The sequence below is a fragment of the Cryptomeria japonica genome, chromosome 3 (genome assembly GCF_030272615.1).
Source record: "Cryptomeria japonica chromosome 3, Sugi_1.0, whole genome shotgun sequence".
Taxonomy (NCBI): Eukaryota; Viridiplantae; Streptophyta; class Pinopsida; order Cupressales; family Cupressaceae; genus Cryptomeria; species Cryptomeria japonica.
The window spans coordinates 685,281,869-685,406,899 of record NC_081407.1 but is presented as its reverse complement, the minus strand read 5'-3'; the positions used below and the strand labels follow the sequence as shown (position 1 = coordinate 685,406,899).

General features: G+C 38.0%; 2 protein-coding genes across 2 annotated transcripts; both read right to left on the bottom strand.

Moving 5' to 3' along the window:
- Window positions 1–6,570: 6,570 nt before the first annotated feature.
- Window positions 6,571–25,377, bottom strand: LOC131051114 (uncharacterized mitochondrial protein AtMg00860-like). The gene is made up of 2 exons (XM_057985486.2): window positions 25,181–25,377; window positions 6,571–6,733 (listed from the first exon to the last, which is right to left on the bottom strand). The coding sequence occupies exons 1-2, from the start codon at window positions 25,375–25,377 to the stop codon at window positions 6,571–6,573; spliced, it is 360 nt and encodes a 119-aa protein (XP_057841469.2).
- A 12,703-nt stretch (window positions 25,378–38,080) lies between these two features.
- LOC131051108 (membrane-bound transcription factor site-2 protease homolog) lies at window positions 38,081–104,524 on the bottom strand. The gene is made up of 10 exons (XM_057985479.2): window positions 104,363–104,524; window positions 81,252–81,317; window positions 80,995–81,061; window positions 80,716–80,814; window positions 80,483–80,586; window positions 40,219–40,366; window positions 39,874–39,954; window positions 39,185–39,673; window positions 38,684–39,025; window positions 38,081–38,558 (listed from the first exon to the last, which is right to left on the bottom strand). Exons 1-10 carry the CDS (start codon window positions 104,446–104,448, stop codon window positions 38,388–38,390), a joined length of 1,653 nt encoding a protein of 550 aa, XP_057841462.1. The 5' UTR covers window positions 104,449–104,524; the 3' UTR covers window positions 38,081–38,387.
- Between the last annotated feature and the right edge of the window lie 20,507 nt (window positions 104,525–125,031).

The window sequence follows — 125,031 nt, the reverse complement described above, 5'->3', positions numbered from 1 at the left end:
GGATCGAAGGTTATTTGAGAAACCGTGTTACAAGTCAACAAACAACATGGATTAAGTGGCTACACTTGGGAGAGTATGCTAAAATACCACTCATCACATGTTGATTGGTATGTTTCCCTTCAAAGCACTTTATGGTTATAATGCTACTTCTTTTGTGGATCTAATTTTTATTGGCAGTAGAGATCCTAGTGCTAAAGACATGGTCCAACAAAGAAAGGATGTCATGACAACCCTCAAGGAGAACTTGCATAATACTCAGAATAGACAAAAATTGTATGTTGATGACATCGAACTAAAAGAATTATTGAGGTAGGTGACATGGTATTTCTAAGGTTGCAACCCTGTAAACAAGCATCCATCAAGGGGAAGGGAGCAGAAAAGTTGAAACCACATTTATATGGTCCTTCCCAAGTAATAAGGAGGTTGGGGTAGGCTGCTTATGAGCTGGAATTGGCACCTAATAGTATAATTCATAATACATTTCATGTCTCATGCCTCAAGAAGGCCCTTGAGAAAAAAATCACTCCTTTAATGGAACTACCACCACTTGATTTTGAGGGGAAGCTAATTCTTGAACCAGAGATAGTTCTAAATGTGAGGGAGAGGAAGCTAAGGAACAAAGTGATTCCAAAATACTTGGTGAAATGGAAGGGACTACCACAAGAAGATGCAACTTGGGAAGGAATAGAGATTTTTTAGCATCAAAACTTGCAATTGCTTGAGTTCAAGCAATTAGAGGATGGGAGGATTGTAATGATCTTGAAATAATTGTGCCAATCGTATGGTAGTTTCCTTAACACCCCGCATTTAAGTTTTTTTCCAAATTAAGAATTTTTAATAAATAGAAGATTCCTTGTTAGATCAAAAACTTGAGCAAGAAGAAATTTTAATAAATGGAAGATTCCTTATTAGGTCAGCAGACTTGAGAAAGAATTTTATTTAGTATTTTATGTTTTTTGTGTTGTTTCCATTTTGGAGTCAACCTTTTGCCTAAATCTAGCTCAACTCCTATAAATAAAGGATGTGGTCAAAGGTGGGTAGGTTTTGAAAGCTTAATGTGAAGCCTTAGTGCACGAGCAGAGACCTAGGACGCTACCATCAAGGATCAAGCAAGGTGGGACGATTCCCCCTACCCTTGTTCTTTTGACAAACATACATAATTTGAATTTGATTTGTAGGAAAATTTGCAATGTTGTGAGAGAAGTCATGGTTGCATGTTATTATTTTTATCTATCTCAATAAGATATGAATATAATTGAGACGGACAAACCCAAGGTTTTTTAATGATGTTTTCGTATCTTCTTAATTCAATGAAATGCTAGTTATTGTTGGTATGCTGCATATTTTGTGATTGGTTTTAGAACAACTTGATGTGTCTAGAGTATTAGTTAACTACCTTGATTCAATTAAAGGATAACATTAAACATACTAGGAAATGATTTTTTATTTTTTATTTTATATATATATAAGTGGCATATTTCATAAACCCACCCACCCAAATATTTTGGTGTTGTTGGTTCAACCTAATGATGCAAAAATAAAAATTATGCTACCTAGCAACTTTTTGCTCAATCCATTTAACACTTTTTGCAACATCAAAAACCTTGCCACTACGGCCAATTGGATTAGAATTTTAAAAAATTAAGATAGGTTATTATACATGATCGTTCATGACTATTTTCCCCCGAGGGGTGTATGTTTCAACAGTGCATAACAGTACGAGAATGTAGGAAATATGACAGCATACAACAATGTCAATTAACAGAAGAACTCATATGCCTTTATTTATTCATGCCAAATGCCAGTACTTCCAATATATCTGTGACCATACTTTCACAAGGTATATAAAGGTACCGACGGGGTACGAGGAATAACCGTCACACCTGTAACTGTCTACCCTCAATTACATCACTAACAAACACTTAATTACTTTTTTCCCCGTACATACAATATGTCGCCAACATCATCCCCCCCCCCCCCCCCAAAAAAAAGGTCATCTACGGACGACTTACAAACAAAATGGGGAATACATTTCTACAACAGAAACCAAAATCAAAAACTAAGGGGGTGCAGAGGGCATCCCTGATGAGGAAGGCATCGGTGGTGGTGTAGTGGTGGAAGCCAATCGCCCATGTAGCTCGTACACCTTCTCAGTCCTCCTCTTCAGATCTAGTTCTACCACCATCTGCCTCTCCATTGCAGTATTAACCATATAGGTTGCCTCCAACACCTCCTTCTCCTTTGTGTCGATGCTCTCCAATGCACTAGCCAATCGAGTCTCTAACAGAGCTTTGGATGCTCTCTCCTCCTCCAATTGTGTCTCCATCCTCACCTCGGTTGCCCTTTCCTCCTCAAACTGCGCAACCAAGGTAGACTTATCTGCTACCAGAATGTCAGTCGTTGCCTGAGCTTGTGCCAATGCAACCTCAACCTTCTGAAACCTAGCAGCCAGCTCCTCTCGATCTGTCATTGCTGCTACGCGCAAGGCCTCAATGTTGGATTCCATATGTTGTGTCCTCCTGACCTCAAAGTAGCCTTCTCGGAAGGCCTGCTCCACCTATCTCAATAAGGATTACATCTGAGTCTCTCCAACTCCCTCATTGAGGCATCAAGCCTCCAGCATCCCCAAGTTCTCCATCTCAGACCACCCACCAGACTCAAAACTACTCACAAACTCTTCTCTGCATCTAGTGCTAACAAAAGTCAACAATCTCTCCATCCGTTCGACCACCGCGGCATCCTCCTGGAGTCTCGCGGAGGTCACAAGTTGCTGAGCTCCTAGAGTCATGTCGGCAATGCACTGCTCAAATTCTCCCAAATCCTGTTGTACTCCAACTGTCACCCCCTCATCTCTGTAAGGACTCATCACTACATCCGTGGGGGGCGAATCGGCCCTCTGAAGCTCCCTACTACTTAGAGAACTCCCTCCCTCGAGATCAATAACATCCAGAGAATGCATCTCCCTGCGTGGAGATTGAGCAACCTCGCCTACAGGTGTCACAGGTGTGAGCTGATAGCGGCTCAACCAGGCACTAAGATCATCTTAGAATGCGCGTGTCTCCTCCATTTCCTCCTCTATATGACTCGGCACATCCTACTGAATGGAGGCCCCCGCACCCTCCAAGATACCCGGCGACTCTATGGAGTCCACCACAGGGACTGCAATAGTAAAAAAATTGATCACTCGTGTGGTCTCGGCCCTCGGTGGTGTCATAGCGATCGCCACCCTAGATTTCCCAAAACCAGGTACTGGCACGGTGGTGATTGTACCGACTGTCCCTAATGAACGTGGCACCGCCAACTAGCAAGTCACTGGTAGGCGTGCTGGTGCAAACTCGACTATAGTCGAACTCGATGCTGGAGCAGTGCTCACTAGTGAGGATCCTTCGACGCCAGTGGATTCCATTACCTCCTCATCAGGTAACTGGTCACCTCCTCTACCTGCCAATCGAAAACTATCTTCTCTCACCTAGGAGGTGTCAGCCGATTCCTCCTTGCCACTATCAGCATCCTCCTCATCTGCGTCAGACTCCTTCATCTCCGACTCCATTTCTAAGATGGTGGGCTTCTTTCATTTCTTTCCCAAACGTGTTTCAGTGTCGTGTGTCAAGACATCCAAATGCAACCAATAAAATATAGGCGGTTGGTCAGATGCAACACGACCATGTGGCTCCAATGACTGGGAGCCTGGGGTATTTTGTGTGCGAACTGCATCAAGAAATAGCCCGATGACATGATGTGGCATGTATAATTTCTTATACTGGAGGGTCATGAATTCCTCCATCCTATCTGCCAGCAATGATGCCCAATCATACACCACTCCATTGCGCAGCCCATTCATTAAGACAATTTGTGCAATAGCTATATCATACGCACGACTGGCACCTGTAAGGCGACTCTTCACCACAGACAACAAGCATCTCCATACTCCCTTCACCAAAAATGATTTCTTGACCCCCCTTCCCTTACCAACAACTTTGAGGCTATCCTTTTCTACTTGTGTGAGGTTATCCCGCAACATCAACTGTAGCAAGGTGGCATGGACATCTAGAGTGATTTTCTGCGAAGTATCAATTTTTTTTCCTTCACTCCAGGTATCCCAAAAACCCTTGTGAACTCGATTGTCGTGAAGGAAACAGTTATCTGCTGATGTTGGTATTCAAATACGAACTAGCGGTGATGTCTATCACAGGTCATTTGTATCGCCCAATGTACCTGTGTCTGGCGGAGATGTTTCTTTATTGGGTCGTCATGAGATGTCTTCATCCACCAATTCTTGCAATCTATTCCATAAGACCCTCAAACACGATGTTGTCCACTGTTACCTCTTCCTTCTCCTTTATCGATTGGGTCTTCGGACGATGTTTCTTGCCTTTCTGAGTGTTGTTCATCCCCAGGCTACCTGCAACATGCACACCTGATGGCAAAACTCTCTTTCCTATGTCCTTACTTGATTCAGTGATTCTTCTCCCTGCCTGTAACTTTTCTTCTAACGGTTGCAATTGTTTTATCCAATCCACCTTATTCTTGTTTGTGTCCATTGAACCGATATTAATCACTTTAATCTGGTTTTATTGCTCTTTAATCTCCTTGCACGTGCCTCTGGTATAGTCCAGTCTTTTCCAACTCCTCACAATACTATCCCCACACACTGTACGAACCTGTGCTTGTTGGTCATACGTTTATGTTTTGGCAATATAGATTTCCTACTCCAATTGTACGATCTCTTTTGGCCTTTTCTGTATGGTTGTACGCTTTTTAAAAATAAAAATCGTACGGTCATGCATTTTTTTTTTCATTTTTGTCCGTACGACCTTACTGGTTTTTTTTTTTTTTAAATTTAACTCGCTCACCTGGTGGGGTCCTTCGAGTGCCTCTCGTGATACAAATTTAGTTTCCACCCGTTTACGGCGTCTGGCACCTCCTTCCCGTCAAGCATCCACAATTTAATTACTTCGTTGGCATTGACCTCGCGCACCTTGAAGGGACCTAGCCATCATACTTTAAATTTTTCGGGTTTGATTTCATTCCGCCCATTGAATTTCAACACTAATTGCCCCGAAGTAAATCTCGTTCGCCTATGATGCTTGTCATGCCAAACCTTTTGTCTTTGTTGGGCCACCTTTGTGGCCCATTATGCCATCATTCATTGTTCATCCAACTTGTTCAAGGCGTACAGCCTCTCCCTTAGGCTTTCCATGTCACCCAGTCAATTCTCGATGGCAATCCGAAGACTCGACACCATGAAATCCACCGGCACCATGGCTTCTTGTTCGTACATCAACTGAAAAGGGGTCTGGGTGGTGGTCACTTTATACGTTGTCCGATAGGCCCAGAATATCGATGGTACTCGTTCCTCCCAATCATCTTTTTCGACCCCACGCGACTTATAAATGACAGACACTATTATTTTATTGGTTGCCTCGGCTTGCCTGTTCGCTCGAGGGTAATAGGGGCTTGATAGGAAGTGGAAAATTTTTAACTCTGTGGTTAGCAGTCAGATGATGTGGTTTACGAAGTGGCCCCCCCGATCACTCATCAACTGGATAGAAATTCCATATCGGGTTATGATTTGTTCATAGATAAACTTTGTCGTGTTGATTGCTGAGTTGTCCGGGAGAGCTCGTGCCTCGACCCACTTTGTTAAGTACTATGTCGTCGCCACGATGTACCTGCATCGACGAGCTCTACTTGGCTTTAGGGGTCCAATGAAATCTAGCCTCCATCGTTCGAATAGCTCCTGTGCGTGCGATGGGTTGAGCGACGTGAAATCCCTCTTAAGTGGCCTTCCAGCCCATTGGCACGTATCACAACTAATCACCCATTCTCGGGCATCGTTATAGAGTGTCGGCCACCAAAGTCCTGCCAACAACACTTTCCTAGCAGTTGTATCCGGCCCCATATGTCCACTTGTCGGCCCTTTGTGTGTTTCTCTCAAGACGCCTTGAACCTCTTCTTCTACAACACAACATCGTAGGACTTGGTCAGGTCCCATTTTATACAAGAGGCCATTGGTTAATTGAAATGTCTTGCTACGAAGCACCAGCTTCCTTCTTTCTCCTAGCGACATCTCCTGAGGAAACTATGAGGTTGAAAGGTACTCCCCCATGCTGGTGTACCAAGCAGGAAAGACAACAATTCGAAATAGATGAGCATCCATAAATTCTTCATTGACTCCCTTGGTCGTCTCGCTAGACCTAATCCTTGACAATTGATCAACGATCACATGGCTTTTCTCGGGTCGGACAATGATAGTGAATGTAACCTCTTGTAGGAGGAGTAACCACCGGTTGATCCGTCCTTGATGATCAGCTTGTGACCAAGTACATCAACGCCTGGTGGTCCACATAAAATGTAAATGGCGTTGCCAAAAGATAGTGCCAGAATTTCTAGACCGAATACACCATTCCCAGGGCTTCTCTTTTCGTGGTGTTGTAGTTATTTTCGGCCTTTGACAGCAATCGACTCGCAAAGTAAACTGGGTGGTCCAGTCTGTGGTCCCCAACTTTCTGCCAATGTGGCTTCGATTGCAAAGTTGGACACGTCCACATTGACATGGAACTCCTTATCCTAGTTCGAGTACGTAAGAATTGGTGCACCCACCAGCCGTGTCTTCAGTTCTTGGAATGCTTCTTCCTGCGTCGTTCCCCACGCATATTGTTCTCCTCTCCATGTCAGTTTGTCCAGTGGGTACGACACTCGAGCGAAGTTCTTGATGAATCTCCTATAGTACCTGTAGACGTATAAAAATGACCATATTCTTAAATGAATATTTTATGTTCATTTCTCTATTTAATTAAATCCAATTTAATTAAATTACCCGCATTCCTCTATTTAATTAAGTAAATTACTCAATTTATTTAAATTAAATTCACTATATCCATTTAATGAATAAATCATTTTATTCAATTAAATTCCCCCTATCCACTTTTAATTAAATTCAAATTTAATTAAATAGTTATCCTAAATTGAATAAATCTAATTTATTTAATTTCCCCAAATTGCAACCAAATTGAATGAAATTCTTTATTTCAATTAAATCCTATTATCCCTCCATCCACTTGCAAAATCCTACATCTCCCACTTGCCTTCCTAAACCCCTTTCTAATCCCTTCTAGAATCTTCTAATTGCTTCTAATTAACCTAACCCCTCCTCTAAACTTTGTCACATCCCTAAGCAAAGGGAAGTCACTTCTCAAAACCTCAAAGTCTTTCATAACCATTAAAGGCTTTCAACCTTCAACCATTTAATTCCTCAAAGTCTTTGATAACCATTAAAGGCTTTCAACTTTCAACCACTTAATCCCCCAAAGTCTCCAATAACCATTAATGGTTAACTCAAACCCTCCTACATGGTTAAAACATTTGTTTTGACTCAACCTTCATCCAACCCAAGGGTCTCATCAGGCCTTTAATGCTTTGACCATGATTATCTCTTAATCATTTGCACAAAGGTTTATCTTTGGATTAACTCTTAATCCAGTGGGCAATCCTAACTTAGACTTGACCCTTAGCCTCTAGATAACCATGAGGTCTTCTCAGGCATTCAATGTCTCCAACCCCTTTTCTCAACCCAACCCTATGTTGACACTTGTCACCATTTCATTGGTGCAAATTGCAAACATGGATCCCCAACTTTCAAACTCATCCCTTGATTAAACCATTCAATCTTGACCATCCATTTCTCTATTTTTGCTATAAATAGAGCTCTCATTCCTCCATTTTTAACAATCATCCTTCAAATTTGTAGTATCACACTTATGCTCAAATACATTCAAGCTCTCATATATCATTTTTATGCTCATCATTTTAGCCTTTCTTTTAAATCAGGAATTAGTCTAAATATGCATGTTTATAATACTTTCTTTATCATTTAGCTCAATCATAGACTAATATATCATGTTAGGATAGTATTCATACTAACCTTGTCATCTTATCATTTAGTTTATTGCATTTTAAAATCATACATAGTTTAGCATACCTTTCATACTAAAATCCATCAAAGCATCCCTCGTTCTTGCATTTGCCATCCCTAAACCATTTTGCTCAGTGATCTGAGAGCAAAAACATTGGTTTGAGGGACATTGTGAGATAGAGAACCATGGGACCCACCTTGGGAAGCTGAGTAATACGTTATTACTCCATAGATTGCATCAAGAAGTCTTGTGTGTGTGTGTGGACAAGTCATTTAGTCATATTTTCACATATTGAGTTCTATCAGCCCACTTTTCTCGCATACATTTATGGCGCCCACCGTGGGGCCTGACTCCAAATATCAAATCGGTTTTTGAAACTAATCACTTTTGCAGGTCCGCGGGAAACAGGAATCAGCGCGTGGGAAACATTCCCTAGCGCATCTGGTTAACAGTCTAGTGCATCTTGCTCACTGTTTAGCGCATGGGATCCATACTCTAGCGCATGAAGACCTTTCTTTAGCGCATAACCTCACTAAACTTTTCCTGTAGGTCTCAGCGCGGTCGAAAAACAGAGTAGCGCATCTACAGAATATATTGGCGCTTCGGGTCTGTCAGCTAGCGCATCAAGTTTACCAGCTAGCACTTCCTGTCAATCATCCAGCGCGTCTAAACCATCTTGTAGCGCATCAAATCAATATTTTTCCTGCAAGTCTCAAACGCGAAAAAAAAATAGAGTAGCGCATCTAGAAAACAATGTAGCACAGAGAGACATAAGTTTAGCGCATCTAGGTTTTCTTGTAGCGCGTGCAATCCTTTCTATAGCGCATCACAGACAGAGAGCAAAAATTTAAAATTGTAACCGAACTGAGATTTTAGACTTGTGGAAGTCCCCCATAATCATCTAACATTTTTTTTTTTCTCTAGTTTTCTTGCAGGACTATAACAATTTTCTTGCAGGTGGAGCGGGCCATTTTCTTTTAATCGATTTTCATTTTCGTTGACCAAAACATCGAATTTACTTTGCTGACCAAATTTATTTGCATAGATCAGACAATCATTGCCTTACACGGATAAAATAAACACCATGTTTTCGTGGAGCAACATCTCCACATAAATTTTAGCAAATCACTGAATTGAAAGGATAAAATAAACCAATTTGATTGGTTTGTCTCGAAAGTGGAAGGAATATGCTATCCCCTTAACTGGGTGATCAAAAATCCAGACCACTCTTACAGCTTTCTTTACTTCAAGCAATAAAACCTTTAGCAGGCCTGTCTTCCCGAGGAGTTGCAATCAACTCTTAAAGCCGTTTATGGCCAGTGTGAAGGAAACGACCTAAGTGGGGAACGGCTTTGATGCCAAGAATTACAACCCACTATAATCAAATGTGGAAAGTGATGAAAGTCCTTTTCAACGGTTGCACGTAGTGATTAGCCTTCCCTCAGTATCCTCGAGATACGTAAAGCCTTTGTTCTAAAGGTTGGGAAGCCTCCTGAGGGAGTTTATCACTGATGGCCGAACGGGAAGCCTGATTACGAACCATAGAAATAGAAGCTTTGAACTGAGTCAGTAACCAGACATTTATAACATCATAGTGCAAGGGTGGGGAAGAATCCGCCCCAAGATTACTCACCATATATCTCCCAAGATAACTACTCAACTGTGAAGTGATTCACTTTGAGTTAATTTCTGGCAAAAGGCAAAAAAACGGGCGCCCTCTAGGGGTGACACGGCTATTTGAGCTAACGGAGTATCGAGACTAGTGGGCTATGATGTTATTTATGACCCTTGACTAAAGAGTCTTTTTGAAGTGTATTATTTATATCTAACCATATTAAAACATTGGGGATTTGAACACATCCTCGCTGAACATACACTTTTTGTTAGATTAAGCAAAATGGTTGTACCTTTTGTGCCGTGTTTGCATTTATTACTTCAGAAAATCATCCATCAAGCTTGAAAAATTTGCAACAAAAATCCAAAATTCACAGAAACCAAATCAAAAGAAATTCAGGGCAATTTAATGCATAAGAGCAACTTCTTAGAGCGTAGAGTACTTGTGTTAGTGCATCCAAACCTCCAGTTAGCACGTGGGTTCAAAACAGTAGCGTTTTATCTTAAAGCAAAACCAATGTAAAATCTTTTAGCGCATCAAAAAAATAGTTTAGCGCGTGGAAGCAACAGCTTAGCGCGTAGAGACTAAACATTAGCGCATAAAATCCAACAGTTAGCACGTCACAGACCCAAGATAGCGCATAGATTTTTCAACAATTGGAAAAACAATTTTAATAGTCCAAAAACTTTAGTGCATGTCTGGGGGCAGCCTAGCGCGTGTGGTTATTATTTTAGCGCATCAAGAAATTTCAGTAGCGCATGTAGACTCTGTTCTAGCGCGCGATCCAACACAAAAAAACATCATTTTGAAATTTTGAAATTTTCAAACACATTTTTAGAAGCATTTTTCATCAACATCATTTTTCATCAAACCAGAGTGGCAAACAAACCATTAAAACTATTTCTCAAGTAAAATTTGTGTCAAAACGAACGTTGTCAGAATCTTAAACGAATCACGCAATCGAAGATGTCTCTCCTATCATAATCTGGAAATCTCATCATCAGTATCAACAGAATCCTTTACCATCCTATGGATTTTTATCTGAAAACACTTGTTTAAAATCTTCAAATTGTCAAATCAAGTTTCCAGATCAGGAGGCTTTTATCCATATCATTTGACACGCTTTGTCATGAAGGGGCATCTAAAAGCCTTCATTCTGATAGAGTAAGATTTGAAATTTTCAAAAACAAGAATCAACTGAATCCAAACCAATCAAAGGAAACCATTGATCACTCATTCATGACTAATCCCCTTATTCCGAGAAGAAAGAACCTCTATCGTAACATCACGTTGATGAAACAACAACCTAGTTTTTCCAAATTCATCAAGAGAAATAAGTTTTTATACATCAATCGTCAACTCTTCAAATCTCATCGGGTATTCCTTCATCACGTCAAACGTTATATCCAAAACAAATCTAGCGAATTTGACAAAGAACCTTTGAAAACAAGAGCATACTGTCAAAAGCCTGCTTTTAATCAAACCATAAACCGCGGAGGAAAGATCAACCCAGCATTCTTTCCCGACGAGTGCATCACATATAACACATCTCGGCCAGAACCACCAACCCCCGAGCAACATATCAACGAGGCTTTTGTCCCCTTTATCACTGAGAGTTTCTACTAAAATGCTTGTTACTCGCTCTCAAAGAGACAAACAAAGCGAGACACACGCAGAATCAAGTATGAATCAAAGATTATCAAATCCTTTTGAAGTTCCACCCTTAGAAGAACTGGAAATTACTGAAGCATTTCTTCGGGAATGTCAAGAAAACCCTTCATTCCAAAAGCTTGTCGAAAAGCTCATGGAAAATGACAAAGAAAAGTATCTGCTCATGCTCACAAGCAAAGGCGTTAAACTTCCTGAAGATTTCGACGCAAACATTTTTCAAACCGGATCTCAACAATATGCATATCAAGAACAACAAAGAGAAGAAGAAACTCACATACCTGAGCAACATATTCCAGAACAACACATTCCAAAACAACGCATACCAGAAATGCGTATATCTGAGCTAGAAACACCAGAGCAAAATATACCATTTACCACACCTTTTCAACTGAGAACCAATACAAGGCAAGAACTTTTCCCTCGACAAGACAATATACCTTTGGCAGCCCTTAATCAACAAATGCAAATGTTGCAAAGGCAAATACAGGATATGCAACAAGGGATGACAGTGCGGTACTCTTTAAACGAAATCTGTCCTTACCCATTTGACAGAAGATTGAATATGGTGCCTTTTCCTCCAAACTCAGACGTTCCCAAATTTGATAAATATGATAGAAAAAGTGATCCCCGAGATCATGTTCGAGAATTTTGCACACTAAGCCTTGAATTTGCTCATGATGACACCTATTTGATGAGGTTATTCCCCAGAAGCTTGGGAGGGCAAACCATGGAATGGTTATCCAAAATTTCGCCACCTGTCAGATCATTTGATGAATTGGTTAACAAATTCATAACCCACTATTCCTACAATATCCAACATGCCATAACCATGCTAGATGTTTGCAACACCAAACAAAAGAACAACGAAACATTCATGGTGTTCCTTCAACGCTGGCGACGCATGGTATCGCGATATCCTCGAGATATTCTCGAAAAGGAGAAAATGGAAATCTTCATCGATAACTTGAATGGTGAAATGAGTTACAGACTAAAACTTCAATGCATACCATCTTTCGCTAAATTAATCGAAAATGGCATTCAAGTAGAAGAAGCATGTGTCAAAAAGGGAACACTCAAATTCTACAAGGAAGGAACAAACTCATCAAACTACAATAACCAGAACAACACCAACCTTGACAAATCTCGATTTTGGACTCGAAAAAAAAACGAAGGCAACAATGAATCATATGATCCCAAATCTAAGCAACCAATGCTTGCATTATCCAGAAATCCTCAAAATACGAAAAATCCTAAAAATGCTACTCCCAGTGCTAACACATATGCACCAAACACCGATCACGGACAACTCATCACAAACAACACCAACGATACTCAAAACAAAAACATGAATCTAGGACCTAACAACAATTCATGCAACAACACGAACAATTTCCAAAAGCGTACCACTAGGACAATCATTAGAATCCGCATTCAGAGAACTTTTGGCAAACAAGATTCTTTCTTTGCCTCCAATCAGCAACTATGAACCCCCAATCAAACCACCTTGGTGGAATGATTCCCACTATTGTGATTTCCATCGCAACAAGGGTCATAGAACAAACGAGTGCATGAGATTGAAACACATAGTACAGGACATGATTGATTGAGGTGACTTAACGGTGGATGGTCTCAAAACAAATGGTGATCACGGTGCCTTCAAAAATCCTCTCCCAAATTACAACAAAGATGGATCATCAACTTCAGATGATACACGCGGAGCTCGTATTAATCACATCTACAATAACACCATCAACCACATATCAGCTGAAGATCATCAAGTCAATGTCATCACCATTCGAGATCGGCATGATCATGAATCTGTCAATGTAACAACCTGAACTCAGAAATATGTCTTGAAGGGACATACCGCACCTACAACTACCACACCAAAAATCCAATATGATTTGGTTAGCCAACTACGCAAGACTCCAGCTCAGATATCTATCCTGGAATTATTGAAACTATCACCAAGGCACAAAGACATATTGGAGCAAGCGCTATTGGAAACAAATGTACCCCAAAATCTGGATACAGACAGATTTCAAGCCATGGTCGCCCATATGACAGGACCTCATAACCTCACCTTCTCAAAGCATGACAATACTTCCTTGAGTCATTAGCATAATACTCCTCTCCATATTGAAGTCATTGTTTGCAAACACCGAGTAAAAAGAGTCTTAATAGATGGAGGAGCCGGACTTAATATATGTACTTTAAAGCTTATCCATGCATTAGGCTTCTCAGAAGAATCTATTGATCCCTGCAAGAAGATTACCATAAAAGCATATGATGATGAGGAAAGGTCCTCTAAAGGAACAGTGATATTACCTATTCAAGTAGGACCAGTACAAAAGGATACTATATGTCAAGTCTTAGACATAGATCTAACCTACAATATCTTGTTAGGACGACCCTGGATACATGAAATGCAAGCAGTACCTTCTATGTATCACCAGTGTGTCAAGTTTCCTTATGATGGACAAGAAATATACATATCTGCTGATCACAATCCATTTCAACATTGCAACGCAATGGGGGCAGCCCAAGACAGTTTGGTTCCTCATAATAGAGAAAAGCAGCAATCTTCAACATCAGATCCACCAACAGCAAAATCAAACTCCTTATGGGAAGACTTCAAACAGAAAATGCAAATCAAAGACCAAGGCATGGGAGAATACTCTTTGGAACCGCTATGTTTGGCTAAATTGCCAACATCACCTAGATCACATGGTTTGCCTACTACATCAACGCATCTGGCCACTTAGCCCATCACTAAATTTGATGGTACCTTCATCCAATTGGGTACTCTCGCACATGAATCGGAAGACAAGGACGTTCTTAGCTGGTTATACAAAGATGAGGAAGAAGATCATAGAGCAGCCGCTCTGGACATTGTTCTACCAACACACCTGTATGGAAAAGGCTATTTAATCATGAAGCAAATGGGATATGGCAGTAAAGGACCTATTGGGAAACACAAAGAAGGAGTCACTGAACCTATAGATCTTCCTTCACAACCTAGTAGAAACAAAGCAGGATTGGGTTCTAAACTCACGTTCCTATTGAAAAGGCCGCCACACACAGCTACAAAAGCTCAATGGAAGGTGAAGAAGTACAAAGAAGAATCCTGGTAGAAAGCACTCTTTGAATCAGCAGAAACAATCCGCAAGGCACGGGAACGTCAAGATCAGAAGTTGCATCAGGGAAAGCTTCTAAGTCATAAGAAGGCCCTATTTGCAGCGGTAGCTCATATTCAAACACCAATGTCGCAGAAACAAATCATGTCATCTCCAAATACCATTATTCCTCCCCAAGGAAGCACAGTCTATGAACAAATCCAGAAAGTAGAAGACGGATCTAATACAGAATCAACAAAAACCATCAAAATGGTCTCCATTATCAAAGATTTGTTTTCACCATACAACATACCTGTTTGCAGCACCGATAGAATCTGGGATGATGCCTATGAGACAGATTCCAATGAATATGAATGGGGAACCTGCTCCAATACTACTATAGATATCCCTGATGATATTGATTCTATATCCCTTTCTCAAGAAGAACATAACGCAGAAGATAGACCTCTTGAATTTGGACCACAAAATATCTATGACACCAAGGAAAGCGAACAAGAACATTATGAACAAGTCTATGTGGAAGATAATACCATCAAAGACCTCGATGAAATCCTGAACTTCTTCAAAACCAAGGCCCATCACAATGACAACTCTGTCCTAACACTCACAGTAGCCGAACTTGATCCACCTAACGATTCCTTACCACTTGTCTTTCCTGACCTCATCGACTGGGATGAACCTGAAACACATGATATACCAATTTTCCCAGATGATGAATCCATTATCCATTAACTATGTACCGTAAATCCAGAAACAGGCTCTACCAGTGAACAAAATAACGATGTCTGTCAATTAGGGAGTGCCAAGTCTCTCAGTCGTAAAAATGAACTAAATAAAGGATTTGATGCTGAAAACCAGTCAATGGCAGCTCTAGATCACAAAAAAGTAAAAATAAAGGACGCATCTGAGAGTGAAAACCTTTTTAAGGCACCTAACGATGGGAGACTTGACACTCTTCCTGAGCACTTTCATGAGCGATCACCCATTTTGATTGAGCCCACTCAATCAATCAACATTGGTACCATAGAAGCAGCCAGAAACATACACCTTGCAGAATCTCTGACAGAAGAAGAAAGATCGGCATTCATCATCTTCTTTAAAGGACAACAAATTAACTTTTCTTGGTCATATGCTAATATGCACGGAGTAGATCCACACTTAATCATGCATCACTTGTCCATTTCTACAGGAGTTAAGCCAGTCAAGCAAAAGCTACGAAAGATGAATCCACAGGTAGCACTCATGGTCAAAACTGAACTAAAGAAACTATTAGATGTCGGATTCATCCGACCCATTGACTATGCAGAATGGATTTCCAACATCGTTCCAGTATCAAAACCAGATGGTAGTATTAGAATCTGCACTGACTTCAGAGACGTCAACAAAGCTTGTCCAAAAGACGACTTTCCTCTACCCAGTATCGACATAATTGTAGATCTTACAGTAGGTCATGCAATGCTCTCACTAATGGACGGTTTCTCAAGCTATAATCAAATCAAAATAGCTCCTGAAGATCAAGATAAAACAGCGTTCACCTGTCCTTGGGGAACGTATTGCTGGAATGTTATGCCTTTTGGCTTGAAGAATGCAGGGGCCACTTATCAAAGAGCAATGACAACAATCTTCCATGACATGATGCACACATTTATGGAAGACTATGTGGATGATTTATTAGTTAAATCCTTCACCAGAACTGAACATCTCAGCATCCTAACCAAGATCTTTGACCGATTGGATAAATTCCAAGTCAGACTCAACCCTAAGAAGTGTGTCTTCGGGGTTACATCAGGCAAGTTACTAGGCTACATTGTCTCAGCTAAAGGTATTGAAGTAGATCCAGCAAAGGTACAAGCCATTATGGACATGCCACCACCAAAGAATATCAGTCAACTCAGATCTCTACAAGGATGACTTCAATCAATCAGGCGATTCATCGCTCAGCTAGCAGATAAAAGTCTCCCATTTAACCATTTACTACACAAAAATGTACCATTCAAATGGGAGGCTAAGTGTGCAGAATCTTTTTACCAAATCAAACAGTACCTGATGAATCCACCAGTTCTGGTACCACCAGCCGTAGGAAAGCCTCTTATCTTATATATCTCAACAACAGATATATCGCTGGGGGCACTATTGGCACAAGAAGATCAACAAGGGAAGGAACGCGCCATATATTATATCAGTAGGACATTGAATGGCTATGAAATCAACTATACATTCATTGAAAAGGCTTGCCTCACAGTGGTCTTTGCATCTCAGAAGTTCCGACATTATATGCTAGCACATACCATTAAGCTAGTAGCAAAAATTGATCCTCTCAAATATCTACTCAGTAAGACAGCTCTTATAGGCCGATTGGCTAAATGAGTCATGATTCTCAGTGAATTTGACATCCAATACACAGAAAGACGAGCCATCAAGGGACAAGCAATTGCAGATCAGTTGGCTGAAGCACCACTCCCCGACAAACACACCATGGAGATTGCATTTCCAGACAGGGACGTTATTTCTCTTTCTACTAAACAATGGACCCTATACTTTGACGGATCCTATACACAACACGATTCAGATGCTGGCATTTTGTTCATCACTCCTGAAGGACACACTATACCAAGATCATATAGGCTTATGTTTCCCTGCACCAATAATGTGGCTGAATATGAGGCACTGGTCATAAGCATCAAAATGGCCGTAGAATGGAAAATCAGAGAGTTAAAAGTCTATGGAGACTCACAACTAGTTGTCCATCAAATCAACAACAACTATCAGACAAAGGATGACAAGCTACTACCCTACAAGCGAATGGTGGACGACTTCAAACAGTATTTTGTACACATCACCTTCGAGCAAATACCAAGATTGAACAACAAAGCAGCCGATGCAATGGCTACTATCGCTTCACTACTACAAATTCTAGAGCAACAGAGTCGTTACGAGTTCCTAGTAGAGCAACTGTTCTCCCCCGCCTATGACAACTCTGAATCCCAGGTTATCTATGCCTTGACTGGTTCAAATTCAACGTTATATGGACCAATATATGACTACCTCAAGCACAATATCTTACCTATTGACCAATCCCGTAACCAAAAACGTAACTTTATCCAACAAGCTGCCCATTACACCCTTACCGCTGACACTTTATATCGTCGAGGTCTAGATGGTACTCTTCTTCGTTACCTTGATCGCAATGATTCCGATTCTACTTTACACGAACTTCACGAAAGTATTTGTGGCACACATTCAAGTGGCACTACTCTTGCTAAAAAGCTTCTACGGATGGGATATTACTGGCCTACAATGGAGAAAGACTCATATCATTTTGCCAAGAAATGTCCTAAATGTCAGATTCATGGTAATCTCATACATGCACCAGCACAAGAACTACAGTCATTTACAACATCCTGGCCCTTTTGTCAGTGGGGACTAGATTTAGTTGGCAAAATTCATCCGTCATCTTCAAATGGACACAAGTTCATTATAACAGCAACCGAATACTTTACCAAATGGATAGAAGCAGTTCCCATGACCATAGTGACAGGGAAACAAATTGCCTCTTTTATCCTAAATTATCTAATCTGCAGATATGGTATTCCAAGTTCAATCATCACGGATAATGGACGACCTTTCAAAAATCAAGATGTCCGAGAACTATGTGAAAAATTCAAAATCCAACATAGGTTCTCTACACCATACTACCCGCAGGGAAATGGTCAAGCGGAAGCATCTAACAAAACAATCTTGAAAATCCTAAAGAAAACAGTGAATGATGCAGGAAAAGATTGGCACGTACAACTCAATCCAGCACTTTGGGCATACAGGACCAGCATCTGCACACCTACAGGAGCAACACCATACTCATTGGTATATGGATCAGAAGCTATTTTACCCCTAGAGGTCGAAATCCCATCTCTCAGAGTCTCTTTGAAAGGTTTAGTCCCAGACGAAGAGTATCGAGTTAACCGACTGCAAGAACTTGAACTATTAGATGAAAGACGCCAACATGCTTATACTCATCTCAAAGCATATCAGCAACGCATGTGCAGAAGCTACAATCATAAAGTCATTCCCCGCAACTTCAAGGTTGGTGACCTAGTCCTCAAAGAAAATCCAAGAAATCAGCAAGATCGAGAAAAGAAAGGGAAATTTGAACCTAACTGGTTGGGTCCCTATGTCATCATATCAGTTTATGGCTCAGGTGCCTATCAGCTAACAAATTCAGAAGGCGATGTGCTCGACGAACCAACTAACAGCATTCATCTGAAAAGGTACTACACTTAAGTGGCCTAGTGCACGGAAAAAGCCAAAATAAGCAAAAAAAAATCAAAAAAATCTAGAAAAAGCAAAAACAAAGTAGAATAAAAACAAATAGTGAAAACCCGGTAAACAGGTGCTCTTGTGAAAGAATGGCTCCTCCATTTATATCCATACCATTTTATCCATACAAACACTATCGGCCATCGCCCGACACTTAGCAAATATCCATTCAGGACATACTTAGCATAGTCACTACCCTGATTTGTCTATATATATCCTCTTACCACAAATCCACCATGGCTTGGAAATCACTGTACATATTCACATCAAGAGACACACTCAGCTAGGGGCATTCCAATCGTCTCAATATTGCAAACATTCAAGACATCAATACTACTTGCAAAACTCAAAAACATGGCATCCAACAACCAAAAACTACGCTTCATCGCCAAACCAAACAAAACAAATCACAAAAATACCAAGGATGGATGATTTTCTGAAGTACTGAATGTTGCACTATAGCATAAAATCTTGACTAGTTTTGCATTTTGAACTTTTTGAATTTTTGGATTCTCTTCCTTGTCTCACTAAATGCTTCACAACTAGAGGTCAAGGGGAACTTCCAATATTTTCTTAGTCTTCTGTCTGGGAGGCGATCACTTGTACTGTGTGAATACATGCCTCGAGACGTGATACATCGAATATCACTGAAGGCCTGATTCCACTTCACGCATACAAATGATCTAAATCTTATCTGTTTACGCAATGCGCACTCAGGTCGTCCTGGTTCAATTATACCTTGACGCTTGTGATGTCTTGCAAAATCAAATATCATGTAAATTTTTCTCAGGTCATCATGGTTCAATTATACCATTATGCTTGTATAAATTTTCAACATATCCTAAACAAATCAATGCTCAATGATGATATCTACAAAGAAAGCAAACAAATGGCTATATCGGATGGCAAATGCAAAATGAGGATGCTCCAAAAACAATTAGTTGCATATCATTTAACGTGTTTGCATATCATTTCACATAGTTACATATCATTTTACAATTAGTTGCATATCATTTAACATGTTTGTAATTCAGAATACATTTAGCAGCATATCAAAACATACATCTCATTTTTAAAATACATCTCACAGCATATAAAAGCATACATCCTGCATCATACATTACATCATATATTTAAGCATTGCATCATCTTAAAGTAACGAAATAACCCACATAACATACATCCATATAAACACATCACATGATCAAAGCAAATGGTGCCGAATATATATATATATATATATATATATATATATATATATATATATCTCAAAAATGATCCAAATGTACAAAATGTGTCAAAACACTGTGTCCAGTACAAAGAATACAATGCTCAAAAATACAACAGAGACCATGTCTCTCAAGTATGACTATCCCCTGACGGAGATGGTCTCGCTCCAGATGCACCCGCCCCTGGATCTCCAGGAGGGTCCTGTCTCAGTGGCCCCGTAACACCTCGGCTCTCAGACCGTGACCTAGTAGCTCGAGATCGGCTGGATCTCGACTGTGCAAAACTCTGTACTCGCCGGTCCCTGGGTACTGCCGCCTCATAGTGCCGCCTATAATACTCTGCCTCCTGGGCTCTCACAGCACTAACTCTCTCAGGGTGTCTCTCATCGGACCACCCGCTGCTGCTTTCTGCATGCTGGACACCACCTCCTCCGCTCGTCCCCGCCTCTCTATCTCGGTATCTCGCTCAGTGGTCAACTGAGAAATCTACCACTGATAGGTCAAAATTTGTGCCTGCAGCTGCTGAACGGTCACCTTTAGAATCCAGATCTGTGCATCCTCCATATGACCAGGGATCCGAACCCGTAGTGGTACCTGTGCTGGAGGAACCCCTCCCACTCGACCTGTCCTCGGTGCTGGAGGTGGGAGTACATCTATCCTCCTCCTCTGTGCTGGTCACATAGCCTCCTCTGTACCACCCACTGCAGCTAGCACCTCCCCCACTCTCCCCTCTCCACCGGCTCCGATAGCCAATCCACCTCTCCCTCTATCTATCCTCCCCTGTCGCACTGCTCTCTCCACACCCCTATCTCCTCTCCTCACTCTATCTCCCCGCCTCCCTCTAGCTCCTCTCCCTCATCCATCTCCTCCATCATCCCCATCATCTCCATCATCTCCCCCGTCCCCCTCCTCCTCATCCGAATCAAACGATGGCCTCATCTCCTCAGGATCAGATATCCTGGCCACCGCCCGCGCAGCAAACAATCAGGCAAACTCATCTGTCATACCTGCATCCTGAATCTTTGGGGCATAGTCCCATATCTGCCCGGCCAACCCCACAAACTCCTCCACCGCCACAGCACTATCAATAGTCGGCCCCCAATCAGCCACATCATGTTGCCGTTGTGCATATAGACACGCTCCCTGAGGAATACCCTACTGATGCCCGAACTGCCTCAAAACTCGGGTCACCACAAACCGCTCAATCACGAATGGGGTCCTCCCAATCAGGTATCTGGTCATGAAAACAAAGGGCATCTCCAGCCCATCCTCGGCCCACACCTCACATCCTGTGTACGGTCGCCAGGTGACCGTATCAATGTCATCAAGTACCCTCCTCCAGTGCTCTAGTTTTCTCAGCTTACGCTGGACAACTAGACCCCTGTATCCATAGGCATATGCTGCACCTACAGGCCTGTCTCTGTCTGCTAATGGCCTCGCTGCAGGAATGTGCTCCCAGCACCATACCTGTAATAAAGTCACGCCAGCTGACAAACTGTCGTAACCGAGGTATACTACCTCATGCAGACCCCTATATAAATGGGTCAGCCCATGCAAACCTCCGGCCCTGAGTGACCATCTCCTCCAAAACCAACCCCCATCCCACCGAGAATCCCTTTGACCTACGATCAGGACAAAGGAATCCACCAATAAACCCTACTAGTACGGATGGCAGCGGTGCATAATCTAGGTCCAAAAACTCCTGCCATGGGATCTCATACCCGCAGACGGTATCATCCTGAAAAATACGGCGCAGTACCTCTGTGCCACCCTCCTCTGACTGCTCGTAAGGTAGTAGTGCACCTACTACAGGAATGCGCAGGATCCTGTAACAGTCCTCAGGTGTGACTGTCATCTCTCCCGTAGCAAAATGGAAGGTGTTCGTATCACTATGCCACCTCTCTGCCAAAGCTATCAGTAACCCTGCCTATTCTCCTCTTGTCTGCTCCGCTCTGCCCGAAGATGGCGATCAATCAAATGCTGGAATCACTCCTTTTCTCAACTGACTTAAGCTCGACTGCTTATCAATATTCGTTGTTTTGTTGAACGATGGCTTCTGAACCAATGAATGGTGAACCGAGCTCTGGTCTTCGCCTTCCTCGATCACAGTGAACCGAGGCATATCCAGGAGAGAAGTCAATCCACATCTCTCAATAATGTCAAGGTCGGCCTGCGACAACCGCGGTATCAATGTCCACAGTCTGGAAAATCTCTCCCGCGACTGAACCACACCCAATCACTCTTGTCAACAAGCAAAACAAATCCAATATCAGTTTCCACATCAAAACAAAGATATCAAAATCAAACTCACATCAACAACATGAAACAATTTGCTCATCTACATCAAAGTTCAGAATCCTATCATTTCATATCAACTTGTAAAACAACTCAAGTTCTCAAAAACCATATCAAAACTTGTAACACAACTCAAATCTCCACAATCACATAAACTTGTAATACAAGTTTCCCACCCATATCAGCTTGTAAAACAACTCAAGTTTCCAACCCATATCGACTTGTAACACAACTCAGGCTTCACACATTGAACTTGAAACAGAACACACAAACAAATCATATTTTGATCAACACAACACATTGATCTCTATACATAACTTGGAAAATCGCAAATCAAAACAGGTTATATCAACACTCATATTGGACAAAAACATAAAATCATGACAAACAGACCAAAACAAATTTTCAAATCGACCCATCTCGCAAAAATTTTCCCGATGCGCTAAAACAGATACCCAATGCGCTAAAAAAAACCCACGCGCTAGGCTGCTTTTCCTACGTGCTAATCAATTTACCATATTCGCTAGACTAATTCTACGCGCTAATCTTTTCCCCCCATGCACCACCTAACCTACTATATGCGCTAAACTCAGTATATGCGCTAAACTCAGTATATGCGCTAATCTTTTCCCCCCATGCGCCACCTAGCCTACTCTATGCGCTAAACTCAGTCTACGCGCTAATCTACACCTCCTAGGCGCTACCCGTTTGACCCTATGCGCTAGGTTAACACTACGCGCTAAACCCCCTTACCTATGCGAACCCCTGCGACCCCTATGCGCTAGGTCTACCCTACGCGCTAACCTGTTGACCTGACGCGCTACTCGACGGTTTCCATGCGCTACTCTACACGTATGCGCTAACCTATTTCTTTTATGCGCTATCCTATCTATCCGGACATGACCCCTAATATTCGACTCAATGCGCTACTCTAAACTTCGTATGCGCTAATCTATGCCCTAGACGCGCTAAACCGTTAATCCTTAACTTTGAAAATAAAAAAACGACTAAAAATGACCAAATAAAAAATCACAAGAGGGTCAAAAATGTTGACTTACTGGTGGTCCACGCGTTGCAGGTCTCCGGTACCTCTAAACGCGCTCGAAACGGTGTCTATGATAAGGAATCGGCATTTTCTCTGCAGACCAAATTCTCTTTCTCCAAAGTCAACAAAGCACAAATGACTCTAAATCAAGCCCTTTTCCCCTTCTATAGGAGGAAAATGAAATTAGCCGAATAGACCTGTAATATGGTCGCGGTCTCCCCTATACCATAACATTCATAACTTATCAGGAGATGAATCAATTTACACACAAATTACATCAACGGGATCATACAACTCATATGCAACTCATCAAATTAAATCAAAAAATTTTAAAATATTGATTCATCTCTCAAGGGGGCATCACACATCAAATCAAATCTGGGGCACGACTAGCAAATCGAAAAAGCGACACAAAAATTGCATTTGATCATAAATCATGATAAGGCGTCATTTTCTTTGAAATAACATGTGCACACATGTCACTTCAAAGAGGGGCAAAATATAGATGTATAAAAATGACCATATTCCTAAATGAATATTTTATGTTCATTTCTCTATTTAATTAAATCCAATTTAATTAAATTACCCGCATTCCTCTATTTAATTAAGTAAATTACTCAATTTATTTAAATTAAATTCACTATATCCATTTAATGAATAAATCATTTTATTCAATTAAATTCCCCCTATCCACTTTTAATTAAATTCAAATTTAATTAAATAGTTATCCTAAATTGAATAAATCTAATTTATTTAATTTCCCCAAATTGCAACCAAATTGAATGAAATTCTTTATTTCAATTAAATCCTATTATCCCTCCATCCACTTGCAAAATCCTACATCTCCCACTTGCCTTCCTAAACCCCTTTCTAATCCCTTCTAGAATCTTCTAATCGCTTATAATTAACCTAACCCCTCCTCTAAACTTTGTCACATCCCTAAGCAAAGGGAAGTCACTTCTCAAAACCTCAAAGTCTTTCATAACCATTAAAGGCTTTCAACTTTCAACCACTTAATCCCCCAAAGTCTCCAATAACCATTAACGGTTAACTCAAACCCTCCTACATGGTTAAAACATTTGTTTTGACTCAACCTTCATCCAACCCAAGGGTCTCATCAGGCCTTTAATGCTTTGACCATGATTATCTCTTAATCATTTGCACAAAGGTTTATCTTTGGATTAACTCTTAATCCAGTGGGTAATCCTAACTTAGACTTGACCCTTAGCCTCTAGATAACCATGAGGTCTTCTCAGGCATTCAATGTTTCCAACCCCTTTTCTCAACCCAACCCTATGTTGACACTTGTCACCATTTCATTGGTGCAAATTGCAAACATGGATCCCCAACTTTCAAACTCATCCCTTGATTAAACCATTCAATCTTGACCATCCATTGCCCTATTTTTGCTATAAATAGAGCTCTCATTCCTCCATTTTTAACAATCATCCTTCAAATTTGTAGTATCACACTTATGCTCAAATACATTCAAGCTCTCATATATCATTTTTATACTCATCATTTTAGCCTCTCTTTTAAATCAGGAATTAGTCTAAATATGCATGTTTATAATACTTTATTTATCATTTAGCTCAATCATAGACTAATATATCATGTTAGGATAGTATTCATACTAACCTTGTCATCTTATCATTTAGTTTATTGCATTTTAAAATCATACATAGTTTAGCATACCTTTCATTCTAAAATCCATCAAAGCATCCCTCGTTCTTGCATTTGCCATCCCTAAACCATTTTGCTCAGTGATCTGAGAGCAAAAACATTGGTTTGAGGGACATTGTGAGATAGAGAACCATGGGACCCACCTTGAGAAGCTGAGTAATACGTTATTACTCCATAGCTTGCATCAAGAAGTCCTCTGTGTGTGTGTGGACAAGTCATTTAGTCATATTTTCACATATTGAGTTCTATCAGCCCACTTTTCCCGCATACAGTACCCGATGTGTGCGAGAAAGGACTTCACTCCAGTGATGTCCGCTGGTGCCTCCATTTCCACAATCACCCTAACCTTGTCCGGTCGGTTTTCAGTCCAGCCTTGCATACGATGTATCCCAATAACTTCCCTTGGGGGACCATGAATCTGCACTTTTGGGGATTTAGTGCCAGTCTCGCCCTCCTGCATCTTTCCATGCATTCCCCGATAGCTGCTAAATGTGCTTCCTATGTGCTGTAAATTGATCAGTCGTCTAAGAAAGCCTTGGAGTTTCCCACCGACATTTTGTCAAATACGTGGAGGATTATTCTTTGAAAGGTTGCTAGCGCATTGCATAGGCCAAAGGACATTTTTTTATATGCATAGACTCCATCTTCCACCATGAAGGTTGTCTTCAACTTATCCTCCTCTGCAATGGATATCTAGTTATAACCAGAAAATCCATCCATAAACGAGTATATTTCATGCCCGACCACTTCCTCCAGAATGGTATCGGTGAATGGTATAGGGAACGGGTCCTTGATAGTGACTGCATTGAGGCACCTGAAGTCGACACAGATTCTGATCTGATTGGCCTCTTTCTTCAGGGATATCACTATCGGGGATGCCCATTCACTAGTTTGCACCTTAAAAATGATCCCTGCTTCGAGCATATGTTCAATCTCATTATTTACCCTTGCCGCATAATTCGTGTTCATCCTGTATAGCCTTTTTCGTACAAGTACGGCTCCTAGTACCAAATGAATCCGGTGTACACATAGTTTTGGTGGTACACCCTTCAAATCTTTATAGCTCCATGCAAACACGTCCTTATATTCCATGAAAATTTTTAATGTGGCAGCTTTTAATATAGGGTTCAAATCATCACCTACCAGAATATTCTTAAGCGCAGCTTCTTCACTGAGGTTCGTGGCTTTTACGGAAGGTTCCTCATATCGAATGGGTTTCACCATGTCGAATACGTGTGCAAGTGCTTCATTTACGGGTGTGTCCCCTTCCGTGTACTCTTTGTGTGCTAGTGAGGACCTGTTCTCCTCTGGCTCCTCTATATGGAGCATGTTACACTGGAACAACTCATAATTGTCCATCTGCCAATGGAAGAGTCCATTCAATGAGCGTGTGTCGTCCTCTGAGAAATCGTCCAGTTCAAACACTCCTTCGTTATTTGGTTCCATGTTGTCTCTGCCTTCGTAGGAATCCCACTCCCATCTATTTGAGTCTTCTGAATTAGAGTCTGATGCAAGCTCCTCGGTGATGGCCTGGTTCATGAGGTCAATGGCATACTTCCATCCATCTTTCTCCATGGATAAGGTGTTCTTCTTCCAATTGTGATTCACCTTTGCTTTGACCAGCCACCCTCTCCCTAAGATGGCGTCGTAGCCCTTCTTCTTAAGTGGGATCACCACAAAATCTAGGACAAATGGTTGTGTTTCGATCATCACTTGTTGTGCCATAAGCTTTCCCATGGGTTTTATCCCATGTTGGTCCACGCCAAGCAAGTTAAAAGTTGGTGGCCATAGTGTTGTTTTGCCAAGCTTCTTCCAGGTTTCTTCAGGATGGACATTTACCCCAAACCTGCCATCTACAATGGTGTCGGCTAGGATGGTCCCGAGTATACCCATTTCCACGACTGTTGGATGTCGACCGTTGTTCAATGTCAGGATCAAGGGGTCTATTGGTGACCTGCTAGAGGCATCTGTACCCTGGGTTATCCGATTCTGTGCAGTTATTTGTACTGAACATAAGAGTGTCATACATAGTTGAGGCATTGTTTCCAGAAGGTCCTTCACTTATATGGGTACTTTTATCTGCAGCATTTGCTTCAGAATATTTTACTTTGCCTCTTAGAGGGAGGTACTTGTTGCCTTGTAGGTGTCCCTCTGTTGTGCCATCATCTCTTTCTCCACTTGGGCTTTCGCCTCTAGTTTTTGTTGTTTCTCCATACGTGGGTCAAGGTAGGTGGCTTTCTTCATCTTCGACCTTGTGAGAGCCAACACTGGCTCCTCTGTCCCCGTTCCCTCAATGTTTAGTAGGTTGACCCCAAATTTTGGTCAGTTTCCATCGTCATGATCTCCTGGTCCACACCACTTACACAAATTTTGTGGGGTTTCTTCCGTTGTGCACTCTCTGGCAAAGTGCCCCCACTGGTTGTAGGCCCTACACTAAATCATTGGTTGCCCGTTTGCATCATACTGGATCCGACTCTGGTTGTTATTGTTATTATTGTTATTGCTTTTTCCTCCCTGTCGGTTGTTCCAATACTCGCCAAATGATGCATTGTTATTGGTGGGCTAGGGCATGCCCACTACTGTGGACGCTGACGGCTACTCGTGTAAAGAGGATATGCTGATTCCTCGTCTTCATATTATAAGGGCATTCCTTCGTCGAATGTCCCATTATTTGGCAAATGTCACAACAAGCCTTCTTTGGGCAAGAACCTTTCGTGTGCCCTCAATTCTGCATTTAGTACACCATAAATCGCCTTCCTCAATTTTGCTCGTGCTCCCCTTCATTGTTTTAAATTGTTTCATCATTCACTCCATGTCTTTCTAGAGCGCTTGGACCTTCTTGCTGGATTCCCCGCCACTGCTGCTTTCTTCCGAGGAGTCATCTTCGTCGGACAAGGATTTGCCCTTCTTTTTAGATATTTTATGTTCACTCTCTAGGTCCATCACCATGTTGTACACATCGTCATACAATGTGGGCGATACAATCTTCATTTTTTCCCGAAGGGAAGGCCTTAATCCTTCCACAAACCATCTCTTCTTCATCTCGTCTCCTGGCTGGCTATCTACCTTCCCCAACAACTCTTTCAACCTCCAGTCGTACGCGCGGACCATCTCCTTTTTACCTTGTTTTGTACTGTAGATTTTGGCCACAATTTCATTATCGTCTCGTAGTAGCTGAAACTCTTCTTGAAATTCTTTATGTAAGTTAGCCCATGTAGTCACCTTTTGTTTATCTATGTCGAAGTACCAATCAATGGCTACTCCCCTCAGTGTGGCCAGAAATTGCAACACCCACTTCGCCTGGTCCACCACCCCATTGGCGGACCATATGGTCTCATGTGTACGGCAATGTCGTACAGGGTCTTCCTTTTCATCCCCCACAAACTTTGGCAATTTATGTTTGTTTTCCATCGCCCTTCTTCCTTGCGCGATGCCTGCGCCTCCCGAACACGACCCTCCAGAGGTTGGTCCTCCAGAAAATGGTGTGTTGGTTCCTACCACGTGACTCTGACTTTTAGGATTGGATGTCGCCGAGCCAAATAGATTTCTTCTCGTATCGTGCCCCTGTGTCCCTCTGACACCTTCAGTCGCACCGATATCCCCGACCTCTCTGTTCTCTATTTCGGTCCCCTTCTCCCTTCTCATCTCATTTCCCCTAAATGGTGTGTACGGGTTGACCGCACTCCCGTCACCGATCTCCTCCAACATGAGGAACAAATCCCCCAACCGTTTCCTGGTGGTTTCAATTAACACTGAATCTTGATCCTCGCCAGAGCCATTGCTGCCATTTTCGTCGCTTCCTTCTTCGGCAATCCTCTTGAATCTTCTTCTTTGTTCTGCTTGTTGCTCGAGAATTAATGCTCGTTGGGCGGCTTCAAAGTCCCCTACGTATTCCTTTTTTCTTTTATCCTTATTTAGCAGATTGGGCATTAATTCTAAATTCTCCTTATGAAATAGAACAAGACATCATTTTAAAAAGAACACTTTTATTAATTCATCCCTCGTATATAATGTATGTCACTGACATACTCATTACAATGGGGTGTTATTTATTCTCCTTCGCCCGTACATAATTCAGGGATTATTTACCCCTTGCTCGGTTTCATCACGCTCCTCTTCTTGGCGCTCGTAAAACTCTCGTAGGATTTGTTGTCGTCGGTTCTCACGATAGGTGTCTTCCCTACTGTTTTGAAGAGCCAAAAATGCCTATGCTAGAAGGTTGGGCAATTTTCTCATCAAACAATTTACCACTAGGCTTACACCAAGCGCACTCCACATAGCATCTTCTGGAACATCCTCGGTTGTGGCTTCTCTTCGTACGTGTGTTTCGATCGTTGCCTGGAGGATGTAGGAGAAATCTTCCGTGAGTGCTAGTTCTCTCTCGTACAGTTCTTCAAGCTCTTCATCAGGGTTACTGTTCCTCCCTTCGGGCAATGGTTGTCCCATTTATCCACGTGCCATGTAGTATATTCCCATGCTCCAGATTAATTTCGGCAACGACATCAAATGTTTTCCCCCAAGGGGTGTATGTTTCAATAGTGCATAACAGTACACGAATGTAGGAAATATGACAGTATACAACAATGTCAATTAACAGAAGAACTCATATGCCTTTATTTATTCATGCTAAATGCCAGTACTTCCAATATATCTATGACCATACTTTCACAAGGTATATAAAGGTACCGAGGGGGTACGAGGAATAACCATCACACTTGTAACTGTCTACCCTCGGTTACATCACTAACAAACACTTAATTACTTTTTTCCCCGAACATACAATATGCCGCCAACAATGACCCTATATATTTAGATGACATTTTTGTAGATGTCATAGTTTCTAAGAAACAATCAGTCAAAGTTTGGCACTTGGGCTCTTAAAAGAAAGCGATGGCATCATGTAGTCTAGATTGATCAGGAAAGTTGGGGTGCAAACCAGGAATTTTTATTAACATAAACCCACCCACTTAGACGTGTTGGCATTATCAATTTTACCTATAATGCATGGAACAAAAATTATGCTACCTTGCAACTTTTCATTCAATGCATTTAACACTTTTTGCAGCGTCTAAAAACTTGTCGCCGTGATCAAATAGATTGGATTTTTAAAAATTGAGAGGTGATTTTAGAGGGATCCTACATAACCTTGTATATTCGAAAAAAATATTTTGTAGGTTTCACGATTTACAAGAAACAACTCATCAAAGTTTGACACTTGTTAGCACTTAGGACTTTTAAGAGAAAGTGTTGATACTATGTACTCTAGAATTATCAAGGGAGTTAAGGTGTAAACCAAGACCCTTCGTAGCATAAATATACACGCCTAGACATGTTAGCATTGACATATTGGCCCCATGGCATACAAAACAAAAATTATGCTACCTTGCAACTTTTCATTCAATGCATTTGACACTTTTTGCAACGTACAAAACCTTGTCACATCCAAATGAATTGTATTTTTTTTTAAATGTGATTTTATTATGGAGGGACCCTACATGACCTTGTAGCTTCAAAAATAATGTTTGCATATGCCACGATTTTTTAGAAATAGCTTGTCACTTTTTAGCACTTAGGGCTCTTAAGAGAAAGCATTGACATCGTGCAGTCAAGAATGAACGAGCGAGTTGGATGAAAACAAGGACCTTTCCTAGCATAAACCCGCCCATCCATATGTGTTGGCACTATCAGTTCAGCCCCACAATGCACGGAATGAAAATTATGCTACATTGCAACTTTTTGTTCAATGCATTTGAAACTTTTTGCAACATTTTGAAAACTTGTCGCCATGGCCAAATGGATTGGATTTTTAAAAATTGAGAGAGGTTGTTGTGAGGGACCCTATGTGCCCTTGTAGCTTTAGATAGAATATTTGTAGGCTCCATGATTTTCAACAAACAACTTGTCAAATTTTGGCATTTTCTAGCACTTAGGGCTCTTAAGAAAAAGCATCATCAATATTTAGCCTAGAATGAGCAAGCAAGTTGGGGTGAGAACCAAGACCTTGCCTCACATAAATCCACCCACCTATATGTGTGCATTGTCACTTTTTTTTACAATATATAAAATGCATAGTATGGCTATTAACAATTTTTTACTAAAGACAATTGAAGATTTTTACAACATTTGAAAAATTGTTGCCATGGTCATATGGAATAGAGATTCAAAAATTTGAGAGAAGTTACTATATAGGAACCTTGTGTGACCTTGTAGGTTTAGGGTGAGTGCAAGATCATGGGGTTCCAAAACGTGGTGATAGAAAAAAAAAATTAAATCACTTCCCAAAAATATGAAATTGAGTTTGATATTTTACGGTCAGGTAAAAGTACATTTTTCCATGGTAAGAACCAAAGAAAAAAGGAACAGATATCCACTTTTTAAACTTCAAAATGTATATTTTTGTTAAACTGATATTTGCTTTTTAAACTAAAAAATAGATATATATTTTGAATTGTGCAATTTTTTAAAAAAAATTGATATTTATAATGAACCATATGTATATGTATATGTATATGTACGTATGTGCATATATGTATATGTGTGTGTATGTAAAAATATCATTTTAAAAATAGACAACCTAGTGGCGACAGAGAAGAAGACATGAAGAAACGAATATATGATAGGAACTAATATTTGTTTTGTTTGTATTATCGTTTCTCCTCATATAGGTGTAATAATGGTTGAACAAGTTGAAAATCCAAACTAAATCCTCCACCATCAAATCTTCCCCTACCAAACTCTCCTTCACTTCGGAACCTAATTGATGTAAACCTTATTGAATTAAAGAACATTAGTGAAATATATCATAGACACCCTTGATTGTTCTCAATGACAATTACTCTAGAGGGAATTATTGCCCATGTTGAAACCCTCACAAACTAATATGAGTCATTTAGGGAGTGGCAAGAAGCTATTGATGGGTTAGCTTATGATCAGGTTAAAGAATTAGAAATATCAAAACTCAATTCGCACAACTATTTTATCAATACCAAAAATAGGCAACCTATTGATATGTGTAAGCCCAAATTTCTCATCAAATGGTGCACTCATGAGTATTACACAAAAAATTTGAGATCATTGGTGGATGGTTCATGTTTATTTGAATACATGTAGTCTAATCATACGTTTAATTACACATTTTTGCTATAGAGTTATTTTTAAATTATTATTTGAAATGTAACATTCCTTATTTTAACATCTTCACCTTTTTATCCTTAGTCAATTTTACATCTCGATTTATTTTGTATCAATTTTCAAATTTTAAAGTTTTCAATTTAATTTGTTAATTCTTACTTTTTTCTAAATATTAGTTGTTGAAAGTTACTCTCTTTGGGATCACTTAAAAAATGTATTTTAAAATATGTATCATTTCATTCTGATTGAATTAGATATGTTCACTTAAATCCAATTATTTTATATCTAAATCAACAACTTTTATTATATCAACATCAACGATTTATAAGAAAAATTATCATTATTCTTTCAAACTCCATTAATCTTTAGGCTTTGACATTATAAAAGATGCAATTAATTGAAAGTTTCGAGAACTATTACAACTTTAGACTTTGACATTATGAAAGATGCAATTAAACCTCCACATCTCTCGAAAGTTTGAAGAACTATTACAACTATTGATGTAAAGTTGCTAACTTAGCGAAATTAGATTACTTGATCTAATCATTATCATGAAAATCAACGTACATGAAGAATTAGCTACATCCTTATTAGTTCCTGCCTCGCATGGAACTATTGGCGAAGGTTTGGATTAAACAATTATTAAGCATATCTTTGAAAGGCCAATAGCATGGCTTGAATTATGCTATGTTAAGGTTATGTGAAGTCTAATTCAATGTTTGTCAAAGATATGTGATCGGGATTTAACTATTGCCTGTAAAATGGGAACGTTGGCAGGCTGTTGTTGGCAGATGCGGGGTATCTCAGACCCCAACGCAAGAGAACACACCAAAAACAATGCTCTGTCAGTGCGTTGGAGGGGATTTATTCAAAAGTCCAAACGTGGCGAATGCTGTGGACATAGGGAGTTACGTTCTCTGGATTCTATTACACATTTTTTTTAATTCTGTGTTCTCCATCAAGAAGGGGCTTTTTTAATGGAAAAGAAATCGGTGGAGTGCGGTGGGATGCCAGGCATTGAAAGTGTTATATTAATGTCCATATCAATACAACAGGGGGGGAAAGCATTGAACTCTAGTGTTTGGATCCAGGTATGTTTTCAAACTTCTATTGTTAATGACCTGTACTAGATTTTTATTTTAATACATTTGTTGTAGAGTTAATGGAATTCCATGACAAACCGTTTTTCTTCTTTCATGTCATCAAAAGCTTTTTGGGCAGCCATCAAACTACCACACTTGACATACATGTTGATAAGCTTGTCTTGAATGCCGTTTCCATATCCCCTTTGAGTGATGAGAGAATGGATTCATTTTCCTTGTGAAAGAGTTTTCTTAGCAAGGCAGATCTGCAATAGTTGAAGATAAGTGTTACTCTTCACGGACTTTGTGCTTTGTAAGAAGAATGTCTAGCACACCCTTGAACTCACTCTGCGCACATAATGCTCTTGGATTGAGAAGGGAAATGGATGTTATTGGCATTGTGTCATGAAAACTGGAAAATTGCATTGTTGGTCAATCTATTTCTACCATAGTTACAGGTTTTAAATTTTCCATGTATTTCATATAAAATTCATAGATTTCAAAGTTCAAAATATCATGCATTCTGATATGATTGTGTAACATTTCTCCTTCTGATCATAGGATTTTCCTCAAAATCCTTCTTTAGGAAAATCAGAAAATTAAATTTAACTGTAATCTGAATGAAAATTAAATACAAAGACTCTTCTCATCCTCTCAAGTGATACTGTGGCCATTTGTCTACTCTACGGATGACAGTGAAATGGCAGTTTCTTTCGAGGAGCATTTCACTAGCTTTCCAGTACTGAATTCTAGACGGAGTAATGGCATTGAAGAAAAGATCATACAATGAAATTGATATGCTAATCAAATTGGTGGAATAGTTTAACTGGATATCAATTACATACCCATGTCAAAATAAAACCCATCACAATATTGTGAAGCTGGAACATGTTTATCCAAATTAGGATTTTTGCAGTGTTCTATCATTTTAAGTGGGTGTATCAACATTTTAAGCATGCAAACAAGGTCAACAAAGAGCAGGACATTAATTCTCTTCCATATTAACAAATTCTTCAGAGCAGGGTTAAGGACACTCTTGAGATGGTTTACATCATCAGGTACAACTTAACTGCTCTACTTCATTTTTTCTTCTCCCTGCTGGGTTTGAAATAATTTTTTCTTTCAAGCTTCGACACGGCCAAAGAATAGAAAAAAGGCCATGTAAACTCGTTCCACCGTTGTGTTGTCCTTTGAGATTGTGCAGGCATTGGACAGGTTCAATACATGAATGCTCAAACAGGATTGTGTCAATAACTATTTAGAGTTTTGCACATATACGCTCACTCAAGAATGAAAAATAAAATCAATTTTTTTCACTTTTATCTACTAAAATTTCAGGCTCTTATCAGAAAAGTTATTTTACAATTGATGAGTTTACAACTTGGAGTTTTTCAAATATAAAAAATTTCTTAACATATATCATCACAGATCATTCGCAAGCTAGACATCTCACATAACTAAGGCATCATCTCGAAGATGAGAACGCCTACAACTTTTCATAAGACCTCTGCTTCAACTAGAAATTCGAAGAGCATTTTTGTTATGACAAAGGAACATGATAGTAGACATTTCTAGTTTATAGATGTTGGAAATTAGACATGCTCAGAAGTGTGCATGCATGTACATCCTCCGAGCATCCACTATTGTCATTTAACACACCACGACTACCTTTGCACTATTGGGCTGGAACTATGCTGCCATGCAGCCCTTGTTTTTATTATCGTAAGGAACAATTTCTATCTTATTGTATTTCTTTGCAAATCTCCTTTAGTTTTCAGTAGGATCAACATTAGCACTCTTCTACTAGGATGTTTGATAGGTAATTGGATAATCTTTCTTTCTTGTTTTTCAATCTCCTCTTTTATGACTTTTGTGTTCTTCCTCTAACACCTCCTTTTTACTCGTGCATTGGTGATTATGCTCCTAGGTCTTTCTGCAAGAAAAACAAAGTTTTCGTCTTCTTAGTTCATTCCTGCCGCCTTCATGATTTCTTGCACTAAATATTTTGTTGGTTTGCTTCTACTTTCGCTTTAATTGATAAGTGAGGTTTCAATCACTCAAGATGCTCACACAGTTCTATTAAATTCTTGCTGTTACTTTGCTGCAATTTTGTTAGACGCTCTATCTCAGTTGCAAGCAATCCAAATATCTTCATCTTTGTTACTAAAATAATGAACACTCAGCTGCAACTGATCAGGAAAAAATATCTTTCAATGATAACCTCTTAAGCTCGCAGGATGCAGAGCTCTGATATCATTGTAAAAACCCCTTTTCCGATTTAACCAAATTTCCACTTTGTCCAAATAGTGCTATTCAAGGATACATGTTGAACTCAGTTTGGAAGTTTCATTCAGTTTATAGGTTTCTTGGTTTGCCTTTGTTTGATTTTGCAAGATGACAAAATATAATAGATATTCTTCTAATGAAATCTGAGGTAACATATAAATATACTGAAGTTTGAACTCGAACAGGAATGAGAAGAGAGATAGCAAGTAATCATGATTAAACCTGATCTTAATTAAAGAGAAATGTTTTCCATCAATATATACACAAACTTACCTTTATAATTTTTCTTTGATGAAGCCAAATAAATTCATTGCACAATAGCAGCAGCAAAATATATAATAGAGATGTCGTTGTGTGAATCTGAAGTTCAACTACAACCTTTAACATGCCAAATATGTGAATGACTACTCTAATCTTCTCATAATTCTGATATTTATGTTAACATGTTTGTATTAACCTTGCCTCTTGTGCCCTAGTCGACCAGAAATCACTTCAATTCGGCCAGAAAAGAGACTATGTGCAACACAGTAATATGAATTGACTCCACAAATATTCCAGCTGCTATCCACAGCCAGCAATTTTCCACCTTCTCCACGCCATAGACTGAAACGGGTTCCCAACAAATCTGTTCAGTTCCAACAATGGCTTCTGTGTAGCCCTAAACTTCCTCACGCGACCCTCTGATGTCTCACGCCTATCAGTGAAAACTCCAGAATGGCATAATTTCCTACGCCTAGGGATTGAGACCATCCACGACTTGCAATGGATGGTAATGCCGCTCTCAACAAAGAATATTATTCTGCCCACGACCTGCAAAATCTCACGCCCTTCAAAACTGATCTCAGAAACCCCACATCAAGCTTCAACGACAGCAAAAAGACTCGCCCAACAATACTCAATAGTTGCGGCTAAGGATTTGAGAGAATAATAACCAATTGACAAGTACACCCATTCGATCAAACACTAAATTTTTTCTTTGTCCACTTTTACCCTTTTACAAATGGCATCCACTTTGACTCATATAATTATAACTTAATTCAAAACAACTCTGCAAAGAAACCAATCCTCAATAAACCAACTCCAAAATAATAAATCATATACCTTAATGGCTTCCGATATAATGTTTGCCAAATGAATGCCTTATTCGGCAAATTTGTCTCAGAATGAGACTTCACAGAGTTGAAATCTACTCAAAACTGAACAGTTAAGTGCAACCGAAAACCCTAAAATAAATCCACTCCAAAGATGTAATTAGATTTTCAACCAATCCACCTAAACCCAAATGTTTCCGTCCTGGTATGAAAGTTAGAAGCTCGAAACTTCTAGAATACTTTCCAAATTTTCCGCTGAAAAAGTGATCCTCTTATAATTTCCCATTGACATAAAATAAGTCACTTAATAAATAACCATGGTCAAACACTAAATTAATTAAATACGAATAATCTTAAAAACTTAGAACTATTCAATACTTAATTAATTAACTATTTTTACAACCTTCTTAAATAATTAAAAATACTAGTTGGAAAAAAATTTGACAATGTAATTTTAATTATTCAATTATATTCCAAGGTCAAATATAAGAAGACATTACATAATAGCTGCCCACTTGTATACCTAACAGTTGAAAAAAAAAATAGTAATTAAAAGAATTGTGCAACTTCATTGATACCCATAGCACATGATTGCAAGGACATTTGTGCATAAGCATTGGAACATTTGTGCAAATTGTAGTGGTCAAAGAAAATAGTTATCAGGACAATAGAAAATAATATGTATCAAACGTCACCTCAAAATGACCACTTTTTTATCCTTGCATGCATATCAAATCCTCCAACATTCATCATAACTACCAAGAAGCCAAAACAATAGCTATAAGCTCTTAAATTGAATATGAAGAAATCCCAAAAAAATCGTCAAAATACGACATTACCATTTAAGAGTTTAGGATGCACAAAGTTAGCTATAGCAACTACTTGTACCCTTACCCTAATAATTAAATTTCATGTATGATACATATAGTTGAAAGCAAATAGCTCTTTGTTTCTCAATATTTTAAATTATAAAATATCAATATATAGTATTGAAATTATCCAATTGTGAACCTTCACCCTACATTATTAACATTTCTCAACCCCACCCTAACTCTCTATTGGTACAAGAATGGTGCACCTTTAATGATACTAGATCTAATTTATACTCTCACAAAGGCAAACCTTTAATGATAGTAGTTGAGCACGTTCCAATAATTGTTATAGTACTTGTTGATTTAATACCCAATATTTTTTAGAATATTGGACCAATAATTATAACTTTAAAGTTGTTACAACTACTCATAATTGAATTAAATGTATTCCTTAGATCTAGAAAACAACAAATCGTGTGATGTCACATCAATGCACCAAATAAAACATAAGTTAGTACACAAATAATAGTCTCACTTTTTTTTTGGCAGAAAGCATGTTGATGTGACCCTAAAACCTTGTTTATAAGCGGGGGGCTTGCCAAGTATGCTGCAAAAAAAAAATGAGAGTGACTTGAAATTTCCATGTATGATTTTGAATCCTCTCCCCTAGTGAGCATTCCCAAGACAAAAGTTATTCCACAAGATATTTTGATTTCATATGAAGATTTTCTTTTAACTTGTACAAAAATAAATCTGCATCTCATAAATTAGACTGATTCAAAAGCATCTGATGAAATTTTCTGGTGCATTCATAATGACATAAAATAGCCGAAATTGGTGAATAGAGCTGTGATTATAATGTAGATCGAATTTTAAAGAAAAATGATCCCCAAAATAAGCATGATTTTACTCTTAATGAAAAATAATTAAACCGTTCGAGCCTTTCTGTGGCTCAAACATTGTAAACAAAAGGCACGAAGATGGGTCAAGTTTCTCTTTCTTTACTCTGATGCTTGGGCTGAAATGCTCGTTCTCTTTTGAGAAGGCGGTCGAACAATTTCTAATTAAACAACAAAGATTCTAAAAAGGTCCAAAAATTAATTTTCTTATCCCGGATAAGATGCTAAGTAGCAAAAGCAGCGTCCCACTCATGAGAAAAAATGAGAGAATGCGCCTCTTCTTCCTTGGATGCACTGAAACCACAATGGATATGATGGTCTCCAGCATAGATTCGCCATCAAGATAGTATACCTGCAAAATGTTAAACACGTTAGAAAATATGAAAAGGATATTGCTGCAGGGATTTCTAGAAGCATGCATGAGTATGCTAGCAGTGGGCATTCTCTCTGTACATGGACTGAGGAAAGAGAGAGTACCGGAGCACTGTTGAGAAGGCCAAGTCCTGCAGAGATATGGAAAGTGTACATGAGTGTCTTTTCCAGCATGCTTGGCAGCCAATATGGAGAAGAACTGTTGAATAAAGCCAGTCTTTGAGGTTTATAAGCAGTCAACTCTATAGAGTAGGCAAGAGAAAGCGCGTCTCCCACAAAAAGCAAACTGGATTGGCAGTTAGAACTCATTTCTTCGGATCCAATTGGCAAGTTCTGGGCACTCAATTTCTCCTGTCCTGATAAGCAGTCTGGCGTATTTGCCTTTAAATATGTAATCTCAATCAACATTGACCCAGGTGACAGCACTGGCTTCATACATAATTCACTCTGTAAAAACATAATACAAAGTGAATCAGCTCCATTATAGCCCATGGATAAGAACAAGATAGAATCTAAGTACAAGACAAAAAGACTAACAAGATAACTGACCCAAACAGAAACATCTAATCAACAAATTGAAAACATAAGGCGGGGTACATCATCAACCTCTGAACATTGGCAAATGTCAGCTGTCAATGACTGAGACCATCCACTGCCACATTTGGAAAGCTGCACAACATCCTTAGCTCTCAAGCAAAAGCTTTTTTGGGCAAGTATTTCAGAGAAGTTTGTGCTTCCTGCTGCATTAAAAGTAGAGGCATTGGGGCATGAAATCTCTATAAAAGGTATATTGCCATCCAAACAAGTAAAACTATTATTAGTTCCTTCAATTTGCTGGCTTCCAGGCAGCCAATGGTCTGGCACACAAAATCCTCTCTCAAAATGGCTCAAATGTATTATCTGTTTCCTTTTCACTTCACTTGTGACATGAAAATCATCCAGCAAGCTATTCTCGTCTAATACTTGGAGATGCATCAAATGAAGCTTCTCTAACCATTCCTTTGGGTTAGAAACTTTAATATTGTCTATTTCCAATATTATTTCTCCTGGAGACAAATATCCAGCCAAAGATGATGTCGGAGGAACACTCAACACCTGAAGAGGACAATGAAAAGTTCAGTGTCCTTAAAAGTAGCACAATTCCCAAAAAGGATCATATATTAAATAATTGGCTTCAGTTGAGCAGAAGCCAAACATATAACATAATTTGCTTTATTCTGTACGTTTAGTTAAAGCAAAAAGATAATGTACTCTCTCGTAAGATATGTAATACACTAGTAAGTACAGAGTAATACCACTGGATTTTCGCCATGTGTGTACAGGAGGTGCAAAACCACAGGAAGTAATGCCAATGTTAACCAACATGCTGCACAACACTAGGAAAAACAAAAGACAGGATTATCGTGTTGAAATTCAACACTAAGTTTGCATTGCTGCCATATTGAAGAACTGAATGATTATGAAGCAAAGAGCAAAATATATCAGAACATAAACTTGGGCATAGGCATAAATAAATCAGGTTATCCAATTCTGCTTGTAATCCTCTCAAAAATAGATGAATATCAAAATTACAATTACACTTCACTGCCATAACAATTACTATTATGAAGAATATAATGTGGACACCATCATAAACTTACCACAGCATTATGCCAAACCCCTGCACAGTATATGCGAAGCACCCGAGAACATGACAAAATCTCCAGCCTATCATAGTTGATAGCGACAAAGGCTCCAGGAAACAAGATTGCCAAAAATACAGCAATGTACTCAACATGCACACCTTCACTGCTTACTTTTCAAGAGCACATCTAGAGTAATACCAGTAAGAACCAAATAGAAACCAGACTTGAAACAAATGCTGCTAGGAACAAGAAAAACTATTTCATGTAACCAAATAGAAAACAGACTGAAAACAGATGTCCAAAAAACAACGAAGCTGTACATACCAAATTAAAATAAATTTCAATTTCCAGATTCTCAATTATCTCAATAATTACTTGCCATTTGACTATGTTTGAGTTTGAATTAATAAATAAACCTGTGCTTAACAAATAAAGAAAATTCTGTGCAACTTTTAATGATTTTCACCCATCCTAAAATGCATTTGGTATTCAAACGTGCTTTAACATTATATCAATACATATTTCTTTTGCATTAAAGCAACTGAAACTACGTGCACACTTGCTTCTACTTTGCATGTGGATACATCATGCGTGGCCCTAAATGCAGCTCCACTATGACCAAACATCTTTGCCTCACGATAAGGAAAATCTATGCATATAAATATCAAATGGCATTTCAATGCCGAAACTTCACCAATATATATATCAACAACAAACAAATGTCAAGTGATGCAAATTGAAAGGAAATGTAGATAAAAGTAAGAGAACTAAGTTGCAAACAAAACAATAGAGATCAGCTTAGCCTTAACTATTTTTAACAAGTGCAATGGCAGAGATTTTAGATTTCCATGGCCCAAACAAGAAACAAAAAAATTGTGAAGAAACTACATAGAACTTTCTTAAATTGATATTTCAGATCGCAGTAGGTGATCTGTGATCAGATTGAAATGATGTGTTAGGATTGCAGACTTGAGTTCCTAACATATATTTCTTGTACAAGTACATTAGGCCAAGGGTGTATACCAAAGGAGTGTTCCATAAGAATGCACCCCACCTCCCCTGCCCCCCTAAAAATAATGCCATTTCCGGAGATGATGACAACCCCAAGATGCTAGGGAAATGTCCCTCTGCTGTGCCCCCTGTAATGCCTCTCCCATTTGGTCTTCTATGTTGCTCATTCTTGATGTAGTTTTACCATTTGCAGTTTGACGATGTGGATATTTTGTGATCGTGTGACCTTATTTATGGATGCCTTGTTGCTGCATGTTGCTCTTGGGTTCTCATTCTATGTTTTACTTTTAAGTATGTTATGTGCTCGTTATGGCCCAGTGATGTGTTAGACTGCTTCATGGTAATCATGATGGTGTTGTTGCATTTAGATGAGTGCTTATATTCTTAAGCCTGGTTGTGAGAACCATTGTGCTGATGTTGATTGTATTCCTGATTTGGATATTAGACCTATTGAGGTTGTTGTTATAGTCTAAATTGGACTAATTGTGCTTCTGTATCAAAAGATTGCGAGATAGATGGATGTTACGATTGGAATTATTGTACTCGAGAAACTGATATAAATGCAAAATGCAATGTTAATTTGACTAGTTGTTGAAATGTAACAAGTGATATTTTATGTTGTATTATTCATTTTAAGATGTTGAATGTTTATCGTTGCAGGTGATAATATACATGTTAAATTTAAATAGTTTTTTATTTTCAGTTTAGTATGATTATTATTTTTAGAGCATATTTAGCTATTAGTTTCTTTTTTAACTAGTTATGCTTTTTTTGCTTTTTTGCTTAAGGTCACTTAGGAGCAAAGAAACAGGACTTGGGACTCGGACCCAACTCGGCGAGGCCTACTCGCCTCAGGACTCAAAGTCGAAACTCGGCTGGACTCGGCAAAGTGAAAAACTCAAGAAATTTAGAGATTTTTAAGGATTTAAAACTTGTTTCATGCACCCTTTATTAAATACACCTTAAAAAAACAATAACATCATCAAATAGAACATAATTTGATTACATACACAAGTATACATCAATCACATAAGCATAAACACAAATTGTAGCTGAAGGAGTATACAATATTACAAAACTTATGGAATAAAAAATCCATGTCATCATATGATCAAATGAGATGCAAACTCTTCCTTTGCAACTCTTGATGCACCAAATGAAATTATATGTTGTCATATGGAGCCTAATCAGACTCGGAGGTTAAAATTTCTCTACTTTTATCAACGCAATTTCCCCCTAATTTTATGACGGGGGTTTGGGGGCAGTACACCCAAGTTGGGGTCAAGGCATCGGGTGTTATTTTTCTATTGTTTCTCCTCACAACTCACTTTTCTCCTCCTATTTTGCCAAATGAATGAAATGAAGTTCACTTTAAGTTAAAAACATTTTAAAACATGTTTCTGTGTGTCTCTTTAAGTTGCCTTACGTCGGCCGAGTTTGGCGAGTCCTAACTCCCAAACTCGGCAATTTTAGGCGAGTTTGGAAGATGGCGATTTTGGGCGATTTTTGAGGCCAAACTCGTCCGAGTCCAAGTCCAAGTCCGAGCCCAGTAGACTCAGCGACCCTCACTCGACTCGGGAATCGCCCAAACTCAGCAATTTTGGGCAATTCTTGTTTCTCTGCTTAGGAGTTCTTATTTTAATTGTGCTAATTGTGCATCTAGCTTAGCTTTTATGCACATAGTTTAACTAGAGTTGAGCTTTATTTAGCTCCTCATGCTTGCATTTTAGTTCTCCTAAATTTCGCACTATGCTTTCTTTATAAGCACCTCATTGTACAATTATAATTCATTTTGTATTCTTTGTTTTTGAGTAAATAGCATTCTTTTGTGCAACTCTCTCGTGTGGAAGGTGTTTTTGTTTGTTGTTTGATCTTGTAGGAGCTTGTGTTGAAAAATCTAACATGGTGTCAGATCTTCGATTCGGCAAGCCCCTTCTCAAGTTTTGAGAGTTTCTTTGCTCAAAAGCGTTATAGGGTCACAAATTTGGTTTTTTTGCGGATCTGGTGGTGGGTGAATTTTTTTATCAGTTTTGAGGCAAAACGGGCATCACCATCGCGTTTGCAGTGTTGAAAAACCCTATGATTGATTGTCAATTTGTCAAAAAATGAGCAGTTGAAATTTAGGATAAAATTCGCTAGGGTATGTTTTACAAGGCAAGTTCTGGAGGTACTTGAAATATATGAGCACTTTGCAACAAAATGGAGGTCACCATTACACTCAAAAGGCCCAAAAACCCCTAAATCGCTTATCAAATTGTCAAAATCGGAGGTCGGAAAATTTTTTTGTGATTTTTAATTGGCACGCTTTACGAGGCACAAAAAATCCGCATGGTTGTACTACCTGCACACGCGTAACTACTTGAGTCAGAATTTTTTTCAAAAAAAAATCATGGATCTGGTAAAAAAAAAAATTCATGCATAAATCTTTTTGTTAAATTTTTTTATGAAAGGAAGGATTAATTTTTTATTTAAAAAAATGAGTTTGTACGTACTTGACTTTTCCTGCAAAAATACTTTCTGCTCAGCGCTGATGTCATCATCACAGTCCTCTATTTTTGGCGGCCCCTTCAAATTTGGCATTCAACTAAATTTAGCTGTTTTTTCTATCTTTAGTCCTCCAAGCTTTAAAAAGTGGTGTGGTTTTTTGGCCATAACTTCGTCATACAATGTGAGCAAACAAGATTTCATCGGAAAGCTAATTCCAGCACCAATCTTATTCTACACGTGGTTTGATCAGATTTTGTACCATATTTTCGTAGTAGGCCTTCAAAGTCAGAGTTGTTTTTCGTGCTTTCGGGTCCATAACTTGGGCATACAGACTCCGTTTTTCGACTTCTACACATCATCGGAAAGCTCTTGGAATCACCTATCCAAATCTCCAGGTATATTTTCCAAATTATTTCTCAGGTTCTCAGTATTTTCGGAGGAAGTGATTTCTTGATTTCAAGCTTTATCTTCAATCTTGTTGCACTAGGGTTTGTGCTTTCTTTTTTGTGGGGGCGTCTTGTTGTCTTTTCCAGATCCTCTTCACACCTTAGCCCTATGGCAGACTCTGTTGTTCATCTTACGCCCCATAACTATCACACTTGGAAGAATCCGATGACTAAGTTGCTTATGTCCAAGGGTTTGTGGTCTACTTTGGATGAGACCCAACCCGCATTGACTCGTACATTTGAGGTTTTTCAACACAGAAACAAGATGGATGAGCCTATGGGATTAATTGCTATACATGTTTCTGATAGTCTACTATTTCACCTTGAGATGTGCACCACTCGACAAGAGATGTGGAGTAAGTTCAAGGATCTTTTTGGGAAAGTTAATGAGTTGCGGGCAATGCAACTAGAGATGGAGTTGACCACATTGGTGCCTGATTCATTTCCCACTGTTGAGGACTTCCTGAAGAAGTTAAAATCTCTCAAATCTTTGTTGAAAGGTTGTGGCAAGGAGAAATCTAACAAGGAGTGTGTCTACTTGATTTTGGCTAAGCTTCGAGGGCCTTTTCAGGTCTTCGCTTCTACATTTTATGCCTTCATGGATGCTTTGGGTATAGCTTTCACTTTTCCCTCTTCTGAGGTCTTTTGTGACCGGTTGACACGAGAGCAAGCTTTGTTGACTTGGCGTAATTCACTTTCAAGCTCCTCATCCCAGGCCTTGGTTGCTCAGCCCTCTAAGGGAAAACAGAAGCAGTCGAGGCCTAAGATACATACTTCATCAGGCAATGAGAGTCCTTCCAAGCCCCCTCAATAGTCAGATCAGAAGTCCAAAACCACTCCACCACCTACTAATTCTTCTAAGTCCTTAGTCTGGTGAGTCTTCCTCTAAGACGAAGAAGTTTGGTGAACCTTGCAGTTTGTGGTAAGGACATCTTGTTACCAGATGTTGGAAGAGACTAGAGGCTTTAGAGGAGGCCATGCCGCAGCATCACAATTCAGCCCCTCAATCTTCATCCTCAAACAAAGGCAAAGGTCAGGCTCTTTCTACACAAGCCTTGTCTACAGATGCTACTTGGATACTTGATTCCGGTGCTTCTCACCATATGACACACACTTGAGATCTTGTCGATTGCAGTAGGGGATTCTTCTCAACTTTCGGTTGTTGGTTCTGGCCTTATTCAGCTTGAGGATGGCTATCTTCAGGATGTGCTTGTTGTTCCTGAGATCTTCAACAACCTTCTTTCAGTGTATCAGATTTGTCATTCTAGGACAAGGAAGATAGTTGAGTTTACACCACATGATGTGATTATCAGAGACCTCCATGATCTTGATGTTGTCGTGGCTATTGGGAGTGTTGATCTTGCATCTCGATTATATCGCTTTGATGGTTTTGAGAGTCCAGCTCAAGTTGGCTCTTCCTTAATAGCTCATGCAGATTTAGTGAGTAAGCTCTGGCATGAACGTTTTGGTCATGTCAACTACAGGTATCTACAGCAGATGAGCACTCAGTCTTTAGTGCTTGGCCTACCTCATATTTCTTGTACCGATGGTGTTTGTCGAGGTTGTGTGCTTGGTAAGCATCACTAGGACTTTTTTCCTTCGGGTAGAGCCCACCATGCTAAGGCACCCTTGGAGTTAGTTCATACTTCATAGCGACCTCACGTCCTTTCCAACTCCATATTTTTCAAGGGCCATGTATGTGCTCACATTCATTGATGACTTCTCCAGGCGTACTTGGGTGTACTTTCTGAAGTACAAGAGTGATGAATTTTATTTCTTCAAGAGGTTTAAGGCATTTGTGGAGAAGCAATTTGGTCTTTCTATCAGGCGGATACGCACAAATAATGGGAGGGAGTATGTCAATCAAGCATTTCGAGACTTTTGTACTGAGCATGGTATCCTTCATCGGCTTACAATTCCTTTTATCCCTCAACAGAATGGTGTTGCCGAGAGGAAGAACAAAACACTTTGGGAGATGGCTAGTTGCATGATTTAGTCTTGGGATATGGATGTAGCCTTTTGGGTCGAGGCAGTGAATTGTGCTAATTACATTCAAAATCGAATGCCTCACAAGGCATTGCGACAGATGACTCCTGAGGAGGCTTGGTCCCATGTCAAGCCTGATGTATCTTCATTCAGAGCTTTTGGGAGTGCGGCTTGGGCATTTATTCCAGATGCACAGAGGAAAGACATGGAGAGGAAGAGTCAACCACTGATCTTTGTTCGCTACTGTAAGGATTCTAAGGCGTACAGGTAGTTTGATCCTGTTTCTAGAGAGGTCGTGTTTCGACGAGATGTCCAGTTTGATGAGCGCTATCCTCTGATGGACTCTCCATCACCAGCTTCTCCGTCACTTCCTACTCCTCCTTCACTTCTTGAGGATTCTTTGCCTTCTGAGGGTGAGGAAGATGTTCCAGTTCAGCCCCCACCACCTGTCCCACCACTTCCTAAGTGGGCCCCTAGTACTGTTGATGCAACAGGAGTTTGGGCAGGTACTCCTTCAGCTTCTCGTCGCACTCGTTCACAGAGTTCTAGGGTCTCTCTTGTGAGTTAGGCCATTTCTGCAAATCCTCAAAAGTTTTCAGATGCGACAGGTATTCCAGAATGGGATCAGGCTATGGCGGAGGAGTATTCTTCACTGATGAAGAACCACTTAGGAACTTGTTCCTCTTCCTAAGGGAAGAAAGTTGGTGCGGTGCAAGTGGGTGTATCGTACCAAGTATGCTATAGATGGTTCTATTGATAAGGCTCGTCTTGTTGCTAAGGGGTTTTCACAGGTTGAGGGCATTGATTATTCTGAGACTTTTGCTCCTATTCCCAAGATGGATTCTATTCGCCTTGTACTTTCTCTTGCAGCTTCATAGGGATGGTCAATTTATCGGATGGACATGAAGAGTGTCTTCTTGCATGGTGATCTTCATGAGGACATCTATATGGAGAAGCCACAAGGTTTTGTACAGGACTCTTCACTTGTTTGCAGGCTTCGACGTTCGTGGTATGGTCTCAAACAAGACCCTCGGGCTTGGTATGAGAAGATGGACACATTCCTGCTTTCTACTGGTTTCACACGTTGCCATTCCAACACGACAATTTACACTCAGCATCAGGAGGGAGATCTTTTGATTTTAGTCTTGTATGTGGATGATTTGATTCTTACAAGTAGTTCTTCCATGTTTGTAATGTCCCCACCTTTTTAGCATCTCAGTGCAGTTCTTAGCCTTTACATTCTCCGAAGGCTAAGTGGAGAAATAAGGAGAAATTGATTAAATTAATTTCTTATTAAGTCATTAAATAAAATAAAATAAAAAAAGGTGACTTTATATTTAATTAATTTAATTAAAAGTGACTTAAGTGATTTATTTAAATATTTTAATGTTATTATAAAGTTATAAAGTAACTTTATAATAATAAAGTCACTTTAATATTATAATGTGTGAATATGTCTTTAATCCCACATTGGCCAAGAAAGTGTTCGAGCTCTCATAAGAAAGAATAAAAAGGGACTTAAGAGCTCATTTTATATCATCCATCCAGAGAATTGATATTTGTTTGTTATGAACTTGGGAGAAGAAGCCAAGGGTTTCTGATTCAGTCAGCCATTGGAGAGCGACAATTCTTCAGTGTTGCAACCATTTGAGGTGGTGAAATATCCACTGAATTTGGCATTTCAGGAGAGCTTCATTCTGGAGTTCTATTTGGGCTTTAAAAAGAAGGGAAGACATCTAGGGTATGCAGATTTTCGAATATATATCAATTGCAGACCTACAGTTTCATTTGGCAGCTATTAAAAATCAGAATTGAAGCAATCATTTCAAAATACAATTGCTGCTACAGTACCCGCGCTACAGTACTCACGCTACAGTAATCTGTGAATAGTGAAACGCTACAGTGGCGTGAATAGTGACGTGCTACAGTACTAAGAAATCAGGCATTTAATTGGCAAATTATTCGTAGCTACAGCAGGAACGTGTTTAATTGGCAGTCCATTGAAGAGTGGAGACCATCATTTGCAGCAAGCATTTTACATATCAGGTTCTCTAATTTTGCTGTCATAAGTTTTGGAAATTACATGTTATACCTTTGTAACTATTTGGTGTGAGAATAACTAATAAAAACTTCATTATGCTGCTGCCACATAATTTCTAGTTTGCATGCCAAGTGTTTGATGATTTGTCAAGCAGCTGTAGTTGTTATTTTTAGTTACTTATATGCATCAAAATCAATTGGCATATCATTTCTATGACATTGTTAGTCAATCTTTCATGGTTAGAGGCATTCAAAACATTAATTGCAGTGTACAAAACCCAAACAATACAAACAGAAAACTCATAACAGCAAGTACAGACTTTGCAAGACAAGTGTTTGACAAAATTCCCAAGGGTAGAAATCAATGATTTAAGGGCAAAGTTAGTAAGGGTTCTTACAATGATTCAGAATGTTCAGAAAACATTGATGGAGCAGTTCGACATGACAGATCTTGGTCTTTTCCATTACTTCCTTGGTCTTCAGGTTACTTAGTCTTCGGATGGGATTTCCATTTGTCAACAGAAGTATGCTCTTGATATGCTTTAGAGATTTGGCATGCTTGATTGCAAGCTTGCCCCCACACCATTTCAGTCAAGGGTTGTGTTGTCTTCCAATTGTTCTACTCCTTCATTTGATGCTACATTGTACAGGCAATTGATTGGCAATCTTCTATATCTGACACACACTCGTCTCGATAATTCCTTTGTGGTTGGTATAGTCTCTCAGTTCTCTCATGATCCACATGAGAGTCACTGGAAGGCTGCCAAACGTATCTTGAGGTACATACAGGGCACACTACACTTTGGCATTCATTATACATCAGGAGACTCTAGGATTGTTGGCTTCACTGCCTCAGATTGGGCTAGTGATGTTAATGATCGGAAGTCTACTTCTGGCTTTGTTTTTTGTCTTGGTTTGGGTCCCATTACATGGTCTTGCAAGAAGCAATCTGCTATTGCATTATCATCTACTAAGGCTGAGTACCGAGCAGCAGTTCTTGCTAGCCAGGAGGTTTTATGGTTTCATCAATTGTTCACAAGTTCGGTTTTCCTCCTAGTGGTCCCACTATTCTTTGGTTCGATAATCAGAGTGCCATTCACATTTCATACAACCCAGTGCATCATCAGAAGGCTAAGCACATTGAGATCCACATGCACTTTATTCAGTAGTTGATTCACGATGGTGTTCTCAGCTTGGATTACATACCTACAAGGAGCAAGTTGCAAACATCTTCACTAAACCCTTGGCATCCCCACGTTATCTTCAGCTGCGATCGATGCTTGGGGTGAAGGAAGTTGTCCTTGGGGGGTCTATATGAGGCATGCCTTCCTTTTTAGTTGTTCATGTTTCTTCTTCATGCATTGCATCTCTCGCTTTTGGAGAGGAATTTTTTCCCACGTGGTTTTTCTCCTCTTAGAGAGACTTCATTTGTTTGTACATGGGTACCTAATCAAGCCTTTTGTTGTTGGGACCCATTTTCGCATTCATAGTTTTTACACTCACCCTAAGTTTCACTTAAGGGGGGGTGTTAAAGCATATTTAGCTATTAGTTGTTTTTTAAACTAGTTATGCATTTTTTGTTTTTTCTGCTTAAGTTCACTTAGGAGAGCTTATTTTAGTCGTGCTAGTTGTGCATCTAGTTTATCTTTTATGCACATAGTTTAACTAGAGTTGAGCTTTATTTAGCTCCTCGTGCTTGCATTTTAGTTCTCCTAAATTTAGCATTGTGCTTTCTTTATAAGCACCTCATTGTACAATTATAATTCATTGTGTATTCTTTGCTTTTGAGTAATATAGCACTATTTGTGCAGCTCTCTCGTGTGGAAGGTGTTTTTGTTTGTAATTTGATCTTGCAGGAGCTTGTGTTGCAAAATTCAACAATTATTATGTACTGACGGTGATTATTATGTTTACAATGATGGATTATATATGTTATTATGTTGATCCAGATTGGGGAATGGTGGCAAGGCCATGGTCTTTGGTTTTATGCTACTTTTGTGATGTGATTTAAAAAGAGAATTTTGATGGATGTTTATATAATGTGGGACAATGATTTATTTGTATGGAATTTCATTTGTGGATTGATTCAGATCCATCCTCATGAGATTATGGCCAATTGGGCAATTATAAGTATATGTGAATAGTGACGAGAAAAAGAGCTATTGTGCCTTGGTTTTGGCAATGTAAATTTATGTGAACATCATTGTGGATTGGATTGATTTGTTTTCTCATTCGTTGTGAATGGGATGAGCCTTAGGACAATTGAGCAATTATATGTGAATAGTGACGAGATAATGAGCCATTGTGCCTTGGTTTTGGCAATGGAAATGTATGTGGACATCATTGTGGATTGGATTGATTTGTTTTCTCATTCGTTGTGAATGGGATGAGCCTTAGGACTAGGTAGTAGAGTGGGTTATGGGGGTGCCTCTCATTGGGGGTTGGGGCCCCAAACTAGTTGTCGAGGTAACCCAATGGAGAGCGAGAGTAAGACAAGTGATAACTTTATTAAAACTTGGGATGGTTTAAAACATTAAATAAGATAATTGGATGCCCCTTGCATACCTTACCGCTAGTATGAAGCTAAGGATGTATTGGGAAGGCCTAGTCATTTGTGGGGCATTGATTTGATATGAATGAGTCTCCTTGTCCGTATGAGAGGACTACTTGGTTTCGTGTGGTGACATCCCTTCAAGCACATACGATGACACTCCCTACACTAGCACTCTAGTATCTAGGTCCTAGTAGTTGAGTAGCACCCAAGAGATTTTTATTGTTGCTTGCTCGTTTGGTTATTGTGTTGCGCTATTGTGCCTTGTGGCAAATTTAGTGTTGTTCATTGATGGTCCCTCTTGCCCTTATTGTTGTTATTTGAGGATGCTTCCTCTCCTTTTGATGTTTGCTTATTAATGATTGGGCACCTTTATTATTTGATGTTGCTCTATGATGATGGTGATGCATAGTTGATAGTGTTCCTTATTGATGTTGCATTATGAATCATGTTGTTACGTGTTACTCATGTCGACTAAATGTTCCATGTTTTGGCATTTGTGTAAGCCTCTTTATCATTTGATGTTGCTCTATGATGATGGTGATGCATAGTTGATAGTGTTCCTTATTGATGTTGCATTATGAATCATGTTGTTACGTGTTACTCATGTCGACTAAATATTCCATGTTTTGGCATTTGTGTAAGCCTTTTATCCATCCTTTATATGTTGTATGACGGTATGGGTTGTGTGACTATCTCCACGAGCACGAGGGGTGGACCTAAGGGTTCCACATGGTTGGGTGACGTTGCCATCCATTGTTGGGGACCAGTGGACTTGGATTCGAAGATTGGATTCAGGAACATATATCTTCTTCTCTCCTCATGTACTTCTTGTTCTTCCTTCCTTGTGAAGATGTAACTATGTATATTGAATCAAGTATTGTAAACATTAATGTAATTTTATATTGGCCACTCCAATTGGAGGTTGATGTATTCTATTGATGATTGGATATACATTAGAATAGCTTTCATGCTTTAGTGTTGATATTGAGCATGATTGACATGCTTTCTCTTGTGCTCATTGTTGAATATTGACTATATGATTAGGAACATTTCAATTTGGTGTTTAAAATGAACTTAGATAGTGTCATGTGGTATCTTGGGGGTATCCTACTTCCTTCTCATGTTGTCTTACGAATTCAGTTAAATTTGAGTGAATTTGGGTAGGATTCAAGTGCATTAGTGATGTTTCGGGTCCGTTTTGGAAAACCTAAATGACTTTGCAGTGTCCCAATGTGGTTTTTAGGTAATTGGGACTTGTTTGAGAGTGTTGGAAGCAAATTAGGGAAGTTTAGGATGGACTGGATATGATTAGGGTCCACTTGATTCCCGTCTTTGCTTGTTGGTGTCACCTAGTGACCTGGAGACACTTTTGCACATCCTATCTCCAACATTTTTGTCGTCTTCTCTCATTTTAGGTGTTGTCTATGTATTTGGACTTCACCAATGTGTTCATGGTTTTTTGGAGTCCTTACTATCCATCTGGGAAGCTCACTGCCCTAGAGATTTGCATGGACAGAGGACGACAACGTAGGTTTGCCAGTCACGAAGGACACCAACGCAAAAGCAAGACACTGGCATAGGTTGAGAAAACTTGCATGCCACGCTAGTGTCCTCCAAGCGTGTTAGTGTCCTGACAAAAAGATCAAGACCTTAGTTGGCCCCCCTGTTTGGCTTACTTGTCTTACAGTGTTCCCTAGTGTCCGGAGGGTCAATGTGACCAAGTCAAAGGTGTGTTTCATGGCTTGTAGTATCAAGGGAACCTCTAAGGTGTGTCTTGAGTGTTTAGAGAAAGTTTGGGTGGTGTTGGTGGCATTTGGGTGTGAGTCGATGCTTGCTAGAGCTCGACGGTGACACCTAAGATGTAATGTCCCCTAATAAATTCTAGTTTAAGTTCAACTAGAATATTATATTAATTATCCATTTCATTAATATAAATTAATTAATAATTAAATAAATTATTCTCAGGTTAATTATTTTATATTAGTATTTCTTCACTAATATAAACTAATTAATAAGCCAATAAACTATTGTTTATTTTTGAAATGGAATAAGTTTCGGGTTGGTTTCCAAACAATTTCAGGACGAAACGGATTCCTTTCTAAATTCATTTTTAAATGGAGGCACTGTTGGAAATGGGTGCAGCGGAAAATATCATTAGATTTAATAACTGGAAGAGAGTTCATAATCATCTTTGTAGTTACCGATAAGAAATATAGAGTATTCCTTTCGTCAATAATAATTGGCCTATTGGGATTTTCCTATTGCTATTATATCCATGGCGGAATCGAAGCAAGAGGAAGGATGCAATTAAAATAGAACGGTGTGATGAAATTTCCAGAAATTCAAAGATTTAATATCTTTATGTTTTATTAGCAATCTTTTGCTTGACCTGTGACAGTGTTTCCGGAAAGAGCCGTTTCAGTATAATAATTTGAGTCAACACCGAATTGCCAACTTGGCTGTGAACGCTTCAGGTGCACAAATATTAAAATCTCTACCAGTTGCAAACTGCATAGTCATTTCCTTTCATTTGCAGAATTAGGAAGATTATTTGAAATGATCAATAATCATTCCCCTATTATATCAAACAAGTATAAATTTGTTGTGAATTAAGCAAGAGGAAGGATGCAATTAAAACAGAACAGTGTGATGAAATTTCCAGAAATTCAAAGATTCAATATCTTTATGTTTTATTAGCAATCTTTTGCTTGACCTGTGATATTTCTTTTCCTTGCAAATAAATTCAGTTAAGGAATCTTACATAAGACCTAGTAGAAGGTCCTACTTGTAGAATCTAGTCTTGCCACTTCAATGAGGGTCTTGTATGGATCCAATAAACTCATTGACCTTGCCTTTAGGTGGTTGGAGGCCTTTCCCTATGTTAAGTTCAGTTTTAGGTGTTAAGTCTTGATCTTGTGCAATGTCGTGTATCAACTAGTTGACCTAATCTTGAGGTTGGAGCTTAATTACTTGTGGATGATGCATGTGTTGCACTTCAATACCTCAAAAAAAAATCCATGCATTATTGTGTGTATTTAGCTCTTATCCTCAAGGGTTCCTTGGCGTGGCATTACACCCCCACTACTACCACCAAGCGAGAGATGACATCTCCCTCAAGGAGGGGGCATTTTTGGGGCATCCCTCCTAATGGGGACATTGATAGGAATATCATAGGGCACTAGTACATCCCAAAGGTCCTCAAGAAACTCAACCACATCCCTTGAACACCCTAAAACCTACAACCATTCCCAAATTTCAGGCCACAAACCCTAATCCTAATAGTCTAATGAGCCTAATCGACATCCTAAACATTCAAGAAAACTATGAAAACTGCATCTCCAAAACTCCATGAAACTATGCAAAGAAGACAAAATAAATGGGCTAGCAATTAAAAATTTAAAATAATTGATTGTAACCTAGATCTATTTATAATTGGTTGTAGGGATCATTTTCCCAATTTGTTTATAATGGGTCTGCATGAGTGGAATAACATAAGCCTTCAACTAATCAAATTAGGTGTGTGCTTGCCAAAATTCATTGTAGTGATCCTCAATAGCAATGACCTTAGCACCCTCAATATATATGTGTTGCTTCACTTAAATTGAGTTCTCTACCAACACTGACTTACCGATCTTGGTATGTCTATACCATTTTCTTTGACCCTAGTTTGAGTGGATCTTCCAAACTCCTTGATGTAAGAAAGATCACAAGAACACATGTTATAGACACCATCTTCTTCTTTGACTCCAAATGATCTTTTGAGGACTTATAAAATTCTTGACCTTCTTTTATGTTAGAAATTTGAGCCTATTATTTTGACACGTCACATTTTTTTATATTTTGTTGGAAACACCTTCAATGTAAAGAAGGGGAGATTTTGGCAGGTACATTTGAACCTCTAACTTTTTCCATCTAGCATGTCCACCCCCTTGCCTACCCAAAAACACTCGCTATTGACTTAAACATTAAAGCCACTCTTCTTTAAAACCTTATCCAAGTGCCTAAATTCTTTATCTAAGCACTCCTCATCTAAAATCCTTAAAGCTCTTATGACAAGGGTCTTAAAAACCCACCCTTGTTTTCTATGTCAGGTAGTGATGCAAGGTCACTTGTATGTAAACATAGGTGTGCATTGTTGGAAATGTTTTCATTGATGTCAAAGTGTGTTTTGTTCAAGAAGGGAGATTGTTGGGGATATGGTCATTGATGTCAAAGTGAAATTGTTGGAATATTGTCATTGATGACAAAGGTTCTTGATGTCAAAGTTTGGAAGATTGTTTATTATATTGGCTTCAATTGTTCAGCCGTCTCATGGAATTTTATTATTATGATTTAATTTTATAGGGCTGACCTATGTGTTTTATGTAATTAATTTTAGCGCCCAAAGGGGTATAAAAAGATGAAGCATGTTTGTAAGTATTATGTGGGAGAAAAAGTTTCATCATTCGAATACAAAGCAGAGCAGATTTTGTGAAGCGTGGAAGAGCGGAAAAATATGTTCGTCATCCATTGAAGAAGCAACATTTGAAAGGTGAATTTTGCAAAAGTTGTTGGTGCCTCCTAAAAGAAGATATTGGTGTCTCTTTCTGAGTTGGTGCTTACTTGTGGGGATTGGTGTCTCCAACATGTCACTACCTGCGAATTTTGTAAGTGGGGATTGGTGTCTCCAATAGTTTGGTGCCTGCAAATTTTGTAAGTGGGGATTGGTGTCTCCAGTGGGTTAGTGCCTACAAATACTAAGATCATTTTATTTTTGTTGTGGCTGGATTTGGACAGTAGATACAAGTAGTCATTTTCTATGGGTGTTCTTCGAAAGGATTTCCACGCAAATCTTGTGTTCTGAACTATGTGGATCTTATTCTATTATTGTGGTTGTTAAATTTTAAATAAGTAAAAGTTTGTCTTATATTGATTCACCTACCACACCACCCTCTCAGTATAAGTGTGTGCTCATTATTCCCTTCTCTATACAACATGGAAAGAAGGAATCTCTTAACTTTTCTTTTAAGGATATCATCTCACGAGGGACACAACAATCACTCTTGCACTCTTCAGTGAATTGTATGCTATCGCATCTACTATTGAGGTATTGAACTCCTCTAGTTTTCGTTCTTCATAAAGCTAGCTAAAGTTAATGTCCTCTAGCTATCTCTTCCACCACTTTGACTTCAATGGATAAAAATTGAGGGCGCTTTCATCAAAATGTTCCATAAAAAGTTGGCTACCATCAAAGAGAGAATAACTAATCAGTACACCTTCAAATTGCTCATAAAATATGCCTCTAAGCTGGAAAAAGGGGTAGATCTTAAATGAAACTCCACCATAAGAGTTATCTCATTAATGTAACATATGACCACATTGCCCACCTTAGCCCTCAACAACTAGAACCTTGACAAAAGTGGAGACAACATTAAAGCTCACCAAAATATCCTCATAGCCAATGATTTTGCCTTTGACAATTTCAACAAAGTGGGCCAAATCCTGGATGAAAGGCTCAAGCTTCTTTGCCAAGGAAACTGCCAGCTTATAAAGTAAGAAAATTTGTGGTGTTCACAGCAGGCCTCCATGGGAACCCCACCTTGTGAATTGTTTTTGCTCCACAAATTCTTGACGTAATCTCTTTGTTCAAAGTAAATCATTTCTTTGGGCTATTATCCAAGGTAACCTTTTTAATATCCTTCAAAACACAATTTACAATTATCTAGACAGGGTTAAACACCAACCTTCTAAAGCTCTCACTATTTTGTAGATCATCCTCCATCTAGGTGTTGTCATACACCTTACCCATAACTATCATTGCAATCTCCTTGTCCACCTTTGTGACAACAATATTTGAGTTAACATTAAGTCTCTTTAAAGCAATAAATTAGTCTACCAAAGTGTGTCTAGAGATGACAGCAAAACACACAGCCTTTCATTAACATGTTAAATGCCGATTAATCAAAACAAGATTTGATAGGGTTAGCACCAACTTGTCTTCCAAATTTTCAGTACTATGCTCATCTTCAGCACTAGATTATAGAACTGTCCATCATAAAAATTGACCAATAGTTGATAGAGAAATATATTTTTATTAACATCATCAAACCATGCAAAATCTCATATCTTGGCATGTCTCCCTTTGCAACGTTGTGTCTCCCTGTATCTATCTGCTCCGAGCTACCCAATGTACCTCCTGACATCCTCAACCCACATTTATCGCTCCATGGGAACCTACATGGCATATGGTAATAATGACCAGCATATAAGTTTATCGGTTTATAACCATAGCAAGCTAGAATTTCTAGGGAACAATCTTTAGGAGGATCTTTGCTTCTTCTAAAAACATTTTATGCACTATGTAGCCTACATTTGCACTCTATTACAAATATTTCAGATGTGACAAGGCCCAATAATGATTATCGGCATGGAGAAGAATATACTGCAAGGCAATTGAAAGGATCACTAATTCAATTTTTGCCAACATCGATTTCGTCTTTACCGATGATTATGACCAAACATCCTTCATATTAGGAATTACAGACCATGCAATCACAAATAAAACCTTCAAAATAGATACTTTATCATGTTAACACTCTTGTTGTGACCTTTTCACACATCACCCCATTGCAAATGGGGACCCTCCCTTTTTCCTTCTTTCTAGGGTTTTTGTTAGTCCCTTGTGACCTCTCGCGTCAAGTTTGTCAGTTTTGAACGACCTGAGTTTTGAACATTATGAGTCAGTGTGTGCAAGCCATGGTTAGAACAAAGTCTAGACGTCATCATTGTGTCTAGAAATCCCAAAGGACGAAGATAGCAATTGATTTGAGCTAACTTGGACTTAGAAAGTTTTGCTTTTTGCTTTTTCCTATTTTTTAGGAAGTTTTGTTTTTCGCATTTTGAGCACGATCCCCGAAATGGCTATTTTTAGAAAAAAATTCCTATTTTTTAGGGAAAATTGATTTTTCTATTTTTAGAAAGTGGATCTAGGGTTTGCACTATTCACACTGAGATGCACTGAAATGATCGACAAATTCCTCCTAAAATCCAAGTTTTGACCCAAAACGCTAATCTAAATTTTAGGGATCCCAAGGAATTCAATGAATGATTTGAAGCACAATTTTCAAATTTCAAAGCCATCTGATAAAAATTGCACAAGTTATGGAGATTTCAAGTTTTGATCGTGTGGTTCCTGAAGTTCATAAAGTTCGCCCTCCTTGATCCCTGATGTTAATCAAGTCCGCCCTTGGTCAAGGTTGTGGAATCCATGAAGTCCGCCTTGAACATGATGAAGGGGTTCCTGACAATGATGAAGTTCGCCCTTGGTTAAGGTCGTGGTTCCTGAGATCCACCAAGTCTGCCTTGGAAAAGGTGAGGTGGGTCATCAACTTGAAGAAGTCCGCCCTACCACGAAGTTGAAGGTGCAAGCAAATGTTGAAGTCCACCCTAAGTAAAGAGCATCAAACTTGATAAAGTCCGCCTTGGATAAGAGGCTAGGTAAGCAAGTCTGCCCTCCAAAGGGTCATACATCAGGCCAAGTCTGCCCTATAGATGATGGGGAAAGAGCATAAGTTTAGCACAAGTCCGCCCTAAGGCATATCATTTGGTGCATGAAGCTAACAAAGTCCGCCCTTGGAGAATGTGGTGTGCATGAAAGAGATGAAGTCCACCCCATGGACATAAGGAATGGTGCAGAAGTTTGATAAACTCCGCCCTCTTTGGTGCATGAAATCAGTTAAGTCCGCCCTCATTGATCACAAGTTGAGCAAAGTCTGCCCTAGCAAGGAGAATCAAAACAAAGAAGTCTGCCCTCATGAGATAATTGCTAAATTTGTAAACAAAGGAATATTCCAAGATGAGGTCAGTGAGATTTGAAGAAGTTTGAACTAGGAGCAAAATAGAAAGTTTTTGGATTTGAAGATTTGAAGATCCAGTTCGAATTATGGACTGAAAATGAATTTAGAAACTTGCATTCGAAAGACAAGATGAAGTTTGAACTTGCTTAAGAGATGACAAGTCAACAGAAGACCAAATTAGAAACATTCTTTGCAGATTCGAAAGACAGAGGATGAAATAGAAACAAATTTTGGAAGATTTACTAAGTTTCTAAATGAAGAATTCGAACTCCAATACAAATGCCTTTCATTCTTTCATTTCCTCATATGAAGTTCGAACTTTCAAGAGCAAGTTGAGAGACTTTTTGCAGGTGGAGGACATTTTTGAGAGAATTTTTATGAGTTTTTGCAGGTTGGAAGTGATTTCAAGAAAGATTTCAAGCATAAGTCTGAGATTTTCAACCATTTTTCACAGGTTTGCACACAGATTTTGGAGGGACCTTGACTGTTTGGAAGACAAATTCATTAATTTTCTGATTAACATCTGATTTTTCATCCTCCAAGCAGCTTCTTTTCTCATTCTTCTTCTTTCTTCGAAGGTGAAAATTAGTTTTGAAGGCAGGGTATTGGGTTTTGAACCCAGGTGTTTCCTCAAAGTTTGAAGAGAGAATAAATTTAACAGATTTCCCTTTCTTTCTTTCTCATTTTTTGCCTTTAAACAAGTTAGAATAAATTTCAAGGAGTTTGAATGAACTTAAGTTTTTCCAAATTCTGATTTTGAAGTTAAAATCAGACTATAAACTCCTTGAGTTTGACTTTCTTAAGATTTTCAAAGTATTTGAAAATCCAATTTTCAAGGCTTATTTTCAAGGCTAAGTGTTGAGAAGAGAGTAAATTATGAATTACTTAGCCTCCAAACTCTGAAATTGCACCTAAAATCTAGATTATAACTTAAGTTTATTTGTTTCTTGTGCAGATTTGGATGACCTTCGAAGCGGGGACATCACGCAAAATGAAGTTTCTAGTAGACAAAGAATCTCCTCCAGAATCGAAGATGAATTCTAAATGGAAGCAAGTTGGTGACACAATCTTGGGCCACATCGACCTCCGGGAATTTAAGAGAATGTATGGCACAGGCGCTCAACTACCTACCGCAATCGCGCCAAGGATGATGAACAATGGAATCGTACAAGCTGCTAGTTTCCTTCTAGCAATGCAGTGTACTGAGTTCGTAGCAGAATGCTCCAAACATTACAACCCAGCAAGCAGAGAAATAGTAGCTCCTGTCAGCAGAATACTGGCGAACATCGGAGAAGTGGCAATCAGAGAGGCATTTTGTATCCCCGAGTACCACAAAACTGTTTACATAACCAAGGATGAGGCGACACAATTGTACAAGGATCACATAGAGGAATATGAAGCTAACATCAACCATCAATGGTTGGGAAAGCCAAGGAAAGGAAGTTCTAAAATACCCAAACTCCTTGTACGAGCATACTTCAAGGAAGATTATGGAGACCTCATCGTCTTGTTGAACAGGATTATGGGAAGCCAGCAGCGTGCTCCTTTTGAACCATGGATGTACTACTTTATCAATGAGGTCACCGTTGGAGTGAAGATGATTAATTGGGCAAGGATCATTAGTGATAACCTTGATGATCAATTGAGAAATTTGGAAAAGAATAGGACTTTCTACATGAGTTCCTACTTGTTCTATTCTTTGGCCAGAACATATAGGTACAAAGGTCTTGTATGCAGAGGTGTTGTCGGGAACAAGGAGAACTAGTTTCCTATTTACGATTGTAATCCCCCGATACACTTAGAAGAAAAGTTCCACTTGAAGAGAGTTAACGATGCATTCCTGATGCATATCACCAGAACTCTTCAAGGGGGGTATCCATCAGCAACTCTCTCAAGAGTCAATGGACTTCATTAGTAGATTTGGATATTGGTTTATCCAGTACCCCAAGTTCACTCATCTGAGGATTTGGGGATTCTCAAGACAGCCATACAAATTGCCTATGTTTCCCACGAACAAGATGGTACTACTCAAGGTAGTACAGCAATTAGAAAATTTTATGAGGGCAAAAGGAAAGAAAATTGCTGGAGAAGTAGATGTAATTAGACTGCAGCAGTCAGGAGAAGGTCACTCAACCATAAGTGCTTCATCTACCACACCACTGAGAGTAATAATTGATGAACAAGAGCACGATGTTGAAATGGAAGAAGAAGAAATGAGAGTTCCTTCTCTTGTCATTGAGGAGATCACAGAGGAACTAGTTCAATTCCTATTTCAGGAACCAGAACAAGAACCCAAAGTGGCTGAGGTTATCAAAGTTGAGAACTTGGAGCAGCCAAGAGAATTCTTGGATGGCATAGTCACTGGACCAAAGGAGGTAGAAGATAATTTTGATGAGAGTTGCATGGAGCAGTCAACCATTCCTGATTGGTTGAGAGAAAGAATTAAAGCCAAAGTTCCTGAGGAGGTGCACCATATAGATAATACAACTGAACTTTTAGCTGAGTTAGATAAATCCAGCAAGATGAAGCCGCCCAAGCCAGCCAAGAGATTCTCCTTGATTCAGAACGATAGTGCAGGATGCAGGACAGTTCAGGTAGCGGTACCTAAGGCAAGGAAGACTCAGGATGACATCACTCCTAAGGATTATGTGATTACTACCGTGAACTTGGGTAAACCTACTAAGGCCCAAGAGGTCCAAGATTTTGATGACTCTTGCAACACTCTCAAGGCGAGATTGAACAAAGAAGTTGAAAAGAGGAAGAAAGCTGAAGCTGAAAATGAACAGTGGAAGAAGTATGTTTAGCATTTGACAAAACCCATTGATCAGGAGGAGGTACCTGTTGTTGCGCCCACACCTCTTCCACAAAAATCATTAAAGGATTAGGAGGACATGAAGATGACTTTCAGAGAAGCCAAAGGATGGACTTCTGATTGCTTCAAAATGTGCTAACATACTTATTGAGAACCTGATATTAGCACACGACTCCACATCTTCCTTATTGAGCAGAATTCAAAACATAGCTGAAGCTTGGGAAGATATTGAGGATATTTAGAGTAGAATAATTCCATATCTGAAAATAATCAGAGGACTTTCTCAGCAAGATCTTATAGATAGAAAAGTCATCTAGCCCAGTGACCTATATGATTTCAGCACTTGGTCCTTACTTTGATTACAAGGGTTGAATCTTTGAGAAAATATGAAGCTAAGTGTTCAGAGATTGAAAAGACCATCAGAGATATTCAAGACAAGGTCTTCTTTGTGGCATTTGAGATATTGCAGCAAGATGAGGTGCGAGAAAAGCATCTGCGTGCAGAGAATTTGAGGGTCATAGTTCAAGGAAACTTTTTCAAAGTTTCAGGGCCAATTCTCAGGGAGAATCTCTCTAGAATTTAGAGCTGCATACGCATAGATGAAAATTTCCTGGCACAAGCAACTGGCTGGGAAGACACTCTCGCCACCTGTACTAATGATGTGGACATGGTCGACTTCCAAATTAGCAACTTGCCAAGTGTCACCATAGAGGAGGTGCGACTTCTTGTGTCCAGGTACATCGAATCTACAAAAAAGGAAACTGGACACTCACCTCGATGAGAATAGCAGTTGTGCCACTTGTCTCCTTATTCATTTTAACTGTTAGAGTTTGGGGAAACCCTAATTAGGGTTTTGAACTTTTAATCTGAGCCCTTGATCAATGTTCGATCTCAGTCGTTCATAATTTCTAGACTACTATAATAAGGTTGCCTCCTCTCATTTGGAGAGTGTGAGGTTTTTGAAATATTGTTGCATGAAGGTCATTTTTCAGATAATATATTACATGTGTACTTTCTCTTAAGGCTTTGTAATCCCTATTGTTTGAGTGATTAAGCAAGGTTTTCAATTTCTTCAGCACATTAGTTAGAATTTATTTTATGTTGTTAGATGAATGAAAGATCTGATAAGTATTGGTTTATGGTGTATCCCTGCTCATACTTTTGGTGAATGGATGATTTTCATTCACTGTGCAAAGTTAGTCTGAGCTTTCCATTTTGTGTATGCTTAAATTTCCGATCATAAGCACATCCCTTGAAGATTGCATACACTTTGTGTAGTTGCCTTAAGTGAGGCGAATCAAAGTGTGGTTTATTGAGTTCACCGAATCAATACTGTCTCTGGAATTCATAGGATTAGAGTAGAATTCTCAACCCTTATCCCTTTTGTCCTTTTTTGAAAGTCTTAAACCCCAAAAAATCCCAAAAAGAAAGAAAAGGAGAGAGCTTTAATTGACAAATTCATCTAAGTCCCAAAGTTGTTGACAATTCGTTCAAGCATAAGTCCCTTTGTGTATTACCAGCATATCACAACGCCAATTGAGCTTATCCGCACGTCAAGACCTAACTAAAGAAACCTTGGAATCACCATATGATCTTCTAGCAATCTTAGCATAAGCGGTGATTTTTCAAGAGGGGGTAAATTATCTTTGGGTACTTTATTCTAATGTTCCGTAGATGATAAAACAGATACCAACAAGTTTGCCTTTGAAAAACTGTTAATCAGATATCTATCTTTTATTTTAACTAATGTCAAGCAATGATTTCAGGCTCTACCACATAACAGGTTCATTACATGAGTAGTTAGGTGAATGTCATCAACTGTCAGAAAATTAAAACCTAATTTTATCTAACTACCAAACATTAGAATATGTGTGCTATATATAGATAAAAATTAAGTTTTAAGTCAGCGAACCTTAATTTCAATGTTCTTCAAAAGAAATATGAATCTAGTTATTGTAAAGAATAAAACATAAGCATCAGCAACCCATTGCCTGTGATACTTCATTCAACAAAAATGGAAATTAGCACTTATGGTTATATAGCATGAGTGATTAGATGGAGCTTAAAAAATCAAATTGCTCAGAGAATATCATGTAACCAAACAGTTCAGGACTATTTCTTGTAAAATGATCTTGTATTTCAGCTTTGGTTGCACCATTATTCATCAACCTGATGGTCATTTCAGGTTTCATCTTTTACACACTGTCCCCACTCTAAAGTATTTTCTTACATCATACCTGTTTCCATTTTTTATTTTTCTTGCACTAAAACCCATCCCCGACCTTTCTTTTATAACTCTCTTAAGCACTTGTAGGTTCCCAAGCCTCCATGAAACATTTCCAAACTATAAAATATAGTTGTAGTTTAGGAAATAAGTAAATATTTTATATCAATTGATAAGTCATAAGTCTCTTCTCAATATGCTTTTACATTATAGGATCATACGTAGCCACAATATTTACTAATGCACTCTCTATCAACTATTCATGGATAGTCTGAGATCTTGATTGAATAATGCCTTTTGTTTAGGTGGCAGCCTAACCAGCATGCCAATTAGGCATCTGAGAACCTCCTCGTGGTTACCAAGCAGGAGAATAAAGTTATAAAATGGACCTCATCAATCCATCTATACTAAGAATGCTAATCTATATGATTCTTAGAACCAAGCATTATCGGTCCATTTGTAGCAACTGCACCTCAGTTACTACTACTTTTTTTAGTAACTATCAAATTAATTGAGCAAGCATCTTCCCTCTAATCTAGAAGTGTAAGTGTTGACTTCATAGCTTCCCCAACCACCATCATGGTGATGACTCCACACCACCACTCATATGCTTACATCATATGCTCTTGATCTCAAGATCATATCTAGGCCAGACATAAACCTCAAGGGTTCATTTGTGATGACCCTACCTACGTGCCCCTTTTGGGAAACAATGGCTCCATAGCTCATACACCAATGATAGACAAAATTTATCCTCTCCTCTTTTATGAGATCTCTGATCTTACTTTTAAATCATGACTATTCATTAAATTTATGTTTTCCAATTTGTCCAACTATGATAAAATGATAAAAAAGTTAAAAACACATTCCACTCAAGAGTTGGATCCACTTCAATCATTAGTGTACAAACACGCACAAAACCACATAGGGACCATGCCATTCCATCATCCCATGATCAGACAATGATTGGCTCAAGCATACCTCATTATGCATAGAGTGACTAGCTCATACACACATCACACATACAACAATGAATGGGCTAGGCATACATCACATATACACAATGAGAATGATTCATGCATAAATCACATGCATAATGAGAATGATTCATACATACATCAAACTATGATAACTTGTGCTTGCATCACATGTACATAATGCAGCTGGCTCATGTATCCATTATAAACACAATGTGAATAGCTTAAAAGTCACATGTTCACATTAAGATCAACTAGTTAAGTGGAAGTGAATGCAACCTACTACAAGCATCGTCCCACTACCTGGTTCATAATCAAATTAGCCCATAAGTAAACCGTTTGGAAAAGGAATGATAGTGCATCCCATACTACATTGTGGGTTCCATCCTTTTTCCAATCCATTGCCATCTCTAATGACAATCGAACATCCGATACTACTAGATATCATCACTAGCAAGGGCATAAGTGTATTGTGTAATAGCATGCACAAAATCTAAGGCCATTTACATAGATACATAGTGAGGTAGTAGCACTTACACAATCACCAACTAGCAATAGGAAGCGGATGCGACACTATTGCATGCATCTTCCCATTACCTGGTTCACTAACACCTACCTTTTTAGTGCATCCTACATGTTGCCACGCTATCCGACAGATGGGGTAGTGTTACTTGAAGTGGTAAGGCAGTTGGTGGAATATGTTAAGGCACAAAGGCACAAACATTGATTCGGCATTGCTTTCCCCATTTCACTTGGACATTTTGTAGAAGACTGCCCCTCTCTACAAGCAACTGACAGTGCAGAAGAAGAATTCTCTCTACTCACTCATGCCATTTGTTCCTAGAGAAACTTTGATCCTTATGACAACATAAGGAGAGTTGTTGGGAAGAAACACACGCATATGGCAATTGGAGGACTTTTGGATGAATGCTCAAGATGATTTTGAAGTGAGAAGGAAGATGCACTCCAGCCTACCTCTTGATTTCATTTGGAGATGTAAAGTCTTTAGTGTTGCTGATCAAGCGCAGGATAGCGGCAAATGTCTCCAACCAACCTACGAAAAGGAGAAAGACAAGGAAGTAAAGATCAATTGGGTCGAAATGGAAGTCACAGATTTGAAAGACTTGATGAAGCAAGTCTTGGCCTATACACGCAAATGGGTAGATGTCCAACATCAAAAGTTGAAAGAACAGAATGTGCAATTAACATTTGATAATGAAGAAGATGCAGGTGCAAGTGGCAGCGCCACCAGATCAGCTCATTCTAAAGGTTCCAAGAGAAAAGAAGATCATGAAGAAAGAGAATCATCAAGAAAAAGACATAAGTCAAATTTTGGTCATCCTTCTACTAGTACCTCTTCCAGGCATGAAGAAGAGAGGAATCCAAATGCAAGTCATGAGAATCAAAGACCTAAAAAGATTTGAGTCATGAGGTGAATGAATCCATGGAATCAACAGTTCAAAATGACAAAAGTGAAAGGCGAGACAAAGGAAAGCCATCACAAGATCAAGAAAATCCAGTTCCTCACATCCAAGTAAGTGATGAAGATGAAAGAGAAGATAGTGATGAGACAAATTCCCCTCCTAGAGATGAACAATTGCCCGAAGAAACACAAGTAGGAGAAGGAAGATCATCTATCCCTTCGTGGCTTAAAGAGAGGCTCTCCAAAGAAGTAATTGCAGTGAATGAAGAACCATTAGGTGACTTGGATAGTCTCCTAAACCGGACTCAAGAGATCACTAAAAGCAAGAAAGCAACAAAGATGTCTAAAGTGATAAGGGATGATACAGGTTCTCAAATGATACAAATCGCAACTCCAATGGTTGATAAATTTGAAGGTGATATCACAGCAAAGGAATATGATGTGGAAACTATTGATTTGGGTCCGCCTACCACTGAGCAAGCATTTGGTGATATGAATGACTCAATGAAAACAATTCACGACATGCTTAGGATGGAAGTAGAAAAGAATAAGAAACTGGAGAGAGAAGTCATGCATGGAGAAATTACTTCCAACAGTTCAAGGAGCCACTAAGGCAACATGATCCATCAGTTACACCACCACCATTGCTTCCTCCAGAATCTATATATCATGCAAAGAAGATAAGGAATTCAGCACAAGTAATGGATGCATGGTTAGACAAATCCCTCAAGATGACTAATAGTTTCATAAGAGACATGATGAAGATACTTGATAAAGCTATAAAAGTTCTTGGGAAAACTCAAGCTCTCGTCGCTGCATTCGACACTTTTGTCTACACTAGAGACATCAAAATTCATGTCTTGCAAGTATTGAGGAAGACGCCTAAGCCGATCTTGGTGAAGGAAGGGCTATTGAAAGATGGACATTCACCTAGCTTTTTGCAATGGGGGAGCTTGCTTCGCATAAGAAAGATTATCTTTGAGGATATCAATAATGGATGCAATCAAGTTGACGAAGCAATCCACTTGATTACTTGATTCATGACAAGATTGTAGAAGTGATGCAAATCATTCTCGAAAAGGAGATAGAGGCCAGAATGAACATAGATATCAGCGAGTTGGAAGAAAGAGTAAGAGTCATTTTCCATAGAACCGATGGGTTGTGTTGATGTGTTTTTTACTCACATGTGAACACAAAATAAAATACCCAAAAGTATCTTATCCTCTCTTGAACAAAGTTACTCAAATGCAGAAGATTAGCTTAAGGATCACTTGAGACAACTCCAAGATTCTCTTATGTCGGGTCACGACGTGTGGATGAGCATAGTTGGTTGATGTGATTGCCGGCATCACAAGGGGACTTATGTTGAATTGTTGAATGCTTGAATTGCTAGAACTTGATCATCTGATGTTGCAATCTTGTGATGCTCTTTTGATCCTAAACTAACTTGAATTGAAAAAAATGGCAAAAGATGAAGGTTTGAGAGAATCTATTCTAATCCTAAGAATGCAAGAAGATAGGTGAATGATTAGATGGAATCCTATTGGGCAAGGTCTCACCATCAGCTTGAACAATTTGACACAAGCTCAGTGCAATCTTCTAAGGAAATTTCAAAGATGTTCAAATCATTACCATCAAACATTACTCACAATTCAAGTTAATGCATAAACAATGGACGGATAACAATTTGAAGTTAAGCTCGTATCATTCCAGTTGACCACGCAAGGTGCACTTACAATCAACAAGAGGCTAGTGGTATGGACTAAACGGATTCCACATAATGCATTCAACAAATTCCTCCATTCAATCTAATCAACATGAAAGCAAATTGAGAAGTAAAGACTGCAAGTTGTTGAAGTAACAAATCAAATTCACCTTAACTTCAATGAAATCAATTGTCCTTTACAACAAGGTTTGGCAACAATCTTTGCCTTCTCCTAATCTAACTTCTATTCTATCTTCTTCTACTACTAACTATTCTTCTATTCACTATTCACTACTCTATTCACCGACTATTCTTTTGCTAACTATTAACCTTAACAAATGAAGAGTCTGAGCCTTTTATAATGCTCTCAATACAATTCAATGGCTCAGATCAATTTGAGATCAATGGCCGAGATTTTACAATGAAAACCCTAATTAGGATTTGTTACAACAAACTCAATTTTGGCCAATGAAATAATTCCAACACTTTGGCTTGACCAATAGATGATAAGGGTAGGTGCCCCGAAGTTTGTGCCTTGATGTATGAGTCAGGTACATTGCATCTAGACATGTTGATGTGGAAACTCCTTTAATTGGCGAGTTGTGACTAGAATGATGACTAGGATTCCATCTTTAACTTGCACTTGTAGGCTTGATAGATCATCATGAATGAATATTTCTTGATACTCAACATTATCCAGCTTCTGCAATGATGATGATGATCTTTAAACTTTGATTAACTCTTTTGAAACTATCCTCTTGAGGGCTTCAATTATGGAGGTGCAAGGTGTAGATCTTAGTTTTGAAGTTTTGATGTTGCTTTGGAACGAACTCCTAATGTCACAATTGCTTCTCTTCTTTGGAATTCCTTCTTTGTGACTCCCTAGTGCTTGTGAGAGTTGAGATTCATGTTAGGCATTCTATGCTTGTAAATAAAGTTTTCTTCCTTGCATGGTGATGTAGATCTTACAATCTTTCTCCTTCCGCTTTGCAATCACCATCCTCTCTTATCTGCAAAACAAAACAAACATGATATCAAATACATAATATATAACTTTGATAGTTCTTCTTAACTTGATAAATCCCTTGATTTTATGTGTTTTGCAGGTTTGATAAGAGGATTTAGAGAGAACTCGCCTTCATGAAGGAGCACTTGAAGTTGTTTTTCGCTCTTAGAGAGGAGTTCTTGAAGTTTACTCCACCCCCTGATGTTCATGAAATTACCCTTAACTTGCCTTTGAACTCACTTTCATTTATTTATCTTCATTCTATGAGCTCAACTTTAAGGCCTTTAATCATCAATTGATGACAACATGACGAATTACCTTTAGGAGAGGCCTCTATAGGAATTTTGCTCTGAGAGTGGAATATGAAGTTCGCTTCTAACTCCCAGTTCACGAAGTTCACCTTGACCTTGCTTCACATGAAGTGATCTTTGAACTTTCACCTTGACTCTTTCCAAACATCGAATCTTGATTCTTGAAGTTGATTTCAAATCAAGACTAAACTCTCCTTTGTATCTTAACAAATTCGCCCATCTACCTCCAAACATGAAGTTAACTTCTTACTCGCTTTTCATCATCTTAAATTCAAAATTGTTCTCTTTTAGGCATGCTAAAGTATCAAATTAGCTCTAGGAAATGATCTACTAGCTGCTTTGTATCTTGTTTTGGGCAAATTCGCTCATCTATGTTGATCCTTGAAGTTCACTCATCTATGCTAATCCTTGAAGTTCACTCATCTATCTCCAAATATGAAATTCGCCCATATACCTCAATTTTTGAAGTTCGCTCATCTAGGCTAATTTGTGAAGTTCGTTCATGACATTCGCTCTTAGGTGCTTGGACATTGAATTCACTCATCTCCCTTCTATCATGAAGTTCGCTCATATGCATGGATTCTTGAAGTTAGTTGATGTACATTGATTTTTGAAGTTTGCTCATCCTCTTGAGAACGTGAAGTTCGCTCTTATACTCCATTTTGTGAAATTCGCTCATCTCCCTTCCATCATGAAGTTCGCTCATCTTGTTGAGTTCATAAAGTTCAACATGAAGTTCGCTCATGTATGCCAAATCATGAAGTTTGCTCCTATGTCTTGATTCCTGAAGTTTGCTCATATAGGCCTATCCTTGAAATTCGCTCATGTGCTTGAGTTTATGAAGTTCGCTCATGTAGCTCAATTCCTGAAGTTCACTCATGTAGCTCAATTCCTGAAGTTTGCTCATATAGCTCAAAACATTAAGTTCGCTCATCCTCTTGAGAACATAAAGTTCACTTTTAACTGAAGATTAGATTGACTCAAGGCAAATACTCTTATATCACCTCTTGGGCAAATGGAGGACATTCATTTTCATTTAGGAATGCATGAAATTCGCTCATCTCCCTCCAAGGATGAAGTTCGCTCACCTCCCCCCAAACATGAAGTTTGCTCATATAGGCTGATTCTTGAAGTTCGCCTTAGGTGTTTGAAGATGAAGTTCACTCAAGGTAAATGCTCTCAAATTCTCCTTCACTCCTCTACTTCCAACATAAATTTCGCTCTCCTTCAAATCATGAAGTTTGCTAATCCTCTTGTGTTCATGAAGTTCACTCATGTACCTCGAGTTATGAAGTTCGCTCATGTGGCTTGATTTCATGAAGGTGAAGTATGCTCCTTCTGCCTTGAAGGCGAATTAAAAAACAAAATAAACCCTTCCATCATCGTTTCAATGTCAATCCTTAGATTTCTCAACCTTTCATTCTCAAAACATGTCAAATTTACCTGATGAAAACTTAAAAATGCAAAATTTGCTCCTATCATGGAGCACATGAAGGAAACTTCGCTCTAAAGAATGATGTGATCTCAAATCAAAAGCATGCTCACTATTTTCATTCAAATGCTCTAATTCACATTCAAATAAGGCTTTTTAAGGGGGATTTGCTCCAAGGGTGATGGTCATGAAGTACATTCCTGAGGGTATGCACATGAAGCGAAGGTTCTAACTTACTCATTTCACACCTCACACAAGGTTATCCACCTGACTTTTGGCCTTTTGACCACCTATACCCCTCTGATGCAAAGGCTAATAGCTAAGGACTCAAGCACTACCCTAAAAAGCACGAAAAAATGGGGGTCTCCATTTGCAATGGGGCGATGTGTTAATACCTCACAACAGGTTGATCATAGAAAAGCGGCTAGATGATATACATGCTCTCATGGTGCTGATCAGTTAGACAAGGGATTTCGAACCTAGATGGGATACTACTTTCGCCGCAGCCTTTAGAGAAGTTATCTATTTGGAAGAGAAAATGAAGAATATGCCAACAGCCCCAATAACTGAAATCGAATGCATGACGACCAGGTTCATTGAATTTGCCAGAAGAGAGAAAGAAAAAGGGAACAAAATCCTAGATGACGGCCTGCTGTGATCCTATGTGGCAATTCATTTTCTTATCGGAGGATTCTTCCTCATTATTTGTGCCATGTTCTCATTGGCTGATGTTTTTTGATAATATTTATCTAGATAGGTTTCGATTGTATCAAACTCTAATTAGGCTTTCGGTGGCGAAATCTTGGCCCTTGATCTTCATTCAATCTTGGCCATTCGTTATATTTGGGAGCACTATATAAACCCCACTCATTTTCATTTGTAATAAGAGGAGAGACTTGAAGAATTGTTGCTATTTTTGCTATTAGATTAATAAAGACATTGAATTGTGGTGTTTTCTATTCAATCCTTGAAGCATTTGCATGATTATTCATCTTCTCAAATCAAGCTTTAAAATTAATTTAAGTACTTAAGTTAACTAATGGAATGTTGTGTATGATTTATGGTGAAACTCCTAATCCATACCACTAGCAGTTTGTTGATTGCAAGTTCGCCTTGTGTGGTCAACTGGAATCCTTGAAAGCGCTTTAGTTCAATTTGTTACTCAATCATTGATATGCATTTGATTAATGGTGTCTATGTTTGGTGATGATTTGAAAATCAGCTAATTTCCTTAGAAGATTGCAATAGCCTTTGTGGAGTTGTTCTTGCATGTCAAAGCAAAGATTAATAGAGTTTCACTAGAAGTCATCCCTCGTCTTTGCATTCTTAGGTGTAGTTTAGAATCTCTCAACTCTCAACCTTTTGCACTTTCTTTATCAAACCAAAAGGAAATAGTAGCAAGTAGAAGAACTTTATTGCATATCATTCGAAAGCATTCCTTGAAGTCTAGACATTCGTCTATCCCTTAAGAAGCACGTAAGGCCCCTTGGATTAACAGCAATCACAATGACCAATTGAGCTTATCCACAAGTTGTGACCCGACATTAGGAACCTTGGAGTCTTCCAATTGATCACATAGTTTACATTTGGGAAGATTTTGCTCAAGAGAGGATAAGATACTTTTGGGTATCTTATTCTAGGTTTGATTGTGCCTAAAAAACACATCAACACTACCTAGAAAAGGAATATTGATGCATCCCATAATACACTATGGATCCCATCATTTCCCTCATCCTATGCACCAAGTGTGATGATGGGAAAATAGCTTGTAAAACCATCAAATCAATGGATTCCAACATTTATAGCCTTTAGAACACTAGCAACAATTCTATCCATCCTAGAAGGGGGTAGTATTGGACATATAACACTACGTGGCCTTGGTGATACTTCAACTAACCCCTTCACAACATGATTGGCATCGATCACCTTTGTGCTACTAGTGACAACTTGCTAGACCCTAAGATATGACAAATAGTTCCAAACATTTGTCACCTAAATGGTACTGGTGACAACCAACTAACCACTCCCATATCATCACATGGATAGCTCCTAACATCCTCACCTTTGTGCTAATAGTGAATTCAGCTAATCCTCAAGATACGGCAAATAGTTCCAAGCATCCATCACCTGCATGGTATAGGTGACAACCAACTAACCGCTCATACATTAGACTTGATTGTTGACCTATGGGGGAATTATAGCCAAGTACACATCACAAGGGTTTACAAAATTGGTCAAGTGGACATAGATATATGTCACAATTATGTAATCAATAAGTCTATGCATAGAGAGTCTTATAGGTCTAGGGTTGAACTGTAGACAAATAAGAATCACATTGAAACCACATGAGTTGGTCTTATATGAACACTTAAACATAAACAATACTACTCATGAGTAATCAAATTACACTCACTTCATTCAATTTCTATCCAAAACACACTCTTTAGAAACACATTCTTTATTAGACAAATACAAGGGAAAAAATATCCAATTGTATTTGGTAATATTTATAGTTATTTCCTACTAATAGCATTGACAGACCTGACAAAATTGCTTCAAGTTCAAAATAAAATCAGGCGCATAGCTAGAGCAAGTAGACCATCCATACTCAATAAGAGTACCCATTGTTCACATCATTAGATTTATTACCCTAATTCTACATCATTATTAGAAACAAGTTATCAAATTTTTTTAACTCATTAATAACAATCTAATGCAAATTTCAGCCTTTGACTAAAGCATACTATAAAGAAAAGGTTGGACAAGGAACAGCCCCAAACCTTAGAGATATTTCCTAAAACCCTCCCCTATGGACTTGGGTCACAAGGACATCCTTTGACTAAGGACTACTTATATACCCACTTCCAAACAAAATCAAAATTGTATGTAGTTATCCTAAGATTTCAACTATTAGGATGAGAACTTACTCTTTCCTAGGTCAAGAGAACCTCGATAGAGACTAGGGACAACCATTTGTCACCCACATCTACAAGGCATAGCCCTCTAGGATTTCCAACCTTGACATAGAGTTTCCCTAGAGAAACTAGGGACTGGCTTAACTAAGGAAAATAATGAAGATGATACAAAACACAACTATATATGATTTTACTTAAATGAATCAGTTCAATGTACTAAGATGGCTAACACTAGGAACAAGATTCCCAAACTACCTGAATGTGCAACAGTCCCAATTATCAATTGTCCTTATACATAGTTAAACATCAAAATATTCCTCATTTTAAGGATACCCCTAAGACATTAGTGTTTTACAAGGATAGATGGTCAGATTGGAATACACAAGTAGAAATTATACATAACAACCTAGTTAATATAAAAAAAACCAATCACATCATAGAAAAAGGGTAGCAACAATCAAAATCTATTCACAATATGACAATCATGTGAAGTTCCATTATAGCTCCCAAGTAATGTTCAACTAATATGATCAAGCACCGTGATCATATTGAATTATGACATCGTACTCAATTAGAACAAATATGCCACGATGAGGCCATACAGAAATTATTTAAGCTTTAAAAGAAATAACACAAAAGTTATAAACTTGTTGTAAGTAGAATCAATAGCCAAGTCAACTCTTGTTGGCCATACTATATCCATTTGACCAACATTTGAAGATACAAACCCAATAATAATATATATTCTTAATCTCCTAATTTCCTTTACCTTGTGATAAAATCCAATACTTCTAAAATAGTCTAGTTTGTTGAATATGAAATATTCACACTTGCCATTTATAACTATTTATGACCTTACTGGTAAGCAATATAAGCAATAATATGTCAAGAGATGCTATACAATATGATTATAGATGGTTTATCTCTTAACTCAATTTCAACCACCATCAAATTGACTGAAAGTTGTCTTCCATCTACTATGTGATCATACAACAGATTGGTGCAACTATAATTTATTTCCCTTACTTTGCATGGTAGTAACAATATTGAGGTTCTTATACTTAAGAAGTTGATAGACATCATGTAGACAAATAAAGCCTTTACATCAAAAATCCAAAATGGATTGGCAAAAATATCAACTTGTAATGTTAGAATAGGTTCAATACAATATATGTCTAGTGTCACTAAATAAAGTCCTAAAGTTATATTATTATACAACCATAAGCCAAAACTTGTATTAAGTAAATCTTAATCCTAACTCATCATATTCAAATATCTCTTCAAAAATTATCATGATACCATCTGAAATAGAAAAAGATTACCAATGAAGATAACTAATGTAGCCAAGGAAGAAAAATCACTATTGTGTCCCTAAAAATAACTTTAAACATTTTCATTAGAAAAGAATCATCTTGACAATGAAATTCAAGACCATACACCCAACCCTAGATTTACTCAAAATTTTCTTTATCAATATAAAGATGCATTCAAGTATTTTATTTATTTATTTATAATTATTAAACATGCATTTTTACCTCTACTTACAATGTGGTCTGAGACAACATTTATAAGCTAACAAATAAAATGTGTCCCTACCAAGCTCACAAAAAATTTGGACCAAGTGGTAGGAAGTTTTCAGATCGCCATTCATGCTAACACAACATCATTCTGCATCTCCACAATGCTGAAACACTCTTTTCATGCTCTACTCAACCTCTGCTATATATGTGATCATAGTTGTTATCCATATCTTAGATCTAGCCAATCTGAGCTTAGGATAGACGTTCAAGCAAGAGCGAGGCCATGAATAGAATGGGAACTAAAAAGCGACGGTGAGAATAGAAGCAATGATGTGTTTTTTATGACATCATGCAACACAGAATAAAATACAAAGTATTCTATCCTCTCTTGAACAAAATCCTCCCAAAGTGTTAAACTGCATGATCAAATGGAATGACTCCAAGGTTCCGAATGTCGGGTCTTGACATGCTCTTGGATAGACTCAGTGTGTATGATGTGATATTGCTGGAATCACAAGGGAGACTTATGTTAAACCTAAATGTTTGAATGTTGCTAGAACATGGAAATTAAATTGATTTTAAAAACAAAAAATCAAAAGAGATAGGGCTTAGGGAGTTTCATCTAATCCTAGGAATGTATGAGACTATAAATGACTTAGTGAAATACAACTAGACTTTGCTTTGTCGTGCAAAGCAACAACTCCACAAAATTTAGTGTGATCTTCTAAGGAGAGAAAATTAGTATTCAAATTACTACCAGCGGCATAGACACCATCAATGCAATGCATATCAATGAAGAAGTAGCAATTGAAGTTAAGCTTGGCTAAATGATTTTAGTTACCAACACAAAATACTTCACAATCAATGAAATACTAGTAGTATGAACATAAAAATGCACCATTAATCATCCATAATAGCTTCCATCCATCTAATCAACATGAAAATAATGAGAAGTAGAGACCATGCAAAATATTGAATCAACACATGAAGTTCACCATATCTTCAATGAAATTAACATTGCTTCTTGCAACAAAGTCTTGACAACACACTCCCTTTTCTCCTACTCTACTCTAGTTGGTATCTAACTGTTGACCATTACTAAACTATTAACTATTAACTATTAACTATTAACCTTTACAAATAAGAAAAATGAGTCTTATATACATAGCTCTTTACAATGAGTGGCTTGGATTGATTCACAATCAATGGCCGAGATTACAAGATGAAAACCCTAAATAGGGTTCGTTACACCCATTGCATAGCATTGAATGCTTGACCAATGATAAAATTACATTTTTAGAACACGTGTCCCTCTTTGAATGATTGACCAATAGATGATGAGGGTAGGTACATCAAACTTTGTGCCCACATGTGGTAGTTACCCACCTCGTTGGATGAGTTAGGTGCATAGAATCTAGACGCCTTAAATTAGAATGAAGTGTGAAGGTGAGTTGGTGATGACTAGGCACCACCTAAACTACTGACACCTTGTAACTCATCACAAGTTGAAGGTGATTGATGCATATCTCTTGATACTCAACATTTCCAAGCTCAATCATGAATGAGACAACTCATCTTCTAACTTTGATTAACTCTTTTGGAACTACCCTCTTGATCCTGAATCCCTGCATTGGAAGCCTTCGTCTTGGACAACTTTCTTGATGTATTGGCAGCAATTCTTGGGTTTCTGAGGGAAATTCAAGATAGTCATATGTTCCTCCCTTGAAGTGGATCTCTACACTTGCCTTGTAGCATCTTTCTTTGTCTTCTCTCATGAATGCTAGATCCTTTCAAGTTGTAATGTCTTCTCTCATTCTCATCTTCTAACTTTGATTAACATTTCCAAGCTCAATCATGAATGAGACGACTCATCTTCTAACTTTGATTAACTCTTTTGGAACTACCCTCTTGATCCTTAATCTCTTCACTGGAAGCCTCCGTCTTGGACAACTTTCTTGATGTATTGGAAGCAATTCTTGGATTTCTGAGGGAAATTCAAGATAGTCATATGTTCCTCCCTTGAAGTGGATCTCTACACTTGCCTTGTAGCATCTTTATTTGTCTTCTCTCATGAATGCTAGATCCTTTCAAGTTGTAATGTCTTCTCTCATTATTCCATGTGGTTGCTTCCTTTCATTCATTACCTTCACTCTCCCTCATGTCTAGACCTTTGATGCCAATATCCTTCTCTTTATGATGGTGAATCTTTAATTCTAACTTGCAATGTTGATGAATCTTGGAGTGTTGCAATGTCTCGGAGATGCTGATATCCTTCTCCTTCTTTGTCAAATCTTTTCCTTGGAGTAACTTCCATGTGTTGATCTCCACCATGCTGAAGTTGTTTCTGCTGCATCCCACATGCTTAGACTTTGATATTGCTGACAGCAATTCCTGCATTTGGTCACCTGCAACAACAATTAAGATGGCATCAAACGCATATGGTATATATAGTTTTAGATTTCATACATTTTGTGAGTTTTCTAACCTGATATGTCTTCCTAATAAAGTTCTGATTTCCAACCTCATGTCTGATTTTACTTCTTTTGATCTAATTCCCATCAAATTGAGTCTGATTTTGATGCTTGAAGGTTAAATTTTATGTTTCAAATCTGATACTTCACTCTCTGAGGTCTGATTCTTGTTTGTTTACCCTTATCGTGGATTCTAGGGGTCATTGGAAGTGGTCTTAGGTGGGCGGACTTTGGGGCTCCTACTGGAAGTGTTACAAGAAGTTCGGACTTTTGAGGTGTCACTGGCAGTGCTGACAAGCAGGTCGGAGTTTTAGTGACCAACTGGAAATAACTTGGAGTAGGTCAGAGTTTTGTGTAGGCATTGACAGTGACCACAAAGTGGTCAGGGTTTTCACCCCCAATTGGAAGTGGGCATGAAATGTTGTGGTTTTCACCTCCAAGCGGAAGTAGACATCAGCTTCTTTACTCGTTCACATCTTTTCACCAACTAGATCATCTACTTGCTTGATCTTTGAAATCATTCCCCTCTTAGCAGCATAAAAATCATCTACATGTCTTTGGGCAGGGTTTTGGATGCTCACTAGAAGTCACCAAGAAAATTCGTGGATTTAGGCTCCAACTGGAAGTCACCAAGGAAGTTTGTGGATTTAGGCTCCAATTGCAAAGCACCATCCAGCAGGTCGAAGATTTGGACATGCACTGGAAGTGATAGCAATGAGGTCGGGGATTTTTGGTACAATTGGCAGTAGTTATTAAATGGTTGGGCTTTCGAGGCTTGACTGGAAATGAAAGCATGCTAAGTGATCGCGCTTTTGGAAGGGCACAGGCAGCGTCACTAAGATGTTTGTGGTTTTAGCCTTCAAGTGGAAGTAAGGATTTCCATCCATCGTGCTTTCGCATCTTTTGATCATCATCCTTGATCACTTATTTGATCAACTTTAAAATTGCTCTCTCCTCTACACCTTAGGCCGGACTTTTCAAGGCCAACTGGAAGTGCTCTAGGCTTGGTCGGGGTTTTGAGGCCCTACTGACAGTAGTCGTGGATTTGAGGAGACACTGACAGCGGAGCGGCGATTTCACTAGCAACTGGAAGTAGTACGAGGTGATCATGATTTTCACCTCCAACTAGAAGTCCACCCTGCAAGTCATAGTTTTGGAGTACCATTGACAGTAGTCACAAGATGGTCGTGGATTTTGGGGACTACTGACTCTGACGATTTTCTCCACCTTTTGCATTTCTCATTAACTTGATCACTGGTTTTGCTTTAGACATTAATTCCATTCATCTCTAACATCAGCAAACATATCTTCATGCCCTCAAGTCAGTTTTTTTAGCACCAAGTAGAAATGACAAGGGCAGGTTGTGCTTTTTGAGGGCAAGTGAAAGTCTCTCAAGCAAGCTGTCGTGGATTTTGAAGGCCGTTGACAGTGATCTTAAGATGTCAATATAGCTTGCTCAATGAACTCCAATGCATTTCCACTCACTTCTAGCAAATTTTACCCATCTCCAACATCATTATCTCACAAAACTCTAGGTATTGCACTTCAATAAACGTTGATCTCACCAAGTATATGGACCTTCTCATCCTGGTCGGGCTTTTAGCAGCCAACTGGAAATGAGGATGAAGCAAGTCAGGGATTTGAGGGGTCAATGGAAGTGACCTGATTTATCTCTTTTGCTGCTTCTACCACCTACTTCATCCATTCCAATGGTTCTTCCTTCATCTTGTAGAAGTAACCTCATCATTAACAAGGTTTATTCATCATTTCTCATGCCCTAACTACCACCCTCATCAAAGCATTCCACTTTGTCCGATAGTTCTCCACACTTAGGCTCAGCATTTCAATCTTTGATCCTGAAGGCATATGATGATGATGATCAAATGAAATGATCATTATAAATCATTCATTTCCAAGGCCTTGAGAGCTAAACCGACCTCATTTCATCTTAAAGAAGGAGACATGACATGATCACTTCTTGACAACCTAAGGCACTGCACCTCCTAAAGTAAAAGGTTAATAGCTAAATGGATTACTAGACAACTAACCTAGAAAGCGAAAAAGAGTGGGGTTCCCCATTTGCAATGGGACGATCCGTGAAAATGTCACAATAAGAAGCTTCGAATGAAGGACCTCTCTCTACTCTCTTCTTTTTCTATACACACTCCAAATATTGCCTACCTCCAATCTTGAATACTCCTCTCCCACACATCTGGCAAAATTCCTCCATCATTTACGCTTTGATGTGCATCCTCAGCTTGTTTGACGCTCTCATTTTAGTACAGGTAAGGTGCATGTCAACAAAAGTAGTGGAATCTAGCTTCTATGCCTACCAATGGCATTTGCTTGAAAGTCCTAAAACCTTTCCAAAAAATTGATTTTATGCATATCCTGCAATCATGTGTTCCCTAGAGCCACATTTCTCTGAGGCATTTCATCCGACCTCACTGTGCCTTCGCCATGCATCCATTTTTTTGCATACATGTATACCAGGGAAGTTACAGTAACCCCACGCCCTTTTCTTTGTGTTTCTCCTTTCCACAATTGTCCTGAACATGCCCTTCCCTGTTATGTTATAATCATGTTTTATTTTCAACAGAGTCCCAGCGTATAGATTGGACAGCCAAGGGGGGGGGGGATGTCATTCCTTATCGGTGGCACAGAAGCCCCCCTTTTCTCTCATGCCATCCCTGGTTAATGCTAAATGCAGTAGGTCAACCAACCCATTCTCTCCCTTTCCTGTCCATTCATCTCTTTTAGTTTTTATTATTTTATTTTTATTAATAATTAATCCAAATAATGCCCAGCTCAAAGAGGCCTGACATGGGAATGTTGCACCCTTCAATTAGCACATATATGTTGATGAGTTGATCTACTATTAACTCTCTACGAACACATAAATATGCATTTCCTAAATTGGTACTAAATCCTAATACATTTCAGAGTTGATAAAGCAGTTATGAAAACTGAAAAGCTAGAAAGTATAGATGTATTTCATTTATCCATCGAAGATACAAATTCACTGCAATGTAAGTCATAAATGCCATAATGTGAATCAACAGGATTCCTCCCTCCTATGAACAAAATGAATGAGAAAATGATTGAATAACTTCAAGAAGCAGACCTTGCAGCTGCGAGTGCATGACCAAACTCATGAAATCCAACAGAAAGTACAGTCCCAATGCACAAGTAGCCAATGTCTCTTACAGGCATACTTAATCCAGGTACCTAACATTCAAATGAAAATTCAAAAATTCAACTGTTATACTTAGGTGCTCTTGTCCAATGTGTTTCCTTAACCTCCTGGCATAGAGTAAAAGAATTAATTTTCATGGCACATTACACCACGTTACTAACCACAGGAAGAGCTGCATATAATGACTTCTTTGATTTCTCCATTAAGGTATTTCCTTCTTCATGAGAAGCCACCAACCACCTTGACTCCCGTATAAGAATCTGCAAATCATTACAAGATGAAAACCTAAGAAGAAAATATGCATCAAAAATAAGTTAAAGATTTAAATAAGCATCAAAAACTATCATAATAAAGAAGTGAGTGAAGGTAGATAAACTCCGATGTCAGTAATAATCAAGAACTGAGAAGTAGAAGCAACAGACATAAAGAAAGCTTCTAACCAAAATAACCCCGAACATTGCCAAAAAACTAACTCCAATTCCCATTGTGAACCAGAGTTGTAGAAACCTGTGAAGAGCAAGAGACTATTACAAAAAAGAAAAGAAAAGCAAAACTAATTGCATTTAACCATAATTGTTGAATCAAATATGATGCGTTGCGTAATACTCACCTATAGAAAGACAATTGCGGATATCTTTAGATAGATAAGAATTAAGATTAAAAGTTCAAATAACTGATATATAGATTAATAGCATACTTTGAGTGCTGACGCCCCATAGCGTACAATCTTTCATTGAGAACTGTAGTCTTGAAATCACAATACCTACAAAACAAATTCAAACATGTTCAACTGATTGTAAATAAAGTTTAAAGAAAAAAATTATAATACCTTGTTAAAGAATTGGAAAATTTAAACAATGTCACAGTTAAAGAATTGTGAATATATAATAACAAAACGTAATTATAGTTAAAAAAATTATATTTAAAAAACACACACAAAGACTAGATTAGATTGAAAGAAATTTTTATATTGGGGAACATTTACAAATATGGCTCATTATGAGCAGCTGAGCATATGAGACCAAGAATTGCTCTTGTAGAGCATTAATATTAGATAACAACAAAGATATCAACACTAGAAACCAACTATGTAAGTCCAAAAGTCACAGCTTAGATTCCCATATAAGATGTTACTTTCACTTAAGGGATTTTGAACTTGGGTCTCCAAAACAAGAACCCAATGATTTAACCAATTAAGCCTATGTTCAAAAGCGTTTCCAGGATTCAAACAGTGTGACAATAGGGGTACATTTCAGAGACAGCAGTTTGAGGGCCGTTTTGGGGGGATGAAAGGGAGGCAGCAATATATATAATATTTTAAATACATGCATACATATATACATACATACATACATACATATATATATATATATAGAGAGAGAGAGAGAGATACAAGTTATGAACAGCAGTATAACAGTAGCAATATAACATGGCAATATTAAAATGATGTTGGATGGCCTCTGTAGAAGCCTGCATGCATCCACATTCCAAAAACAAATTGTTCATTTGTAATTCTCAACAATACCATATTGTACCAAACCATGGCAAATGCACCTTTAATCTCTTTTGCAACTAACAATAATAACGGACTCTAATACCATATCAAGAATTTTTAAGTTTGAGATTCTTTTGAACAAAGAAATCAGAAATCCAAATTATTACTGTTAGTGTTAACAACTTAACCATTATATAACTTATATCATTACCTATGAATCTGAATTATAATATATTTGTTGCTGTTACACTACAGCTGTTTCTGTCACTGCTATCATGATTAATTTAATTGCTGTTATACTGCTGTCATGATATGTTTATTGCTGCTGTTCTAATGCTGTCATGATATATTAACAGTATTTTTTTGATGTTATGAATGATTTTTTTAGAACATTATAAAAAAAATAAAAAATTTGCAGGGGACGCCTGGCCATCCCCAGGACTGTTGAGGGATGTCTGAGATGTCCCCAGCCACCTTTGGACATGTCCTGTTGTCGCCAATTTTAAGGACACATTCAAGGACGTTTCCACAGTTTCTCATTTTGGGGGAGACGGCTAGGGGACATCCCCTAATGTGCCACCATCCCCAAGATTCCTCAAGGGATGGGGACAGAGGGGCTTTGAAGGGCGGGACCGCATCACCGATAACACAGTTGTGAGTTCAACCCCTTCAACTTTTGGAAGAATTTGCATAAACCAAATTGACATATACCAATACTAGCCACAATATTCACTTGCATCAAGTAATTTACTAGTTGAATATTAGATTATATTACCACCATGTGAAATTCAGATGAACAAAATTATAAAACATTTTGATAAAATATTCTACAAATGATTATGACAAATAATACTCTGTAGAATACAATTTTAAAATGTCAAATATCCACAATATAAGAAAAAGAACTTAAGTAGTCAAAAAATGGCAGGATGGCATCAATGTTTTGGCCCATTGATCAGTTCCATGTCATATCAAATATTTTACCAAGGCTCAGACATTGGGGATCTGCCCATCCTGATCGCACATATACAATTTGGAGCCAGATATAACTCCTGGTAGGGAAGAATTGACACACTCCTTGTCTTTTTAAATCAATATACGCAATTAATTAATCAATCACCACAAGCACATGAACAAGGCTGAGGCAGAACAAAGACAGAATATACAAAATGATCTATCATGGATGAGAAAATAAAAGCAGCTTCACAGTGGCATTCTCTTCTCAAAGTACAAAGATAACATACTTTGTATTATTACAAATTGCAAATTCTTTGACATCTTATGGACTCTAATTCATCTAAGTTTACTGTTATGCATTGACTTCCTTTTTTGTGTTTATTGTAAACATTAATTTACACAGATCCTAAACAAACATTAACACCTTACATTCCCCCTGAAGCTTCAATTTGTACAACTCTAGAGATCTTATCTTGTCAACTTGAGCTATTAAGTTGTGCTAATTCTCTTGTATCCTTCCTATCACTTTCCATGAACCCAAACTATTCTAACGAGGACAATGACGCCCTAAATTTGTTGGTATTGCACATTTCGTCTCTTTCAACAAGCCATCTTGCATCTTCCTTTCCAAGGTTTCAATAAGTAGCAACTTGTCAATACTACAATGGACTGATTGTATTTTTGGTTTTCAAACACTTTGCCCAAAATGAATGGTTGGCAAGCTACTTCAATTGCACGTTTTAGATCAAGATGATGGAAGGTATCTGAATGTGTCAATGCAAATCTTCAACCTAACTCTTAAAGTGCATTAATTTTGATCTTCGAGTTGACAAAAGCATTTTGTTTCTGACTGCCTAGGACATTTCAAAAGGGATTTCAATTATTAACTTTACAACTATAACAAAATCCTCAACACACCCAACATAAAATCTTCTATACCTTATGTTGTGACATTTTCACACATCGCCCCATCGCCAATGGGGACCCCCCTTTTTTCCTGAATAAACCAAGTCTTTTGTGGTTAGTGTCGTCTCTTGACCCTAAGGATTGAGCCATCAGACTAGATTTTGACATTAAGAGGTGATGAAATGCCTAAGTATGGAATTGATTTTAAAGACTATAGAGCCTTGATAGTTGTCGTCAAGTTGAGAATTAGGGTTTCCAAGTATTTTCAAACTGCATTGAGTTTACTGATTATCCTTTGAAATTTGCATTTTGTTAACTTATGACTTGATTGATACGTGTAAGATTACAATGTTTTCTTGTCTTTTTAGGACTGATGCAAGAACAAGACTTTGGATGCTAAGAAGAGGACTTCATTGAGTGGATGATATCATCGTCCAAGAAAAAGATTGCAATGATAGAACAAGGAATTCACTAGCAGAAGGGTGAACTGATGCAAATTTGACTAAGTATTGAAAGGTTTGCATGAAGGAACGAAATTGAATAACCAAAATTTGGCTAAGTATGGGAAAAATCCTTGACACAAGTGGATTTGCGCTCATGATATAAATTCCTCCTTTGCCCCTAAATTGCACCCAAGGAAGCAGTTCAGTACATCAATAGGATTTTGTCCCCAGCAGTTCAGTACATCAATAGGATTTTGTCCTTGGGGACAAAATCCTCCTCAGGGTCTTATTTGCGCTCTGAGAGTCAATGCAAGACAGGAAGCAAGAATTTCTTCCAAAACAAGGAAAAATCCTTCATGGGACTTGGTGGTGGTGTTTTTCAATTCTGACAAAAGTTTCTATTTTTAGCACCTACTATTTTTAGTAAGCTTCAGCACCTCTTAGTTTCGACCAGTTTGGAGTTTGGACACTATTTTTAGCAATGGCTATTTTTAGTATGTCTAATTTTAGTAAGTTTCACTATGTCTTCGATTGGGCTAATTTTGAGTTTGGACAAACTTACTATTTTTAGCAGTTTCTATTTTTGCTAAGTCTTTTTTTGGGGCTACAAATGAACGTCAACAATGAAGGAACAGGGAATATCCAGATCCAAGTCAGTTGAAATGACGGACTAAAAAGAGGAAATCTAGCTAAGGCATGGCAACAATCCAAAAATCCTTCACTGCCTCCTAGATGCACTAAGGGGAATTCATCATGATCAGGAATTCCTCCCTCACCTCAAAATGCTCCTCCAAGCTCAAATTGTGCCTAGGGGTCCAAATTCCTCATTGCCAAAGATTTTCTCCCAGTTTAAAAAATCCTCCTCTACTTCTCATTTGCGAATACAAGCGCAATTTCATAGGTGTCAGGGATAAACTCCTTAGAAAAAAAATCCTCCTTCACTGCTCAATTGTGCTTAGAAGCACAATTACCCCTGACAAGTGGATTCACACCTAAAGACATAATCTTTGTGGCTATCTCAAATGCGCCCATGGAAGGGAAGTGACTAGAGACATAAAATTGAAGTTCGTAAGGAGATATTTTGATAAAACATGGCATTCTTGACAAGTCAAAAAGTGATAAAACATCAAGGATTCATCTATCCAATCCAAAGACCACATCATGACATCAAGAAGCATGGACATCCAAGGTAAACGACGTCCAAGTTCCAGACAATCCAGTTCAAGGCATTCAAGGTTCAAGACCTCAAAGATCAAAGTTCAAGTATAAATGTAGAAGGAAGAATGCAACATCTTGAATTTCCTTCGAAAATCCAAGATCAAAAGTCAAAAAGTTCAAGTGTGAAAGATTTCAAGAATGACAGAATCGTCAACAAAAGAGTCCAATCCATTTCAAGAAGGTGAAATCCCAAGCAAGTACGTGAAAGGAAGAAAATGATCAAGGAGAGATAATTTCAAAAGAGTTAATCAAAATTAGAAACTTGATCACAAAGTGATGCAGTTTGGGAATATACCCTATATATATATACAATCAGTTAAAATGCAACAACAATTTTGTGATGAGTTACGAAGTCCACGTGGAGTCCAGTATGTTGACGTGGCGCCTACTCGCCTTCGCTGGCCAATCACGTGTTTCCAAGTCAACATGTCCAAATTCAATGAACTTGACCTATCCAAGAAAGCTTCTAGAAGGCACATTTCTCGATGCAACAACCTTATATTTTATTATTGGAAGGACAAGTGTCCCTAAATATAATTTTCTCATTGGTCGACTTGGCCCCACTTTTCTGTGCCCCAGAAGCTATTGTTAGTAAAACCCTGATTAGGGCTCCATCTTGTAATCTCGGCCCTTGATTTCAAATCAATCTTAGTTGTTTATTTGTGAGAAGAGCTCTATAAAAGGCCCTGCATTCTCATTTGTAATTTATAGTTAGCTCATTAGAAATAGAGAGCTCTCGCTCTTAGAGTAGAAGTGAGTAGGAGAAGGAGAAGACATTGTTGTAAGACTTGAAGGAATAAAGCTTGATTTCATTGAAGTTATGATGGATTCTTGCTCATTTCATCTTGTTGCATGGTGTTCTTCCAATTTCTCAAAATTGTTAGATAAAGTGCTTTGATTTCAATGGAGAATGTAATGGTGTTTGATGAATTTCCATAGTACATACCTTTTGCATCTTGTTGATTATAAGTTGTAGTGTAAAGTTAATCTGAGCCACTAAATTTGTGCTAAGTTCAATTATGGATGGTCATTTGGATTGCGTCGTTTTGGGTATTCAAATGCACTTTCTCGATGTGAAAATCTTTCAGCATCCTTGGAAGATTGCAACAGTTCTTGTAGAATTGTAGTTGATCTTGGCAAACCAGAACTTGGTTTATTTGGAATTCGTCCATTGGAGCACTATCCCTTGATATCATTGTCCTTGAGAGTAGAATAGATTCTCTAACCCTTTCTCCTTTTTACTTTTAGTATATTTCCAGTTTGTTTGAAGAAAGAGGCATCACAAAATTGCAATATCTGATGATCAAGTTCCAGCCACAGAAAAGAAGTGAAAGAATGATCCAAATGTAAGTCACTTTGTGTTACCAGCATATTACATCAAGCCAAATGAGCTCATATCCAGCATAAAGCTGCAAGTTCGCAGTAGGAAGCTTGGAGTCGCCTCTATGATCTTCACAATTTTAGCATATTAAAGGTCTTTGCTCAAGACAGGATAAAGTGTCCTTTGGCACTTTAATCTGTGTGGGTGTGGTCGTAAAACACCCATCAACACCTTGTAGCTTTAAAATCCAAAGAACTGCAAGTGCAACAATATTCAAACTTCAATGTGTGTTCTTTTCAATTGACTTTCAATCTGTAGAAACCACAGATTAGATGCTCAGCAACTTGAAAGTCTGATTTCAACAAGCTCCTTGTATTTGACAATCAACAAACAGACTTGGCTCAAATGGCTTATGACAATTTGACAAAAACTTCTAAATGGCCCTTCCATTGACAAAACAATTCATTAAACAGCTCATAGTTGAGAAACTCAAACTCAACAATAACTCCACAGGCCCAAAGATTTTAAAAACTCGGAACTCTGCAAAAACTCAAAATAAAACTCAGAAAATTTATCGAACATTTTAAAATACATAAATGTTTTAAATATTTTTCAAAAGCACATATTTAATTTAAGAATATTTAGTCTTTAAATTTGTATATTCCTCCTGCAACTTATCTTTGTGAAATCTACACTCTAACTTTCATAATCTAGATTCTAGACCATCAACCAGCATGCACCAATCTACTCTTTGCATGGTCAATTCCATCATTGTTTGCTTCGTTTTCCTTTGGTTCTCTAAGTTTTGTATTGGGATGTTCAATCTAAAATTAATTTCTTCTCTTTTGCACTTGGTACACCACTCCTTCAATCTTGAAAATTAGTTTTTACAATTTGCCAATGACAAATTGTCTATATTTCATTTATTTCTTCTGCTACACCTTCCTTAAATCCTACAATATTAATATTACATTCTGGAAAAACCACTACTTGGTACCTTGCATAGAGGGATACTTGTAGTCATGCGCCACCACAATGCCCTCCGTCCCTTTTTCATGTCACGAAAAAGCTCAAAAACCCCTAAAAAAGAAGTTTGTGATTCCTACTAAATGCTTCTATATTTCGATTGGAGGAGTTTTTGACAATTCTAGGGATAAAAATCGTGCATTTTTGCGATTTTTAAAGAAAAATCGCTGCACTTTTTTGGAAAAACTCAGTGCCGAGTTATATGTCAAGTAACTCGCCATCATATTTGCTACACAAATACTCACGAGTTCTGCAAGTACTTGCAGAGTTTTTCAACACTGAAACAACTCTCAAGTGACCATAACTCTTACCTCACCACAATATTTAATATTTTCTTTCTTTCGTCTATCTCATGATCAGATTGACCAATGAGACCACCAAAGTAAATTATAAAAACTTCATATACTTCTCTGTCACTTACCTACTTCAAGCATGAAAATTGTACACCAGTCTAGTATCTTGATACTAGAGCATTGTTCCACATAGTTTTGGAACAGGGGGGCAAGTTTTGGGAAGGAGCGAGCCATGGACCAATGTTTATGAATGACAAGGGAAGAGTGGCCATACATACACAAACATGCAGACATACAGACAGACAGACATGCATGCACACACACACACACACACACATATACATAAAAGCATATATACAAATCTTAATATTATTAATATGTATTTATTAATTTAACTAATTAATAATAAATATATTATATTATTATAAATATAAGTCTTACCCCAATTTGTATGTTTTCTCCAACACTCAATCCTCGCTATTGCTGACCAAATCTTCATTCTTCAGAGAACTACAGTAAGTCAGGGAATCTGACCAATCTAAACAATGAGAGCTGCACGGTCAAAGACAAATATATAATCATTCAATAATCTTTTACTTATTTTCTTCACAATTTTTAGAAACTCCTTAGAGCAGTCAGCAAAAGCTCGCAAAAAATAGAGAAAACTTGATAACGTCCAGCACTCCCCCACCCTCACTGCATCCTCCACTCTCTACTGAGCCTGAGGTGTTCATGATGTATGAATTAAGAAATATTTGATCATCAACTTCCTAAAGTTAAGATAAGTGAGTGCGCACCCAAGTAAACAAAGACAGTAACAACTGTTTTAATATTCCATTTTGCCTCCAATACCTATAAATATTCCTTCTTCCAAGGTCAAACATTTGTACATGCCATCATGCCGCATGTTTATTTAAAGCTTTGACACAAATCAAAACTGTTATCTAAACGATCAATTTTGGGAACCTGGATGAATATAGCATGCAGAAACAAAGCAAACTATAAACCTAGGTTTTTTCAATGTATTAGTTCAATTTGACAAACAATCTGAAATGTACTTTAATGTTGCAACATTAAATGCCCTCAAATTAATCAAATCAAACTAAACTAATACAGAAGCCGGGGCAAGAACTAGCAAATGAAAAGTAAAGGTTATAAATTGCACCCCTACAAGTGGCTGGAACCTAGATCTAATTGTAGGAATCAACTGAAGCAGACTAGGAGATGGGTTCTAGAAACTTTAAGCTATCTACCCTCAACAAGGATGCTAGTGTCCAAGATGGGTGCTATTACCTAACATTGCTCTGATGGAGCACTCCCAACCAAAAATTTTGCAAATGCTCCTATAGGGCACCTATGTGGTTCTTCTTTCTTCTAGTCTTATGGCTCTAGAATCTATAGGGTTTGATGGCCTTATGTATTGATCCTTGTTCCACCTATATTTGGCCGTTAGATGTTTTGATCTTTTAATATCAATATTTGAAGCTAAAAAGGAAAGGAAAATTGGGATTGGCTATTTAGGAGATTACCTTAGTCAAACCTTGAGGTGAAATATTCCAACCTCAATTGTAACCTTTGAATATTTTTGGTTAGTGTGACCCTATATAATAGTGGTGGTAGTGTGTTCAATGTTTTGCACCTAAAAAGGAATCCTAGCTAGAGCGGTGTGTGCAAGTGACAGAAGACAAAGGGAAATGGATGTCAATGGAAAGATTGCATGAAGAACACGAAATCTAAAGAGGGATCAATTATAAATAGAAATCTCAAGGTACAGGGAATTTCAAATGCCAAGGGAAAGGAATGAAAATCAAAGATAGAGAAATGACAAGGGAAAAGGGAGAGAAGATTACTATGTGTTGGTGCATGTTTTATGACACACCGAACACAGAATAAAAATGCCCAAAAGAAACTCTATCCTCTCTTGAATAAAATCACCGCATATGCTAGGATTGCAAAGAAGATCATATGATGATTTCAATGTTTACACTGCGAACTAGCGACTTTAATGTTAGATTTAGATCGTTTGGTGATGTTTGTTGGTAAGCCAAGGGTGTCAAAACTTTCAGGTATAAAAATTCCTTATTTTTGGGGGGGCTTTTTTTGATTTTGAATTTCAAAAAAAAGGTAAAAAGGAAAAGGATTCGGGGATTCTATACTATTCCTAGGAATTTAAGAGATGGTAGTGATTGGCTGAAACTAAACCATGCTTTGGTTTGCCAACTTAAACAACTAAACAAAGTGGGTGCAATCTTCAAGGGTTGTGCTTAAAATTTTCATACCATGCATAGTACCATTAGAATGAACGATACTTATCCGAAGGTAGAAGTTAAACATCCACAAAATACGCTCAGGCTAACTTTGCACAATGAACAAAAATCATTTGTTCATCAAAAGTATGAACAAAGATTTCACCAATCAAGACTATCAAATCTTGCATTCATTTAATAACTTTAGTTTAGGCAAAGCAACGATCAAGATCGATGTAAGATTAATGGCCAAGATTAAAACCCTAAAATTTAATTTAGGCAAGCTACAATAGTTATCCAAAGTGGACCAATGAGAAATAAACAACCATCAAATCCAGCTTTCTTCTAGAAGTGAGTGTCCCCTATCCTTTTCTTTGGCAAGAAATTCAATGAACTTGGTCACTATAGGGCCGAGCTCTTCCATTGGGACAATTGGCAAAATATCCACCTCATCTTCACATGTGGCAAAAGTGGTTATCCAATTTGTTTCCAATTTTCGAAAACCATCCTCAATTGACAGAAATGAGGATGCATTGTTAAAATGCTGCTTCTAGATTGGATTTGTAAAAGTGAAGAAATTGCTCTAAACTTTGGCTTTCTATGTCCATGTCCATGTCCTTGTCTTGGACTACTTGGATTGTTTCTTCTTTTCTTCTTCTTTCCTTGAAGTCTCTGAGGTCCAAATGGCCAAGGTTAGTATCCCCAACTCTCTTCCATTTCGTCACAATCTTGGACTCCAACTTTGAACTTCATGTGTGTCTTTCTAGAAATCCCTCCTTGAGTCGACATCTACCACCTGAAAATCATGAAAATTTTCTAAGTTAAAAACAATAAGGGGATTCCCATCCTGGGGTGTAAAGTTTGAAGCAATTTTCAAAGGATAATTCTTATTTAACTTATGAAAATTTTGGAAATTGAAGCATTTTCCCCTAAAAAACATAAAAAAGAAAGATGATTTGAAGTGAAAGCTGCTTTGCAAGTTTGGAAAATTGGAGATCCTGACTGAAGGTTATCCTAAAGTCCGAGGGAAATTGGAAGAATTTGCCTTCAATCCTTCGTGAACCTGAGAATTTTGATGGAATTCCTTAAATTGCATAAGGAATCACTTTAACTTTGACCTCAAGTGTGGAACTTGACTTTGAAATCCCCTCGGAAGATGTCTTGGAAATTTGCAATTTCGAACTTTTTCAACGCTTAGCAAAATTTTATAGAGTTTTGAACCTTTTCAACAATTGGGCATTATGCTTGGGCGAACTTGATGTTGGGTCAAAGAATTTTTTTTATTCCCAAGGCAGAATTAACATTTGGACAAGGAATTTTGACTATCCTCAGGCAAACCTGGCACTTGATTTCAACTTTTCTTTCAATCCACCAACACTTAGCCGAATTTTCCTTCATCTTTCTTGAACAGATTTGCTTCTTGCTTGAGGAATTTCCTTGACACTTAGCCAAACTTTCAAATTTTCCTCTAAGTAACACTTACGCAAATTTCTTCTTGGTTTTAACTTTCTTGCTTTTATTCACCTTATCACTTTTCTTTCAATACTTGGGTGAATTTCATGTTGATTTCAACCTTTTTTGATGTAATTTTTAACGTGTTTTAATCCACCTATACTTAGCCAAATTTCCCCTTCTCTTATCCCCCTCCTTGGGCAGACTTCACACCTAGTTAGGAATTGATTCCATACATGGTAGGGCAGACTTTGCTAGTGGTTGAGGAGCTTTTTATGTTGTTGAGGAACATTTAATTGGCATAGGACAGACTTGGGTGCTGATCAAGGAAGTTCTTCATGTGTCAAGGCGGACTTGGGCTTTGATCAAGGAATTTCCATGATTCCTAGGCACGAGTTGGGCTTTGATCAAGGAACTTTCTTGATTCCTAGGTAGAAGTTGGACTTTGATCAAGGAACTTTCTTGATTCCTAGGTAGGAGTTCATGTCTTTCCAAGGATAATTTCTTCTTGATAGGGTGGACTTCGCCATTGAACAAGGATATTTCCTCATTCTTGTTTGAACACTTGGTAAATTTTCTTGCTCACCACCATGGATTTCTAGCATGTTCATTCAGGAACTTCTGGATCAATGCCTTTCTTCAAATAAACTTCTTGTCTGGAGAATTTTCTTGCTTTTTGATCTTGGAGATATAAACTTTTCATAAGAAAATAAGAACATCATTGCCATGAGCTGAGTGACCTAATCCAAGGTCAACTTTCCAAAAAAGCATAAAAAAGCAAGTGAAAAAGTTGTTTCCCTGATTGGTCCCAAAGTGCCAAAAATGAAAAAGCAATAAGCAAAAAAGCGGATTTCCACAAAATAGGAAGTTGTCAAAATTTGCCCTAGGAAATTGCAATTCTACTCCTTCAACCTGTCTAAGCACATTCGTAGCATCAAAGCACTCTTTCGACCTTCTTTCTCCTCACTAATTTTGGTGACTCCTCCAAATTTTGAAAAACTTGACTCATTTGCAAAGGATGGAGACTGCAGACATAACCCAAAGATGCCAAAACCCTAACCTAAAAAGCGAAAACAAGTGGGTCCCCATTTGTAATGGGGTGATGTGTGAAAACGTCACAACACTATGGAGAACGGAAATTTGAAGAAATCAGCAATGGAGAAGTGTTGGGGTATGCTGAGGATAATCTTCTACAACAATCTTCATTATTAGAGCCTTGATAATCCTGCAACAAGAAAACTCAAAAAAAAATAGATAGAAAGATAGTAGAATGTCAAGTTGATGTTTTATTTGGGTCCTAATCAAGATATCTGTTAGAAAAAATGTAAGGGCATCTCAGAAATTAGGGTTTTGTCAACATGTAAAATTTCAAACTTTGATTGCCAATTTAGACACTAGCATTTGGACTACATAGGTGTCCAACACACTAGTATTTTTTGCTTTGGTGTCCTTTTCGGAATTTGGATCTGAAACTTTCAAGATAGGTTTTAGGGGTTTGATGAAGCCTAGGGTTACCTTCAAATCAATCCAATGACAGGTAAAGGCCAAAAAACAAGCAATTGAGTCCTAGAATACACCTAAAAGAATGGACACTAAAGTAAATGTGGAAACATAAGGTGGAGATTGCAAAGTAGGCAATTTTATACCTTACAATTTTTTAAACCTTAAATTAATAGCGTGCACAAACAAAGCAAATTATCAACCTAGATTTTTATTTCACTGTATTAGTTATTTAGCAAACAATCTGAAATGTATCGCAACAATAAAAACAAATGCACTCAAATTGATCAACTTAAACAAAATTAAAATGGGAGCTGCAATAGTAACTAGCAAATGAAAAGTAAAGATTAAGAAATTCCTAGAAGTGACTGGAACTTAGATCTGACTGTATAATGAATTGAGATAGACTAGGAGATGAATTTTGGAAACTTTCAACTCTCTGCCCTCAACAAGGGCACCAGTATCCAAAAAGATGGGCACTCCTGCCTGACCAATGTGCTAATGGCGTGCTCCCAACTGATAGTTTTGCAAATGCTCCTATAGGTTACACATGTTTTGGGGGCATTCATATCTTCTAATCCTTTTCCTCTCAAGTTTATAGGATTTGCTCACCTTGAAGTCCTGATCTTTGTTCGACTTATATATTGCCCAAAATGTCCCCAATCTTCTGATATCACTATCTCTAGTAAGCCCAAAGTGTTCATGATGAATGAATTAAGAAATATTTGATCACCAACTTCCTAAATTTAAGATAAGCAAGTTGCATGTGAGTAAACAAAAACAATAGCAATTGTTTTAATAGACTATTTTGCTTCCAATACCCTATAGATATTCTTTATTTCTTCCAAGATCAACAATTTGTACATGCCATCCTGTCATTTATTTGCTCAAGGCTTGACACAAATCAAATTTATTGTCATGACACGGAGAAATTCTGGCCAGAATAGGCAAGGACTCAATGGCCTTGAGACAATCGAGGGACATCCAGGCATCCCCTGGCTATCCCAAGGATGTCAAGGAATTCCCTGTGTCCCCTACTTTTGCAGGGATTTCTCCACCTACAGGTGCTGATAGAGGGTGGCAGGGGGGCGTTTTGTCCCCATCCTCAAGTCCCAGATTGGAAACAACCCTTTTTTAGGGGGCGGGAGGGAGGAGGAGGGCGTGGTGGGGAGAGAAGGTCCCTGTGGAGCACTGTTATCATCTTCTGAAATTGCATGCTCAACTTGCTTGGGCTTGAATTGTGCCATGACTCCAAATCTAGATTTACAATCTTGTAAAAAATTATGATAAACAAACGCCTTATTGTGTCCTTTTTATTTTCTACAAAATTATAACATTCCTGTTTTTCAAGACACATAATCTAACTTTAGGACATGACACTTGGTGTAAGTTTTTATATTCAGCCTATTTGCTTTTGCATCCTCAACATCTGTATAGGTCATTTTCATTAACTTCTTAACAGCCATAAAGTTAATTCAACTATTAACTTTAAACAGGACACCATGATTTTATCTCACTTTTTCACAACTAGAACACATATCAATAACTGTTAAAATAATGACATATTACCATCATTTGAATTGTTTCACGTTCATGTGCATGAACCAATTCAGTTTGATCCCCATCTCTTTGCTTTGTGTTTGCACCATAGTTCATAAACTTGGACTCGGTAAGCCTAAATTTTGACTTGGACTTGTGACATGGCAAAAGCTCCACATATCAAAAAATTTATAAATTTGTAAAATAAACTTAAATAATGCATAAAAAAGAATAAAGAATGAATTTAGAGAACACAAATCTTTTTTGATTTATTTGGAATTAGGATTGACTTGCCAAACCAAAAGTATAAATGGAATTCAATTATTCAAAGATTTAATTGAGAAACTAAAAAAATTCTGAAATTTTCATAGAAACAGGAAAATTGTTGTTTTTGTTATTCCAAGCTAAATAAAGGGGGGAAACGTTGGTTTTCCATCCAGTGCAGCCCAAAACAAATTTTTTTTTTGTGTTTTATAACCAGAGCGGGGATGTTGTTGCCATAACATACCTGATTTCAGGGACATCTGGGTCACTGAGTCTTCTAATCTTCCTTACTATTTTCCATCATCCCTGTTTTCCCCAAATTTGTGTAGGTTTTTACAAGGCCTCTGTGTATTTCCCAATTTCTCTATGTTTTTCTCAATGTTTCTTGTTCCTATCTCTTCATCTGATCATTTTTGTTCCTTTCAATAACCCTTATCGAGTTCAAGGTTATTTTTTTGGTTTGCCCAGGTCTTGTATACAGAAGCTTCACAGACGTAAGAATTCTCTCAATTCAGCTTTAAACAATTTTAGCCTACATTTTGATATTGGGTGACTTTCTCTGATTATCCCAGTTTTTCCCTAAATAGAACTGATTTTCCAATACATAGGTCCCATGATATCTAGGTTTATTCTAGGCTTACCCTCTTTTTAAAGTAAATCTGTATTCCAACTTTCCTTACATTTTGTTTCATAGCTTATTGTGCCTGAGCCTTTCCTTAGACCCCCTTTTCCTAAGTCTTTAACATTTCTCTGCAATAAAACCCTCAGACCATCCTCCACACTTAACCAGTTTAATGTTTTATTGGGATTGGATTCTTCATGTTCCTGATAACAGGAATACGTCCTACATGGATGAAAAGACAATCTTGAGTTGACCCACATCCTAACAAAGTCTCTTAATGTAGCTCTCAGTAAAACTAGCAATCTATGCAACTCATGTTCCTAGTTTGTCTATAACTAAACCAACGTATTTACTAACCCTCATTTTATACTTTACGTGCTTGACAACTATTGCTTTCTCATTCTTGATAAAAGAACTAATTGATTAAGTAAAGGATGGTTCCTTGACTTCACTTAACAGACCCCTCCTTTGGGAACTAGGAAACTTAAGTCCCAATCCGTAGGCCTACAGGTGCAGAGACAATTGAGAGATAATCTAGGGCTTGCATGTGCAAAAAGAATTCTCAGACGCAATCCAGAGCATTGCTATGGTGCCTTTTCAGTTTGGGGCAAGTGTAATAGGGTTGAGGCTGCTGTTCTAGTGGAAGACTAGAAAGTTGAGTTTTGTATGTGAGAGATCCAATAGGAAGGATTACTCCTGGGTTATCATTGCTTTGAGATTACATGGTTACATGTCCAATCAGTGCTTCGATTCAATCCTCAGAGATGCAAGGGAGCTCACTTCAAGTTTTGTGGAGATGACGGTTATGTAATGTCCCCTTTTGGGATTTCCTTAATTTAATCCTGAGACGACAATTCCAACTTAAGGTGAGAACTGTAATACAAAATTTACCCAAACTGAAGACATTTTATTATGATATTTAACTTAAAATTTTAGGAATAGTTCAAAGGATAGGACTTATCTTGATAACTTTCACTGATTTGTATATTTCAGATAGATGCCTTAATGTTAAAAATCATTATTGCTCCTCAGAGCCTAAAGATTAAAATAATAGACTCTTCACGATGATAGTTCTCACTCTCTACTTGATCGTCAAAGGCTATAAATGACTAAATTGCTCCAATATACTCTTTCACCCTTAAAGCGTCCATGAAATAACATTGGAGGCGATATATAGAATTAGCCACTGCATATGCACCGATGTCCCTTCCGTGTTGGCAGTTCAATTTTGTATTACCTTCCACGTACTTGGCAAGTCACCCAATACGATATATTATGGAGTGTTGTATTGAATTGTCTGATTGTAATATTGCTCCCCATAATATAACACACAATCATCGTAAGGTGTTGGCTATTTGTACGAAGCAATTAAGAGATCCAGCGCTTCTGAGAATTCACAGATGGTTCCAATATCGGATGGTAAGGATTATGTTGGAATGAATCAGTAATTGACTAGGAATGTGAGCTTCCTTCTATCGTGTAATGCAAATATTACAAATCCCTTTGCAGATGTGAACTTTCAATGCGATGTCTCCTAACTCCCTGTTGATGTGTTTTTCATGCACATGCGAACACAAAATAAAATACCAAGGTATCTTATCCTCTCTTGAACAAAATTTCCTCGAATGCTAAAGATTTCGCCTAAAGATCATTCGAGAAGACTCCAAGGTTCTTATATGTAGGGTCTCTACGTGTGGATAAGCTCAATTTGGTTTGATGTGATTATGCTGGAATCACAAGGGAACTTACATTCGACTGCCTGAGCGTTTAATCTGTTGGAACTTGAATCCTATCTACTAGCTGGAAGATAAAGAAATATCAAAAGGTACAAGGTTTGGAGAATCTAATCTAAGACCTAGAATGCAAGGAGATGGATGAACGACTAGATGGAGTCCTACTGGGCTGGTTCTCACCATCAGGTTGAACAATCTGACATCAACTCAGTGCGATCTTCTAAGGGATGCTTCGAATATGTTCAAATCATTACACCATCTGACACTGATCACCATTCAAGTTAATACATGAACAATAGATGCGTAACGACTCGGGATTAAGCTCATTCAATGCCAGTTGACCACGCAGGGCGCAGTTATAGTCAGCAAGAGGCTAGTGGTTTGGACTAGGCGGATTCCACGCGAGTGCATTCAGTAACTTCCTTCATTCAATCTAATTATTTAAAATGAAGATTCAACAAGAGACCGTGCATATTGCAAAGAAACAACACACTTCACCATAACTTCAATGAAAATGGAGTTCATTTACAATCAATGCAACAATTCCTTGCCTTCTCTTCCTAATCTACTCTAATTGCTATTCTATTTTTACTGACTATTCACTATTGACTAATCTTTAACTATTCGCTATTCTCTATTAGCTAACTATTAACCTTTACAAATGAAGAGCCGAAGCTTTTTATAGAGAGCTCTTTACAATTCAATGGCTCTGATTGATTTACAATCAATGGCTAGGATTACAAGATGAAAACCCTAATTAGTTTGTTACAACAAACTCCTTTAGCCAATGAGAAAATTACATTTCACGAGTGTGAACCAATAGGAAATCGGGGTACGTGCCTCGAAGTTTGTGCCATCACTGGTGAGTCAGGTACATTGAATCTGGATATGTTGATGTGGACCTATCTAATTGGAGGAACAGTGACTGGGATGCCACCTTGTCTCACACTTGCCTAGTCAATGAACGTTGTATTTCTCGATATTCAATGTGATGAAAAGCTAACTTTGATTAACTCTTCTGAAACCATTTGCTTCTTCAACGTACCCTTGCACTGCCTTGGTTGACCCTCCTCTGTCCTTGATGTACTTGATGGGTGGCGCACCCTCCTTGGCACTCTTGCGTTTGATGAAACCCCTTCACGGTCAAGTCACTCCTCCTCTGGTAGCTCATATCGCTTTGAAGTTTTATAAGATCTTTCTTCTGATATCGTGTGGTTTCTCCATGTGGTATCAACTATGCCATAGGGATAAGGTTTATGAGGCAAATTCGGACCAAGAAGGGAGATATAAGGAAATTCGCTCTGGACCCTTTGGAAAGGTTAGGAGCGAATTTGAGGAATTAGTCTTAAATACCTTCCAAACACTCAATCTTCACCCTCATTCACATTATTCTCACCTCAAGACATGCTAACAAATCACTTTAAGGAGGTGCCTAGCTCAAAACGTTGGATCAAAAGTGCATCTTAACCATTTCGCTTAGGTACCTTTGGAAGGATAGGACCTATCTAGGAATTTCACTCTGGACCCTTTGGAAGGGTCAGGAGCGAAATTTTGCATTTTTGCATATATTCCTCACTTTTCCTCGTTTCACTTGGTTGCAACTCATTTCCAAAGGCATAGATAGATCATTTTTCATTCAATCAAGGCGTGGAATCAAGGATTTTAACCCATGTTAGAAGCAGGAGAGGTTTTTAGAGAAATTCGCTCTGGACCCCTTGGAAGGGTAAGGAGCGAAATTCATGTTTTAGGTTCAATTTCCTCATCCCATCTCATTCCAACTTGTTCACAAGGCAAAAATGGGTCATTCCTCACTCAGTCAAGGCATAGGAGTAAGCTTTGAGGTCTAGACTGGGAGCAAAAGAGGATTCTAAGGAAATTCGCTCTTGTCCTTTTGGAAGGGTCAGGAGCGAATTTGGCAATTGTGCTCAAATTCTTCATCACTTCCATGACTAAATGCCCCAAGTCTTAAAGGCAAGGCCACCGTTGGATTTTCACTTAGACTCATGGCAAGGTACAAAGATCCCTCTATTCCCAATCAAGTCTTAACAAGCTCCTAGGCCTAACCAAGAGGAAACTTTCAATAGAAACCCTGACCTGGACCACCTATTGACCAATTTGAACCTAAGCAGACCATCCTACCCTAATGAGCCCTCTGGCGACCCTTCAATGCAAAGACTAATAGCCAAGAACCTAAAAGACTAACCCTAGAAAGCAAAAAGTAGGGGTCCCCATTTGCAATGGGGCAATGTGTGAATACGTCACAACACTCCCCCTTGCTCAATATCGGGAATACAAAACTCCAAGTATTTTACTTCTAATATACTTCCGTTTGTACCCATTGCAACTTCACTATGAATGGTGGGCGTCGTTAATGTCTGGCCATCAAGTATATTAATTATTATGTATGGTGTCTTCTTCCTCATAAAGATCGCTGCATTTTCCTAGTCTATTCTGCTACTTCCAGTGCCGCAAATGAACTCCCTTGAGTGAACCAAATATGGATAAGTCCCCTTTTGTTGCCGGAAAATATACATCCAATATATACTTTGGCATGTTGAAAGGATATAACCCTTCATACATTAAGAGACACGTCTTTTCCTTGAACTCATCCATTCATCATTTCCTTAACTAATGATTATATATGCTTAATTTTAGTTATCTTCCTTGTTTGATCATCGTAGGTTATTACCCAAGTCGCATTCTCCAATACTAACCAATATTGTCAATTTAAATGATTGCTTGTTATAGTGTCTAGTCATTGTCTTGCTTTTAATATTTCCATATCGACGTCAGTCTCACGTTATTTAGTTACTGCCCATCTTTTAGAATATATAGATAATATTATTATTAAGGAGACATTCCTTAGCGGTGCTAATCTTCCCATAGCAAATAAAGGTTATTAGTTTGGTTGTTTTTCTTCAGTGTATATAATGGATGATGATTCTAATGATCACTTGAGCTGGCCTTCGGTATTCTTCTTTCGTACCTCTTGGTGACTTGACTGCTTCCTTTGATCTGAGTCATCCCTTTAAGACTAATGTAATTTGTTCTTTCCTTAAATCGATAGTCTTGCTGACATAAATTCTAGTCTTATTGATTTGTTATCCCCTTGTGTAACTACGGTATTTGACAACATTGAAGGTTGGCAGCACTTATGATGTTAACACATAATACACATAATACTTGCGATAAACTCCATATGTAGTCTTGTAATACCTTATCCATGTAGTATATCACTTATAAAGATAATACAAGGAGCTTTCTTAATATTAAGAATACTGGACGGGGGCTTGTTTGGGGACATCACAGGTTACATTGCTTTAAAAGAACAATGTGGCAAATCATCTTGTCAATTGCAGGTTCATTCATTTGAGCCATTCACCCTTTCAATGAGAACATTCTCTAGTTAGTTATGCTTCACTTGTGATTTTTTGTTTCCCTTTTTGTTGCAGAGTGTGTTATGCATGAAGCACAGACACATGGAGCAACAAGAAGTTTACTATCAGTGAGCTCTGTGCAATCTAAGTTACATGTTGGAAAAGCTCTGTGAACTGTGGGAGCAGTTCTGGGCAGTAAAGATTTAAGTCTGTAACCAGACAAAGGATGCCCTTAAAAAAAATTGTCAGACACCTCTGGTACAGGGTGAAGGACCTGAATTTCTGTGACAGTCTTACACATCGGTTCATCAGGGGCTCACCAAAAAAGTTTGAGGCTCAATAAGTGCAGAATTCTTTTGCTTTGTAAGACAAAAAATGGGGAATTAGAAGCTGGGCTGGGTTCATGATACAAAAAAGGGTCAGATTTGGACTGCATTGAGAAGAGAGACGTCAAATCCTTTCATGCAGTTCCTGAAGGTTTTGAAGCAATACAAAGTGGTTGATCACCTCTGCCACTAAACGTTTAGAGTCTGGCAATCCAAAAATGCTGCTGCAGTCTGAAAAGGGGTAGGCTGAATTAACCCTAGGCAATAAAGTGGGGCTTGTAATTATGAAAAAATCGATATGGAGCTGCACAAGCAGGACAGAAGCTGTCTGCAGAGGGAGGGTGGCATGATCCAGCTGGGAAGTGAATCTGTAATGTGATCCTCTAGGCAAATCTTGAAGGATTAATCATAGTGTGGCAGTGATCCATAAGGATCAGGATAAATAAAATCTTGAAGTCAGCTGGATTTCGAAAAAGACAGAGACTGAAACAAAATGACAGAGACAGATAACCGATGGAAAAGTAAGGACAATTCCACATTTTTGGGGTTGTTCCTGCATCTGCAGGGTAGAATCTGGGGGGCCAAACCCACAGCTGCAGAATTGCCCAGGATGTTGAAAAATCAGAAACAAAATAAAATGGTAACCTTTCCAATTCCAGCTTGCAGAGAACTCTTCTAGGGCAAAGAAGAATGCTCCATCACCTCCGGCAACTATAAATATAGGTGGAGACTATGTGATTTGGCATGAGGGGAAAAATTTAGTTTTTTATTGAGGAGAATTAGAAGAATTGGTTTTTTACAGTTTGTAAAGGCTTGACAGATTAGTAGAGGAAGAACGACTGTTATACTCACTTGTTGAACTTGCATTTTCAATTAGTTCCACCAAAGGTAGATGAGCAATTGCTGCAACCAAGCTGGCTTTTACCCTCACAAGGATTCCAGGGTAAAAAATCTGAATTATTTGTGTTGAATAATTTATTTCCTAGGATTTTTGTTTCTGATTTCAACAACATTCATGTCTATTTAATACTGTCATTTATTGAAGCAAGTAAAGCCATAGATTTAATTTTTGTTCTTAAATTTTAATATTTTGAGAGTTTACGGATCAGGTAGAGGTGGGTCATGGAAGGATGCTGCTACATTCTGGAAAGGTAAAGGCAGAGATTGCCCAAGACGAAAAAATGGCCCCTGCGATCACAAAAGAACCAAAGGAACAGCATGATATTGACAGGAAGCTGGCTGCAGAGGGAGTATGGAATGGACTAGCTGGTCAGTAAATCTGTAATGTGGTCTCCTAGGCACATGCTGAAAACCCTGAATATGTAATTGGGTCTTTGTTTGGTTTAGTTTTTTGTTCCTTGTTGAGTGATTGTCCTGTTCCAGTTTGGCTGGGTGTCTCCCCTATTATGAGCCATTTTATAAACATAAGCTCTTTGTGGCAAAGTGATTGTAGTTGATTTTGTAGCTGCTTATGGTTTAGTTTTTATGACAGTATAAGCTATAGCTCTGGTTGTAATTTTGCTATCCGGATCCCTAATGGAATCTTTCTTCAGGTGGGCCTCTCACTAATTAACCAAAAAAACTGTTGCTTACCATTAAGCACATTTTTGCTATCACATGCTGCTTACATCTATTCCAATCATATAATGATATTATAATACTGAAAATTTACATCAGTAACCTCATAATATGATATTGAAATATGTTCTAAGAAATATTAAATGTTTATAACTTTATAGTGACAGTATACAATGGACCTCAAATCCCATGCTGCTGTGGAAACCGGTTAATATTTCAAATTTCAATAATCAATTCCTAGCTTTATGTTAGAATCTCAAATAGTATTTTCCTTTTTTCTCAATTCAAAATGTTGTCTTCGTCTTAGTTCCACATAAGGAACAAAACCTGAAGTTTATCTTTTCTCTAATCAAGCGGATGGGCCTTAATATGTGCGGGTGTGATGTGTAAAACCTCTGTTTTCCTTTTCTGGGGTACAATACACTGATCCTCACAGTTCCACATAACAGTGACAAATATGATGTTCATCTTCTCTCTAATCAACTAAAAACATTTGCAATATACATAACACCATAATAGCAGTCATGTAAGTTTCTTGACAAGGCCCAAAATGTCTTTCATTTACAAAAGAAAATTTCATTTCAGTGGTCATTAAGTGGCAGCTAGTTTGACCCATAAACAGACATCTTTCTTTATTTTGACAAAGCCAAGAAAATTCAGCTACTTCTCATTCGGATATAGTTATTAGATTCCATTTTTCCAACAGTTTTCTCATTCAACCTAATTTGGATAGTCTTCTATCTGATGGGTTGGAGCTTGGAAATGGGTTAGGCATCCAATTCTCTGTTAGTGAAGTGAAAGAACATTGTCTAACTCAACCAAATGTTTCATAATATTCTATCCAGTTGGTCAAGAGAACATTCCACGCGTGAGCGTAGATGAAGTATTTTACAGATAGCTTATTGTAAATATCTCTTGCTCAGTCAATGAGTAACAGACTCACCCATTACCTTATTAACTCGTGGGTAACTCTTGAACTATCTTACGCACGAGAGACTGTACCTTCAAGATTGAGTCACCGTTTGGCTTACAAGTGCAAACTGGACGTCTGATACATCACTACACAGTGGCCTATAACGACTACAAATAGTTGATGATCTTGCTGTTATTCACTGGAAAAGGTTGTTTTCACACTTCCTACAGCAACGATGATCCTGTTCTGTGATTCGAAAGTAGGCTCAAAGTTTTTAATTGTCGACGGAACCCTTCCCAGAAAAGGTTGTTTCAAATTTTGCTGAAAAATTGATATTGTTCTCCAAAAACGGTTATAGCAAAAGTGTGATATCCTTGAACATTCAAATTGAACTAAAAAACGCAGAGATGAGAGATCACAAATGTTGAACCGACCGGCTAGATAACATTTAACTACCGTTAATTCTGATTACTCAAAGCTCTATGTGGACTTTTTTTTAGCACGGAAGCAAAACCCTCTATACATAAAGTTAAGTATGCAAACCCTACTGATACTTTTTCACATTTTGGTAGTTATAGACATAGTAACCGATCAATTACCAGCAGGAGACAGTGTGGGCCAAGGATCTCTCGCGAAGAGGCAGAATACCCTGAGAGTTGCCATCTCTTCTACGCCTCCGAGGCATCTCCAGCTTGTGTTATTACCCAGGAAAACCGCTCCAGATGGATTTGAAGGTAAAACGATAAATTAAAAAGTTTGGAGATGACTTATGTTTTCTGTATTTATATGTTCATACAAAAATATCCAACGTCTATCCAGCACGTTGGATGCACATTTGGCCGTAGTAAATTAATTTAAATTTAAACTTATGTTATATGTTTAATTTCGATTAATAACTACCTAGCATATTTATATTTTAAAAAATCTAAGTAAAGATATACTAAGAGATATCAAATAATGAAAAATATTTAATATTGATAAATAATAATAAAGAGTTTGTTAATAATCAGTTTGAAGTGAAATGTTTAAATAGATTGTTCAGAGTCTTTGAAAGAAAAATCAAAAATTTATTGACAATAGAATTGAAAAATTAGTGGTACTACATTTCAATAATTCTAATAATATATATAATTTGAAGTCAACATCCGGTGGAGGAGCACCTAATGGATTTTATGCCTACATGAGGCAATTTTGTAAATTTTGCTTTAGCATTGTGTTTTGATAATGTAATAAAGTATTTTAGACCATTTTGGACTTATCTGTATTAAGTTTGAGTCTTAGGAGGTCATTTGTGGGTTATATGGAAAATATTGTAAAAAGTTGACATGTTGTCATGTTGTCAAATGTTGTCATGCAATTTTGCATTTTTTGTTGTGTGTGGAAGGTGAAGGGTCAAGTCATTTAAAAGTCAATTGTAATTGATCATTGTTGGTTGGAAAAGGCATAAATATGGCCTCCAACACGAATTCCAGGAGTTGTTGAAGGTTTTTGAAGGTTGGATAAGGATGGAATAAGGAAGGAATTTATTTTTGTAGCATCCTTACATTACTTTTTTTTTAAGTTTTCAGAAATTGCAGTCTAAAACATGTTATTTTATGGCCCTTTAATGGTCTCATATTGAGGACTATAATATATGGATGGAAATATATTTGTTTCTAGTTTCCAAAAAAAATTGTCTCATTAAATTTTATGGAGTTTTGTGTAAGATATGGCGATTTTGGTGAAGGTTGTCCAGTTTGACAGTTTTTGATGAAGATAACAGTCTGCAAAATTTGTGGTATGGAAATTGTTGGTACAATAAAATCTCTCAAACCAATTGGAAACATTTAACAAATGATTCTAGTTTAATCTAAAGGTGTTTTGGTTGAATTTCATTAAGTCTTTCAAAATTTATAAGCAATTTGGTGCAGGTTGCTTGGAACCCTACCCAGGGTTAGCAGTTTGGGGAAAAGTATCATAACTTCTTTTTTTAACTGTTAGATTTGGCTATAACTTAGAGGAAATATTTTTATTTAGGATTTATTAAATCTCACAGAAGCGATTGCCTTGATTTTTTCTCTAGTGAAAGTTATAGGATTGTTCTCAAGTGGTAGATTATGTCATAGTACGTTGATATGGTTAAAGGGTTACAAAAATCAATCTATTGTGTTGATGTGAATCCTCCCTCTTGAATTTTTACTGATCAAGATTTATACATCAAGTTAATTATTAGAAAAATCCTCTGCTTGATGTACACTTCCTTTTTATGTTGCAAGACTACGTGCAATAGGATGTTTCAATGAATATAACATTTTTTTGTTATGACAAATGGACAGTATTGTCAAACTCAACATTACTTGCAACATCTATGCTACCTGGGGTCACCCTATGGTTCTCATCATAAGCAAACTCTAATCATCAATTATTGGGTTTGCATCTCTTAGGTTTGTGAAAAGTTGATGAAATCTTTGTTGTTGGTTGTTTTCTCCATCTTGTCTGAATATTTTATCTAATGTAACCACGATTTCTAATTCATCTTACAATAACTGTGTTTGTTGGTGGCTATCATATGGTGATCTATCATTGAGTAGAGGTAATTGGCTCAAATCTCCAACTGAAATCATAGATATACCTTAAAGATGATTGACAAAAAAAAAATTGTATTAAGTATCATATAAACAGCAGTTACAAAATTTGAAAGTCTTGGCTAGACACCTTGCAGCCAACTAAAGAGTTAAACCATAAATTGCAGGAGCTATATCAGGCGGGATCACTAATCATGATATAAGTTCTTATACATTGGATCTGAATTACAAAATTAAACAAAATGATAGACATATCAAAATGCATCATGGGGTATACAGCTAACTAAACACAAAGGAGGAGTCAAGATCATTGTTGTCACCCACGGGGGGGAGCCATGCAGTCCAACCTAACTCTCCCTCGCACTAAACCAACACATTTCCTTTGGCAAATTGATCTCTGAAGGGGTGGGAGGGTAGTCCTTCTAGCTCCAGCTCAATGAAGTCTTCTCTTTGTTGTTGTGCCTCCATCTCTTGCATGAATCTCATCAGCCCCTGTTCAAAATGAGTTTTGTTGCTTCCCATGCGATCCCAAGTGAAGCCATGTGAGAGCTCTCTAATGAAAACTAGGGTAGTTCTATTCTTTAGCCACCTATCAAATTTGTCTTCCTCCAGTCTTAGTACCATTGTGACCTACATAGCAACAAGGTAGCGGATGAGTCTCCTAAGAGACTCAGTGAGGTTCCTACTCTTTCCATTAAACACATCATCATTCCTAAATTTCCAAATGATCCACAAAATTTCCAAGGAGAGAGAAGACCAGAAAAGATTAGCATGTTTCTTGCCACCTCTAACATAACCAAATGTCATCTCTTCAACAGTAAAACAGTTGTTATTAAGTGAGATACCAAACAAATTCCAGAGTTCTTTGGCAAAATGACAATAAAAAAAAATGTGGTATACAGACTCAGGGATACGGCAAAGTTTGCACAGTAGGGGGTCACCATTGTTATCCTTAAGCGACAGTTTGTGAAGCAGGAATCTCCAAGCAAAAAAATTCTTTTTTGGTTCAGTCGGGTTAGACCAGAACCTCGAGAGGCTAGTATGTCATTGTTTTGAATCCCGGGATAGGTTTCAGGTGTTGTTAAGGTGGTCAAGAATATCCACAGAGTCAGAAAGGGCCGAGTAAATCATTTTGGCCTTGGTTAGCAAGAGGGGAGAGCCATCTATCCAGCAGAGGGAGGTTAGAGGGGAGGGGGAGGAGGGGTTAGGAGAGGGAAGAATGGGAGCAAGTGCAGACTTAAGGATGTTGTAGATTTTGGCCTGGGAGAGGGGAAGGTTGAATTTAGAGCTGAGATTTCCCTAGGAGATCAACATGCCATCTTCCAGAATGTGTTCAAATGTGATCAATCCTTGGTTGTGCCATTTGAGGGTAGAGCATCCTTGAAGACAGGCTAGTTGTTTCCCATTGTGCAGAGCATTCCACCATATAGACCTTCCCAGATTGAGAGAGCCCTTCTTATCTAGGAAGTCTTTATCACTAATGTATTGTCTAACATGGTTCCAAGCCTTCCATATAGACTTGAAGACTTTTGACCTCGCAGGGGAGACCTCAAAGTTCCCAGCAATCAGGTCTCCAATGGGTAGGTTCTTCCACTTTTTTGTTGTTTTTGGGGTGGAGCGTTGAATATTGTTTCTAACAAGCACTTTTCAGGGTTTGTTTCCATCAAGGGCTTTACAAATCCATTTGGCAGCCAGTGCAATTCCGTGAAGTTTGAGGTCTTTGAGGCCCATACCTCCCTGCATCTTAGATCTGATACACCAATCCCATTTAACAACATGTTGCTTCCTTTTGTCATTCCCATCTAACCAGAGGAAATTCCTGATTTGTTTTTGTATGTAGTTGAACTGGTAATTGTTGAATAACCAGGCTAAGGAGCAGTATATGTTATATGAAGATAATAGTTTCTGACAGACCTGAAAATGACCTACTAGGGATAGGAAGTTTTGGTTCCATTTTGTGAGCTTCTTGTCAACCTTATTTCTGAACCATTCCCACATTTTTTTAAAGTTCGGGGAGACAGAGAAGGGGATTCCCAGGTATCTGATTATGGTATCTGGGCCTCCCCACTTTAGATCAAACTTAGACAGCCAGATAGGAGGGGAGTTAGTCCATCCTAGTAAGGTAGATTTATGAAGGGCAATTCTACTGCCCGAGGCTTTGCAGAAGATCTCAATATTGTGAAGAAGATGTGTTAAGTTTTCCTCCTCCATGGAGAATAGAACAACTGTGTCATCTGCAAACTAGATATTAATGATTTCTTCTTTGTTAGGGAGTGAAATTCCTTTGACCCTAGGGGAAAGGTTGAAGTCCTTTAGAATATAGTGCATAGCATCTACAGTTAGGACAAAAAGGGTCGGGGCAAGAGGACACCCCTGTCTAATTGATCTAGAGAGAGTGATATTGTCAAATTTTAATCCGTTTACTTCCACAACTGCATTGGCATCACTAAGTAGTGTCTGAACAATCTTGCAGAAGGACTCCGGGAAGCCTAGACTAGCAAGCATCTGAATTATGAATCCCCATTCTATCCTGTCGTATGCCTTCTCAAAGTCTATTAATAGCATAGCCCCATTTTGACCAGAGACCTTTGCCCATTCAAGTGACTCCCAACAGGTCACCAAGTTCTCAAGGATAAACCTGCCTTTAACAAAGCCTGTTTGGGTAGGGCTAATTATTTTTGGCAGTATTCTGATTAACCTGTTTGCTACTACTTTGGCCAGTATTTTATAGGATACATTTAGTAGCGTGATAGGCCTCCAGTTCTTAATCAAGGTCTTGTCTCCCTCCTTAGGGATGAGCTTGATAAGCCCTTGTTTGATCTCTTTGCCTAGGGTTCCTTTGGAAATAGCCTCCAGATATAGGTCATGAAGGTCTCCTACAATCCATTCAATGTTTTTCTTATAAAACTCCACTGGGAATCCATCTGGTCCAGGGGATCTATCATTTCCCATAGAGGAGATAGCCATAGCAATTTCCTCTCTTGAGATAGGGTGCCCTACAAACTCAAAAGTCCTCATCATTAAGTTTGGGTGGGGTCAATTGCTTTATGAGCTCTCTAGCATGTTTATGGTCACCATTTACTTCATCTGAGGTAAAAAGGTCCTGATAATAGTGGGAGAAGCAGTTTAGGATCCCTTGGGAGTCTGTGATATGAGTGTTGTTGTCCCATATAGCATTGATAATCTCTTTAGCCTCCTTAACTTTGAGCATATGGAAGAAGAATTTGGAACCCTTGTCCCCCGAGTCCAACCAATTTAGTTTGGACCTGGTTTTTAGCCCTTTAATTTTTTGGTTCTGAAACTTCCTGAGGTGATCTTTGATTGTCATCAGAGTGCAAGTGAGGTTTTCATCATTAGGAGAGTTTTGAAGATTCATTTTCGCAGTACATAGATCCTCCTGGAGTAATCTTTCTATCCTCCTGGCATCCTTGGCCATCTTTTTACCCATTGTTTGACAAAGGATGGTCCAAGTTTTAATATTTGCATTCCATTCATCTGTACTAGAGAGCTAGTTCATATTCTTTTTGTTAAACAATTTGATAAAGGTCAGGGCAGAGCGAAGGTCCTCATCTTCTAGGAGTCTAGTATTGAGGATGAATGAGGGAGATCTAGAGGAGGAGAGGGAGGCAGCTGGGGAGAGGTCAATTCCCATTATTATCAGGTGGTGATCTGATAGGATAAATGGGGAGACCTGATAATATTGACAAAATATATTTTGAAATTATGGAGTAATATTATATAAATGTCCTAGATATAAACTATATTAAATATAATATGAAATAGTTATCTTCATTAGTCATAACAAAAGGTCTACCTACAAAACTTATGTGTACATTTTTTGGGAATGGTTGTCGAAGTCAAGAATCTATATTTTCTAACATGTTTTGACCAATGAAGCTTATTTTATCAATCAAAATGTATTTGATACATGCTATATCTTCTTGAAAAATTGTAAGTCTTGTTCCTTCTAGCTGAGAAAAATCTTGTATTGGGATTCTCAAATTTGAATGGACTATAGAGGCCCCTATATTGAATGTTGCAAATCATGTTGGTGCAAGTAGTAGAAGAGGAGAATGGCATGGCATTGCTACATTTTCAAGAGCTTGACTAATGGCACCAATTATATATGACTTTCTTGTTCCTGTTGTTCCTTGTACTATCATGAATAAAGGCTCTCCCTTTTGACATGTATGGTAGTGTGCCATAATTATATCAATTGTCTTTTTTGTTTACTGCTTAGGTTTGTGTAGTTGGTGTGTTGCGGTATATCATCATGTATAAGACATTCATGATCTCTCCTAATGCTTATGAAATTGATTGCTTGAACTGTGTACTCTTCACCTTGATATTCATGAAACCAATTTGTATGTAGATATCAATGTCTCTTTTGCCCAACATATCTATTTCAAAAATATTGTTGCAAGGTGTGTGCCCTTGGTCTCCTTGTGTTGTGTATCGTAGCGCTCAAATTTGTGACATGGCTTAACCGTCTCCTGTGGATTTATAAGTCTAGTGGTTGTATCGGGCATTAACAGATCGATATTTTGATGCAACGACAATTGCACTTGTAACAAGTGGTAGCAGAGCTTGGTCATAGGTTCAAACCCCTCACTTGTGTTGGGGGGGATTGTTGCAAGGTGTGCGCACTTGGTCTCCTTGTGTTGCGCAGTGTAGCACTTGGGTTTGTGACATGACTTCACCGCCTCCTATGGATTCTATAAGTCTAGTGGTTGTTGTTAGAGTAATCGGGTCTTTACTTGATTAATTAAACAATATTTGTTTAATTATTTAAGTTCTCTTTATCTCTTTTACACTTAAGCTAACATTAGGTGCATAATAATTAATTCTTTTATTAATTATTATGTGCAAGCCTAGGGTTTTCCCTTTTAGGTTTTCTTGACCTATTAGAGGTCAAATTCTTTTATTTGATATTATTCCATTATCATATTAGACATTTTGGTTAATATTGAGCTCTCATCTTTTTTAGCATTCTTCTGTGTATTTGGTTTTTCATTGTTGCTTCCTTGCTTCTCCTTGTAATAGGTTTATTCAGCTTGCAAAGATCATTTGGGCTCCTATGGTGTTGTATTTCTCAACTCTCACATGGTATCAGAGCTTCAGATATGCAACTACCTATTCTTGTTTTGAGTATTTTGCATTGGAAGCAAATCTGGGGTTTTCTTCAGAAGTTTTTTTATGCACCTAGGGATAGGCCTTTCATTCTGAGCACTTTGGGCCTAAACAGACCTCACCATCATGCTCAGAAGGCCCAAAAACCCCTATGGTCATATAAAAATTAACCAATTTCGTCACCTGAGCCTCTAGGGTTATATTTTTTCTCTATACCAGGTTGTATGGCCCTAGCACGTAATTCGAGAAAAAAATTTAAAAAATTTGACCTTTTTACGGCATGCAGGCCGAACTTCATTTTTTTGGACAAAAATTTGGCAAAAAGTTTTTTAAAAAAAGTGGACGGTTTGTTTTAAAAGGGGGGGCATTTATTACAATGTACCCATAGGTACCTGCGGGTCCCTTTGTCCCCTGGCTCGTGCACCTGCTGTCGGAGCTATCTATTGCTAACCCCTGCTTCCTGACCCACCTGCTTCCCATCCCCTAGTCATCATTGCTCTGCCTTCACCCACCGCCTACGACTACCACTGTCCGCCCTGGTCACCTCCACTTCGCATGCGGTCTCCACTCTGTCGCGCCCGCTGGATTCTACTGCATGTGTCGGCTGGAAACCACCACCCGACTGCCTCTGCACTGCCTGGTGACTACTCCACCACCAGAGCACCGCCCACAGGCCACCTCCACCCGGCTATGCCACCAGACAGCGACCGTTGCCCTTCTCTCTTGCCTTTGAAGGGGGGGTTGGTTTTTTTGTCATAACTTGGGCACACAAAGTCATTTTTTTGAAAACGAATAGGCATCGAAAAGTTGGTTCCGAGCCAAACCTTGTGGTATTAGAATTTTTTTCCAATTTTGTTGTTTGACTGTACTTTTTTCTAGTCAAAGTGGGGTCTCTTTTCTACACTTCTGGGGCCGTAGAATGAGCATCCAAACTCCATTTTTCAAAAACTTTATATTGTTGGAAAGCTTGTTCTGTGTACTTTCCAAACATGAGTTTTCTTTCCAGATTCTTCTCCAGGGATATTTTATTCAATTTTTTGCTTTTCAGCACTCTAGTAAATATCTTGGATGTTTCAGGTCCTGGGATCTCTTTCTCTGAGTAGGATGTCTCAGTTTTGTTTGTTCTTTATGTTTCCAATCTTCTTATCATTGTATCATTTCATTTATGCAAATGCATTGAGATAAAGTGCCATCATGCATTGTTTGCTTGGGATCTTGCACATCTTGTGCCTTATTGTACATGCACTACTTCTAAAGTGTCATGGGGGGGTTGATGTTTGCCTTTTGTTTGCCATCTACCTTTGTCCAGTGAGTGTTCTTTCCATGACATTCGCCTCATGATGTGTGTCAAGTGAGTGTTCCTTCCACGACACTGTGTACTTTCTCAGTACCTTTGATGTTCTTGGTTCTTCATCGTGTAGTTCTTGTTGGTCGTTCTTTTCAGTGTACCTGTCCCTCTCCCTCTTCAACATTATGGGGAGGTTTGTGCTATTGGTTCTAATGCTTACGTGGTTTAATTGATCAACTCTCCAGGCTTTGGTTTCTCATGCCATCTATGTCTTTGAGTTCAGTTGTTTGTCTTTGTTTGTCATCTGATTCAAGTAGTGTCATTTGAGGGTACTCATGTAGATTACAGTCTTCTCTACCTAGTCACGTTCTATTTCAGTGGAGGTTCTTTAGATCAGCAGTTACTCGTCGACAGTGTTTGCAGCTATTTCCTGCTTCAGCGGTGTTCTTTTCCATCTCTTTTTGGAGTAGAGTTTTTTCCCATGTGGTTTTCTCTTTTTCTCCATTTCATAGAGATTTCATTGTATTTGGGTACCTGATCAAGCCTTGTTGTCGGGACCCATCTTTCTTGCTTTCAGTAGTTGTTCTAGGTTTTAGTTTCTCCCTAAGTCTAGCTTAAGGGGGGGTGTTAGAGTAATCGGGTCTTTACTTGATTAATTAAACAACATTTGTTTAATTATTTAAGTTCCCTTTATCTCTTTTACACTTAAGATAACACTAGGTGCATAATAATTAATTTTTTTATTAATTATTATGTGCACGCCTTGGGTTTTCCCTTTTAGGGTTTCTTGACCTATTAGAGGTTAAATTATTTTCTTTTGTATTATTCCATTATCATATTATATATTTTGGTGAATATTGAGCTCTCATATTTTTTAGCATTCTTCTGTGTATTTGGTTTTTCATTGTTGTTTCCTTGCTTCTCCTTGTAACAGGTTTATTCAGCTTGCAGAGATCATTTGGGCTCCTGTGGTGTTGTATTTCTCAACTCTCACAGTTGTATTGGGTATTAACATGTCGATCTTTTGGTGCAATGGCAACCACACTTGTAACAAACATGTATTTTGACCTTAATGTAATCTAGATAAAATTTTCCATTCATGCTATGTGGTATTTCTTTGAACGGGTTTATTGTCTTCAAACTATGAATCATTGGTATTTTCAACATTTTTGATTGTTGTTGTTCGTTCCACGTGCCAATGGTTATAGTTGAGTGACTCCCACATTGCTATTATGGTGTCATTATCATGACCAATATATCTTTCTATGTCATGAAATGATTTGTACAATAATAAATCTAAGAAATAGAAGTCAATTCATTTATCTGAGTCACGTGGAGGAATAGATACAAACCTAGGAATAACTTTGATGATAGATGCACTTTGCCTTGGATCCCATTTGTTTTCTCTTCTTCGTTTAGGATTATATATCCATGATCGGACCACATCAAGTAGGGAGATACCTTCCATAGAAGGAGGCCTTGTTTTATATCCATCAATGAGAGATATTGATTGATCTTCATAATTCTCTTCAGTATGTACAACTACAGGTTTGAAAACCTCAAGAGAAACATTTAGATTAATAAAGCTTCTACTACTCTCTACTAATGGAAGTTCTAAAAGCATGTGACATGCTTCTTGGGCTACAATGTCTCCTATAACGGTCTCAATTAGAAGTCTTTTATATGCTTGTGTAGCTAAATCATCAGGGTTTTCAATGTTTGAAAGACGCATCAACATTTGGTTGTATGTTTCTAAGTTTTTTTGTACTTTTGTTGCATACTTTGTAATATATTTGATTACAACATGCTTGGAAAGAACAGGTTGCCAATTTATATTTGCTTGCCATAATTGCAATATGTGGCGATTATGTGAATTCACTCTTTCATCATTCCTTGCTATTTTAATTTTTGTCTCCTATCTCTATGTATTTATATAATTTGGATCCTCCCAAATTCAATGGTCAAGGGGCTTTATACCTAGAACAAATATGAACTCATATATTTTATTAATTGGCATATTTTTTTTATATGTAAACATGCTAAATTTTTTTTGACTAATTAAATAGTTACCTATAAACCATCCTTTCTCCTTTTTTTGTAGGCATGCACCCTCCCTACACATTGTGTTTCATTCTACAAATTTTAGTATCTCTTCATAGTCATGTTCAGCATCTATCTTTGCAAGTTGTCCCTATATATTTTGTTGTTGTGGATCTTGTCTAGGATTCCATGCATGGACAAAGGAATGAAAATAACTCTCAATATTTTTCTTTTGCTCCTCATTTGACCAATCAACGTTGTCCATATTTGGTGCTCCATGCATCCAGATGAACCCATGCACATGTTGTTGGAATCAAGGAACACTGAGAGGGGGGGTGAATTAGTGTTTTGCAATTTTTAACATTATCAAACTAGTCCTTCAAGCACTTAATGCTAATGAACAAAAGAAAGATGCAAGAGCATAAATAAAAGAACCACAACAACACCATAACACAAGGATTTTTATATGTGGAAACCTGGTTAAGGGAAAAACCATGGTGGGGATGAACCCACAAGATAATTATACTCTGTTAAAAGTATTACAAGGGAATGCACATGCATTCGGGCACACTACTCAAAGCTCACTGCTCAATTACAAAGCAAGAAGGGCTACAACCCTTGGGAAGGATCACTGCCTTACAAACAATTACAGAGATCACAAGAGTGAAATGAACTAATGAATAGAACCTGCCAATGCCAAATTATAAATCTGGTTAAGCTCATTATACATACTGCACACACTTCAACTCATACTGCTCTGTTCCAATATTCTGCATTATTCTGGATCACAAATCCTTCATTTGTGCATGTGAAACTGCACAAATTGATCACAAAACCTTTCCAAATACCCACCAATATCCAAAATGATCATATCCATCGGTCCTTTATATCCGCAACATGAAATTAGGTCTTCTACATGTCGGCTTCAAGAACACATAGCATATAATGAAACATGCATACATAGCTAGCTCAATCTAAACTCCAATGCATATGCGGACCAAAAATGATTATCCACACGCTTCCCATATGTCGGCTACACATCCTCGATCATAAAAAAAATTACCAAAATTACTCCATCAACTTCGCACAACGATCAACTATCCAAGTTGGCCATACCACACTATTCAACCCCAAAACCTGTACACCTGATCTTCTAACTTATACGACAATCATCACCAGAGGCTAAGATTATGGAATAAGGTACTCCAAATGTCTAAGTATCTTCCTCTAGCTCTACAACACAAAATATTCAATCGAAATGAAATGCCAACCAAAATGCTACACTCTATCAAATGCTCTGTTCTAACTCACCGAACCTGACCAAATATTCATTCGAACTACCGGTAGGATCAAATCACACTCTCCAGATGGAATACCTAACTTGGGTTGCCATTAATGACAACATTGGATGACCTACACAGTGTCTCTTGCCAAAAATCTCCCTTTGGCATTGATGGCAACACTTAGTGAAAAATGACTAAGTGTCAAAATCAATACCAATATATGTACACTCCAAAACTCAAAATCTCAAAATTCCAAAATTTTGGAACTCCCCCTAAGATGAATGCAACATTGTTCACTACTCTACACTCCCCCTTTGACATCAATGGCAAAGGTAGGGATTCAAATGCCAAAATTCAAGCTAAAATTCTATATACGACATATATACACATACCTTACTACCTTACAAAAACTTGAAGATATTTGCAAAAATGTTTTTCAATGAGCCCAAATGGCTATCCCGACCCTTCTTGAGACACTTAAGAACTTATATGAGACCACTAAATAAGTATGCTTGCATCTCTATTGATATAAAATCTGAGGGTTCACTTGCGGCCTAAGCATCCTGAGCATCTTTCAAGACACTGAGCAATGTGTCCAATTTGGGAGTGATCGAAGTCACCAACTCTGCCAATAATCCTTTCCTTGTCATCACTCAAACCTTTGATTTTGTCAAGTAAGGATATTACCTGATCTTCTTGATTGCTCACAGAAACTAACAAAGGATCAAAAGACTAGGATATTCTGGCTAATTGCTTTACATGCTCTTTGGACTTCTTCTCAATATCCTCAGTGAACTTTGACAGTGATAGACAAGATTTGTAAATGTTACCACACTCGGATAATGTGTCTTGAATTCTCTTAATATAAGTATCTAACACAATTCTATCATTTTCAATCATTCTCTTCAATGTTCAAAGCCTCTTGGCATTAAATTCATTGCAGACCTTTACCTCAACAGATTTTTCTAACGACTCAAAATGAGTACTGACCGAATGGATCAAACCTTTCTGCTAGCCAGAAGGGGAATCAGATGTATCTTTTTGAAATGTAGGCATTATTTTCTCTAGGATACTAGATGCAAGACTCACAAGCTCACTGTCCTCTATGTGAGACTTTAAGATCTCTTCTCTTTTCTTAGCCTATGCAAGTGATTCTAGTTTTAGCTTCTGGATGGGAGAGAGAGAATCCAAGTTAATTGGCCCTTAGGACAATGTCGAATCATCAAAAAAATTCTTGTCCTTCTCAAGGAACTCATTGACATCCCCAGTAGTGTCTCTTGCTTTGGAAGAAAGTTCTTCCTTAACCTCAACTATCTTCTCTTCTACTATCTTTCTTACATCATCCTTAATTAGGATTGCATCCTTCTCAGTTGTCTCAATAGTGTCAACCAAAGGATTATAAGATTCCTCAACTGCATCCACATGCATCAGCTTATCATCTATCTTCTATTCTCCTAGATCCAAAGGAGCATCTACTTCAACCTGTTTATCTTTAGGTGCTTCCAGAGAAGATGAAGCATCTACTTTGACTTGTTCAACTTTTGAATCTGTTTCTTGCACTCCTAGAACAGAGGGAATATCTACTTTGGTCTGCTCACCTTGGAATTGAGTACTCTAAGCTTCCAGAATAGATGACTTAGCAGTATCAGCATGAGCTTTCTCAGGAACAACTTCATATTGGTTTTTGAGCAAAACAAATCTCAAGATCCTCTCTGTATCTTTCATGACTTCATCAGTCTGCCCAATCATGAGCTTATTAACCCTCTTTTTGCTTTGGAATTCCTTTTTGGCTTCTTTAATAATTCTATTAATTTCTTCCTTAGATATTACCGAACATATATTAACCAAGATAAGCTCTCTTAATCTTTCATCCTCAACTTGAGAACTTACTCTCCTCATTTCCAGGACATCATATAAATTTTAGGAATTTTTGACATTATCTCTACAAGAGCCCTATTGAATTTATTCAAATACTTGATAGCAACTTCTTCTAGAGTCCTTTGACTATCATTATCACACTTTTCATAGAATTTAGAGAGCGGTTTAAGATTACCATGAACAATGATTGCTTTCTCCACATCTCCAACTGACATACCAGATTTCTCAGATTCAGTCTTTGTCTTCTTGTTGGCTTCTCACCACTAGAGGGTTTGTCCTTAGAGACTTTTGTGGCTTTGGTGCCCTTAGTCTTAATTTTATTCACCTCTTCATCAGACTCAATCTCCTCATCATCCTTTACCATCACAAATCTTACTTTCTTCCTCTTCTCACCCTTTCCAGATGGCTTGACTAGAGATTTTTTTGTGCTTGCAGGCTTCTGAGGATCGGAGGAGGTGCAAAGCTCCTTAATTGTCGGGGCTTTGGAGAAGAGACTTCTAGTTTATCCTTCTTCTCCTTGGATGGCTCCTCAGTAGGTAAAATATTTCTCTTCCTTGCCTCTTGGACCACCTCTTTGGTGATCCCAATGCTCTTTGCATATGCTTCTACTTCCTTCATTACTTTCCTCTAAATTTTTGGGTTCTTGAATTGCTTGTGCAGCTTCAAGCTATGCTCAACATAAGTACCAAATCTTTCCTCAAAAGGATCTACTGACTTTCTTAACAAGTGCTGAGGATATAGCTCCAATATTTGTTCATCTACCTCATACCCCATGGGCATGATCCATACAGTTCTGGATTCAACAACTTCCATAAAACATTGGTATGTATCCACCATGAAGCAAATTGCATCCTGATACTTCTCAACCATAGACTTGGGGATCCTCTCCCTATCGTACATTTCACTCTAAAAATTCTTGAAATAACCCCAGAGAGTGGCCTTCCAGACCCTAGTGTCACCAACATTGTATAGTAACTCTCTGATTTGTACTCCCATAGGTTTGTCATAAGCCCATTGGACTTGTCCAACTCCCAGAACTTCATTCATGAAGTAGAAAAACAAGCACAAGATCAAGGTTCCAGATTTCAATGGACATTTCTTGTCTCTCTTGATCTTTGCCAAGTTCTTCATCAGCTCACTTCGAAGCAATTCACACAGGTCATACTTCTTATTCTCCCAGATCATCTCATAGCCTGTATAGATTGTTGGTCTGAATAAATAATTTTCTCTGATAGAGTAGTATATCTTATATCTAATTACCATTGAAGAAAATCTGACATCATACTCCAAAATGTCATTGATTGTCATGGCTCTTTTGTCGAACTTTGAACCGGTTGCATCTGTGACAATTTGGTTCTTCACCAACTTCAATGAGGACAATTCACTGGATGAACACAAACCAGTAACAAATCTAATAGCATTCTTTGTAATCTTGAATGGCTTGTTTAACCACATGAACTCATCATGCATTCTGCTAAGACACATATTGGATCCATTCTTGTTCATCGAACATTGGAAATTTGACGAATTGGACAAAGCCCTTATCCTCCAACACTTGGAATTTTGGTTTTAGCTTGAAATTCTCATCAATCAACTACTTTTTGTAGAGATTCAACAAGTGGGAGCTTCCCAACTCCTTGAGGTTGCAGTGAGTGCAAACCCTAATATCCTTGATGTGCAAAACACTGTGTGGAACCGATGAAAATGCACTCTTCGAATCATCTTCCATGGAAATAAATGGGTGTTTCTTAAAATCTGGTCGATCTCTCTCAATAATGTCTACAACAAGAGGTTTCACCATACCAAAAGCAGCCATTTCAGAAAATTTCAAACTTGAAAGGTTTCACTAATAAATACCTCAATCATTGGATTAGGTTTTTGCTTGGGAGATTTCTTTCACGCTTTGATCTCTTGGATAATCTTCTCGCAGAGTGCTCTCTTCTTCTTTTCTTGAATGCAAAGTGAAAAATGAATGACAAAATGGTTTTTTATCGTTCGTTTATCTAACTTTTAGGGTGCTTTAAATGTGTTTAGCTCTAACCCTTTGGATACTCATCTTGTTTAGACAACTCACAAAGAATCATCTGCAAACCTTCATTATTGCTCAGATTCTTTCAAAGATCATCTCACATCATCTGCAATCCTCTATCATAGATTTTTCCAACTTGTCGGATTTAGATACCATTTGCTACAGGGGTGCATAAGATTTTCATGAAAACTCCCTCTAGGCTAAAGGCCTTAACTCAATTCTCGGAGAAATTTCCAACACCGGATTCGGGTGCGAACCCGCTTCCAACATCTGAATCACTCTTCTTAACCCATGTCTCCTTCATCTAATCTCTGATCTCCTCCACTTTCACTTTCCCTTTTTCATTTGCCTGCACATTCTCATTCTTGTCTACCAGACCATTCCTATTCATATTTTTGCTTCTATAGAATCTTTTAATGTGACCAGATTTGTTGCAATTGTAGCATACCACATTTCTTTGTGTAGGCCTGAAATTCCCTTGATTTCCTCTTGATCTGCACTGATTAGCAACATGTCCAAACCTACCACAAGCATAACATCTAACATTTCTTCTATTTGGAAAGTTATTTTTCATACTTCTGCATTCATTTGACTTATGTCCATACATGTTGCATTTAAAACATTGATCAAAGAAAGATGGACCATTCTGATTCATTCTATTTCTGCATTGACTAGCCATACGACCAATTTTTTTGCAAACAAAACAGATACCATTGAGCTTGTGAGCATTAGGTTGGCTTACTAGAGACTTTTTAGCTTTGTTCTTCTGATGTTGAGACTTGAGATTTCTTTGACCAGATCAAGAGCTTTCACCTTTCTCAAATCCAAGAACTCTTTTGTCATCAACATCCTTATGACTTTGAAGCATCTCATTAAGCTTGGTTGATCTAATTTTGAACTTCTCCTTGTACTCATTTGCGGCTTCAAGATCATACCTAAGAAGAAGAATCTTCTTTCCAAGTTCTTTGGTTTCATGCAGATCATGCTCTAGTTGGCCAATCTCACAACCAAGTCTGTTGCATTCATCAGATCTTTCTTTCAAGGACTGATTAAGATTCTCTTCATTCTTCTTTCTTCCCTCAATCTTCTTGGTCAATTTCATCACTATAGATTCCATCTCATGTTTCAAGGTTGCATTCTCTCCTGCAAGCTTCTCACATTCCTTTGTCTTATCTTTCAAGGTTTGACTTAGGTGATCATTATCCATGATTTTGTTTTCTTTATGTTTTAGCTTATCAAAAATTTTCTTTCTCCTCTCTCTAGATAAGTTCAATTGCTCTTTCAATGACTGAGTAAAGTTTTTAGCATCTCTAAGATTCACTTGTAGTTCTTGGACCTCATTTTTGGACTGATCAATATCATCAAGTGCAACTAAAAGTTGTTTCTAAATACTACCAAAATCCATTGAAACACCTTCTCGGATCCTCCTCAAGTTGTTAGGCTTCTTTCGAGGAACTAGGCTCTGATACCAATCATTGGAATCAAGGAACACTGAGAGGGGGGCTGAATTAGTGTTCTGCAATTTTTAACATTATTAAACTGATCCTTCAAGCACTTAATGCTAATGAACAAAAGAAAGATGTAAGAGCATAAAACAAAGAACCACAACAACACCATAACACAAGGATTTTTAAACATGGAAACCCATTTAAGGGAAAAACCATGGTGGGGATGAACCCACTGTTACAAGCTAGAGTTGTCATTGCACCAAAAGATCGACTTGTCAATGCTCGAAACAACCACTAGACTTATAGAATCCATATGAGGCTGTTAAACCATGTCGTGAATTCCAGTGATGGTCATAGACCCACTACCAACAATCCCCCTCCCAGCATCACTCATCGCGACCTGCGTGATTCGAACCTATGACCAACCTCTGATACCACTTGTTACAATCGAGGGTTGTCGTTGCACCAAAAGATCGACCTGTTAATGCTCGATACAACCACTAGACTTATAGAATCCATAGGAGCTTGTTAAACCATGTCATGAATCTCCACGAGGGACGCTAACCCAATTCCAACACCCACAAGATAATTATACGAGTTGTTAAAAGCATTATAAGGGAATGCACATGCATTCGGGCACATTGTCTAGAGCTCACTGCTCAATTACAGAGCAAATAGGGCTACAACCCTTGGGAAGGCTCACTGCCTTACAAACAATTATAGAGATCACAAGAGTGAATTGAACTAATGAATAGAATCTACCAATGCCAAATTATAGTTCTGGTTAAGCTCATTATACATACTACACATACTTCAACTCATACTGCTTTGTTTCACTATTTTGCATTATTTTAGAGCACAAATCCTTCACTTGTGCACGTGAAACCACACACAATTGATCACAAAACCTTTCCACATACCCACCAATATCCAAAATTATCATATCCATCGGTCTTTTATATCTGCAACATGAAATTAGGTCGTCTAAATGTTGACTTCAAGAACACATAATATAATGAAACGTGCATACATAGTCGACTCAATCTAAAATCCAATGCATATGTGGACCAAAAATAACTATCCACATGCTTCCCAGATTCCAACTAAACATCCTTGATCACAAAAATATTCACCAAAATTACTCCATCAACTTTGCACAATGATCAACTATCTAAGCTGGCCATACCACACTATTCAACCCAAAAATTTGTACACCAGATCTTCTAACTTATACGACAATCATCACCGGAGGCTAAGATTCTAGAATAAGGTACTCCAGACATCTAACTATCTTCCTCTAGCTCTACAACACAAAATATTTAATCAAAATGAAATTTGAACCAAAATACTACACTTTGTTGGATGTTCTATTCTAACACTGGACCTAACCAAATCTTCATTCTAACTTTTGGTAGGATCATATCACACATTGCAGATGGAATACCCGACTTGGGTTGCCATCAATGACAACATTGAATGACCTGTGCAGTGTCTCTTGTCAACACATGTGGTGACCCCCTATATTGCCACTCATATTTGGTCCAGTAATCTTTAACATTCATTTCTTTTTGTAGAATTTCTTTTCTGAATATTGAATGTCTTAATTGCATGAAGTGTACTACACTATTAGGACAATCTATATATAACATTTTGTTTTTAGCAGTTTTGAGCTTCGTGTAGAGTAGGCGATGGTGATCCTAGAATTAATGCATGCAAATCAAGCCAATACATGTCTGCAACACTCAATATAAAGAATATTATAGGAATGCCAATTTGATGAAGTATATATGTCAATTATACACAACATTGAGCCTGATATGCCCTTGTACCCCTTAACTTGGTTTCAAAATGTATTAGTCCATCAAGTAGATGAGAGTGTGACATATTTTCCATATGCTGATGCAACTCACTAATAGTGATTGACATTTCTTGAAAACTTTTTTTCACAAACACTGTAGATTGATTTTGTGCACAATGTCTCATTATCACATTCATCATAAAAATATTTGAATCTTGTATGTTTACCAAAATGATGATCCTTATACCTTAATATATGTTTCACAAATTCATGCAAATGCACTCGACTCGTTAGGGGTTCTAACTAATCACATCTTCCATTAAGGATCAATGTTGGGAATGCCATATCAAGTAATCCTAATGTGACATACTCATTGATAGGAGATGCATCGATTCTTGGCCAATCAATTAATGTTGTTGGATTTGCATCGGGGATATTAACCCACGCATGCATCAATTCCATCTCTCTTTGAATAGTAAGAGGTTTTGAAGCCATTGATGTTGTGTGCTCAATTATATTACTTTCATCTATCTCAATCAGTGGATCCCCAAATATGATTTCATTTGTATCAGAATCAAATTCCACGTGCACTATCTTCAATTTGTTGAAAATATTTTTGTCATAATTTCTTGATAGATTTTTGAGAGCATTTTCATTAATGTTAACATCAGAGTAAAACTTGTCATGCTCTATTTTGTACTTAAGCGCTTTATACACACAATCTCTATTGATTGTAAAGTTATAACTGGTGCCACATTTATCCCTTCTTCAAACAATAATGATTGGCAAATGATTTATTGTATGTGGCAAAATCAGTGAAACATGTTCAACATTTTGCGAGCAACTTATTGTGTGTCCTTTGTATCTATATTGACCACCTATTGCATGTGTAGCTTGTAATATTGGGTTGACACGTGCAATCAACATTTCTTCTACTTGGGTCAATTTTGCAAGCTCCTATGGTTGTGGACTGGGATCCATATTAGAAAATCTATTAATACCTCTCTCTTGTCGACATCTAGTAGATACGATACCTTAAGTGGTGCGAGATATTTTGACAGTTAATTTATTTCCAATTATTTAATTTAATTTATTTTAATTTAAATTATTATTTAATTTGATTTAATCCAAAATAAAATCCACAAATTTAGTGGACCTCATTTATAGTTTATTTTTTTCATAGAGTTTAGATTGTTTCAAATTTACCATGCAATTTTTTTATTAAATTAAAAATTAAAAATAAAAGTAATAATAAAACTAATTGTAATTATGATGGGTGTCAATTTTAATCATAGGGGGGTTTTTATTGACGGATATCTATCAATCTATTATGTGAGTATAATACGCTTCTCGACGTAAATATAGTTCAATGGATTGGATAGATGTCGAGGTAGATAAGTTTTAGTGAATATAAGGTATTTGTATGTTAAGATTTTTATTTAGGAAAGTATTCAATTTTTTTTAAGATGTGAAGATAAAAGATCTATTTCTTACATGAAATTTATTTAAAGTTTATGTTGTGTCTTATTTATATGTTCATATCATATTATGTCACAAGATTTGTGTGTAATTTCATTTTTGTAAGGTATATTTTTATATGTTACATTTAAAATTAGGTGCGATTCTTTATCTTAGTTAACAAAATATTTATATTTGATTTGTCGTACATCACAATTAAAATTTGATGTGGTAAGTTTACTCATTTAATATTTAATATTTGAATATTTTAAAACGTGTATTATATCTCTTAAGTTGAGTTAATTTAATTTTGTAAAGAAAAATAGCAATCTCACATAAATATTTTAGGTAA

Coding starts and splice junctions, on each gene's coding strand:
- LOC131051108 (XM_057985479.2), bottom strand. CDS start 104,448: ATGCCTCGGAGGCGTAGAAGAGATGGCAACTCTCAGGGTATTCTGCCT. Junction 81,318..104,362: donor GCCCACACTGTCTCCTGCTG/GTAATTGATCGG, acceptor TTTGTTTTGTAG/GTATTGTGATTTCAAGACTA. Junction 81,062..81,251: donor ATGGGGCGTCAGCACTCAAA/GTATGCTATTAA, acceptor TGCTCTTCACAG/GTTTCTACAACTCTGGTTCA.
- LOC131051114 (XM_057985486.2), bottom strand. CDS start 25,377: ATGCATGGAAAGATGCAGGAGGGCGAGACTGGCACTAAATCCCCAAAA. Junction 6,734..25,180: donor TCCTTTCTCGCACACATCGG/GTACTGTATGCG, acceptor ATACGTCTACAG/GTACTATAGGAGATTCATCA.